The sequence below is a fragment of the Eubalaena glacialis genome, chromosome 5, assembly GCF_028564815.1.
Source record: "Eubalaena glacialis isolate mEubGla1 chromosome 5, mEubGla1.1.hap2.+ XY, whole genome shotgun sequence".
Taxonomy (NCBI): domain Eukaryota; kingdom Metazoa; phylum Chordata; class Mammalia; order Artiodactyla; family Balaenidae; genus Eubalaena; species Eubalaena glacialis.
Window position 1 is genome coordinate 154,630,772 of NC_083720.1, and position 144,179 is coordinate 154,774,950.

General features: G+C 38.7%; 1 protein-coding gene across 1 annotated transcript; it reads right to left on the reverse strand.

Annotated features, from left to right (window-relative positions):
- Positions 1-23,894: 23,894 nt before the first annotated feature.
- On the reverse strand, positions 23,895-108,361 carry GLRB (glycine receptor beta). The gene is made up of 10 exons (XM_061191779.1): positions 108,265-108,361; positions 106,021-106,171; positions 64,890-64,996; positions 63,102-63,169; positions 49,289-49,518; positions 49,099-49,181; positions 47,376-47,516; positions 41,724-41,876; positions 32,094-32,386; positions 23,895-26,832 (listed from the first exon to the last, which is right to left on the reverse strand). Exons 2-10 carry the CDS (start codon positions 106,140-106,142, stop codon positions 26,536-26,538), a joined length of 1,494 nt encoding a protein of 497 aa, XP_061047762.1. The 5' UTR covers positions 106,143-106,171; positions 108,265-108,361; the 3' UTR covers positions 23,895-26,535.
- Between the last annotated feature and the right edge of the window lie 35,818 nt (positions 108,362-144,179).

Sequence of the window (144,179 nt, forward strand, 5' to 3'; positions counted from 1 at the left end):
TGGCAATATTAATTCTTCTATCCATAAATGCAGAATAACTTTCCATTTATTTGGGTCTTCTTCAATTTCTTTCATCAATATTGTAGAGTATTCAGTGTAGAGTAGAGTATTTTACTCTTTTTGATGCTATTGTAAATGTATTGTGTTCTCAATTTCTTTTTCGGATAGTTCATTGTTGGTGTACAGAAATGCAGCTGATTTTTGTATGTTGATTTTGTATTCTGACACTTTACTGAGTTTATTAGTTCTAACAGTTTTTTGGTGAAGTCTTTAGGGTTTGCTATATACAGTAACTTGTCATCTGCAAAGAGAGACAATTTTACTTCTTCCTTTCCAATTTGGATGTCTTTTATTTCTTTTTCTTACTTAATTGCTCAGGCTAGGATTCCCAGTTCTATGCTGAATAGAAATGGTGAGAGTGGGCATCCCTGTCTTGTTCCTGATCTTAGAGAAAAAGCTTTCAGCTTTTCACCATTGAGTATGATGTTAGATGTGGGCTTGTCATATATGGCCTTTATGATGTTGAGGAACGTTCCCTCTATACCCAATTTGTTGAGAGTTTTTATCATGAAAAGAATTGAATTTTGTCAAACGTTTTTTCTATATCTATTGATAATTTTTATCCTTCCATTTGTTAATGTGGTATTTCATATTGATTTATTTGCAGATGTTGAATCATCCTTACATCCTTGAAATAAATCCTACTTGATTATGGTGTATGATCCTTTTAATGTACTGTTGAATTAGCTTTGCCAATATTTTGTTGAATTTTTTAAATTTTAATTTTATTTATTTATTTTCTATAAATAAGCAGGTTCTTATTAGTTATCTATTTTATACATATTAGTGTATATATGTCAATCACAATCTCGGGGCAGGGGGTGGTGGTGGGATGAATTGTTGAATATTTTTTAATGAATACTCATCTGGAATATTGGTCTGAAATTTTCTTTTCTTGTAGTGTCCTTGTCTGGATTTGATATCTGGCCTCATTAAATGAGTTTGGAAGTGTTCCCTCCTCTTCTGATTTTTGGAAGAGTTTGAGAAAAATTGGTATTAATTCTTCTTTAAATATTTGGTAGAATTCACCAGAGAAGCCATCTCATCTTGAACTTTTCTTTGTTGGTTTAACCTCTTTACGAGTAATTGATTCAGCCTCTTACTAGTAATTGGTCTGTTCAGATCTTCTATTTCTTCATGATTCAATCTTTATGCCCACTATCTTGAACTCTCTATCAGGTAAGTCGCATATCTGCATTTCACTAAGATCTCTTTCTGGAGATTTATCCTGTTCTTTTGTTTGGAATGTATTCCTCTGTTTCTTCATTTTCCTTGACTCTGTGTGTTGGTCTCTGCACATTAGATGAAACGTCCACCTCTCCCAGTCTTGACAGAATGGTCTGGTGTAGAAGATAAACCTTGTCAATCAGCCCGGCCCGAGCTCCGGGTCGTCTCTGAAACCTTTGTGATTGTCCAAGCCACCGTCTTCATTCTTATTTGTTCTAGCAGTTGAGAACATGCCAAGACCTGTCAGTGTCCCAAAGGGGAGAATTGTATTCTGCATCTAGAGATGCAGGCTGATTGGAAGGTGGGTCCTCAGACAGCAGCTGGCATAGTAAGTAATTAAGCCCCTTCCAGGGGTAAACTTGGAGATGGGTGTTTTTCCTGCTCTCTCTCTGTGCTGGACCCCGGTGTAAAGCCACAGAGGAATGGGGAGGGGGCTCCTGCACCCATTAAGAACTGCTTCTTGATGAATGCAAGCCCTGTTGGCCATCAGAGCTGGTGATCTTGGGGCCTGTCCCTTGGGCAGCAGCCCCAAAGCTGGGGATCCAGACATGTGTACAAGATCCTTCTAGGGGGATACTGGCAACTTAGCAACTTAGAGAGGACTGGAGGGAGAAAGCAGGGGAGGTGTCTGCTTAGCTTCCCCAGTCTCCAGGGAGGATGCTGGCCAGCCCCTAGATGCGTGCTAAGTCAGAAGCCTGACCCTCAGATAGCAGCTTTTTTTTAAATTGCAGTGTAGTTGATTTGCAATATTGTGTTCGTTTCAGGTGTGCAACATAGTGATTCAAGATTTTTATAGATTATACTCCATTTAAAATCATTATAAAATCTTGGCTATATTCTCTGTTGCTGTACAGTATATCCTTGAGGACTCAGTGGGTCCCTTTCATTTTTGCCTGCTTCCTCTGTGCTGAGCCCTGAGGGGGAGAACCACAGAGAGCCTCCTACGTTGCCATCTTGCTCGACCCCAAGAACACCTCTTTAAGTGCAGTCCCATCAGGACAGGCATGAGTGTGAGTGCGATCCAGGAATTACACGCAGTGCAGTGTTTGTAGGATGGGAAACGTGAGACAAGGAGAAATAGGAATAAGCCAGACCACGGTAAGAAATATGTAGCTTATCCGATAGGAAAGGGGAACCATTTGAGAGTTTTAAGTAGAGAGGTGAGTTCTTAAGATTTGCATTTAAATGGAACACTCTGGAGGCTGTGGGGAGAATGTAGGTATGGGGAAACATTGAATGTAGGGGAGCGGGTAAATGGCTGTATTCCTGGTGGGGCTGACTGGATTAAGAGAGTAAGAGTGCAGAGAGGAAAGAAAGGTTGGTTTCAGGAAGTATTTAGGGTGGAAACTCAGTAGAACTCGTCAGTGAACTTGTACGTGCTGGAGATACAGGTGATGAAGAGACGAAGCCGACTCCCAGTACTGAGGAGGCTGAGGGCCCAGGAAAATGCTGCCTCATCTCAGGATGAGCTGTAGAGAAGCCGGGAAGCACGCAGGGTGATCTGTTCACTCTCTGATGTGTTGGGTTCACAGGGTCTGTGGGACACGCCCTCTCCAGATGTTGTGTCAGCACTTGACAATGATTCTGAAACTCGGGGAAGAGGTCTCACACAGAGGTTAATGTTGAGAATTATCAGCCTTTGGTGTTTCATATGATAGCTACTATTTCTTTAAAAAGGCAGTTAAAGCAAAAAATCTAAAACAGAGAAGACATATGCATACCTTAAAAATCCTGCTTTCACTTCATACGGATAAACATACAATCTTTCCTCTTATTTGAAGGGGGACCAGGCCATTACCTTGAACATGGCTCTACTGAATAGTTTCCCATTTCAGTCTGTTTAAAGTGGGACGAGAATTTAAGAATATCTGTGGAGAAATCTTAACACTAAATCTTTTTCCATTTTTAGGATTTTTCTAATATTATATGATAGTCTCACTCACTCCTAACCAGAATAAAATTTTGTGCCTATTTGCATGACTGATCCTTTCCAGAACACTCAACAGAGTTTTCAACAATTCTCCTTTCACATGTTGTCAGTTTACAAGGTATTTTAACTAAATTACGTAATCACAGTATCAAATTCAACTGTCATAAAATGTTTTCTTTTTTTTTTTTTAATACATTTGACTTTCAGTCTATGGGTGACAGCAGAAAATAGAAGGGCAAGCTGCTAGCCAAAAGTATTCAGCAGGCCTCCCCTGTGGTTCTCATATCATGTAAGAGGAGACAAAAAGGAGAAGAAAAGAAACAAATAAATAGCTTAAACCATAGCCACAACCATTTTCCAATCTGCAGACGGTTACAAGATTTAAATATGTAATCACAGCCACCTTCTTCAAGCACTGGCTCCATTTCCACATTATTTTGTCAGCACGTCAGCTAGACGGAAGTCTTTCCTTGGTGTATGGGGTCCAAACCTTCATTCCTGCAGGATCTGAGTCCCTTGTGGTCTTTTCTTTTTGGGATTTCTAGAGTTGTCTCTTGCATGAATACTGGACAAGAGAATACAAGAAGCACTGCAGTGGATTGTTAATCACTTCTCCTCCATTGCATGTCCATTTCCTCTCCCCTCGTTCGGGTCACACCATTTCTACTTCACAATGGTACGCTGCTGTGCGTGTACAATCTCGTGGGTCCGTGGATCACATAATGTCACTTCTTTAGGATGGGACTAGTGGGCTGTAGAATCATGTCAAATCCTCTGGACAGAAGCCCAGTCCCAGTGCCCAGTGGAAAGTCAGAAGCTACTTTTGAAATGGAAAGTAGTTGCCAGCAGCGGGGAGCAAGGTTTTACTTCAAACCCTAGGCATCTGTGCTGTGATTCCCTTACTGGAGTTTGCCACAGTCTGTATCAGCAGCTGTCTGCCCAGACACTTCAAATACCCCCGGGTCTACCAGGTCTCAAGACCAAGTGTCAGCCTGCTCTGCAGCCTGAAACTGCTGTTGTAGTTTATTTCTTTGGGTCCAACCGGCAGCCTCGTAGGTGAGTACCAATAAATGTGACAGGGCAGCAAGCCCAAATGTGGTGCACGTTGCCTGCAGAATGCAAACAGATCTACCAGACTTTGCTTCTCTCTGTGTGATAGGTGCTGAAAGGTACAGCCAGCCTCAGATCAATGATGCTTAAAAATCTTTACCTGTGAGGCAGACCCTCTAACTTCTGAGGGGTTTATCTCTCACACTCGGTCACACATATTTCTGCAAGGCACCTAAATGACTTACTATTGATACTTCTGGCTCATCATTTCCAATTTACATGGTGTCATCAATATAGTGTACCCAGTTTAGTGTGTTCTGCTGTAGAGGTCATCACATCCAGAGTAGTTCCAGTACCTCTTCTGAGGATATGGTGGGATAAAACTCTTACTATTGGCCTAAAGACAATGAGAGATGTTGGCGTGAGAAAGGATTGGCTTCATCTTGGGAAGCAACTGTTCCATGCATGGACATTAAAATACATGTATATATTTTAATATATATTTATATATTAGATATTTTATATGAATATACATTTTAATATATACTTATATGTTAAATATGTATTTAAAATATAAATATATTTGCGCATAGGGGATGGCTCCTTTACAGAGTTAAAAGGTTTGCCTCTGCTTGGGAAGAAATGGGAATTCTGGGCAGTTTGGAATTTCTAGGCTTCCAGCGTCATCCAAGTCTGTACAAATGTCTTTACTGGATGCATCTGTATTCCCCACTTTGTCTGCCAATACCACTACATTAGGGACCTGTGCTAGAGCGTTTAATGGGCAGTGCACACTGTTTACTTAGGTTTCCCCAAGCCATAAATTCCCCACTACTGCATGAGAGGAGGAACTCATTCAAACGTCAAGGAGTCTTTCATGTTCTCCACACATACTCTTAATTGTACGCTCATAGGTTTTAATTTCTCAAGTCCTCTGTGTTTGTCCTCCGAGGTTAGAAAAAGAAGCTGAAATGCTCCAGTATTTCAAGCCACTACTGTTGTCCTAGCCACAAAATGCCACAGCTACCCAATTTCCCTCCAGCTCCCCTTCGTCCCTTGCCACCATCAGTGACAATGCTGGTAATCATGATGTCACCATCGGCCAGAAGTTACCCAAGTCCCGCCATCCCCCACTTTGCCAAGAGCACATCCCCTGCTCCTCAAATGTACGAGCAACTTAATCCTCGAATTCCATTGTGACATTCTGTTCCCTAGGGCCCTCGGCAACCCCGATTCCTCTCTATCTGGGTCCCAGCATAAAACAGATGACTTTTGCTAACAGAGTGTCCCAAGGGTGTTTTACTTACAAAGCGTGTCTAAGTGAAGGAAACCACAAAATTTAGAAAATAATCCAGGGTAGTAGCCGCAGAGCTGTTGACATCTTTCGGCAGAAGGAGATGAAGGAGGAAACAGGTAACCTGAAGCCAAAAGGAGAGTCATGAGGAGAAGGCCATCTTGAAAGATGCAGTGATCTTTGGCTGAAGGACACAAATCACCTGAGGTGACCTATCAGAAGGAAGCCAGAGGAAGAGGTATCTTAAGCTTACTCTGCTTTATTCCTCTAGTCACCTGACCAAGCTCCCTGTTGGCTAAAGTCAACAGAAAATCAGAGTGAAGAAAGCCATTAATGCAGGATGAAGAAGGAAAGAGAGTGAATTTGAAGAAGAAATGGAAATATATCCAGCACACATGAACCAATATTTCTTAAACTTAATCAAGATTCAGATGAGTGATAGAAAATGAGATAAGCTGCGAGGCAGAGACACCAAGAGTCGAGCTTCGCAATAGCTCTCTATGGGCAGGACGTTGTTTCCCATTTTCAGTGGGTGGTGAGTAGAGGGGTTGGTTGCTTATTCGGTTTTCCAGAGTCCCTAGAGGAAAGGCAGGGAAGGGACAGACAGTATAATGCCTGCCTGACGTGGGTTCAGATACACTTAGAGAGAGAAGAAGGTGATGAAGGAAACGATTCCACAGGAGTCTCTAGGAGCCAGTGTGGCACCTTAGTGCCATTTTGTATTAGCCCTTCCCTGGGTCTGCTTGGATCGTGATATGACTATGTCAGAAGGAAGAGCCAGGGAGATCTATGCAAGTCTGGCAGCTTGAGGTCTCTGTCACTGCAGGAACACCTCATAAAACACGTGGATGTTCTCACTTAGGGCACTAGCATCAGAGGTGGGGAGGGCACTTCATAAAGTGGCTTCGTACCCACGAGGGATTGATGAGAGGCCAGCGCCGGAGACCCTGGGAGGACTTTGTGAGCACACGTGAGGCAGCTCCGGAGACTTCCTCAGTTGGGGGAGGAATTTCTTGGGGCTAAGTACTGCGTTTTGCAGAAGACAAGAGCCAGTGAAATTCTGAACATTATGTCAAAACTACCCAATTCACAGCCTGAGGAGACCCGGGGAAACACTGCTTACACTGTTGAGATCAGTTTTTAGGGGATTGGTTCCCTGGTTACCTTTCCGATATGACCAAACTAGAAATTAGTCTAATCTTCTGAAATTAATTTCTTAACTTTATTAATAGGTGTACAATCCTAGCTTAGTACTTAGACATGAATTTGCTATTGTTTTCAACACTGACTAATAAGAAGTGTAAAAGAAATTACCCTCTGGTAGCTTTTTTTTTTTCTGGAATATAACGAACATAATCTATACAAAGCTTTTTAAATGGGGCAGTTATCCTAAGGAGTTCTAATTCAAATAATATTAAAGACTGAATAGTCTAAATTTAGAAAAATATCACATGGAGAGTAATAAGTGGATATAATACTTGGATGGGATTGTGCAAATGCCCATGTCTGATTATCAGGTTGTCTTAAATTCTTTACATATTCAAAGTTTTATTTTTATTGCTCAGTTACCTTTTAATACATTCAACAAATATTTATTGGTCATGTAAATGCTGAGTACTAGAGAAATTGAGGGGTTTTTTTAAAATTAATTTATTTATTTATCTTTGGCTGTGTTGGGTCTTCGTTGCTCCGCGCAGGCTTTCTCTAGTTCCGGCGAGCGGGGCTACTCTTCGTTGTGGTGCGTGGGCTTCTCATTGCAGCGGCTTCTCTTGTTGCAGAGCACGGGCTCCAGGCGCACAGTCTTCAGTAGTTGCGGCGCACGGGCTCAGTAGTTGTGGTGCACGGGCTTAGTTGCTCCACGGCACGTGGGATCTTCCCGGACCAGGGCTCGAACCCGTGTCCCCTGCGTTGGCAGGAGGATTCTTAACCACTGCGCCACCAGGGAAGTTCCGAGAAATTGAGGTTAATGTGATAGTTTTTGCCTTCAGAAAGCACACATTCTAGTGAGAGAGAGAGAGACTCCTGCATTGAGGGGATAAGGTGTTATGGAAAAAAGAGGAGGCATGATTCTCATGACAGGGAAGATAAATCAGTTTTTCCACAGAGACCTGTGGAAGTGGATCTACAGCTAAGGAAAGGCAGAGACAGCTAGATTACACTTATTTTTTTTTAAAGGAGGAGAATTGAATTTCCAGAAGACACCCAATATAAGTGGCCCGGAAAACAGACGCAAAGAAACACAGCACAGCAGGAACCAGGATCCTACAGAGGAGATGGTCAGAAATTCATGGGAAAAAGGACATAAAGTATAAAGAATGAAGATCTAATATTCCAAGTTAGCTTGTCTTGCTAGGCTGTAACCCTCTTCCTTACCCTAACATTCCAAGAAACCTTGCTGTGGGGAACAGTTCCACTTCTGCTTCAGCAGAGAGCAGAGCAAAGTGACTGCAAGGATTTTGGATAATTCAGAGGAGTGTCTACAGCCCAGTCACACATTTCAGAAAAAATATTTTTTCAAAGGGGAAAAAATTTAAATAACTATTGGAGACTGAAGGCTACAGAAAATTTTAATCAATTTTAATACGGCAGTACTTAAGTTCTTATTATACCTGAATGCGGTGGGAGGGAATAAAAGTTTCCTTTTCTAAAAAGAGTAATTTGGTTGCTAAGTACATGAAGTTTTATGCAAATAGCAACAACAAAAATTCGGCTCCAACTGCCTTAAAAATAAGCTAAATATATCGATTCATAGAACTATAATCCCAGAATTACAGTAGGATTTGATTTACCCAATCACTCTGATTTTCTTTCAATCAGTTTTAGGCTAAGATTAAGATGAAGTCTCCTCTCTCTCTCTCTTTTTTTTTTTAGATTCCTCATATAAGTGACATCATATGATATTTGTCTTTCTCATTCTGAATTACTTCACTTTGTTTAATAATCTCTAAATCCACCCATGTTGCTGCAAATGGCATTATTTCATTATTTTTTATGGCTGAGTAATATTCCATTTTATGTATGTACCATATCTTCTTTATCCACTCATCTGTCGATGGACATTTTAGTTGCTTCCATGTCTTAGTTATTATAAATAGTGCTGCTATGAACATTGGGGTGCATGTACATTTTCAAATTAGAGTTTTCTCCAGATATATTCCCCGGAGTGGAATTGCAGGATCATATGGTAGTTCTATTTTTAGTTTTCTGAGGAAACTCCATACTGTTCTCCATAGTGGCTGTATCAGTTTACATTCCCACCAACAGTGCAAGAGGGTTCCCTTTTCTCCACACCCTCTCCAGAATTTATTGTTTGTAGATTTTTTGATGATGGCTATACTGACCAGAGTGTGAACTTATTTACAAAACAGAAATAGACCCACCTACATAGAAAACAAACTTATGATTACCAAAGGGGAAAGGCGGGGCGGGGGGGACGCATAAATAAGGAGCTTGGGATTAACATACACACGCTACTATACATAAAATAGACAACAACAAGGACCTACTGTATAGCACAGAGAAGTATACTCAATATTTTGTAATAAGCTATAAGGGAAGATAATCTGAAAAATAACCATATATATATGTCACTTTCCTTTACCCCAGAAACTAACACAGCATTGTATATCAACTATACTTCAGTTAAAAAAAAAAAGTGAATTCTTCTCATGGAGGTAGCAACTGGTGTTTCCAGCTGGAAAGAAAGCAGTTTCCTTGCCGCTTTCCAGCAAGACATCCTAAGATTTGAGGTTTATCCTAATCAGCTTGCCGAGGTCACATTCCAGCTTTAACCCAATGCCTGGGTCTGGAAGGAAGAAATAACAGAGTTTGGATTTGGGACCCACCATTACAACCAGGAGTTAGTGGGTGCCATTACCAGTGGGAAGGAGGGAGAAAGGAGAGCTGAGCACAGAGACAAGTCTGTCCACCAGAGAGCATAAATATGGGAGAATAAGGGTAATTCTAATCAAGGAGAAATTTAATGACTTTATACAGAAACATGCTTTCTCTCATCTTAGAAACATTTACACTGATTCGATCACATAAGTAGAATGTGCTATGACTATAGCCTTCTGTTCACTTCAAAGGCTATTCCTTCAACATTGTATAAATTCCAGTAACACTGTAAACTCCTTTGAAACAGCATCATTTGCTACCACATGTACAGCTTGAGAAAAGTTCAAGGCCGTGAAAGTGCTTTGAGGCGCAAATTAACCCTCAACTGGCCTGAATGCCCTCTCTGTTCCCAGAAGTTTTATAACATCATAAATATTTATGTGTCTGATACCACTAATGAGTTCCATAAAAGAATTTCTAGCCCACAAACATACTAGTTCAGACTCCTTTTGGCAACACTAATTAGGTATTTTATGTGACTGTGCTAAAACACATCGTGGTTGGATAGCTATGTTTAAAAATTAAAAAACAAAATTTTATACTGTCATAACAGAAAGACAGAGTTTTGTTTTTGTTGTCGGTTGTTTTTTCTTTGTTTGCTTGCTTCCCCTCACCCGGCATTAAAACAGAGCCATGTCTGACTGGTTTAGTACCAATGACAGATTTTTGCTGCTCTATATCATGTATGGATGAACACATTAAATTTGCAGCCAAAAATGTTTTTCAGATGGTGACATTAAAGCAAAAATTCCAGTTCGAGTACACTTCATTTCACCTATGGATCAAAGCTACTCACTGAAATAAGGAAACCAACCACCTGAAGTTTTGAAAGTTAATTGTAAATTTGCACAATCTGTCTAGTTCATTATTAATTTTGGAAAAGTACTTCTGCCAGGTTAGACACAAAAGCCTCATTCAGATGTGCCATTAACCTTCCTTTTCACTGGAAGGCATCGCAGAGCTGATGTTAATGACAAGAAGTCTTTTGTTCTCCGTCTTATAGAAGAATCCTAAAGAATGAGAACTATTTTCTTTCTCTCACCGCTAACCCCCTTTGAAATGTTTTGCTGGGCTTTGAGTCCTAGAGGCAGAAGGATGCCCTTACCCTAGGGTCAGGTTTAACGGGTTTTGGATTAAATTGTTATACACTGAAGGGTGGGAAATTAAGGCTGAAAATGTCTAAACCGCTAGACAATTTCTCTGACGTGAAGGATAGAGATGGGTGTTTTTTGTTTACTTTGGATTTGATTATTTTTCATGAGAGTTGTGGGGAATGCGGTTCTTCAGAAGACATGGAAAAATATGGAAGCACTTGAGAGCTGATAGAAGCCCAAACGGGGTGGCATGTGGACACTTGGAGAGGTGGAGAGCCCTAAACACCACCGCCTTGGTGTTGAGCAAACATTCTGTGCTGAGGCTTGTGCAGAAAGACAGAGCTGCTCACACAATGTGAAAGATCACAGGACTCAGAAAATGGCTTGATGCCCTGGAGACTGGAATTCTTTCTTCCATTTTCCAGGCCTTGCTAAGTTCTCCAGTTTATTATGGGAAAGGGAAGGTCCCTCAAAATATGACAAAATTGAATTTCTTACCAGCTGGCGAAGCTAAGGCATAGACTCAGATTTAATTTAATTTAGCAAAATAAGGGTCCCGTGGACCTTCCTTATACTGTCCTTACGACTGTGAATGGAAGTCATACCTTCCGTCTGTTGTTCTAGCTTTGGTCAGTGCTACAGTCCAACTGACACAAACCATCAAAATTTTCCTTCAGTTGCCATTTCCAAATATTAAAAGAATTTCCACCATATGACCCTGCAATCCCACTACTGGGCATATACCCTGAGAAAACCATAATTCAAAAAGAGTCATGTACCACAATGTTCACTGCAGCTCTATTTACAATAGCCAGGACATGGAAGCAACCTAAGTGTCCATCGACAGATGAATGGGTAAAGAAGATGCAGCACATATATACAGTGGAATATTACTCGCCATAAAAAGAAACGAAATTGAGTTATTTGTAGTGAGGTGGATGGACCTAGACTCTGCCCTACAGAGTGAAGTAAGTCAGAAAGAGAAAAACAAATACCATATGCTAACACATATATATGGAATCTAAAAAAAAAAAAAAAGGTTCTGAAGAACCTAGGGACAGGACAGGAATAAAGACGCAGACGTAGAGAATGGACTTGAGGACACGGGGAGGGGGAAGGGGAAGCTGGGACGAAGTGAGAGAGTGGCATGGACATATATACACTACCAAATGTAAAATAGATAGCTAGTGGGAAGCAGCCACATAGCACAGGGAGATCAGCTCGGTGCTTTGTGACCACCTAGAGGGGTGGGATGGGGAGGGTGGGAGGGAGGGAGACGGAAGAGGGAGGAGATATGGGGATATATGTATATGCATAGCTGATTCACTTTGTTATACAGCAGAAACTAATGCACCATTGTAAAGCAATTATACTCCAATAAAGATGTTAGAAAAAAAATTAAAGAATTTCCGTCTTCAAATCTTATGCGGAGGACCTAGAAGGAATTGCTTAGCTGAAACGCTTCCATAAACATTAGAGCGCCCCCTTTCTGCTCACGAAGCCATGTCAGTGTCCAGAGCATCCTCTGAAGGAGTCTCAGCCATGAACTTTCCACATAAAGTCACATCAGAGCTGAAGGATGGGCCCTAAAAAGGTCTGCAAGCATGATCTGCAATAGCACTTGTCAAATTCCTCAATAAATATGAGTGACCAGGAGATCAATACAGTAAGTCCCCTACATGCAAACGAGTTCAGTTCTGAGAGCACGTTTGTTAAGTCCAATTTGTTCCTAAGTCCAACCAAGTTAGCCTAGGTACCCAACTAATACAATCAGCTATATAGTACTGTACTGGAATAGGTTTATAATACTTTTCACACAACTAATACATAAAAAACAAACACAGAAAATGAAGGAAACATTTTTAGTCTTACAGTACAGCACCTTGAAAAGTACAGTAGTGCAGTACAACAGCTGGCCTCCAGGGGCTGGCATCGAGGGAACAGGCAGGAAGAGTTACTGACTGGAGGAGGGATGGGAGGTGGGAGATTGTAGAGCTGAAGGATTGTCAGCAATAGGAGACGGACGGCAAGCTGCAATTTCACTCACACCTGACGTTGATGGAACGCACGTTCCCATCTTTGAAAGTTCGCAAGTTGAAGGTTCGTATGTAGGGGACTTGCTGTATAGGACAAGGAAGAAGAGCTTGACAATGAATGAAGCTTCTGGACTAAGATGCCAAGCACATGCCTCCCTGCCCAGAGCTCAAAGTCATCCCCTTGGGGGTGGGGGTGGTGCCCTCAAAGGCCCAAGGCTGAGAGTGGGAGGGTATAAAGACACTGAGCTGGGGAAAAAAAGCTAGGGATGGAACTGCAGCCTGGAAATGGTGGCTGGGTGAATGAGTCTGGGGCCTCATTGCCTTTGAAGACATCATCACTGGGATAGATGTTATATGTGAATGGGACATAGGGATGATTTTCATGAGGGTTGTAAATTAAGTCTGCCTTTGGCCAAGTTTAAGTTGGCCATGATGAACGGGAACTGTGGAATCCCCTGAGCTCTCCTCAGTAGTAAACGTTAAGCAAGATAAAAATCCAGAAGGGCAATGAACGATCACTGCTCTGATTAAGGAACCAGTTAAAGGCTTACTCTGTTTGTCACAATCCTGTCCAGCCAGTATGTCAGGCAGGAACAAAAGGTGAACAGTAGCCGATTAAGGGTTAAATGTGGTGAATCCTCCGATTCATTCAGTTTACTTGATATGTAAAGCAAGATCATCCTTCTCTTTCAGGACTCCTGTTGGCTCCTAATCACAAGGTCAACAGAAAGAAATCTAAATTTTTTAGGGGGGGGGATTTTTAAAAAAAATTTTATTGAAGTATAGTTGATTTACAACATCATGTAAGTTTAAGGTGTACAGCACAGCAACTCAGTTTTATATATACATATATTTTATATATATAGTCTTTTCAGATGATTTTCCCTTATAGGTTATTACAAAATATTGAGCATAGCTCCCCGTGCTGTACAGTAGGTCCTTGCTGGTTATCTGTTTTAAAGAAATCTGAATTTGAATTGGACTCTGAGCCGAAAGGAACACTGAAGTGTTACAGAGTGCTGTACCCCGCTGAGCCCTGAGGACTGAGCCGCTCACATTACCTTGGAGTTATCTGTCGCCCAAACAGACACAGACTAGACCTTTTGGCAAAAGGTGAATCAGGCTCCCCAGATGAGGCCTCGCAGGTTTTGGATCTGAGAACTTCCTAAAACTGCCGTTCATTCTCACCTGCTTGAAAGGAAAGTGTTGACTTGTTGCTGGATGTTAATCCAAACTCCCCCCACAGCAGACTGGGTTCGAAAATTTAAGGCCAGAAATATCGATGACCACTGAGGTGACATCATAGAAGCATCCTCATAGGGAGAGAGCCACACAGCAAAGTCCTCTCATAAAATAGAAGTGGGATTAGCAGATGCACACTATTATATATACAATGGATACTCAACAAGGTCCTACTCTAGAGCACAGGGAACTCTACTCAATATTTTGTAATAACCTATAAGGGAAAAGAATCTGGAAAAGAATGTGTATATATATATATATATACACATATATATATATGTGTATACACATATATATACACATATATACACATATATGTATATATATACGTGTGTGTGTATATATATATATAAAACTGAATCACTTTGCTGTACAGCAGAAATTAACACAACATTGTAAATCAACTACACTTCAATAAAATTAACCTCCGCACACCAGTGGATTGCCTCAAGTTACATTTGTAAACTTTTACTTTTAAATAAATTTTTATTTACAGAAGAGTAACAAGGAAAATACAGAGTTCCCTATACCTCCCCCCTAGCTTTCTCTCATGTTGACACAGAAAATAAACTCGGTATATGTATCAAAGCTACAATAGCAACCTTAGCACAGTATTGTGACTAAATTACAGACTTCATTCTCTTTCCCCAAATTTTTCGTTAATGTCCTTTTTCTGTTCCAAGATCTCGCCCAGTATACCACACTGCCTTTAGTTCTCATGTCTTTCCAGTTTCCTCCAAACCATGAGAGTTTCCTTGTTTTTTCATGACTTTGACACTTTCGAAGAAGACTGTCAAGTCTTTGGAGGAATGTCCCTCAATTTGACTTTCTCTAATGTTGTATTATGATTAAGCCAGCGAGCGTTCAAGTTAGATTTTAAAATAACCCATATGACATAGGCAGGTCGTAAGGGACACACCTAAGGCAAAGCAACACCAAAAAGATGGAAAAATCAACAAAGAGAAAGTTACATGACAAAATTAACATCAGGCAAAATAAAATGTAGAATTAAAGTACAAAGGTGTGAAATGAGACTAAAAAGCACAATTCATACAAACAAATGAAGTAATTCATCAGAAAATGCCAGTCTTGCATTCAAATGTGTGCAAATTATATATATATGTGTGTGTGTGTGTGTTTGTGTGTATGATATATAGAGACAAATATTTATAAAGCCTCAAACTATAGAGAGGCAAATCTAATAGAATTATGAAAAGAAAAGGACAAATTTTAAGCATTTTTCTCATAGATTATGTTCAGCAATCACATCTAGTAAAATAAGATATCAATAATAAAATAGTAGCCAAAAAAAGAGATATCCTTAATGATGGCCAAACATCCCATGAATTTGGATTCTAGAAGTCACACTCTTAAATAGTTTCAGGTTACAGAATAAATTAAAAATAAACTTAAAAGCATTTATAACTCTACTTCAATCAAAATGCATATAAAAATTTGTGGCATCTAGCAGTACTTAAAGAGGAATTTATAGCTTTAAATGCATTTGGAGAATATGAATGGTTGGAAAAACATGGACTAAGCATTTGAATCAAGAAGTTTAGGAAAGAACACCAAAATAAATCCGAAGAAAATAGAAGAAAGGCAACACTGAAGAGGAGAAATGAATGAAGTAGAATGCACACACATTAAATCAGAGTTGATCAGTAAAAAAATAAACTGATTCTTTGATAAGACTAACAAAATTGAAAACCTCTGTGAGTGTGATTAAGAAAAGGGAAATCACAAGAGCAGCTAAGCCTGTGCGCCACAACTACAGAGCCTGTGCTCTAGAGCCTGCGAGTCACAACTACTGAAGCCCTCACATCTAGAGCCCGTGCTCTACAGCAAGAGAAGCCTCCACAATGAGAAGCCAGCACACCGCAACGAAGAGTAGCTCCCGCTCGGCGCAACTAGAGAAAGCCCGCACGCAGCAGTGAAGACCCAACGCAGCCAAAATTTAATTAATTAATTTAAAAAGAAAGTGGTATGGATTATAACAGAGAGTTTAGATGTCCCTAGACATTATTTCGTGGATAATTGTCAATAATTTTAAAACCATATACAATTGATAATTTCCTAGAGAGAAATAAGTTATCGAAATTCATCTAAGAAGGAAAACATCTGCATAGAACATTATGTACTTTTTTAAAATGTGCTCAGAATAATAAATGTCCCTAAATCTACCCTCAATAACAGAAGGCTGGATCTGTTTTATAGTTTTAGAAAACTCAAAGAACCATTAACTCCAGGCTTACTTAATTTCTTCCAGAGTCCAGAAAGAAGTAGGAAGATACACAACTCATTTTATGAGACAAATGTAACCCTGATGCATAAACAGAATATGGATGACATAAGAACATGCTCTTATTGGCCAATCTCACTTATAAATACAGATATAACAATTTACATAACTCTTGAAAAACTATACTAAAACTAAAAGGAATGTGCTAAAATTATTACACCACAGGCAAAACCAGTTTATCCCAGGAATTATTTCAAGTTAGAAAATCTTTTAACACAGTAACTATGTTACAGTTTATAGGAGAAAAGCAATGTCATGTCAATAGCTGCAAATTGAGACAACGAGTTTCTTCAGCATTTTAGCTTGGCAAAATTTCTGCATGTTAAATTCTGATTACACCACTTGTTGAATGGAGGATGGGAAATGAGTTCTTTCTTACAATCTTGGCAGGAGTGTAAATTGATACTGTTACTGTAGAAAAATTTTGCGTTATCAATTAATTTTTTAATTGCACAGGGGTTCTATCTGTAGTTATCTACTATACAGAGTCAGTCTCCCATAAGTACTAGAATATATACACAAGAATGTTATTTCAGCATTGCTTGAAATAATGAAAATTTTGAAACAATATAAATATTCTTTATTAAATAAAATGTGACACATGCATATGATGAAATAATCTGGATATCTATGTGAATAGATCTCAAAAAACCTAATGTGAATGACACACATAGCATTAATGTAAATTTAAAAACACTAATATTTGTACTATTTTCTTTAAAATATTATTAAATTTTTGGGGAAAATACAAACAAACTGATAATCATGGTTGCCTCAAGGTATAACTGCAGACGACCAAGATAAAGACTTGGAGGTGATGACAATTTAAAGTTTATCTTTAAGGTTTTTTTTAAAAAAAGACAAAGGTATATATTACTTAATAGATAAAAAGAATACAACTTCAATCAAATACGTCAGAAAGTTAAAGTGATTTAATTCTCAGTGTTGGAATATAGGTAATTATTATATTTCCTTTACCATTTTTCTGGCTTTTATTGACTCCCGCCCCTGTCTCTCTCTCTCTCTCTCTCTCTCTCTCTCAATCTGTCTCTCTCGTAGATACACACACACACACACACACACACACACACACACACTTAAAAGCATAATATAGGAAGATAGTTCAAGCTCAGAAGAAAAGAGTTTTACATAGTGCAATGTTGTGAATGTTTGTTACCCCCCAAATTCATACGTTGAAATGTTGACACCCTGATCCCAATGGGATGGTATTTGGAGATGGAGGTTTGGGGAGGTCATTAGATCATGAGGGTGGAGCCCTCCTGAATGGGATTAGTGCTTTTATACACGAGAACGAGCTGGCCAGCTCTTTTTCTGCCATGCGAGGATGCCGCCAGAAGACCTCTCTCTGTAAACCAGGAAGAGGCCCTCACCAAGGACCCGACCACACTGGCACCCTGATCTTGGACCACCAGCCTCCACAACTGTGACCAATAAATGTCTGCCGTTTAAGCTCCCCAGTCGGCGGCAATTTGTTAAAGCAGCTCAGGCCAGCTAAGACACGTGGGTAGAGAAATAATCTGGGAGCATAATTAGAGAGCAAGAAAAATGCTAGTTCGAGTCCCACATCCCTAGATGGTGAGGGAAAATGAACAGGGGCCACTTGAAACATACACGGTTTGAGATCTAGTTCACGGTTTGGTATCTAAATTAAACAGTTCTCTGGAGCATTCTGATTAAGTGCAGGCGAGGCAGGAGAAGGAATAAAACACGTAGAGTTTCAGGACGCTAAGGTTTTATTTATAAGGATGGAGACGCCAGAAGTCACAGAGGGAACGGGAGGAGGGCCGCTCCTGGGGAAGGAAGAGTGACAGGACCAGAGGAGCGGGGGCGTGGGCTGTGATCAGGCCGACGGTTCTCAGGTACTAAGATGGTACATGCCCACGAGATGGGGCATCCTGCACGCGCCAGTACGCCCTGGAGGACAGGTGTGACCCGGCGTGTGTGAAAGCTGTTAGATTCAGCCTAAACTACGCGTGAGTCCAAAAGACCGAGACTACGTGAGCAGGGATGCAACTGGGTGCGTTTCCTCCCAGGACTGCTTGGCAGGTAGGAAAGAGGAGCGGTTCTCCATGTCTAGAATGATGGGGCGGGAGAGCGGATGGCGCGTTTCCTGGGGCGGGGCAGAACGGACCTGGCCTATACACAAGAATGGGAGCGGTCTTCAATGAATTGCTTATAAGTAAATAAATGGAACAATCTGTTGAGGCTAAGATTTTTTCTGTGCGCCGTCTGGTTCCATCAATTAGCACACACTTATTTGACCCTTAAATAGGCATTCCCTCCAGAGCTCCTAATGTAAGCTTCCTGTGAAACTGTTCCAGATATACATAAAATAGGCTACCCTGCAGGACTTGCAAAAGGGCGAAAATGTAGTATGTCTTAGTTGCAGATAAAACACCGATTAATGTTACATACTATATGTATCCATGTATACATGTACAGATATGTATATACAGATACAAATATAGACCTGTATTTACCTAAACCTATTCACACACACATACATACACACATTCATATACATATACACACATATATATGCACATTCATATATATATGTACTTTTTATAATCTAATATCTTCCCAGTATTATACTTAGGTTTTAAGTGTTTAACCATGTTTCTTCAATAAATGGATAACTATTGTTACTATAATATAAAATATATTGCCTTAAAGAGAGTTAAATATGGTTTTATTACTTAGAGGTTGACCTCATACATTTTTAGTATGAATTCAGAATGCAATACATTGCCATTTATACAGAATTGGGTTAATTGGATATTTTGATTAATTGAGAATAACCGTTATGTTCAGTAGTTGGATTACCAATCTTCAGAGAATGAGAATACAATAAAATATTTTAACATGACAATTCTATTGAACACAATTTAGTGTTCTCTCTCTGTTTCAGAAAGAATTTCACAATCATGCAGTTTTCCAGGATGATCCTTATGAGCGTTAATTATCTTTTGTTAGTACTATACACACACGAGTCATAAGAGATCCTACAATACGTGCATCACTACCATACACGCATGAGTTAATACGATCTTGATTTGTGCAGCATGTTTAATACATCTAGGAAGTTCTTTTCCTTATTCTTTTTTTAAAAATTCTGAAGTATTCTCATTTATTTTTCTTTTTAAAGGATAAATGTAAAATATGACCCTTAACTATGTGGATTCTGAATTTTGGGCATTCCATTGCCCACAACCTAATTCTTAAATTTTGGACCTCCAAGTAAATATTCTAAGGACTCCTTAACACACTCCAAGAATAGTTTAATATGCAATTGATAGTTTCTGCTATTGTTCCTCTCCTTAAATTATTTTATATTCAAAATTGTGTATAGCTGATTCACTTTGTTATACAGCAGAAACTAGCACACCATTGTAAAGCAATTACACTCCAATAAAGATGTTAAAAAAAAATTGAGCTCAATGATTATGGATGTCAGTGCATTTTTTATTTGAAAGACAAACTTCATTAAAAGTAGTTTTAGTATTTTCTTTATGATTAAGGTTTTATGATTTAGTGGAATATTTGTATATAAATGTTTTCAACAAATTACCAAATCAGTGACAATTTATGGAACATGAAGAGCTGAATTAATAAATTCATTTGAAGAGAAAAAAAAAAAAGTAGTTGTAGTGCTAGAAATAGTGCAGTACTAAGAGATAAAAGGACGTAATAATAACCCCAATTTATTGCACAATTACTATGTGCTGGAGCTCTGCTGAGCACTTTACATAATACATTAAATCCTCACAATCATGTTATGAGGTGGTCATTACTACCGTGTTTTATAACTGGGGAAACTGAGGCTCAGGATACTAAAAAAATTTGCCAAGATCTACCCTAGTAAATGGGACTCTAGTCTAGACTGTGTTTGAAAATCATTGCTTGTAACAACTATAAAAGATATACTTACATGTTGTGATCTGTAATTCTTAGATTATTTTTCCTCCCTCTTCAGAAATAGGGTAATTGAGAAAAACGTTCTTTGACAAGGTTTGCAGGGTTGTGAAGAGGAAACCCAGAAGTATAACCACGTATTCTTATTCCTTCCAGCCCAAGTCTTTCTACCCTCTCCTGTTCCCTCTGTGTCTCCATACTGGATTGGCTTCTGACTTAGCATAGGTCCTGGGATTACTTCTGTAGGATGCACCTCCCATGTATATGCCTTAGGAAATTTCACATTTTTATTTGGACATTTAAAATTTGAAAGCTTCCAAGATGTCAGTGGACTGATTGGAAACTCTAGAGATTTTTGAATGAAAGGGCTTTTGAGTATATAAATGAATAAACCAGAGAAGGGCAGCTGTGTTTAGAAAGAGGCTTTATAATAGTCCAAGGCAGAATTTATTAGGTATTCCCTCTAATGAGTTCCATAAAATATTCTCAGTTAATAAGTGAAAGATCATCTTTGTAGCTGAGAAGCCTGCAGATTCTGACTCAGATTTATTAAAAATGCTGAAGCTTGTTAGTAAGTCAGCAGATATGATGCTGCTATCGTGTGCCAAATTCTTGTCCTCCGCAGGTTTCTAAAAGCTTTATGGCACGAGGTCGTGGTCCTTGAAGAATAGCAGCCAGAGTGTTTACTATTGCTAAATGCCGTGTTCCTCCTGCTACGTGGCCAGCTCCAAGAAACACTTAAAAGAACATCCCTTGAGAACATACAGTAAACTCAGCTGAGCTTTTCAAAAGCTAAAATCCTTTGCCTCTTCATCTAGTTTACCATCTCACAAAATAGGGTTTCTCTTGCATGTCAGCAGTGGCTTAGGGGCAAGGCAATGTTAATTGACTAATAAAATCCCTATTTGATGTGGTAATTGACTGCATTCTTGCTAAATCACGGAGCCCAGGAGGTGAGTCCTGGTCACCTCACTGTGCATAATATTAATTGAACTGCCATTGCCTCGGGCTGCAAACTGAGATTTACTGAAAATTCTTTCAAGTTACAGGATCAAGACCAGATGGGAGTTTTAGTTCAGAAACAAACGCCAGGTAAAATGCCTTCCATCATCAGCTGTGGAAAATCTGCTTTCCTCTTCATTATTTCCTCAGCAATGTTAACTAGGAAATAAAATTCAAATAGCACTTCAACTATTTTTATGGCAATGTTTCTGTACTTTACAATTCATAATTTTTCTTTTAGTTAATGTCTAGCTTCAAAATTCCATGATCTATAGTAAAATGGCCTTTATTTAACTACAGTAAAGGATACTTCATTTTCTTTAAGACAAGTCTTTTCCTTTCAAATCACTGATTTTCTTCCTTCCCTTATGCTTTTTAATGACATGCATTATGTATTCTGATTTGCATTACAGAGATTTGTATAATTAGCATACTTTTCCTCCTCACACTATTGACTATCATTTAAGAGAGCTTCCACTCTTAAATGTTTTCTTCATCTTCACGGTTTTGGGCTAACACAAGACCCTCAAAATATCAAGTACCCAAGAAGCATTTACTGATTTACATTTCTGTTGTTGTTTTTATTTAGTATCCTACTCTGAGAGGATTTAGAAAGACCTGTTTTGGGTGTGATACATGAGATTTGGAAACTGTAAAAATACTTATGAGAGTGAAAATGCACTTATTGTTTGGAGTACAGAAATTCCAACTGGAACAGAATTCACGAGTTTTCTCATTGTTCTTGCTGGTTAAGGACAAAATTTTATAATACATATGTAGGGCTTCCCTGGTATCGCAGTGGTTAAGAATCCACCTGCCAATGCAGGGGACATGGGTTCGAGCCCTGGTCTGGGAAGGTCCCACATGCCGGGGAGCAACTAAGCCCGTGCACCACAGCTACTGAGCCTGCGCTCTAGAGCCCACGAGCCACAACTACTGAGCCTGTATGCCACAACTACTGAAGCCCGTGCGCCTAGAGCCCGTGCTCCGCAACGAAGAGTAGCCCCCGCTCGCTGCAACTAGAGAAAGCCCGCGCACAGCAACAAAGACCCAACACAGCCAAAAATAAATTTAAAAAAAAAACAAAAACCTACGTATGTATGTGGAGAAAATGCAAAATGTATTAAAATACAAAATATCAAGTTTATGCATGTGTGTATATAAACACCCTAAGATTATAACCACCCTTGAATGTGGCATCCATATTATCCTTTCATATCACAAGAAAGTCGGTAAAGCATATTTACTCCATTGATGTTTCCAATGCTTCAAAAGAACTGGATCTCAACCTCTTAAAAGGTTACGACCAGCTTCATAAAAAAAGGTTGGGGGGAATTAGTGAATGCTAGATTATTGATAGGTTGTGTAAACATATGCACTTCATTTGAAAATATAATTGGAATAAATCTGCTTTTCTAAAACAAGATAATAAAATTTTAACAAGAAATCCTTATTAAAGGTTATAAAAAAAGATTTCAAACTATTTCTCATCTTAGGCCTGGTACTTTAAATTTTTATATCCAGCTATTTATGTAAACTGAAATTTTCCATGATATGGATGATGATAAATTGAATAGTTTTTAAAGCAGCTTAATTTGAACACTGCATATGCAATGGGAAATATTTTTAATTTTATTATTCAGTAGAGACGAAACTGTATGACTGACAAACGCTTAATGTTGAATAAAATCATACCAGTTAAAATGAGTATGTGAAGACAAACCATCCAAGACTGACCCACTTAAGAGAAATAATGAGACGTAAAATTAAACACTAACCTAAAAGGAAAGGTACCTCGCTGGACTTAGCAATCCTGTCACTGCTAAGTGTGATAAGCAAAGGTCAGCTTCAGTTTGGTTGGAGTATGAGATGTGAGTAATGTGAGAAACAGCTACAAGATAAGTTAAACTTTAACAAGGAGAATTTTATATGTCAGCGAGAGGATTTTTTTACTTAGTTCATCGGGCAATACAAAGTTCTAAAGATGTTTGAGCAGAATGCCGTGATCTCAGCTTTATTTTAAAGAAGTCAATGTCATGACGAGTAAATAAAGAATGTGATACTGGATTACATCCTGAACCAAAACAAAACAAAAGGTGGGACAATTGGCAAATTTGAATAAGGTCTCTAGATTATAGTAATTTATCAATGTCAGTTTCTTGATGTGGGTACCTGGTACTACTGTGGTTATGAAAGGATGTTCCTTGTTTAGGAAACATACATTGAAGTGTGTAAATACAAAGGGTCATCATCATCTCTGCAACTGTATTTTAAATGTTTCAGAAAAAAAGTGTCTCATGTGAGCACACACACAGTGGGAGAGGGAAAATAAACCCAGTGTGATGAAGTACTAACCTTTGGGGCACTGGCATGAACGGTGCACAGGACTTCTTTGTAATATTTTTGCACGTTTTTCTGGAAGTCTGAAACAAGGTCAAAAAAGTTTTTAAAAAGGAAAAGTAATACGTACGCTACGTACAACAGGTTAAGAGATGACCAGGCTGTGAGAGTCTGCACACAGCATCTTGACAATCTAAAGGTGTTTTGGAAGGATTTTGAAAGACATTACCAGAATTTAAAATGTAGACATCTTTCAACTCAGCAACTCCACGTCTGGCATCCACTTCATGGAAATATACGCACGTGTGCACAAAAATATTTAGTGCAATGCTATTTTGTATTAGAAAAGAAAAACAATCAAAATTCATGTTTAAAAAGAAGCTAAATTCAGGCACATTCACGCTATAGAATAATAGGAGGCAAAAGATTTATTAGCATCCAATATATCCTCACATAGAAAGAGCTCCAAAATATAGTAGATGAAAAATAAATAAATTGCAAAACCGTACATATGGTAAAATCTCATTTACGTTAAATCCCATTACGTTATCTTTTATATTTAAAAGTAGATAGAGGTTGTAGATGCCTAGAGGTCACTGTGGTGACCTCTGGGAAAAGAGAAAGGTTTGAAGATAGAAGGTTATGACAACATTAAGGGCTCACTTATTTTAGACACACCTGTTTTTCTAATACGTCAAGATATTCATGTATTACTTATGCAATTACAAAATAAACATCACAAAGTAAGTTTGTAGACTGCTGTAATCGTCTGATGCACGGGAAAGGGAAACTGAATTAGGGTGGTGTCCGCAGAAATGGAGAAGCAGTGGTTGGTGTAAGGGGGGAAATTTTAGGACTTGGAACTTGACAGGGTATACCGTGTGACAAAGGAAGGCAGATGGCCCACGGGGGACTGGAATAGTGATGGCTTTACTGGAAACAGAAAATAAGAGAAGCGGCTGATTTGTAAGGAGAAGATCTTTTTTATTTTGGAAACATGGAATTTGCGATACTGACATCCAGGTAAATATACTGCAAGTTTCCTAGAAAGACATAATATTTAAAGTACGCAGATCAGAACTACCCTGGGGTTAAGTGACTAAATTCTCGAGATAACAATAGAAAGCAAGTGTTAGTGGACACCAATTGTACTTCCTTATGATCATTGTGTAATGTTCCATTTGTAGTTACATATACACACTTAATCCTGGGATAGCTATTTATATACATTTGGGTATTAAAATGGATCTGAAGAGGCTACAATATTATATTACAGAAAGGAATTCATTCACATTATTTTCAAGAAATAAATTCTTACAGAATGAGAACTGTCTTCCATTTCGTACATTTCCCACTTAAAACTCTATATCTAAATCAAACTCCCTAAAATGAATGAAATTTGCAAGAATGAAGAACAGAGATCATAAGCAAATATAATTATTATAAATACAAATTTAAATGGTCTAAGTATTATTCAAGACATTTTTTCCTCTCAGAGTTTAAGATGTTATTGTCCGGGTCCTAGCAGGATGTTGAAGTCCATCAATAGGGTGACTTGTGGCATTTTTAAAATGATTCAGTTAACTATACTTTTGCAACTAGAGGGTGCTGAAGTACCACAGAGGACTAGATATATCTCGTCTTTTAAAGATTTAGTAATCAGTGACTCTTTTACAAATTAAAGTCTTCAGTAAAATAACATTGAATTATAGATGGCAATTGGCATAAACAATATGTAAACACATTTTATTATTGAATTGACGATCCAAACCCTCAGCTGCTGCAAACTCTCCAAATAATGTCAATATACTTATTTGGTCTTATGTTTATGTTACATGGATGACTGATAGTCCTAGTATCAGCTATGGAGAAATAAAAAGGTACATTGGCTCTGATATTACTAGGAAATACAAGTCTTATAGACCAGAAAGTACCTATTTGCAAGTTGGAATGAGACCAACGCAAGTAAATCCAAGTAGCCTGGACTTTTAGCAAGAAAGAAAATACAAATGGAGGTGAGACCTAACTAAGTAATCATTTATTTAACCTTTAAATGTCTGGTAACAAAATCAAACACTATTCAAATAAGAAAAAAAAAATTCAGGAAAAAAATTTAATTTTACTTTAAAATATGTGAGCATTTTAATAAAATAAAGAAGTTAAAATCCTCTAATGATTATGGATTTTTCTTCCCAACTCAAGTTACTTCTAGTAATAAGGTATTTTCCTCTTGGTTTCTTACAAATGGTATGAAATCACATATTCATTACTATATTCCAATTTAAAATATTTATGACTCTTTTTAAGGCACAATGATTTTGTATACTCTGTATCAACAAAATAAAATCCATGAAAATATATCTAGGTTTTAAAGTGGACAAATAGAATTTCTTTTATCAGAAATATTTAATCAATATATCTACTTTTATTTTTATTTTATGAGAAACCAGAATTCAGCACGAATTTAGGTAAATCTAGATTTCCCTTTGTTTCAAAAATGCTTACTGGGTTTTATTATCTGGCATTTGACAACACAGGCACACTTTAAAATGAGCTGCTTTTACAAATTAGGAATTTGTTTGAACTTTATTTCTCCACAGAGCTCATGTAATTAGAGTTGATATACTTCTACTTATAAAGTTATACCATATGTAATATACTTTTGCTTTATCTATGATAACACCATCTAAAATTGTACAAGAATAAGATGGCTTTCTCTGAAAGTTACAAGGAAAGGGATCTGAAACACTACATACATTGCGATGATGACATAACAGGGTTCAGAGTGCACCCCATTTTATTATTAGAATTATCGGCATATTTGCAATTTACACTAACTGGAGAGAAATGTTCGGATTCTATTTTATGTAGTATGTTTATCCTTCATTTAGTCCTAAAGCAATTATGTTTGCTTTACATAAATACATCATGATTAGAGCACAGACGTAACAAGATCATGCTGCCATTCCCCATGATGAAGGCGCCATATTTGTATTACACTCCAATGGCATCCAAAATGCAATATATTGCTATGAAAATGCAAAGAATGTTCACAGATTGGCATTAATGAACGAGGTTGTTCACAATGCAATGGGACTTCACTTTATATGAATGGAAAAGGTTTATCATAAATATATAGACCAGTAGATAACGTTGAAGAATAAGAAGCAGAAAGGAAACAACGCTCTCGCGTAAAGATCGATCCTCTTCGCTGCCGTCGGAATAACGGGTTTGGCAGGAGGCGGCTTCTTGTTGCTCTTGACCTGGGATTTCCCAAGTCCGTTGTTGACCTCAATGGGTTTTCCATAGCAGTCATAATTGGACAATTCAAAATCTCTCGGTAAGCTTCCCACGATGCTGAAGTCGTTAGATCTCAGATCAGACTTGGACGTACAAACCTTTTTGCATCTGGTCTCTCCAACCTGAGAATAAAAATTAAAGACAGGATATTGAGAATTTTTCTATTTATAAAACGTCTTCAAAAAGATATTTTAAAAATATGATGGTTTATTCAGTTGACTATTATGTCTTTTTGTCAAACAGAAATAATAGTCAACTGATTAAACCACGGAATTACCTGAACATTTAGGGCTCTAAAACGTTGCCTATATAACAAGGCTTATGTCACGGAATAAACTTTTGGTAGGTTATTTTACATTAAGGGATCAAGGCGCAAATCATCATTTATCTTAGGTGCTCCCAGGCTTGTGAGAGTTCTCAGGTGAAAGACTGACCAATAAATGAAAATCCAACATTTAACCATGACACAGATCATATTAGCAGAACATACAGAATACAAACGTCTTCTGGTACCTCTGACCTTTGATTTCCCCAGGGATCCTATTGCCAAATTGGGTTGTTTATAAAAGACTGAGGCATTTATCCCTGCAATGAGACAGGCTGTGTCTCTAAACCACACTCACAAGTAAGAACTAAAAATGGTCACAAGGATCATGAACCAAAGACTGACCAATGAAAGGTGTTCCTCACTTGTTGCCTAAAGATGAATTAGCCAGAGAATCCAAACTCAGAAAATCCAAAGAAACTGTGGATATTTCAGCCAGATCATATGCTACAGAGACTATTCAGTTGATCATCTCTGAATTATTAAATTTGACTCAATGCCCTACAATATACAAAATAATTATTTCACACTGAACTCTCTCTGGCCGTCAGAAAAGCTCTTGGAAAAGACAGAGGTATAGGGCTGACCAGTGGCTTAAGGAAAGGCCACAGAAGGGGGAGCCCATGATTCCACTGTTTAATCTTCCACTGTTCTTACTCCCGACCTTTGTGATTCACCTTGGGAAGCTTCACTAAAATATTTACTGTTTTACCGAAAAAGGAAACCATGTCATTGTACACTATTAGTACACTCTAGTTTTTGCCTTAGTTAGTAGAATACATTGACTAATTATGTGGATTCTATTCACATTTACTAGATTATGGCTGGGTAAAAATGATGCTTAATGTAAGATGTAAAACAAATCATTCCCTAGCAGCCCTTCAGGTACCAGGACGGTATCCTTTATCCGAAAAAACACTGAGGCATATTTTCTGGGCAAAAGCCAGATGGCAGTGTTCAGAGGTGTATAGCGAAGATAACCAACATACACTGAGTGATAAAACAAATGAAAATGTGTTACCACATCCTCTGGCTTTATACACTTAGGTTGTTTCCTTTTTTTTTTTCAATTTTGAACAAGTGCTGGTAATGTTATTTTTTTAAGCTGGTCTATGAATGTTGACTTTATTATTATATCTTTATACCACATAGATATTTGTACAATCCTGTTGGGTAAGAACTTTTGAAAAAGATGTTTATGTAAGTATAATTGTACAAAAGTACACAAGAAAATGTTGATAAATAGGAATGGGGATTGAGGCACTGGAATTTCATCCTTTCTGAATGTCTTATAGGTTAAAATAATGTGAATCACCAACATATTAAAATATTTAGAAAGTGTCGATTTAGTTCCATCCTGCTTTGATGGTACTTGGAGCTAAAGGAGGCCAGCCGGAAGAAAGAGGATTACCGTTCCCCGTTTTTTAATGTACAATCCCAGCTTCCCCATGGTGAGAACCCAGTATTATCTCATCACATAATATGAACTGTCTACGTGGCAAGAGAAAAATCACTCATGGTACAAAGAACTGGGGAAGATCTCAGAATACAATCAATAGAGACCAACACCAAGATGAAACATGTTAGAATTATCCAAGAAAGGTTTTAAAGCAGCAATTATGAACATGCTTGGAGCAAATGAGAAATGGAAAGCCTCAGAAAAGGAGTACAAAATCCCAGCAGAGAGACAAAGAGAAGGAAGGATGGAAGGAAGGAAGGAAGGAAGGAGGGAAGGAAGGAAGGAGGGAGGGAGGGAGGAAGGAAGGAGGGAAGGAGGGAGGGAGGGAAGGAAGGAAGGAGGGAAGGAAGGAAGGAAGGAGGGAGGGAGGGAGGAAGGAGGGAGGGAGGGAGGAAGGAAGGAAGGAAGGAGGGAGGGAGGGAAGGAAGGAAGGAGGGAAGGAAGGAAGAAGGAGGGAAGGAAGGATGGAAGGGAGGAGGGAAGGAGGGAAGGAAGGAAGGGAGGGAAGGAAAAAAATAAAGTAAAAAAAGAAAAAGAGAAACCAAATGAAAATTTTATAACTGAAAAATACATTTAATCAAAACATGAATCTCCGTGGATAGGCTCAACAGGAAGAGGAGGGGGTGGGGAAAGAAATCTGTGAACTAAAGGTGTAACAGGAGAAATTACCCGACCTGAACAACAGAGAACTTACTAGAAAAATGAGCAGAGCCTCGGTGGTGACGTGTGGGCCTGTAACAGAGAATCTAACATCTGTGTCGTCACAGTCCTAGAAGGATGGAGGAAAGGTACTCAAAGAAATAACAGCTGAAAACTTCCCATTTGGCAAGAAGCATAAGCCTGCATTTTTTTTTAACAAGCTGAACAAACCCCAAACCAGATGAACCCTAAAAAAGCCACTCCAAAATATATAATTAAACTTCTGAACATTAAAGGCAAAAAAAAAAAAAATCTTGAAAGCAGCCAGAGAAAAATGACACTTTACCTAAAGGAGAAAAACAGTGTGAATGAAGCAGAGTTCTTCTCAGAAGCCACAGAGGCCAGAAGGAATGGGCACAATACTTTTTAGGTGCCAAAAGAAAAGAACTTTCAACCGAGGATCCTATTCCCAGTGAAAACATTCTTCAGGAATGAAGGGAAACCAAGACATTCCCAGATGAAGGAAAACTAGGAGGATCTGTTACCAGCAGAGCTACCCAAAATAATGGATAAAGGCAATTCTCTAAAAGGAAAGAGAACAATAAAAGATAGAACCTTGGAATATCAGAATGGAAGAAAGATCAAAGTAAACAAAAATATGCACAAATACAATAAACTTTCCTTTTCTCTCTGAGTTTTCCAAACTATGTTTGATGGTGAAGCAAAAATTGTAACACTTTCTAATTAGGTTCTAAGAAGTATTTACAATAATTTTGTCATGTGAAGAGGTAAGCAAAAGGTGTTAAAGGGAGGTAACATTTCTACACATCACACAAAGTGGCAACAGAGTGACACCAGGAGACTGATAAAGTCGTGTGTATATAATGGGACACATGGAGCAGCTTCCAAGCAAGAGAGTGACATGCTTACAAACAATACAGGAAACTCAAAATGTCATTCTAGAAGCTGTTCAAGCAGTCCACATGGAAGAAGGAGAAAGAAGAAAGAGACTAAAAATAGAACAAACAAGACACAAAATATACACCCTGAGAAAACCATAATTCAAAAAGACACATGCATCCCAATGTTCATTGCAGCTCTATTTACAATAGCCAGGACATGGAAGCAACCTACGTGTCCATCGACAGAGGAATGGATAAAGAAGATGTGGCACATATATACAATGGAATATTACTCAGCCATAACAAGGAATGAAATTGGGTCATTTGTAGAGACGTAGATGGACCCAGAGTCTGTCATACAAAGTGAAGTAAGTCAGAAAGAGAAAAACAAATATCTATGTTAACGCATATATGTGGAATCTAGAAAAGTGGTAGAGATGAACCTATTTGCAGGGCAGGAATAGAGATGCAGATGTAGAGAACGGGCATGTGGACACGGTGGGTGGGGGATGAATTGGGAGATTGAGATGGACATATACACACTACCACGTGTAAAAACAGATAGCTAGTGGGAACCTGCTGTATAGCACAGGGAGATCAGCTCAGTGCTCTGTGGTGACCTAGATGGGTGGGACGGGGGTGGAGAGGGGAGGCCCAAAAGGGAGGGGATATATGTATACATATGGCTGATTCACTTCGTTGTACAGCAGAAACTAACACAATACTGTAAAGCAACTATACCCCAATAAAAAATAATAATAAAATTTTAAAAATAAATAAATAAAATAAAATAGACTGAAGCCCTAAATATATCAATAAGTTCATTAAATTTAAATGACCTAAATATACAAATTAAAACAGGAGAATGGCAGAGAAGATTAAATGCCATCAACCAATGATATGTTGCCTACAAGAAACTCACTTCACATGGAATGATATAGACACGTTGCATGGAAATGGAAAGAGATACGCCAAAGACATGATTTCTTTAAGGCCATGATAGCTCTGCATTAATGGATATTTCATATGTATCCTTCATGAAGAGGATTAGGGTACAAAGAGCTCTAGGGCTGGAGGAATCTCCTTACAAGGTGGCAACAAAGTATTTGCAGGGAGTCTTGGCTGTGGGCTCAGAAAATGAGATGAATGACTCAAAAGAAAACAAAAACAAACAAAACAAAGACCTGCAGACAGCACCACGTAAGAACAGCTTGCTTGCCTCTGTCTCTAAAAACGTGTCTAACGTTCTAGGTGTTGGTAGGAGTGGCGGTCAACAAATGGACATGGTCTGGGGCCAGATGTAGGTAAGGTTTCCAAGGCTGTAGGATGGTCTGGACCTGTTAGTCTCTTGTGGAACTTACCATGCTACGTTCAGTGGAAATGGTCCCCTGGCCTAGGGTCTTCTCAACTAGAGGTCATCAAGTACAGGCATGCTGGGGTGAGTAGACAACTGTCCTCAATCCATGATGTGGTCTGTGGCTCCAGGATTTATCAGTACCTGAATCTAGAGGCATGGTCCGCTATTCTTAGACCCATCACCAAGTGACAAGGCAAGGTTATGGGTTTTAACTGTTCAGTTCTTCTCTAGCTATTCACTCTGCGCTGGACAAATCCCAAACCATGGGCATAGTTTCCCAATAAAGAAGTAGCCTGCCTGACATGAGCATTGTGAAGCTCTCCAGCTTGAGGGGGAATGGGTGGGAGATTGAATCAAGAATGTGCGCCCCGTAAGCCTTCAGCCCCCCGGCCACTCACGAAGGTTTGTCAAATGAGAAAGAGTAAGAAGGTCTGTCTTTTGGGCAAGGCCTCCACATTCAATGGTGACCATCAAAGCAAAGGAATTTAAGCGTCCTTAAATTCCACGGAAAGTTCTCCAGTAATTTGATAAAGTGTTGATTTTTTTCTCGGTTAGTATTGGACCTAAGTGTTTTCTATTCTTTTCCAAAAAGTAGGTTGTGCTTAGTCCCTTTTCATCTGTGAGAGAAAAACGAGTGAGGACCAATTCTACCAAACCTTTAAGGCCGCAGAATGCACTTTGCTGGCCGACGGCATCCTTACCTGCAAGGTGCTGATGTGAACAGGTGTGCCCGTGCCATTCACGGTGTTCTTCTTAGCCGCACTCCCCCCCTTCCCGTCGGCTTGCTCAGCCTTGGCAATTCTGGCTTTTTCTGCTTCAACTCTCTTGGGGTTATTAAGCATCACCTGGACGACCGCGTACTCCACCAGGGACGCAAAGCCGAAGAGGAGACACGCGATGAGCCACACGTCCAAAGCCTTCACGTAGGACACCTTGGGAAGTTCCGCAGCCAGGGTTGTGCACTCAGAGGCCAAGCTGAGCACGGAGAAGATTCCTGCCGGACAGAAACAGCAATTCAAGTTGCTTTTTTCTCCCGCGAAATGTTCTACAATCACTGCTCTTTGATGAAATCCCCCTCCAATAACTTTCAATGCCCCTCAGGTCCCCCTAAAACTCAAAGGGTAGAAGAAAGACCATGTACTTGCTTCTTATGTAAGAATTCTTGAAAGTGGGTGGTATGTGTGTAAACACTTAACATTTTAAAAAAATAAATATTTATATTTTTTATTATCCTAATAATGAAAGATGTACTTGGTTCTCTTTGCTCTTGCATTGGGAATACGGTAAACACTATATTAGTATCCATAATCATTTAAAACATTGCAAAATATATATTCCGCCAGTTGCATCATTTCAGAGGCTCCTGAAAGGTGTGGAGTTTTGGGTTTGTTTTTTTTTTTTAATATTGAAGAACTAAGAGACTCTCTCCTAGATAGAAAGGCTTTTAGTAAAATATAACTTCTGCAGATTGAAACAATATTACATATATATATATATACATATATATTACTATTATATTGTAACTATCCTCTATCTTGAAGAAAACTAATTAACAGGACTATGTTTTAAAAGTTAATATAGGTTTTAACGTTTTCTAACCTGGAAGTGAAAAGTAACATAAAAATCCAAGATCTTCTCAAACATCGCCCTAAACTCAGTTAATTATACCTCTGGGCATTAATTTGGCAAATCATCTTCCCAAGTTATTTTTTTATTCTTAATCAAATGTTATGTCAACTTATCAATCAAAAACAAGCCTTGAAGTAGCATATATTGACACCATTCTCTGTGTTTCCATAGCATTTCATGCTCATCAATAACACAGAATGGATCAAATTGTAGTAAATTTAGTAGTATACCTGCCTCTTTATCCTGATATATTAGCAACTTTATGAATGAAATGGAGAATAGTGCCAGATTATAGAAGGCCTTGAAAGTCCTAGAGTGGATCTTTTATCGTATTTCATAGAGAAATGACATTATCAAGAGAATATTTCAATAATGTCACTCTTCTAGGGATTAAAAAAAAATCCTGAGAAAGAAAAATATAGGAGATGCAGAAACAAAGAATAAGAAAATGAAGGATAGGATGGATGTGAAAGGATTTTGGAGAAAACATTTTTTAAAACTTGATTACTGTTTAAAGGAACAAGGAAAAGACTGAGACAAACTTCTAAACAGAATGACTGGGAAAATACCCATGAAATATAGGAAGAGGAGAATATAGAAAAGATGTGACTTTGGAAGGAAAACACCGAGTTAGGTCAGATAAAGGCCGAGAAACAAAGAACTGGTGACCACGACTCAGCACAGGGCACCCAGGAACTTCTTGAAAGACAGATTGGCCAGTGTCGTTCAGGGGAGGTTGTGGTGGAAAGGGAGGGGACTCTGGAGAGGCTCAGGCATCAGAAAAAGGGGGTCAAAGGAGCAGAGAAAGATTCGGAATAATAGGATATTAATGGACATTTGGGCGATACTTATAATCCCAGGCGTTAGGTTAGAAACCATGGCGGCCAATTCCATTAAGATCTGTATCATTTCGAAGATGTAAGAATGGAAATGGAGATCAGTTGAGAAGGAGGAGAATGTGGACCTCACTGTGTGCCTTGTCTTCAGGAAATCATATTAAAATAGGAAACGTCCATTTGCTTTTTTATCCTAAAATAAGAAATCTGAGCAAATATTTCTCTGGACAAATATTTCAGCCTTATCTTAATATGGCCTTCAGATGAGATTACTTCATTGTTTAAATAACCCATAGTGAAATGCTGCCTGAACTTTACTACATTATGAACCAATAAAAAGAAATGTGAAACCCATCATTCATAAAAATGGGGATATTTATAATTTCAATATTGTGTTCTTAATATATTATCCCCATTTAATGGAGCACCTCTCTAATAAATTCCAGGACTTCTTGGTATAACCTTTCTATAACGTGTTTAAAACATATAGTCCTTATTTGTCATTTGTTATTTTCTCTCCCTAATGCAAAAACAAACCAAGTCTAGATTTCAAATCAGGGAATATGTCATAAAATTGATATCAACTCTGATAAATAGGCGTGGGGTCTACATCTACTAAAAGTTATGGCTAACAAATAATATAAATCAAAGTATTAATAAATTAGCTACATAAAATGTTAACCTGAATAAAAATTTCTATGAAGAATTCAGGGTGAAGATAAAGTTGTTTAGCTCATCAATACGCAGAAAGAACCGTATAGTGATAAAATCCTTATTTAAGAGACCACTATTGATAGTGAACTCCCATTGACTATGGGATGCCCAGAGATTTCTCGTTCAGACAATCTCAGAGGAAACATCTGAAAAATAATTCTTTAATAGCATATACTCTAGCAATCTATTGCCTAAAAGAGGAATACCAAAACCTGGAAGACTGAAAAAGGAAAGCAAGAAAAGGGGTGAAAAAAGAAAAGGAAAAGAAAGGGGAGGTAGAGATAGTATTTTTTTGGTATCTTATTTATTTATTTATTTTTCTTTTTCTTTTGGCTGTGTTGGGTCTTCGTTGCAGCGCACAGGCTTCTCTCTAGTTGTGGCATGCGGGTTTTCTCTTTCTAGTTGTCTAATGCAGGCTCCAGAGTGTGTGGGCTCTGTAGTTTGTGGCACGCAAGCTCAGTAGTTGTGGTGCGTGGGCTTAGTTGCCCCACCGCACGTGGGATCTCAGTTCCCCAACTAGGGATCGAACCCACGTCCCCTGCATTACAAGGCGGATTCTTTACCACTGGACCACCAGGGAAGTCCCAGTAGTATTTTTTATTAACAACAAATAGAACCAACAGAGCAAGTCAAGGAGAAATTGTGCACAACAGCTACTGCCTAAACCTGAAATCATCTTTATCCCATACTAAGACGAACTACAATATGCACCAAATTCTTATATGGAGTTGTGATTAATAACATGAAAATTCATTTAGAAATACTGCTAAATTATTACATCAGCATGTTATTATTGCACAGCATTCTAATCAAAGGATACCAAAAGGAAAACTACAATTACTACCATGTGGGAATCCAGAAATAATCTCTGACATTTTTGAAAGAGATCCTTATAAACAAAAAGATCTTGAACCACTGTTCCAGATGATAAGAAAAGACTATAATAAGAAAGAAAGGTACTGTGTGTGACCTGCTAGAGGTCTGAATTGTGACCTGAATTATTCATCTTTTTACATTTATTATTAAAAAGTATTTGTTTAAAAAAAATCCTTTTTAGCAGCAACTAAAGCATTTCATGCACCAGGAAAAGAAAGTGTTACAGTAAAGTTTACGTAGGGTAAAAAGTATAAGACATTACCTCCACAGTTACTTTTATACTTAAAGAAATAGCTGAAGACAAAGTTTACCTAAAATTCGCAGAGGAAACTTTGATACTTGTTAACAATGGAAAAAGTAAATCAAAAAGAGATAGGAAGAAAAATAAAACTAGAACACAAAACTGATTTTTTTTTAAAAAGCAAAATGAGTCTAGGGTAAATGATATATGTTCTTCTCCTAAATTTTAGAAAATAAAAATTATGGGCCATAGAAGGAAAAGATTGGCAAATTGATTTCATAATCTTTTGGAACAATGTAGGGGGAACAAAGTAGAAAAAGGAAAGATACACTGTGTCAAAATAGCCATATCGACAGAATATCCTGATATTTAATCTGTCAGTAATATTATTTCTTTTTTCTTTTTAGATAAAATTATATATATGTGTGGGTCTAATAACAGAGCTTCAAAATACCTGAAGCATAATTCCATAATTAGAGTTGGGGATTTTAACAACTCTCTCATCAATAACTATAATAATTAGACAAAAGACATAAAAGATTTTAACAGTACTATCAACCAACTTGACTCCACTCATATTTACAGAATTCTACACCCAAGAGTGACAAATATACAGTGCAAGTGACATGGGATGTTTGCCAGGAGACATATGCTGGGCTGGACCATTAACAAAGTCTCAATGAACATAAAAGGATTGAAATCATAGAGTATGTTCCCTGACAAAATTAAAAACAAATCATATTTGAGTACTTATGAAAACGCTAAATATTGGGAATCCAAACTACACATATCTAAAGAATCCATGGGCCAAAGAAGAAATCACTAGGGAGATTAGAGAATATTTTTTTAATGAAGGAAGATGAAAATACAGTATACCAAAATTTGTGCACTGCAGCTAAAGTAGGACTTACAAGGGAAATTTGTAACTTTAAATGCCCATGTTAGAAAAGAAGAAAGGTCTAAAATCGGCTGAGTTTCCACTTCAATCATCAAAAAGAGATCAAATAAAATCCAAACTGAGTAAAAAGAAATAAAGATAAGAGCCAAAATCAATGAAAAAGAAAAATAAACAAATAGATAGAAATGAATGAAATGAACGCTGATGTTTTGAAAATACCAAGAAAACAGATAAGTCTTTATCTAGAGTGGTCAAAAAAAAAAAAAAAAGAATTCACAATTTAACAATATCAGGAGTAGGTAGGAATGAATACATCACTACAGCTAGACATTAAAAGGAAAAACCAATATTATGAACATGTTTGTGCTAATAATTTTACCTACTCATCTAATAGCTAGGAATCAATTGGTAAAATTTGCCAAAATAAAGGAAAAAAACATATAAACCTTTAAATATACTCAGAGAAAGCATTTAAGCATTTGGTAAAAGTCAACAGTCATGATAAAAACCCTCTGCCAACAGGAAGAGAAGGGAACCTCTTCAACCTGATTAAGAGATCTATAATAACTAGAGCCACTATTACACTCAACAGTGAATTCTTCAACTATTTCTACCCAGAATCAGGAATAAGCATCTCTCACAATTCTATTCAACATTGTACCAAGGTCCAAGGCACTACAAGAAGTAAAAAAAATTAAGTATTTGGGGAGTATACGACACAGGAGTATGTGAAACAGGCAAAACGGTACCATTATTTTGATAAACACTATGCTAATATTTTAGAAAAGTTAAACATACTTTTCCCATAAAATGCAGAAATCTCATTTCTAGGTGTTTGCCCAAGAGTAATGAAAATGTATGCCCACACAGAGCCTTGTATGCAATTATTCGTCACATCATGCATAATACCCCCAAACTGGAAACAACTCAATCCCCAACAACTGGTTAATGGGGAAACACACTGTGGTATATCCATACTATGAAACGCTACTCGGTAATGAGATAGAACCAAACATTAACACAAGCAACAACACATATAAATTTCAAAAACCTAAATATGTCCCTAGTTTTCTTTTAATGAGTCAACATGTTGACTGATCCCACTTTCAATTTACGATCACTGACCTCCAGAGGTCCGCGATCCTACCAGGCAATCAGGGTGCATTTCCCCAGTTCCTTCACCAGTCTCTCTCCCTTCAGAACCACAGCGCTCTTCCCCATCACCCTTGCAACTCATGACCTGGCTTCCCGTTTCACTAAGAAAACAAAATCAGAGGCTAGCCCCCATGACCACGTCTACCCTTGCGTCTCAGTATGTGCCCATCAGCTCTACCTTCTCTCCTGACACTACAGACCAGCAGTCAGTCAACCCGATGCACCAGGCACATCTGACCCACCGCCTATTTTTATAAATCCAGTTTTACTGGGACACATCCACACCTATTCAGCTGTGTATTGTCTAAGGCTGCTTTAGTGCTATGACAGCAGATTTCGGGGTTTCAACAGAAACCTCAGATGTTTGCTATTCAGTCTGTTGCCGAAGGAGTTTGCTGACCCTGTGGAGAAATCCACTGTGTTCTAGCAAAGGCCAATCCCTCTGTTTCCTACCTCCCATTCCCTCTCACTGCTCTTGCACTTCTTCCATCTCTCATTTTTTCCTTCACTACTGGTTGTTTTCCACCAAAAATAAACATGTGTGGATTGTCCCCCTTAGAAAAACAAAACCAAGAAACCCTCTCAGCTCCCATCCTCCTTGGCTATTTCCCCACCCTCCCCTCCTGTGGGCAGCTAACGACCTCCAACGAACGGCTCTGGGTCCCCCTCCTGTGTTCTCCTGAGTCACTCCGACCCGGCTTCCCTCTTCTCCTCACTCCATGGAGACTGTCTCTGTTCTGGATCCCAGTGACCCCCTAGGCTGCTAAAGCCAAGGGCAATCTTTAGCCCTAACCTTGACCTACAAGCAGCTGGCCGGTCACTCTCCTCACGGGGACACACCTTCTCCACTTGGCAGGATTCCAGGAAACCACATCACATAGATTGTTCCTCATCTTCTCAATCCCAAGGATTTAGCCCTGAGACTCTTCTACCTACACTCCACTCATTGCCTTAAATACCATCTGCATCCTGACAAACCTTAAATTCTGACCTCCGGTCCTGATTTCTCCAAGACACTCCAGACTTGTACATCCACCTGTCTACCTGCTATCTCCACCTAACAGACATCTCAAACTCAGTGCATCCGGGACCAAGCTCCTGGTCCTCCCACCTTTTCAAACCTACTTGACCTGCAGCTCTGCTCACCTCCATTCATGGCAATTTCATCTCTTCAGTTTCTAAGCCAAAAACATCTTGAGGTTAGCCTTGATTCTGCTTTCTTAAATCCCACATGCAACACATCTGCAAATCTTTCTCTACCACGTCCTTCATCTAATATGTACAAGCACCTGCACTACCGCCCCTGGCTCACATCATGCTTGTTGCAGGCCTCCTACCTGCTTTGCTTGCTTCTACCTTTGCCCCCTGCCAGTCTATTCTAAACAAAGCAGTAAAGATAAGCACTTACAATTTAAACCAGATGATGCTAAAAGCCCTCAGGGGCTTCGCATTTCACTCTGAATAAAAGCCCAAATCACTAGAATTCCTTAAGAAATATTCCATAGCCCACCCCTCGCCCTTGTTATTTTTCTGATCTCATCTACTGATCTCCCTTTCTCTCACTGGACTCCTTAGTGTTCCCCGAATACCCCAGGCACGCTTCTGTCTCAGGGATGCTGCCCTGATCGCTCTCCAGGTACCCTTTCCTAACCCATCCTATCCTATCTTATCCACAGTGGTCCATTCCTTCCCTTCCTTCTTGCCTCTGTCCAACATCCCTTTCTCATCAAGACAATTCCTGACAAGCAGGCTGCCACCCTCAACTTCCCATCCCTGTATCACCATCTTATATATTATAGGTTGTACTTATTTGGTGTCTGTTTCTTCCCAAGAGAGTATAAACTCACTGAGGCCGAGTTTTGTTTGTTTTATTAACTATTTATTCGCTATTTACTTTCTAACCATATCCCCATCTTTTTGCATAGTACCTAGCCCATAGTCAGCCCACAACAGATATTTGTGGAATGAATCCGAATGTGTCAAAGTGCTTTGAAAAGTGTAAAGCAATCTGTAAAGGAGGCATATGATGAACTCCTGAATGGGTGTTACGTTCATTTTTTTCAAGCCTCCAAAAACCCCTGGAGTACTTTTCCATCCATACTTGGACATGTCCACAGAGTATGTTCACAGAGGCTGGATGTGATGGGAAGTTGTCACAGCTGGTAGGCACAGAGCTGGAATCAAACCTGGTTTCACTTTTAACCATTAACTGCTTTCCAGACAACAGGTCTGCTGGATGCTAAGTGACAGCTCACGGATTTTATATCAGAAGTCCTGCAAGAGACAGGGATTTACAGAGAATGTCCTTTGAGAATATGTCAGGGATTGGGATGTCTCCAGAGCATCCTTGGGAGGCTGAAATTTCAATTTATATCACTGCATGAGAATAAGATACCTGTAATAAACCAAAAAAAATTAGCAATTTGAGGGAAATGCGTGATATTTTTGACAAGTGTAAGAATTTAAATCTAGTTTTGGGGGTGTTTTATTCCCAGTACAATACACTACATAGTTAATTCTTCTTCCCTAAAGGATTACTCTATCAATTGTCATTGCTTCATTACAGATACACAACCTTTAGGATGAAATTTCTCACATTTTTTGCTTATTAAGATATAGATTTGGTCTTTGTGGTTTTAGTTTGATGTAAAACACCAAATTTCTTATTTGGATAAAATTGTCATTTTCATTGGCACTTTCCTGGTTTCCTCCTCTTTAAAATCTGTATTTTGTTTAATTCCCCCAGTAAGTCAGGAGCGAGATTTACACAAGGCCTTTTTGATAATAGAAAAAATTAAATGCTGCAACTAATCAGTCACCAAGAGGTCGGGTATTTCACAGACTTACTGATACAAGTTCCAGGTGATATTAAGAAAACACACACACTCACATTAATGACAAGTTTTAAAATACTCCAAGCAATCAAAATTTGTTGTTACAATGTCCTTATTTTGAAGTTCATTCACTTTACCCATAAGAAAGGCTCTCAGACTTCCCTGGTGGCGCAGTGGTTAAGAATCCGCCCTGCCAATGCAGGGGACATGGGTTCGAGCCCTGGTCCGGGAAGATCCCACATGCCGCGGAGCAGCTAAGCCCGTGCGCCACAACTACTGAGCTTGCACTCTAGAGCCCGCGAGCCATAACTACTGAGCCCGTGCGCCACAACTACTGAAGCCTGCGTGCCCAGAGCCCATGCTCCGCAACAAGAGAAGCCACCGCAATGAGAAACCCATGAACCGCAACGAAGAGTAGCCCCGGCTTGCCGCAACTAGAGAGAGCCTGTGCTTAGCAACGAACACCCAACGCAGCCATGAATAAATGAATTAATTTAAAAAAAAAAAAAAAGGAAAGGCTCTCGATTATTTCCCCAACCCAAGACTATTTAAGCCCTATAGAGACATAATTTTCAAGTCTGGCTATTGGTGTTTCTATGTCACAGAGCATTAAAAATAGCAAACTGGAGAGCACGGCTAACCAGCCTTCCCTCTCTCTAGCCTCTCTTGATGGTACAGTACACAATAACTAGTGTTTAGGAAGATGATGCAAAGTCATGTTTAAAAAGATAAATTCTATTACGTATTCCCTGATGAAGAGTATGAGACAGTATATGATTTAGAAAGACTTCTATCCAAATAGTCATTTGTTTTTAAGCTTGGCACCATTGGGGATCTTAGCCTGCTGCTATCCATGAAAATCGCTTATTAATAATTATTTCATGAGAGTCAAAGTAGGATGGATTAACTGCTTAAAATACCCCACGGACACAAAAAGAGAAAACTTAGTTTAATTATAGAATGTATAAACACGGAGAAAATCTAGTTCAATGTCAAGGACTGAAGGAAGTCTGAAAAAAAAAAGGTTGCCATCAATTCCAAAACTCACTGTCTCAGAATCATTTGGTATAATTTCAAAATTATACAGTCATTTGTATAAAGGTGCAGCACACTACCGACCCCCCGAGAGCGAGGCTGGAACACGTTACCCAGGGGCACTCTGGCAGCACTGGCATCGGGGTTGATCCAGAAGGAAAGCCAGGACAGAACCACAATAAGCAGGGTTGGGGCGTAGACGCCCATCATGTAGAAGCCCACCTGCCTCCTCAGGGTGAAGATGACCTCCACGCACGTGTAGTACCCTGCCAGCGACAGACACAGGCAAGAGTGACACTCCCGCAACATCCAACCGCAAAATCACATCGTGCCCGTAAATTACAGGTCGCTTCTGCTTGAGGCAATTTCACAAACTGAACTCCACGAGAAAAGGACGGGGGCTGGTTCTGTAAATATATATCATTTATGTGATCTAAGAGGACGGCGTGATGAGACCTGTTTCACCTGACCTCTTGCAACTTCATTATGAGATCGACAAACAGACACCATATGCTGCTCTGGGATGGCCAGTCTCGGCTTTGAAGTCTTTGTTCCGAGATTTTACAGTGACTTAAACTTCCCATTATCCTTGGCTACTCTGGGAGCAAAAGATCTAAAGAAGCCACTGGGAGCAGCAAATCAAAGCAGAGCAAGTCTAAAAAGAAACATCCCTGGATTACACGTTGTCAGTATAATTTTCAGCCACGTGGACCACTTCTTATCTGGAAGGGATGACCATCTACAGGAGCTCATAAGCATATTTACGCAGGAAATGTGAAGACAGTCTTGGGGGTAAACACTAGCAAGGGTAAGAAGTGAGTGTCCCCAGTCTATGCAGGTAAAAGTTTATAAAGGGCAAACATCTGACATCCCTCCCAAGTCTCCCCTGGTTCCACTCCAGGACCTCAAATGTTCTGGAATCGAGGGAAAGGGCTTTCACTTCCACAGGTTGAGACTAAAGCAGACATTGCCCTTACACATCATTCTAGGGCTGCCATGATATCAACTAGTCTCTCAAATTAATCACAAATTATGGGCAGCCTCATAACAGCCTTTGCTGACTGGAGAAAGAAAATAAGTGACACAAATATCCTCCCAGCACCGGCATACAAGAGACGTTTCCAGATGTTTGAGATGATTTTTTAAAATGTTCAATTTAGATAAAAATGCCATTTCCCATTCATCAAAAGGAAGGGTATGCATGAATTCCAAAAAGTTAAAATATCTTCAGTTGTGTTCAGCTTAAACTGTACAGAATTATTTTAAAATGTTGAGACAAATGAATGGACAGTGCATAAATAAAATAATTATGGGGAAAAAGACAATATTACTTTTTTTACTGTGCTTTAGCTTAAAAAGTTGTATTTATCTAGTTTTCCTAGTTGGGAAGAAGGTATATATTTCTGATGCTAGAATAATCTTCATATTTATTCATTAATAGTATCTAGAGCAGTAATTGCACACAAATAGGGTCTTTCAAAGAATGGCTATTCTCATCCCTTTATCAAATAGCTTAGATTAGAAATCTATCCTTTTCCCAATAATCATCGATACCTCGGAGGGATTAGAAAGATATTAGGGCTAATCTGTAACAAAAATAAATAGTTGATTTGAACTGAAGTAAATTCTAATTATGCCAAATGTTTCCATATTATATCAAAATAAGACAAGCAATGCAGAGTGTTTGTCTTTTTTAAATTTTAAGTTCATTAAAACTAGGCAATTCATTTAAATGGTGCACAGGTTCTAAAAAGATATGAAAGGCAAAACGATGGAAAATCCCCCTCCCTTTTCAGTGCCTACCTCTTATCTCAACTTCCTGCCTGGACAAACGAGCACATATGCTTCCAACTAACAACCATGTGCAAAACTTCCAAACTATCATCTTTCATAAGCCCATTCGTTGCAATTAAGGAGTCCCACAGCGTTTCCTACACGTGGTTCTGCAGTACCTTGCTTTCTAAGAGCGTCACTCCCTCAAGGTAACTTTACATTCACCTAGTGCCTATGAAATGGGGAAGAACACATATGTGCTTATTATGTATCTATAGGAGCCTAGGTTGTCACAAGGATTATAACAATTTTCTATAAAGTTGCTCACTTTCCAATGCATTTGCGCATCCCATCCACCACATTTAGATGACAGCCTAGTAACCGAGTGCTTCATCTGAAGCCACCCCCCGGGGAGCTTCCCAAGACGTGGATGCATTTAGCACTAAAATATACGCTTGGATATCATAGTGATTTGCTCCATAAACTTTTATGAGAAACATTTCTTGATCTTTTTTGATTTCCTGGTACTGTTACATTTATGAGGGGCAGGTGGGCAGCTAATGGATATAAATGCTCATTGGCAAATTCAATTTACTTTCTATTTCCTCTGAGCTTTTATTTGATTATTATTCACTCAGGCTTCCAATTTAAAGATTTTTCTATACTTGTGTACCCATATATTTCTCCACCTGTGTAATTTCTACTATTATAACTAAAACCCTAATTTTTAATAAAGTTAAAGCCAAATCACCATTTCGGATAATTTTGTACAAATTAAAGAAAATACTGGCCATCATTTTATATGCTGCTTTCTGTATCGTTTCCAGTACTCTACACTGTTAACCGTTCCATATATTTTGAATGTTCTATTTCCCTACATACATTTCTAAGTATTATCCAAACATTAAAATGTTTTTCTTATATCCATATACTGATTCATACAAATACTGACAAAGCATGTTTACTGAAATACAGTGCCAATTATTATTATGTTAGCCATGAGTTTTTTGTTATTTTCTGTATCTAATGAGATAGGAGCGACTTATTTAATATTTTGAATGTTCTATTTCCCTACACACATTTCTAAGTATTATCCAAACATTAAAATGTTTTTCTTATATCCATATACTGATTCATACAAATACTGACAAAGCATGTTTACTGAAATACAGTGCCAATTATTATTATGTTAGCCATGAGTTTTTTGTTATTTTCTGTATCTAATGAGATAGGAGCAACTTATTTAATATTTTGAATGTTCTATTTCCCTACACACATTTCTAAGTATTATCCAAACATTAAAATGTTTTTCTTATATCCATATACTGATTCATACAAATACTGACAAAGCATGTTTACTGAAATACAGTGCCAATTATTATTATGTTAGCCATGAGTTTTTTGTTATTTTCTGTATCTAATGAGATAGGAGCAACTTATTTAATATTTTGAATGTTCTATTTTCCTACATACATTTCTAAGTATTATCCAAACATTAAAATGTTTTTCTTATATCCATATACTGATTCATATAAATACTGACAAAGCATGTTTACTGAAATACAGTGCCAATTATTATTATGTTAGCCATGAGTTTTTTGTTATTTTCTGTATCTAATGAGATAGGAGCGACTTATTTATGATAACTCAAAAAATACCACACACACACAAAAATCTATGAAAGATTTACTTACTGTAAATCTTGAGTATATCCCCAAACACTCTCTACCACAGCACGCCCTCTCATTTCCTTCTTAGGACTAAAAGAATTATATTTACTTTATTTGCTTGCCATGTAAGAATACGGATCTGTAAAACGGCAGGGATCTGTCCTTTATTCACTGCTGAGTCCCCAAGTAGAGGCTTCTTTTTTGTTAAGATTGTTTTGATGTGGACCATTTTTAAAGTCTTTATTGAATTTGTTACAATATTGCTTCTGTATTATGTTTTGTCCTTTTGGCCACGAAGCATGTGGGATCTTAGCTCCACGACCAGGGATCGAACCCGCACCCCCTATACTGGAAGGTGAAATCTTAACCACTGGACCGCAAGGGAAGCCCCGAGACATTTTAAGTTCAGGGCTTAAAGGTGAAAAAATGAATAACCCCATGATTTTCAATACTATTACATGATTTTATACTACATAAAATCAGAAATAAAATTACTGGTTTTATTTTTCATCTCTAGATGAAGTTTAAAACTTCAGTAAACTCTATTTCAAGTTTCTCAAACAATTTAGAGACTATTCATTTTGGAATGTTAATCGTATAATCTGAATGTCGGTAACTATTTTCCAAATATAATAGCACTCACTGAACTCACAGGAGTGTTGTGAGGATTAAACGATAGAATTCCTGCAAAGTGCTTACAGCACTGCCTGACAGATAGCAAGAACTCAAAAAGCCATCTATTAAATGTTTCTATACATCAATCCTCCAAAAAACTTCTCTTGGCTTTCAAGTTTATTTTTTCCATTACCAGGTGAGAAATCCCTGAAAACTGTAGTCAGTCTCAATTTGCATGAGTCGTAGAGAGGAGACTGACTGTGCCCAGGTCACAGCTGACACTGATTTGCCCTTGACATTCAGGAAGTCGTTGACCCTGCATCTCAGTTATTTTATGTGTTCAATAAAAGAGCTGGCTCAGCATTAGCCGAAAGATCACTTCCACATCTGACAATCACGGTATCTACGATTTCTTCACTGAGTACTTTGATGGTCAAATTTTTAAGAGCTCTGTTTTTCCATTAAAAATTTTGATAATTCTTTCAGCAGTGCATTTGCTTATTTTGTCTCTTGTCCTAAAATACTATAAGCTCTACAAGAGAAGGGACTATTTATATATAAATGTTATATAATCTGTTAATTTATTTGAAGGTCAATGACAACAGATGCTTAAACTAACTTTATCTCTAAGTTGGCCCATGTTGTATTTATTATTACAACGTAAATATGCAACTATTCACTCTATCTTTTATTCTAATCAACAGGTATGTTTTAAATGATATTTTGTCCTTGATGATGTCACGATGCAGCATTTTAGCTCAAACATTTCATCTCTGTAAATTTTCCACAATTACACTACACATTTTTATTTTTGCAAAGTCAACATAAATGTTGCAATAAACTTAAACTTTAATTACATCTATTCCTGAATATCTTTGTTATGATTTACTTCCTGATACAGAATTAGAATTTTGTGGTAATTTACAAGTTAGACTGATTATGAGTGTGAATGTATTGATCAAAAGTCAATCACCTTTTTATTAATAACCTTAATATTTATTAAGGCTTTATTAATAATAATAGCCTTCAATAACCGATAACCTCCAGAGGAGACTCAAAGGTTGAATACTAATCATATTATGAAAGTATTGATCAGTGAGTACGGTGTTTTCATTTCTGCAAAGCTTGATGTGATTTAATGAATGAGGTTAATTTGTTGAGCTTTCATAATTGGCTGTTCCATAACATAGACAAGAATATTATATGGCAAATTTTTACTCATGTCCAATTATTTCATGTGTTTACTGTTTCCTGCACAGCATAAAGATTAAATTTTTTGAAAATTAAGAAAATGGGTCAACCGACATTGAAAAACTGCCCCAAAGACAGCAGACGAATATATATGGGTTACACTGTTTATATCCATAATGTTTGGCCCTAATATGAATCTTGCCAGAGCAGAATTTCTAGGCAACATCTAAGAAAACCACTGCCTGGAGAGTTCATATAAAATAAAAAGTTGAAAACCTGTTGTTATCCAGAATTATATAAAGAAAAGCAAAACTATCTAGTGATAAAATAAATTTTAACTGTAGTGAATGTAATTTTATGAAAGATTTAAATATATCAACATAAAGATATAATGTTCATAAATACTGAATTTATTTTTTAACTACTTTTCTCTGTTCTGTCCCTAGCATATTTTAATACTGAAACAAATCTATGAAATAAGACTTAGTTTTGTTTAATTTAAAGAATATTACTTACCAGTGCCTTTATAGTATTTTGTACAGTTACCATATTCAATATCTTCCTTTTTAATATCAAATTGAGGCAAGGCAATTTTTTCTAATTGAACAGGATCCCCTGACTGCCAGATAAATCGTAAGTCATCAGTTGTGTAACCAACTATAAACAAAAATAAATAAAATATTAGTTTGAAATATAATTATTAACACTTCTTTAACATTTTAACATCCAGATATTAAACACAGACATGGTAAAACAATAGGTCCTTTTATGAAACTTTTGTTAGAAATGTAAAGAGGTAAAATCTATGACCACTAATAAAAATATTAGCACAAAAGTTACAGATAATTAGCTTAAAGAAAGAACAAGCTAAAATAATCAGCATATGGCAGATGGTAAAAATCCTCGGGTGTCATGAACAGTAGTACATCTGTCTATGTCAGAATTCTGAACTGTCATCAATGAAAAAGTAGCAAATAAGTGATACTAGCTTTCTGAATGTATACATTTACAATCATGCAATATGCTACCTGGAGATTTTTAAAGAAATGTAAGCACCAAAATGGGTTTTTTGAAGAATTCACTACCAACTTCCCTAGAGAAGTTGCATGGCCAGAGGAGAGCAATAAGACAGCCCATCAAATGGACATCACTCCATCACTAGAGCCTCCTGGAACCCACATTGTGGGCTTAGGTAACCTGGCTACAATTCAAGGGCCCCATGGGTTTACAGCATGTTGTAGCCTACTGTTCAACTCTTACATGCCTATATTTTTCAAAGCCATACTTTAGTGTATCTAGTAATAGAATTGAATGTATATACACATTTGGAATTATTTATACAAATGCGTATTGACACACAGGCACACGTATATAAAATACACACACAGATGTGTACATACATACACTTACATCTGCAAAATCTCACATTATAGTTAGAAAGCAAAAAATATTGTTCAAATTTAGGATCCAGCTTCAGTAAATTAAACAACAACAACAAATAACCACTAAGTAACTTTAAAGTATGTCATCAAGGAAGCACATACATTTTATAAGGTGATTCTTTGTAGGAATAGGTCACAGTACATGGGTATTCAGGCTGAAGATTCCTTCCATTAGTGTTAATTTTTCAAGTTTTATTTCCTACTTTGATTTTCGCATGACAAGCTTCATAGCAAATTAATTAATAAATATATTTTAGAGATAATCATTTCAATGACTACACCTGGTACCTCTTTTAGAAAAATCATGAAAAATACATGATTCTAGAAACATAGAAAACCTAAAATCCAATTTTGTAAAAAATAATTTTTTTATAGATCCATAGAAAATGAATGCTTGGTAGGATTTAGATAATATTTTTCAATGTTTTCCAAATTTTCTGCTCTGAAAAATGTGGTTTTAACATTAGAAAAGTTATTAGGACATCATTTTCTCCTTTATCTTGCCTATATTACTAACTCAAATGAAGGTGGCGATTGGAATAAGTTAGAAGGGTACACACCTACACCTATGACAACTCAACTGAAATCAACTGGTAACAAAAGAATTCATCTATCTTAGTATACAAATTAATACAGTAAAAGGAAAACTATAATTTCCCTAAATAACTTATTCTAACGTCTATTTGTAAGCAAAAGCATTAGTTTCACCGTTATTATCTAAGATATTAGTAGCATGTATTGCCTAGAAATTTTAAGCATTTTTATCCCTATGGTGACTTAGGGTCCCATTTACATACAGCTCTCAAGTTGCATCTTGCAACGCTGTGTATCCATGGGAAACAAGGTCAAGTCCAAAGGGCACGAAAGAGTAATAGATAGCCTGAAAGCAGAAAGAGACGTCTTAGAAGTTGTTTAACACATGTCTCTGTGATATACTGATTTTTAAAGGAAAATATGAATCTACAAATATTAGAGAGAAAAGAGTACCTCATGCTGACGAGGACATCTCCATCCCGAAAAATAAAGAGGAGGATATTTTCCTGGGTGACATCATGAAAATTGGCACTTTTCTCATTTGCAAAAAATAAATCAGGTTTCCACAGACACTTGTACATCGTGGGGTCCACCGTCAGGGCATCCGAGCCCCGGAAATCACTAGGCAGCTTCAGTCTGGGGTCGTTCCACTTCTGTCTCAGGAAGATGTTGACTCTATAATCCTGGGAAAATTACGTGTGCGTGTGTGTTTACTGCCATTCTTAAGAATGCGTTCAGCACCGGAATAAAAAGGGTTCAATCATTAGCAGCACAAATACGTTTGCTCTTCCAGCATCAACAAGGATCACAACAGCTTGGTATAAAAAGCCCCTCGCGTCTTTCTAAGACTCTCTACAGACATCCTCTTAGCGCTTGCGAGTTCAAACGTCATCATAGAACTTTACCAATAATTGCTTTACTGTAATACAAACACCAATTATACCAGGGGGTTAGTTGGTATTGTCAAGAAAGCACAGGAACTGCTAAGTACTGCCATTATTCTTCCCCCAAAAGTAGGATACATTTTGATTAAAAATAGATAAGAAGCCAAGAGAAAATATTTCACTTGTCCTTTACTAAGTAGCAAACTACAAAAATAATTTATAGGTATATAAAGCTACAAGGGGGTGCGGGAGGGAAGGATTGGGAGTTTGGGGTGAGCAGATGAAAGCTGTTTATCCATAGGATGGATAAACAGCAAGGTCCTACTGTAGAGCACAGAGAACTACATTCAGTATCCCGTGATAAACCATCATGGGAAAGAATATGAAAAAGAGTGTGTATACAAGTATAACTAAATCACTTTGCTGTACAGCAGGAACTAACACAACATTGTAAATCAACTGTACATCAATAAAAATAAAATAAAAATAGAACTACATATATGTATAAAACACATACTTTATATATATACTTGAGGAAGAAAAGGAAAACTTATCCTTGCCTACTCATACATGTAAATGATTATACAGAGGTAGTCAAATAACATTTGGATTTTGCCAAACAGATGAGAGTACATGATAAATTTGTAAATGTTATATTCAACTACAGTAGGAAAAGGTTTTGAAATGCACTAAACAGCTGATTATTTTACTTCAGTTTTTTGCCTATCTCCAACGTTTTAATTGTAAAACTTTGTAAAAGTTGGATTATATCAAGACATGTATATTCTAAGAATATGTGAACCTAGAAACATGTTTAATACCTTAATACATTTTATATTTGCCACTGAAATGAGATTCTGGCACACATTGGGTTATTGGGGTATATACAGTCAAAAGCAGCATTGTGGCATTATGCTCAGGTTTTTTGATTTTAATTGTATATACTGAACTCAGAATATGCACCAAAGTGCTCAAGGCATAAATGACATTGGACTTCAGCGTCCCTATTTTCAACCATTCAAAATTCACAAAATACTATCTATCCATGGCCTTTTTGACATGATCAAAATGAATCAGATCATAAACTTCAAATCAAAATCCAAATATTTAAATAGGAAGAAATTATCTTTCTTTAAATAATAAGACCTAACATATTTATATGAAACATAAATGCGCACATTTTATTTATGTATAAAATATAAAATAAAGCATAAGCAATGCGCAGTGACTCTAGGAAAATTTGAGGAATTCACTTTCTCCTATGATCTTCAGATTCTATAGTAGTAATCAGAGGAGGGTAAGGCACATATTGATAATAAATATTTACTGAACTACAGACAGTGAAGTAAGATTTAACCTACCTACATCTAACAGCTAAACCTGATGTTTATAAAAACTGCAACACATATAACACAACATTGTAAATCAACTATACTTCAATTAGATACATGTTTAATAAATAAATAAACTTCAACACATAATATAAATTGATTGTTAAAAATCATACGCAGACGGTCTTGAAGTGCGAAAGTCAAATAAATTAAGAATTATGGAAGCTGACACTGAACATATCTGTACCACTGGCAGGGAAAACAAAAATAACATTTTCCTAATCAAACGAACATGGAATCAAGGAGGACGTGAAGGAGGCCTAGGACCCTGGAAGATGAAGACCTGCACTACACAGCTCCATTAACCTTTTGTCAAATATACACATATCCTACAATTCATAATGGGACTTAAGTGGTTACCGCATATCTGATTGTGACAGCTAAAGAAATTAGCTCAAAACATGTCCAGGACATAGGCCTATCAACTGGTAAGCCTTCCAGTGGCCACAATGCTGCTTCCTGACCAAAGTTTTTCTCACCCCAGAAAAACATGCATGGCCCCCAACTTAATACACCATAGATTTGATCATTTGCACATAAAATTCCTATTATGCTAGCTGCGCTAAAGCACATGGTTGATATCTCCTTGCCATTACTTTGAGCACTTAACAGTATCCAATTCCAAATTATTTCCTAAAAAGCTTCCCTATAATGATCAGCCAAAATGACTGGTATTCTAAAATTATATAAAGTAAAAGCTATTCTATTACCCTCTTATAACTACTGTCTCTTATCCAGGTAAATCATCAAATACTACATCTTTAAGCTGTGGCATTTGAAATACGCATTCACGGTATTATGATAAAATACTGTGTCCTAAGGGACAGATGAGGTTGCCGATTTATCTTTTATAAGCTTATTATTAAAGCTACGGTCCCTTATTTTGGTCAATAACCATGACATGAAAATACTGAAGATGAATTTTTCTTTAATTTTTCATTTGTTTATCCAAATATAACTATAATATCTTTGTATAGGTATTTACTACATGCTAGGCATATTTGGCCTAAGTGCCTTACAAAAATATGTCTATTTTTGAAAGTTTATACTATGAAAATGGTGTCTTGATGCTCGTAAATGCTTCCTATTACTGGGAAGTACAAGGTAAGCCTATTGTCGTGTTTTCCTTTTTGTCTGGCAGCGAGGGAACTGAAAGCTAAACCCTATAGCTAGTTGAATGAATGTATAGCTCACATCCTGGTATGACTATCATTGTATGGCTCCTGCACATTTAGTACTATTTCAATTACTTCATTGTATTTTTGTTATTATTATATACTGTAAATCCTCTCCAGAAATAGGGGGCTGGATAAAAAAATAAATAACAGTTGAGACACTGCCATATACTGACAAGACTCTTTCAGTATTATTTGGACACAACTCCCAAGCAACTTTACCAGTGTGGCTTCTAAAATCTGGATGCTTTGTTTTAGCCTAATATTAGGTTTTATTACTTTAAAGAGGGTGAGAAATATGTATAGAGATAGAAATATTAAGATCTCATTGGTATTCTTTATCTAGACCCAAGCAACTACATTTTGCTTCTTAGTAATTAATTTCTAAAGACATTATATCAGTATTTTTTAATATCAGCAAGATATCTGACAGGAATTAAAGCAACGCTAACCTTTAACTTCAGCATATTTTGCATAATTAAAAAAGAAGCCATCTTACAATGTTTGGGACGGAACTTCAGGAATTAAGCCTGCGTTATGTCGAGCTCCCCTCAAAATCCCCACACACGCACACATTCTTTTGGGAGCGCTGTTCTACTTCCCACCTATTTCCAAAATGGAATGGTTAACTCATCGAAAACTGTATAGCAAAATTATTTTTCTTTTAAAATTTTTATAGCAATTGCAATAGTGTTTTTCCATGTGAAGTCCATTTTTCTAAATTCTTCTTGAAGTCTAATCAATGTTTCCACACCATCCCAGAATATATCCATGTCATTTATCATTTATTAAGTTCAAAGCATTTTAATCAGCTGAAAGCTGATGAAAGCCCTAGATAGTGTCAGAGACCTTGACAAAATAAACTGTCTGTGGGAAAAATTACAAAATTACAAATGATACAAGAATGTTTTAATCTACAGTCAACCCTCTTTTTATTCTATATGTCTGAGACAGGCTGGGACCTGGGACCTGGGACCCTTTGCTGCAGGGCTTGCACCTGGACACACGTTTCCTGCAGCCATAAAGAAGCTATAAGGGACTAAAAATAACTGACAACAGCAAATGGAAATGAGGGTGTGGCGCAGTAGGAACTCTCATTGCTGCTGGGAATCAAAATATCACAGCTGCTTTGGGAGACAGTGTGTCAGCTTCTAACAAAACTAAACATACTCTTATCGTATGGCACTCTTTGGTATGTATTCAAAAAAGTTGAAAACTATGCCTACACAAAAACCTGCACATGGGTATTTATTGTAGCTTTAGTTATAACTGCCAGAACTTGGAAGCAACCAAGATGTCCTCCAGTGGGTGATGGATTAATAAACTGTGGTCCATCAGACAGTGGAATATTATGCGACACTGAAAAGAAATGAGCCATCAAGCCATGAAAAGACATAAAGGAACCTTAACTGCATATGACTAAGTGAAAGAAGCCAATATGAAAAGGCTGCATACTGTATGATTCCAACTATAATGGCATTCTGGAAAAGGCAAAACTAAGGAGACAGTAAAAAGATCAGTGGTTGCCAGCGATTAGGGGGAGAGAAGAATGAACAGGCAGAGGACAGTGGTTTTCCAGGGCAGTGAAATTCTTCTGTTTGATACCATAATGGTGGATACATGTCATCATATGTTTGTCAAAGCCCATCAAATGGACAATGCCAAGAGCAAACCCTAATCTAAACTCTGGATCTTAGGTGATGATGTGTCCATGTAGAGTCATCAATTGCAACCAAAGGACCACTTTGGTGGAGTAAATCCATAGTGGAGGAGACTCTGCACGCCCAGGGGTAAGGGGCTTACAGGAACTCTCTATGCTTTCTACTCATTTTTGCGGCGAACCTAAAACTATTCTGAAAAATAAAGTCTACTTAAAAAAAGGAAATGCAAAAAATTCTGTAAACAAAAGGAAAGGGAATAAATAAAAAGTTAAAAAATTAGCCAAAATTTGTAGACAGGCAAAAAGATGGCCCTTTCAATATCACACTCAATGCTATCTAACAAGCCCACCTAAGGGTTGTATGAGTCTCTAGGAAAATGTAACTTTGTTTGGCTTGCCATTTTCTATGGATTAGGGCCCAGACTCTGTACAATTATGTCATTTCAAGAAGATTGCTAAATTACAAATGATTTCTGTCAGGTAGGAAAGACATTCCCAAAGGTATGCCTTTATTGCCCTGTGGAACATTAACAAGTATATCTAATTTAGCAACCTAATTGCAGCATTCTTTCTCTCCAGTCTCCTGAATTCTCCACTGAATCAGCTTTACTATCTGGCTGGTTCCCTCATTAATGAGTTAAATAAATCACTGACATGTCCTTACAATATTCATGTTTTTAACTTTTTAAAAATTGTGCTTTGTTCTCAAAATGTTAAATATAGAATTACCATATGATCCAGCAATTCCACTCCTAGGTACATGCCCAAAAGAATTAAAAGCAAGAGACTACAACTGGTATTTGTACACCCTTTTTCATAGTAACATTATTCACAATAATCAAAAGGTGGAAACAATCCAAGTGCCCATCAACTGATGAACGGATAGACAAGTGTGGTATATACATATACACCGTGGAATATTATTCAGCCATAAAAAGGAAGGACATTCTGATACATATTACAACATGAATGAACCTTGAAAACACTACCCAAAAAAATCAAGACTAAGAAAGAGTTTGTCCAATATTACTACCTAGAGAAGGAATGCAGGGGAAAAAATAACCCTGGGGAGGGTAAGCATTTAAAGGGCTGGCTTTCTCAGAAGTCTGAGAAAAAGAAGAAAGCCCTGAGAATGTGATTTCACCAAACCAGAGTCAAAAGCTTTAAGATGGTCAACAGCAATAAATGCCATCAAAGGTCAAGTACAATCAAACTGAATACTTTCAGCAAATGAGGGAGACACTGATGATTTCAGAAAAACACTGTGGCATATAAAAGCAAGATGACACAGAATTAGGACGTGAACAACGTTTCCTATCTATAAGATGAAGATAATAATGATACACCCACAACACAGGGTTTTTATCAGGAATAAATGAGAAAACATATGTAAAGTACACGAAGTTCATCTGGCTACAATAAGCACTAAGCAAGTATCGATATTTTGTCTTATTATTGATAGTATATATCCTTAATGTTGTTATTCTTTTATAATGTTGGTAACAGTGGTGAATAGGCTTTTTGCCTCAAAAAAAAAAAAAAAAATCAAGCCTATACCATAATTCATTGGGTTTGCTCTGTACTGTGATCAATCTACAATTATTCTAAATGGTAATCCATTTCTAGGTCACAAATCTTGAAACTGCTTTGAGCATCTCCTGAAATGAACTCTTCTTGCTTTCAGCTGCATTGATGTAAGCTCAATATACCATAAGCTTTGAGTCTCTACTGTGATCCTTTTTCAAATTTTATTTCTGAGTAGACCTCCAGAGTTGTATTACAATGAGCATCGCTGAAAAGCTGGAAATCAGTTACTTCATTGTATCATTCTTGGTCATTACATCTTATTATCTCATTAGGAAAGTGTTTCCAAGATGCTCTTCTATTAGTTATGTAGCTACATAGTATTATATTCAATACAAGTTGCAGCACGCTGATGCATCTTTTAAGAGTGTTTAAAAATTTCACAATTTAAATTAATAGCTTTGGCTTAACATTCATTAAAAGATAAAAGATTATTAATTAGTATGCTTTGGTTCATGTTCTATGGGCATTTCTAAATAATTGCTACTTATTGGCATTTCAAAGGCTCTGTATTTAGATAACTAACTTAGAAACCTATTTAATTTCATTTCCATTTATTCAATCACTATACTTATAGCTCTATCATTTATTTTGCAATGAACAAATTCCCATCAGAAACAGACCTCTTTTATCACTGGGAAATTACTTAATTGTTTTGAAAGAACTTGGTGACAAATACTATCATTATTCATTCCAAATAGCACACTAATAGTCATGATCTGGAAAATGGATGTTCTCCAAGATTTTCAGTACCAATTAACACCCAAATTACACTACTTCTTCAAGGCAATAAAACATTTCACAAAAAGACATTAAATATGGTTAGTTTCATTAATGATATTTTAATATTAAGAACTGTTCATCTATATTTTGTGTTGTTGTTAGGATACCTCTTCTGGTTACTTGTAATTTTTACCTAACTCTGACATACGTGATGTTTCCTCATTTGATTTCTTTACACTACGATAAAAAAAAATGGCGTTCAAGGAAATAAAGAAGATCAACTCTCATAGCATCTGGCAGCATTATAATTAAAGTTCTGTCAACAGAGCTGTTATAAAGCCTGGTGTGAAAAGGATTTAAATTTAGTCATTAGTGAGGTTAGAAATTTCATGTAAGAACTGCAAGCTAACAAAATGTCAGTAAAAATTCTTAGGTTATGCTTTATCTATTTTTCTCAATATGTCATTTTTAAGAGTTTTTAGTTAAATACTGTTTAATAACACCTTATGAATATTTAAATTTTTCTAGACCTATGTCAACATTCCTCTTTTATTAGGGGTGCCTGCTAGGTGATATAATGCGACCACCCTAAACTATAAACTACATGAATTGCAGTCTGCTGAACTGGATATTTAGCAAGTGCCCAACATATTTCTGTTAAATACAGAAGTGAAGAAATAATTTCTATGACATTTTGACAGGTTAGGATATTTGGCTAGCACTGTTTACACCATTAATTTAATTTTTCTGTACCAGCTGATAATGACAAATTTTGGAAGGAGAAAATAAAACTGGGACATTTCTCATCCTTCCTTCTTGTCTAAGACAGTTGACCCTTGCACAACGCAGGGTTCGTAGTGCCGACCCGCCATTCAGTCAAAAGTCCGCGTGTAACTTTATTGTGTGCCCTTCTGTATCTATGGATTCAACCAACTGCTGTAGATCGTGTAATACTGTAGTACGTATATAGTACTATAGTGACAAAAATCTGTATAAAGTGGACCCGTGCAGTTCAAAAACGTGTTGTTCAAGGGTCAGCTGTACAATTCTCTTACTTATGATGTCTGATCACCAGTGCTTCTGAATAATATAGCTAGGAGAGACAGGATAGAGAGTAACTTAGTAAACTAAGACAAGTTGTAAGGAAAGAAATTCAAAGTTACATATAGAAGAAAATATATAAGATAAAATTGTTTTAAAACAACAAAGATAAGTAATTGCCACGAACTAGAATTAAGCTCTTTTAGCTGATCCCAAATACGATTTTCTTCTTGAAAAAGTCATGCAGCACAAAGGCATAGAAAGTTTGGCAGGATCATGAATCATAGCGCGACAATAATTCAATATAATTACAAAGCGTGTCTATACCAAAGAAAATGGATTGTATAATCAGGCTTTTATTTCCGTGAAAGAGTTCTTCCATACTTCTGATGAGGTAAAATGTCTGTGTACAGATCGTTACAATAAACCTAATACCTAATTTTCCACCACAAGCGCAACAGTTCACATTTTCAATTCTAAAAACCAACTGATGTAAGCCAAAGGTAGGAACTGAACGGAAAAATCAACAAATATTTTCAGTATAACCATAGAGCAGATGCCACCTCGCCTCTAACAAACCATTCTTCTGTTTTGAAGGTCTTATTTCAGTAGTCACCAGTAGTAGCATATAAACTGATACAATAAGTGACTGCTGTACCAACTTCAAATGAGGATGATTACATTTATTTGATGATATGGGTAATGCTGCTATTAAGTCAGTAAATATCACTTACAGCATTAATAATGATGTCTTACAGAAATGGAAGGTAGCAGAATGCAAACGAACCCACAGACATGAGAAATAGGAACCATAAAGCCAAAAAGTGAGATTATGAAACAAGCTGAAGGAGCACATAACCATGGAGGTTGGAAGGGCTTAAGGAGTATTAATATGGCTGTGACGTTGTTTCTTCCGCTACACAGCTACAGTTTGTGAACAAATGTGAGATTGCTTTTAGTTTAGCGAGATAGCCTCTGAATTATGTCCATGCCACTCTCTCATTTCGTCCCAGCTTACCCTTATACACTACCAAATGTAAAATAGATAGCTAGTGGGAAGCAGCCGCACAGCACAGGGAGATCAGCTCGGTGCTTTGTGACCACCTAGAGGGGTGGGATAGGGAGGGTGGGAGGGAGACGCAAGAGGGAGGGGATATGGGGATATACGTATATGTATCGCTGATTCACTTTGTTATACAGCAGAAACTAACACACCATTGTAAAGCAATTATACTCCAATAAAGGTGTTAAAAAAAAACAGCCTCTGAATTAGAAGACAAATAAGCAGGAAGGAATGTTTTCCAAACAGAATTGGCTAAAATGTCCTTACAGCAGTGTTAATGTGCATCACCTCGATGGCTTCTTTGTTTGGTAATGAACTTTATACACTGGAGGAAAGGGCTGCCTTCCTCCTTCAGAAGTTGCCCCACCTCTGTCTGCAGTTCCTCACGCTACGCCCACCCCAAGCTCTGTGCTCTACATTATGTTTTCTGGAGTAAGCAACTGCCAGTTAAAGTAGAAAGATCTGAGCTGCAGAGGAAAGCTCTGGGCAACACTGAAGCTTCCAAATTTTAGGACTTCCTTTATTTCAGCAAATCTTTATGGGGGAAATTTCCAGGGGGCTATTCATAAACAAAACCACAACTGTACAGTGAAGCTACTAACAAACATAAATGGTTCATTTTCTTTAGGATGAGATTCTATCCTGATAGTACGTTAATTTGCAAATGCATGACAACCAAACAGTGAACCATTCCTAAGAGTTACTATGCCAGGCAAAATACTGTTGCTTTATTTCTATAGTTTTTTCAGTCTTTTTAGGGTGTAACACATCAAGTACACAACAGATTCCAGCACAAGCCTGTCTGATATCACAACTTACACACTATTCATCATACTGTTTCTATGAACATATATCTTATATTTAGACAAATCTAAGGCTCTCTGCTTTTCCAACCTCCTTTTTTGGAGGCGTCTTTTTGTCTGTTTTCTTTTGTTTTTAAGAAATATGCTATCTGGCTATTATCAAAAAGCCAAGAGATCTAACACAACATTGTAAATCAACTATACTTCAATAAAATTTTTTTTAAAAGACAAGAGATAAATTCTGGTTAGAATGTAGAGAAAGGGGAACAATTGTACACTATTAGTGGGAATGCAAACTGGTACAGCTACTATGGAAAACAGTATGGAGAGCCCTTCGGAAATTAAAAATAGAACTACCATATGATCCAGCAATCCCACCTCTGGGTCTATACCCAAAGGAAACAAGATATCTAGAAGCGATGTTTGTATTTCCATGTTCACTGCAGCATTATTTACAATAGCTAAGGCATGGAAACAACCTAAGTGCCCATCAATGGATGAATGAATGAGGAAAATGTGGTATATATATATAGTGGAATATTATTGAGCCTTAAAAAAGAAGGAAATACTGTCATTTACAACAATATGGATGAAACTGGAGAGTATTATGCTAAGTAAAATAAGCCAGACAGAGAAGGACAATTACTCCATGGTATCACTTATATGTTGAATCTTAAAAAAAAGTTGAATTCATAGAAACAGAGAGTAGGAAAGTGATTGCCAGGAATTTGGGGGTATGGGCAATAGGGAGAGGTTGGTAAAACGTATAAACTTTAGGTTGTAAGATGAATAAGGTCTGAGGATCTAATTTGTAACATGGTGACTGTAGTTGATAACACAACTGTGTAACTGAAATTTGCTAAGGGAATAGAACTTAAATGTTCTCATCAAAAAAAAAAAAAAGAGATAAATGTAGATATGCTAATTAACTTGATGGGGGAAATCCTTTCACAATGTAGACGCATATCAAATCATCACATACACTTTAAATTTCTTACAATTTCATCTGTCAGTTATACCTCAATGAAGCTGAAAAAAAATAAATAAGCCCACCCTGGGTGATTGGAAGGAAAAAGAAAGAAATAACTGCTCTCCACACGTGGACCCTCTTAGTTACCCTGCTGAGTCATCACTATTATTTCTGACTAGTGTCCTGTAACAAGTAATGAAGAGCAAGCTTGTCTTAGATACGTTTTTTTCCCTTAGAAGACATCTTAATGTTATCTCTATATCGAGAATAGCTTGTACCTTTCCTAACTATTAAGCAACAAGGTATTAGGGCATCTGTTTTTGGAAAGACTGAGCAAATCTATAAAATATGACAGCCTTAAAACACACATCTGTAAAACTCTGTCTTATAGGTATGTATGAAATAAACACTGCAAAAGCAAAAAATAATACTTATGATAAAATGGAACATTTAAGTCTATTTGATGAGTATAGTTCCAATTCTGAACCTTTAGGCTGTATCTTCACAACACAAAGGGAAAGGCAGGTTATTTCATCGAAAGAAACAGTAAATATAAATAATTTGGCTCCTCTGCATAAAGGTCTCTAAAACTGACAAAAATAATCCTCTACTATTATAACATTATTTGCTCTGTTTTTTAACCAAATAAACGTTCAACATGAGTTTATTGTTTAAATTTGCGTGCCAATTTTTTTATGGCTACGTGGACTCACTTTTCGCTAGGCAAATAGCAGAATTTATTTGTTCATTTATTTAACCAGTATTAGTTAATAATATGACATTATTTATGTGTTCACTAACTGAGGGCCTATTGTCTCCTCACTTTACAGGAAAGGAAGAAGTTGAATACATTTTTCCTGTCTTTAAGGAGTTAATAGTCCATCAGAGAACAAAAGGAAAAGACACAGAAATAGTTGCATTACGGTCAAGAAGCGATCTGGTTTAAGAAAGAGATGATAGAGCTGAAAGACCTGGATGGAAACGGGGGCACAGAGTGAGTGGGAGTAGCTCAGGGTCAGAGGCCCTGATTCCAGACGAGAGATGGAGGTTAGAGGCAAGCAGCGGAGACAAAGACGCTGCTGAAAACTGGTGGGATCTGGTCCCAGCAACGGGTGCTTTGGGCTCGCTACTGTGCAGAGCAGGCAGGAGGACAAGAGAAGATTATGTGAGAAATTACGCAGTATTTTGTTATAATCCTCAAATAACCTGTAAGAAAGTTCTTACTCCTTTTCTATGTCCCTTTACCCCAGGTGTTTTCAGCTTGATACAATTAAGTAACTACTGATGGGGCCTAGAGAAGCGTAGCATCTGATATTTGGGAGGCATTCAATATTTATTAAAGGACAGATACATTAATGGTACTTCCTGAGTTGGGACACGTATGTAGCCTTCATGCAAATGAGAAAAAACATCCCTGCATTAGTTGTCCTAAAATGCAAGATAGAGCTGGGAATGTTTGCCACAGGCTGAAACACCTCGATAGTGGTGTTTCGGGATTAGCGTAATGGTGCCATGAAAGATAAAACAGGGTACAGGGAAGAGTATAGAGACCAAATAGATCCCCTGAAAGTTTCACCTTGAGATGAAATTTCTTACTCTTGTTAAGTGAAGTGCTTAGATAAACTAGTCATATTTTCAAATGATGAGGGCTACCCTTGTCTCCTGAGTGATATACGGTTGTCTGTCCTTTATTTCAGAGCTGTCTTCTAGTGATCTACACTGTATCAGACATACAGCCATTTAGGTGAACTAAAGTCACTGCAAGTGAGTTTTGGACTTGATTTCAAACTCTTTAATTATCCAAAATATCTACACACTCTCTTAAAAAAATCAAGTACTCAGGGCTGAAGACATGGTTCTATAAAAAATAAATAACATCTTCCTCACAGTTAATATATTATATTCTTATATTAATTAATATAAAAATAGGTGTCATTTAAATGCAATATACAGTTGCTTTTGTAACACACTACGCTGCTCCTAGGAATAAAGGAAAACATATTTAAAATCTTTCTTTCTCTGGTCTGAGATATTTCCTGAAAAACTCTACTGTGTTCTAACCATTGCTATTAGGTTTTTAACCCAAACCATATATTATTCCTTAAGAAAAATATAAGTATCTCAAGAAAAAAGATACCAAAAAAAAAAAAACCCATTAAGCTTTCTTTTTCCCACCTAGAGTATCATTTCAGCATGTGGTTTTTCAAAAAGGGTACAAATCTAATATGTTAAAACATTAATAAGCAAGTGGACTGTACCGAATGTCTTCTAAAAGCTGAGGGGTAATTGCATCACAGGTCGCTCAGGGCATCTGCTAATCACCCTCCACAGACATCTTTGTCCCTAACGCCCAACTCACCCTGGATGGCAGCCCCACACCAAGCCTCCCTTCTCTGTTCCTTTCTCTCTTTTCTGTCCCTTCTTTCTCTTCCTGGCCCTCTCCTTGCCCTTTCTTTGTGTCGCATAATCCTTTCAGGGAGCTCTGCTGCTCTAGTTTAGGAAAATCAAATTTGCTTTTTACAGTTCTCTGCTCCACACATCACAAAATTAGCACAAGAGAAAAAACAAAGATTCTTCTCAGGAAATTGGAAGGAAAAAAAAAACTATGAACAGTTAAATATTTTTGAATGCTTCTACACATAAGCATATTAGGAAAAAAATGTCGCTCCAGAATATTAATTGCATAAATCCTTTCCCCAGGTGGTCTCCAATTAGTCATTCGGAGTGAGTACGTTAATTCTCCCAAGTCTGTAAGTTTCAATGCAATATAAAGACTAAATTTGAATTGCAAAATTACAAAGCCATTGAAATCGCTGATTCAACAAAACCCTGAAATTTGAATATTTTACTAGGAGAGAGCTTGCATATTTTTTTCCCTGAGAGTTACTCCTTATTCTTCAGTTATAATTTCTTCCACTAACCTCCAGTTAAAATCTTCTCAATTAAAAATATTAAATTGGCTGTAATCTTACCATTGTTGTCTCTTGAATAGATCCAAAACTGTTGATAAAAATGTTGACAACTACATCAACAGGAATGCCTGCCAATAAAAATTAAGGATATAATTAGTAGCTGTAAAAAACTTGGTCAGAATCTTCATTTTTTATGGTTTATGCATTTGATTTTTCTATTTTTTCCAATCCGCATGAATGTAAAATTATAAACCTATGGTTTCAGGATACCATGTTCACAGTTGCTATTGACTTATTTTTCTAAATAGGGATCAACACACAAATAAAAAATGAGTTACATTGTACTTTATAGCGTTAATTATTCAGAAATATTTCTCTCTTAAATTGTAGAAACTCTGGGAAAATACATTTACCTTAATTTTATTTTAATTGGGCTGATGCATTTACTTTAAGAGACTGTAAATTATTCTTTAAAAAACATCATTTTTAAAATATGGGGTTTTTTTGCATTTTATAATCATTTAAAATTTTTACCTTAAATGGTAAAGCAGAATTCAATTACAATTGCTATATTTTGATTTTTAATTCATGAAAATTCAAAGTTAATCAGACATATAACAAAATCATTATTATGATTTTGCCTGACCTGCTGGAAAATAATTTTGAAGTTCATGGAGTGAGAACTAAATTATAATGTTTCTTTTTTTTTTTTTTTTTTTTACTCACTGTGAACTGTTGCTTGGGCTAACAAAGGGAAAATGTGAATTTAGCCTTTTAGCCACATAACCTCTGCCTGATGAAAAACAGGTGTTGAATCAATACAGGGTAGACATGTGACAACCCAGAGCACAGCGCTGCTGAAAGTAACCGCAGGTTCTGGTAACGAACAAAAACCCTGTTTTTACAACAGAGTCGTATAACTTCACTTGACTAGAAGCAGCTGCAAGCTTTTCTGTCTTTCTTTCTTTTCTTTCTTCCTTTCTTTCTTTCTCTCTTTCTCTTTCTTTTTTTTCTTTCTTTTTTTTTTCCGTAAAGGAAAAAATAATCAAGCCTTATAATGTTAATCCGATCTACATTAATACCTGTCCTTAACCAGCAACAACGATGACAGTTTTCCAGAGATATGTTCATATAACTTTTCCTAACTCATCAAGAGGAAGCAAGAAAGAAAGAGAGAGAGGAAGAAAGAAGGAAAGAAAGAAAGGAAGGAAGGAAGGGAGGGAGGGAGGGAGGCAAGCTGTACCATCTTCCCACAACTTTTAGCTCAAGTACAGTTTTGGTTCTTGAAAGGAATGATAGGAGATAATGTTTTGTTGAAGAAAACATAGTCATTTTATTCACAAAGTTAACACGCTTTTAAAAACCATATGGCCACTTTTTTCAGCTAAAAAGTAGAGGGAATTTTTTTAATCAATGTGAAAACCTAATAAAGATTTAAAAAAAGAATTTAAATGTCTATCAGAGTGTTCTCTATCCTCAAATAAGTATATGGCCATTCTCCTACAAAGCGGAACTTTGGTGTCTGAATGAAAGTCAGAACCTAAATTTTAAATTATTAAGGTTAAGAATACAAAGTACTTAGAAAACCCATCAGATAGGTTAGCCTATTAATTCACAACATATCTTTTTTTTTTTTTTTTAACTGGGAACTATATAAGCCTATTAGAACTAATGCTTTGCTTGTCTTTAAACATTTTTGGCATTAAATTGTTCTGACTTAAGCACATTACATGACAGATGTCAATTTAAAATACACTGTTTTGAATAAAACAAATAAATGATTTTATACAGATAAAATAAGTTTTTAAACTGCAAAGAATGGAGATATTGGGGTGGAGGGAGACCAACCTTTGAAATTTGGTCTTATCCTGGGATCGTAACTGACCAATAGCCTATTCAGGATATTGCTGGTGGAGTTGGCCGGTACTCGGGCAAGGTCCTCGGCTGATTGCTGCCTATATGAGAAAAAGCAAAACATGAGAAAAGGCGAAACAAAGCCCTGGTAAGTATTTAGAATAGCAAGCAACAGGAATGCGTGATGTTCACTGGAGAAAAGACTTAGCTTTTTGAGACAAATTTGTAGCATGACTTTTCCAAATAGAGGTGAAAAGTAGTAGACCTTATCAGAATCCCAAAAGGTATTTGTCATCAAAAATAAAAACAAACACAAAAAGTATTTTAGCGTTTAATTTTACCAAATGCATGAAACACTGCCCTAAATACTTCATGTTACTTTCTTTAAATAAAATTAAGCAGACCTCCTCTCACTTGTCCTGAAGCAACATGCAATCAAAATCTAGACAAGCACAAAAGAATGGCAGACAAAGAAACAAGAGCCAAAAAAAAAAGCAAAAAATAGTTTTTGAATAATATATATATTAACCTTCCACCTAAGCAAAGGGAGTATGTGAATACTACAGGATGATATGGCCAGAGAGAGTCCAAGAATTCATAAAACAATCATGCTGACACATAAAATGATATTGTCCAAGAAACACACAAGGAATGCTCTCCATGGAGTTAAATACATCAGGGATTGGTAAAAGCAGTTCCTCAAATATCAGACCAATTAAATAGGGAAAATATAGCGCTCTGAGATACAGCTGCCTTTTTCTTTTATATGCACATATTTGCTGTCAACTATCAAAAACAGAAAAACTGCCATATTTTTCTATTTTAATCACCTTTGAACAACGAATCTTGACTAAATTGGTAGTTGCTTGGGACCACATAAACACTTCCTTGGAAGCCAATGGAAACTGTTGTTCTTTACTGTTTGTTTGGATTCGTTTACCACCTGTAACGTCTTATCATATAATCATTTTCCCAGTCCAAAAATAATATCCATGAAAATCACGGGAAGATTAAAACTACACTTGGAGCATCCAGCATTGTCTATTCTGTACCAATATGGTAAAAGTGTCAATTTCATAAATGACATTATAGGAAGCAAAAAATGTCATGTGCTTGGCTTTGCTTTAAAATCCCAGCTCTGACCTATCAGGCAATTCTTTTCTGTGTTAATTATCATACAATGTGCTGATAAGATACAACTACTACAGGTGAAATATGACAGATATTAAGAAGCGTATGAAAAAATCTAAAACTACTATGAGTTGATACAGACAACCTTTTCAAGTAGCTCTCAGAAAGAATCCAAAACATTGGAGAAAAAAAATGAAAACCAATTAGTTAAACCTCCCAAAGGTGCAGGAGATTAAGTAGATTTTTTCCTCACGACCTTATCAGCTCCCATATCCTAGCTGTAGGATTTGGGGACCAGTAATGAGATTTTTCCATTTCATTCTCCAGGATTTGGGGACCAGTAATGAGATTTTCCCATTCATTCATTTTCCATTTCATTTTTCTATTTCATTCTCAAGAGAATGAGGTTATGTGGAAAAATTAGATATTAAGATGCAAATTAGTGTCCAAACCCATCTACAAGTTTTCTCATTCAAGGGAGGAAAACGGAATTGATGGATTACAAACTACACTTGAATTGGATCAATTAAGGACTGCTATTATTATGTCTCGATATAAAATCCTTCACAAGTACATTTCTCCTAAGCAGTAGAATGAACCAGACAACATAAAGACAATTAACAATTTCTTTTCTTTTTTGGTCACACCACAGGGCATGCAGGATCTTAGTTTTCCAACCAGGGATGGAACCTGTGCCCTCTGCTGTGGAAGTGCGGAGTCCTAACCAGTGGCCGCCAGGGAAGTCCCACGATAATTTTTGTGGTAGAGACATTTCCAGCCTGATTTTTTCTCCAGCTGTGAAGAGAGGCAGAATTTGCCACCCCATAATATCTCTTCAGCATAAAAGTTATTTTGAGCTAAAGGCACTTGAAAAACAGCAAATGCAGGGAGAGGATTTCTCTAAATTCTTCTTATCTGCCTAAAGACAGATCCTCCAGAAGGAAGTTACTTAAGTCCCCAAAATTAATAAATGTGTATACCTTTTATCCTGTTAGCATGACTGCTGTCAGACTATTTCATAGACCCAGCTATTGAGGATAGAGAGAGGAAAAAAAAAACCCAACAAACCTTTCCTCCCCTACATCTGTAAGCAGTGTCACCCAAACTCATTGGCTAGCCCGTCTAACTCACTACCAGATTTTATCCTTCCTACAGAATCAGTCGCCCCCCCCTTCATGGAATATCATAACTCCTCCACATTGTATGAATCCAAACACAACCTATCCTTTATACTGCCCTTCTAAAATCCTGCCCCAATCATCCTGGCTTACTGTAAAAAACACAAACTGATACATTTACTGTTTGGCAATTACTTTGTAGCTTTTTTTTCATATCTATGTGTATATTACCAACCAGATGGAATGTACCAAGTGATTCCTGAGGGAATCGTGGCTTCTATGGTTTTGTAATTCCCTACACTTGTGCGGCATTGAATACACGTTGCCCCAGGCAGTCTCCCACGTGCCTGCTCTTCTAGGTTGGTTTCAGCCTCAGGATGCCCACCGGCGCTATAGTGGTAGCAGCTTCACTCAACATTTCCAGATGAAGAGCATTTGCTCCTGAGATGTCCTCTTAGGAAAAAGGACTCATTTCCCTCAGAAGCTTTCCAGCATTAGCCATTCCTGAACCAACCATTAGCAAAGAGGAAGAAGCCATCATGATTGGCTCAGATCAATAATCTGATAGAGAACAGGTACTGGGTAATCAACCACCATGTCCATTACATGATTGCACTTGATCATCACAAAGACTCCCTTGGTTACAGAGGAGAGACATGAACCACACAGAGAATGGCTTTTCAGCAGAGAAAGAGAAAAACCAGATGGGTAGAGAGTCAGCAGTAGCTGACTGCTGCTGGAGCCACAGGGTACATGGTATATGGAAACCAGGTCACAGTAAGGTTCAAAGATTGTCTGAAGTGGTAGAGTCAAGAGTGAAACCTGGTAACCCCCATTCCTAGCCGTCATTTCACAAGCCTGCCGTAATGGAAGTGAAATACTATCTATCTTATTACCACCCATCCATGTATTGCTTTAGGTGATAAGATAGATAGGTAGATAGATATTACATTAGTCTTACCAATTTTTAAAATCACTAGTCCTGGAAAATCTGACGTTGCCCTTTCTACAACTTGCCAGGGTCACTCTTCCCTCTAGCCATCTCCAAATGCCTAGATTTCTCTCTACAATTAAATTTTAAAAAATCTTATTTGCCAGTAACAGCAAAAGCACAGTGTTGGTTGACAAAAATCTCTTGAAATTAAAAGAAAGGAGTATATCAAATATGTTATAGCCCTTTTTCTTTATTCTCATTTGTGTCAATACATATTTTCATGTCTCTGCTGCAAGTAACCTGATATGAGTCTTTAATCAACACTTCACCTTTCTTTATATTAGAAATTCAAAGACATTTTAAAATTTAAGTGAAATCTCATGTAGTTTATATTCACATGGATGAATTCAGGGATTTTTTCCTACCTAAATCAAAAAATAGAAATCATTCTTTTTCAGCTTGGTCAATCCTAAAATAACATTAAAGTCACCTCCACACATTAAAATATATTTTAAAAGCCTAGATAGCTACATCATTTTCTTCAAGAGAGCTGAAACAATTTGCATACAGCACATTTTCCTGTGTTTGCACTTCACCATACATAACCGTATAATTTGGAAAGTGGCTAGTATTTATACAAAATAACCAGGAATAAGAAGAGTTAAATGATTTTAATTAGGTTCCACGCTCAACGTCTATTTCGTTATTAGAGATTTCACATTCTGAATCTCAGTCCAATGTTTTATCCATCTGAAGAGGCCATTGTGTTTTCTTTCAAGAAATCTATCAGCGATTATGACATTATTACACAACAGGATTGATTTCATGGAAATATGATATTAATTTAAGACAATAACTGAGTCTACTCAGGCAAAGTCATCAAATGACTAGAGAAAATAATGTCTTTTATATCAAAAGCCTTTTTACAGCCTGCCCTCTTTTGTTCACTCACCTCAACTCGAACTGATGTCATGACTAATATGCTAAGGAATGGACCAGGCTGTAGAGCAGGATGATGTAATGTTTTCCAGCACTAAAGGAAAAATCCAGAAATGTCTTTCCAAAGAGGGAAGCTCAGTTTTCCATTAACTGCAGAATGTACTTCTTTTCCATGACCCTTTAGCGACCACACTGCACTGCTGCATTTCAAAGCTGGTGTGCGCGAGCATATTGGCTTCACATCCTCCCTTAAACCAGGAATCTGAGTCAAAGGACCGTTTTGTTCTTCCAGTTATAAATGCAGCAACCATGGTCACAGGTCTTCTCCGACCTGAGTGTGGCAGGTCACGAGCCAGGTCATCCCAAGGAGGGAGCTGCAGATCTTTCTGCTGGATGTGAACTCAAGCAAGCACCGGGGAGGAAGGAAAGAGCAAGGCGTGCAAAATGTGTACGTTGTATTATTTCTCCTCTTTACTCTAGAGCAGTGATTCTTTACCTCTTTTTTAGCACCACAGACACCGCTGAGAATATGATGAAAGCTATGTTCTTCCCTTAGAAAATGCCCACAACGTTTGCAATGCTGAGGGTTCCCGGATGTGCCCCACAGGTTAAGAAACCCTCCTTCATGGAAATAAATGCTGTTATCCTCACCTAAAGTGAGATAAGGGAAGTTTTTTTTTTTTTTAAAGCTGATGGGACTTTGTCAAAAAGACACAGGAGCCAACTGAAAGAGCTCCCTATGGCCAAATCTAGGATGACTTGAGCAATAAAATAAAATTGTACTGGCTTATAATCCAAAGTATAAAATAAAAATGCATGAGTCCATAAAGATGTAAATAAAATGGCTGATTGAGTAAATAACTAAATGGTAGAGCACAGACAAATCTCCCGTGCAGAATTCCAAATAACTGGCATAGATCCTCTGCTCTCAGATTGCTGGAGCATCACACCCCCAGCTTGGTGTAAGCGGTGAACGGCGACACCTTTCCAAAGAGCACGGGATGGAAAGGGGGACAAACAGTAAGTTCTCCGGGCGAGAAACCTGACAAATGCGACCTCACCCAGGTGATTAACCTTAACCTCTTAACCAGGTGATAAGTCATGTTGATTCTGTGTACGTTTAACATAATGTGATGGGACTGTCATTTCTAAACCAGTGTTCTTCCTCCCCCGAACACATAACTTCAATCTAGTCCTGACAAAAACATCAGACAAATCCCAGTGGAGGGACAGTCTACAAACTACCTGACCACGATTCCTCAAAGCTTCCATGGCCACCAAGAACAAAGTCTGAGAAACTGTCACAGCCAAAAGGAGCCTGAGGAGGTGTTAGGACTAGATGCAATTTGTATCTTGACTGGGGTCCTAGAACAGAAAAAGGACATTACGTAACCACTAAGCAAGCTAAATATAGACTATAGTTAATAACAATATACCACTGTTGCTTCTTTTTTTTAACATCTTTATTGGAGTATAATTGCTTTACAATGGTGTGTTAGTTTCTGCTTTATAACAAAGTGAATCAGCTTTACGTATACACATATCCCCATATCTCCTCCCTCTTGCATCCCCCTCCCACCCTCCCTATCCCACCCCTCTAGGTGGTCACAAAGCACCGAGCTGATCTCCCTGTGCTATGCGGCTGCTTCCCACTAGCTATCTATTTTACATTTGGTAGCGTATATACCACTCTCTCACTTCGTCCCAGCTTACCCTTCCCCCTCCCCATATCCTCAAGTCCATTCTCTACGTCCGTGTCTTTATTCCTGTCCTGCCCCTAGGTTCTTCAGAACCAATTTTTTTTTTTTTTTTTAGATTCCATATATATATGTGTTAGCATACGGTATTTGTTTTTCTCTTTCTGACTTACTTCACTCTGTATGACAGACTCTAGGTCCATCCACCTCAATACAAGCAACTCAATTTTGTTTCTTTTTATGGCTGAGTCTTGAGTTGTAAAAAATGTGCTAAACTAATGTAAGATGTTAATAATAGGGGAAACTAGATGCAGGATATTGGGAACTCCATATTATTTTGACAATTTTTCTATAAATCTAAAACTGTTCTAATTTTTTTCTTTTTTTAAAAATTTATTTATTTATTTTTTGCTGCGTTGGGTCTTCGTTGCTGCGTGCGGGCTTTCTCTAGTTGCGGTAAGCAGGGGCTACTCTTCTCTGTGGTGCGCGGGCTTCTCATTGCGGTGGCTTCTCTTGTTGTGGAGCACGGGCTCTAGGTGTGCGGGCTCAGTAGTCGTGGCTCGCGGACTCTAGAGCGCAGGCTCAGTAGTTGCGGCTCGTGGGCTCTAGAGTGCAGGCTCAATAGTTGTGGCGCACGGGATTAGTTGCTCCACGGCATGTGGGATCTTTCTGGACCAGGAATCAAACCCGTGTCCCCTGCATTGGCAGGTGGATTCGTAACCACTGCGCCACCAGGGAAGTCCCTGTTCTAATTGTTTTAAAAAGTTTATTTGAGGAACAAAAAAGAAGAGGGGGGAAAAATAATAATAATAATAATAATAATAAAAAACACCTCACCAAAGATGAGTAAGATGGCAAATAACATATGAAAAGATGCTCCACATCATGTGTCACCAAGGAAATGCAAATTAAAACAACAATGAGGTACCACTACACACCGATTAGAATGGCCAAAATCCAGAACACTGACAACATCAAATGCTGACAAGGATGTGGAGCAACAGGAACTCGTATTCATTGCTGGTGAGAAAGCAAAATGGTGCAGCCACTTTAGAAGACATTTTGGTGGGTTTTTATAAAATGAAACATACTCGTATTATATGATCCAGTAATAGCACTCCTTGGTATATACCCAAAGGTGATGAAAACTTATGTCCACACAAAAACCTGCACACAAGGCTTACAGCAGCTTTATTCATAACTGCCAAAACTGGAAGCTACCAACACGTCCTTCAGTAGGTGAATGGATAAATAAACTGGGGGACAGCCAGACAGTGGAAAGTTATTCAGCACTAAAAAGAAATGAACTGTCAAGTCATGAAAATAAAAGGAGGAAACTGAAATGCATATTTCTAAGGAGCCAATCTGAAAAGGCTGTATAGTTCCAACTATATAACATTCTGGAAAAGGCAAAACTAGAGACAGTACAAAGACCAGCAGTTGCCCAGGGGTTGGAAATTTGGAGGAGAGATGAGTGGGCAGAGCACAGAGGATTTTTAGGGCAGTGAAAATACTCAGTATGACACAATAATGATGGATACATGTCATTATGCATTTGCCCAAATCCACAGAATGCTCACCACCAAGAGTGAATCCTCATGGAAACTATGGATCTTGAGTGATCACGATGTAGATTCATCAACTGTAACAAATGTACCATCTGGTGGGGATGTTGATAATGAGGGAGACTAGGCCATTGTAGGGGCAGAGGGTACACGGGAAATCTCTGTACCATACTCTCTATTGTGCTGTGAACCTAAAAATTCTCTGAAAAAGTAAAGTTAAGAGAAAGAACAAGAAAGAAGCTAAAAGATTCAAGAGAGGCAATCACACTTTCTTATTCCAAAATCCACAGCCATAACTGGAGGTAAACTCTCTATACAGTCAGGTAAAACTGACATTTTGATCACACGTGAAGGCTGGGGCTTATGAAAAACCACTGCTACAAGTCTGTACATATCCCCTTACTAAGAGGTTAGTTCCCATTTTTATCTACATGGAAGAATTTTTAATTAGACAATCAGATAGACATACAAAGACAGACAAACACTTCCTAGATTCAGGTAATAAATTAGGTCAGTAGTTATTTAAGAATCCAGATAATTGTGGGGTTATTGTAGAGTATTTTTATTTGTTTTGTATTCGTCTTACTATAGTACAATTTATTATCACCTCTCTTAACAGCTTCCGTATTTATTTTCCATTCGGTTTTCGGTTTTCCCAGATTAAATTGTGAACGGAAGGTTTATGAATACAGTGAGTGATACTTTTGACTGACTAGTTGACTTTAATTAGTTTTATATTATTTGAAAAGAATGTGTTTATGTATTTATGAGTGTATGTGTATATGTGCAGCAAATTCTGTTGTGTTATAATTGTCCAAGAATTATAATTACAAACAGTGTTCCTCAACAACCGTTTTATTTATCACTCCAGTTGGGCTTAAGGAACTGTTAAATCCCATGGAAACATTTGACAAACTTGTCTGTCTTCAATTACGCAATTACATTACCCATGGCCCATAGAAAAAAATATTTTTCATGAAGTAGAAACATCTATTTAGAGATGCTATATATTGCACACTAGCGATTTCCAAAACTCTTCAAAGGCTGCGGTCCTTTTGATACAAGCCTCATGGCACAAGGAATTAAACTTAAACCTCAACCCAAACAAAATGTTTGCTGTGCAATTATTTTCCATACTACACAGAAATGGTATTCCATCCAGCCCAGCAAATCAGAATCCCTAGGATTGCAATAATACCTCTGACTCTGAGACGAATTACAACTGGAACAGGACTTATCTTCTGTCAGTTTTCCACACGTAGCATAAGTGTAAAATACTTCCCTTCTGGCCTAAGAGACGTGGTAATAGGATAAGCTCCGCAGTCGCATAATAAGGTTAAGTACGGGTATCACTGAAGACACTCTTACCTTACGAGTGGGCACTGTTCTAGTGCCAGACAGACTGTGAGATTGCCACGTGACACTGGCAAATCACCTACCCTCTCTGAGCCTCTGCGTACTCACCTTTCAATGAAGGTCTAAATGAGGTGACCTCTAAGATCCACGCAGGTGACAATCCAGATCGCCCTGTGATGGATCCTGGGGCGCTGCTTCCCCCCAGATCTCCCAGCACAACTGAGGCTGCCAGAAACGTGGCTGCTTAAGGCTCTGAGCTCGGTCTCTTCGGAAACAGCCTTCAGCTGAAGGCAACCCACGTCTGAAGACTCTCTGTGGGGATACCAAGCCCCAAGTCCCTCTCTACTAACCGAGGCCGCTCTGGAAGGCCATCCCAGCCTCGAGCTCCCGGGGCATCAACTGAAGCCTCAGTTGCAACTGCCTTGTTCCTGTGTTTGAATCTGCCTTTCTCAGCCCCAAGAGGTCTTGTTCCCAAAGCAATCTCATTCTGCAGGTCAATCTCCATCTCAGAGTCTGTCCCTGAGAAAACTCAATTTAGGACGTTAAACAATAAGATCCCTTAAAGAACAACAAAAGCTTCACCAGTCACGCAACTACAATATGCTGCATTTCTCTTCTCCTTCAGTCATTTAAGGTTTCATTTAAGAAAGCTCTCGGCATTCACAACACGCCATGCACAGTGCATGTGCTAGTTAGGTATTCAAGAGTCAGACACACATACGGATGATTCTGACATAAAGGTGGTGTTTAAAGCTGCAGGTTCTGATGACTGTGTCCAGTGATTCTCAGCTTCGACTGTGCACTGAGCCCCCTGGAGGAGCTCTGCAAACTACAGATGCGAAGCCCCACGCCCCACCTCCAGATTGAATTAGTGCGGGATGAGACCCAGGCATCAGGATTTAAAAGCTCCTTGGATGATTTTAATGATTAGACAAATCGCTAGTTAGAAAAAAAAAGTTTACAGTGACAACAGGACATGGAATTGAAACACCAGGAGCCCCAACGTTGAATGAGCAGCTGGAGGAAGATGAGCCGACAGTTAAGCAAAGGTCAGCCGCCCAAGAGGAAGGTGGTGTGGACTAAGAACGTCGCCCGCCATATCAGTACACAGAGGATGCTGCCGCCCAAGAGGAAGGCGGTGTGGACTAAGAACGTCGCCCGCCGTATCAGTACACAAAGGATGCTCCAGCCATCAAGCCATCACATGACAGCCGCCCCCGGCGGTGCCCCCGGAGGGGACTCAGGATGAGAAAGCACAGGACGCTGGCCCCCGGCAGCTGAGGTGCACGTCCAAGGAAGGGTTTCAGGGAGTCCGGACTCTTGCATCTTCTCATACATAGAAAAGTCCTAAATTCATTAACTTGAGATGTCTGGCTTTCGTTAATTAACAGTAATCTTTTGATGTTCCGATTACTTGGTCTTTGTTGCAAAAACTCCTCTGTGTCCTGGCTCCCCCCTGACCTCTTCGGAACAGTCCCTCCGAGCTATTCTGAGAGGCTGCGTCCTGGGCTTAAGTCCTCAGTTTTGTCCGCCAAATAAAGCATAATTCTCAACTCTTAGGTTGTGCATTTTTTTCGGTCAACAGAGAAAACCCACAAGTGTGGTGTCAACAGAACTCCAGGAAAAAAATATTTGATGGAAGGGTTGGTTCACAGGACCAAAGCTGCTGAGAGGTTAATCAGTTGAGGACTAAAGACTCTTCACAGGATTGAGCAAAAGGGAGAGCTGCTTTCCAGCTGAGGGAGAGACAGAAGCCACACTGGATGGAATGGTAAGACGTAGGGCGGGAGATGGCATGAAGAATTTGATTGGAGGGACTTCAGGAGATGGAACAGGAAATTCTCCTCCCGCCGTGGACACACCATCTCAACAGCAAGGCACGGATCCATCCCCTCTGTGAGAAATCCAGAAACTAACTGACAGGCTTCTCCACCCAACCAGCCTCAATGACCCCAGTAGGAAAAGGGGAGACACTGTATCCCCACAATCCCCATCCCCCAGGCACCGCCCACAACACAGACCCGAGAGAACAGGGAAAGAGTGGAAGCAGCATCCCAGCTCACTGGGGTGCCACCCCAGGGACGGGCTTCCAGCTCGCCTGCCTCCGGACAATGACGGGGCCGGTGGATACCAGTCCCGTGGGGACCACAGAGATCCAAGCCGGGGCTGGAACCAGGGGCACTGGCCATGGCCCCTCCCGCCACCTTAGTGCACAGTGTTGAGCTCTAAAGCCCAGCTCTGGGGGACTTCCCTGGTGGCGCAGTAGTTGAGAATCCACCTGCCAATGCAGGGGACACGGGTTCGAGCCTGGTCCGGGAAGATCCCACATGCCGCGGAGCAACTCAGCCCGTGCGCCACAACTACTGAGCCTGCACTCTAGAGCCCGCGAGCCACAACTACTGAGCCCACATGTCACAACTACTGAAGCCCACACGCCTAGAGCTCGTGCTCTGCAACGAGAGAAGTCACCGCAATGAGAAGCCCATGCACCGCCACGAAGAGTAGCCCCCGCTCGCCACAACTAGAGAAAGCCCATGCGCAGCAACAAAGACCCAACGCAGCCAAAAATAAATACATAAAAATAAATAATTAAAACAATAAAAAATAAAACTCTACCCCAGCTCCTCCCCGCATCTGCACCCCAGGGTCCCTGCCACCTCTGCGCAATAGACACTGTGTGGAAACAACCTAATGTCTATTGACAGATGAATGGATTTTTAAAAGCAGTCCATACATCCATACATACACACAATGGAATATTACTCAGCCCTAAAAAAGGAAATCCCGCCATATGCCACAACACAGATGGGCCTGGAGGACAGGATGCTGAGTGAGATAAGCCAGTTTCAGAAGCACAAATACTGCAGGATTCCACTTATATGAGAAACCTAAAATAGTCACACTCATAGAGACAAAGGAAAAAATGGGGGTTGGTGGGAGTGAGGAGGGAACTGGAGTTGGTCATCAACAGGTGTAAAATTTCACTTAAGTAAGATGAGTAAGTTCTGGAAATCTACTGTACAACGTTGTACCCAAGTCAACCACACTGTATTGGACACAAAAATCTGTGAAAAGGAGTAGATCTCATGTTAAGTGTTCTTGCCACAATAAAAATCTTTTAAATTTAAGAAAAAAAAAAAAACAATATCCAGTGACAACTCGCCCCCCAAAAAAATCCACACTGTATTTATACATACAAAATATTGTGACTGAGTTATTATTCAATTTAAGATAGAAAAAAAAGTCAGTCAAATTACTAGTTTGCTTTTGTTTTTTTTTAAACCAAGTGAATACTAGCAGGACAAAACATCATTGGGTATAGTTCCTAAATACTTGGACTTCAAAAATTAATAAAATAAATCTACTCTTTGTTACCACCTCCAAAAGAAGAGTTGGACTATACTGACTCCAGAAAAGGAGAAAAACTGACTAGAAACAAGTGTGGGTTTCAGAAACATGTGGGAATTTTTCTTTATATTAGTCTGTGATGTAAAATCTGAGTATGTGATAAAAGATGCAGTTGAGTGGAAAAACTTGAAAATATTAATTCCCATTTCAGATTCCCCCCCCCCAAAAAAAAACCAGAGTCAATGAAATCTAAGTCATGGGAGACAGAATTAGTCCTGGATGGAGGTGGGGAGTGCCTTCTCTGAAAGGGGAAAGGTGGGGGATACAGGCAGGATCATATGCCTGGTGGGAAAACAGTCAGACAGATGTCCTGTCCTCCTTGAAAGTTTCACGCTAACAATCCAGAACAATTTTCTTGTTTACCTGCCAAGAATTAAGCTATCACAGAGCACCCAGAAGATAAAAAATGAAATATACTGAATTGTATTTTACAACAATTCCGAACCTTAAAGGTAACCAAAAATACATCAATGTGACTGATTTTGAAACTTACGTTTTAAAGGTATTATGATACAGTATCCAACAGTTGCCAAATGATTCACTAATCAATCATGACTAATATCAATTACGGCCTATCATTGTCTATATTTGTTAACACCTTCGGGGGGAAATGTTCTGTGAGTGTAAATTTTTCAAGAGTTGAATCTACTTCTCCCTCACAGAACCCACACTTAAATAGAACCACCATTCTCCATATTCTGCACGGGTAGCATTCAACACATACTGAGTTAGCCAACTGCAGCCAGGCATTTTCCTCAGCCTTGGAAAAGCTCACAAAACAACATGCAAAAACCCCTGCCCTCCTGGAGCTCAACCCCGGAATCGGGGAGTGATTGCCACCGGACAGGAATCCAAAAGCCCCCAGTTCCCAGTCCTGAAAGAGCACTGTTCAGTGCTAAGGTTTGCATCTGATGCGCTTTCAAATACCCATGATCCAGCCACATTTAGGAAAAGGTGGTTATCGCAACTTGACGATAAATATCTCCATTCCCAGTTCATTTGCTTTGCCTATTTTCTCACATACGTTGCTCTGTTTACCTTTTTATTTCAAATTCGACTAAAAATTAGAAACAAAATTGAGTCCATACCATGTCAGGGACCATCCCAAGCTTTTGTATCTACCTGTGTGAAGATGGATATAATGATTCTAAACTTCACAGGGAAATGCTACGAGCCCAGGACGGCCAAGGTGACACGGAAGGAGAACCAAGCAGGGGATGGGAGGCTTTCCACTCCCTTGATGGGGGGTGGGGGGGGGATGTCACTGCACGAGGTGAGCAGTCCCGGACCAGTGGGACAGAAAAGAGAAGCGAAAACCGACCTACAGTAAATGTACACTTGCCAGTTAGCAAAGTAAGGAGAGCCTTTGGCATAAATGTGCCGCCCTCACTGGATGTGCCTATCCCATCATACACAAACAATGAGCTGAAGTGGGCTGCAGAGCTAAACGTGAAACACGAGACAGTGACAGCCTCTAGGAAAATAACCAAAACAGACTACTCCGTGACCTGCATCAGAGAAAGATTTCTTAAATAAAACACAAGAGCATTAATAAAAATTTAAAAATCAGACTTCATTAAAAATAAGCACTTTAAATTAGGAGTTTGGAATTAACAGATATACACTACTATATACAAAACAGATAACCAACAAGGACCTACTGTATAGCACAGGGAACTCTACTCAGTACTCTGTAATGACCTATATGGGAAAAGAATCTAACAGTGGATACACAAACATGTATAACTGAATCACTCTGGTGTACCCCTGAAAGTAACGCAACATTGTAAGTCAACTATACTTCAAAAAAAAAAAAAAATAAGCACTTCAGTTCATCAAAAGACACTGTTAAGACATGAAAATGCATAACAAAGATGGGAGAACTGACGGTAGTACAGTCATCCGGCCATATCTGCATCCAGGATTCAACCAACCTCAGGTGGAAAACATGTGAGGAGAAAAACATTCCAGAAAGTTCCAAAAAGCCAAACTGGAGTCTGCAGTGTGCTGGCAACTATTCACATAGCGTTTACGTGGCATGAGGCACTGTACCTCGTTGTTATATACACTTTTTCTGGATGGTTTATGATGATTTTGAGATTGTCACCGTATCATTCTGAGCCTTCCTAAACCATATATTAAAGGCAAGATCCCCTTCTCATCTAAAAGAAAGAAATATGTAGCCCTTGACGTGAGAGGCACCATTAGTGACAGCATCCTGGCTCTGGAAGCCATGCCGCCTGCGTCTGAATCCTGCTTTACTAGCGGTGTGGCCCTGGACACCTAACCCCTGCGCCTCAATTAGCTGTCTTGTAAACTGTGCTGATAATCCTGGAAAATCACTCTTTTTCATAAAAGGCATGTTTTCAGAATTAAATGAGGTGATTTAAGTAAGAGCTTAGAACACACCTAATACTTGGTGTTACACATCAATCAGCGCACGGTACCCTATCTTGTGTCATCGGCAAAGGAAGAGAAACTGGTTACAATTAAGAAGACCCCTAGGGCTTCCCTGGTGGCGCAGTGGTTAAGAATCCACCTGCCAATGCAGGGGACATGGGTTCGAGCCCTGGTCCGGGAAGATCCCACATGCCGCGGAGCAACTAAGCCCGAGCCCGTGTGCCACAACTACTGAGCCTGCACTCTAGAGCCTGCGAGCCACAACTACTGAGCCCACGTGCTCAACTACTGAGCCAGCGTGCCACAGCCACTGAAGCCCACGCGCCTAGAGCCCGAGCTCCGCAACAAGAGAAGCCACCGCAATGAGAAGCCCGTGCACAGCAACGAAGAGTGGCCCCCGCTCGCAGCAACAAAGACCCAACACAGCCAAAAATAAATACATAAAAATAAATAAATTTTAAAAAAAAGACCCCTAGTCAGAAAAAAGCGGATCCAAACCTGTTGAAGTTTTCAGTATGTGATTTGATTCACAAGTATGTAGACTATCCTGATTTCTTACACATACACGTAACGTAAATTCATGCATCTTCTTTTCCAAATCAACACTCTAATCCTACTGCTGCCTCGATATTTACAGCACCGAGCTAGTAAAAGGGAGTGTTTTCCTTGCTACTACAAACAAAACTCAAAAACAAGATATTCAGTAAAGAGAGGCCAGAGCAGAAATTGGAAACCGAAAGGAATAATCTAAGTATCAAAGCCCTTTAGAGTAAATCACTCCAAGGAACGCTCCAGAGCCCACGGATAGAGGGGCTTTTGCCACTGTGGGGAAGCCTAAGGTCTGGGCGAAACTCCTACAAGACCACCACCACTACTGGGCCTGTTTCCGCTTTCACTCCTGTCTGCAGAGTCTCTTTGAAGCATTTCTGACCTGTAATATTGTTTGTAATACGGACACAAGAGAGTCATCTCTTTCGGGTTATCTCTTCACTAAAATACACACTGGCAATGACACGTCTGAACGATGACACGTGTCCTGGACAAGCGTCCCACAACGAGGTAACAAGCAGGAATGTCATTCTGGGGATGAACTGCCTCCCTGCACCAGGTAACAGAGGAGAGACCTGGCCGAGGAGAGATCATCCTTGTCGGTTCCCATCACCATTAGCTGGAAGCCAATGTAACTTCTTACTGAAGGCGCTAGCATCCAGGGGACTCAGGGATGAAGTCTGCTTTCCCCCGAGCGCACCCAGACCCGCTCTGGGGGCCGGAAGGGCCTCAGGGCCCTGGGACGCAGGCTCCCCGCGATCAGGCTCTCTCAGAAGTAAAAAGGTCCCCCACTGAAGTAGGTGCGTCCATGGTGGAGACGCCCCGTCCTCAGAAAGCAGCAAAACCCCGCGTGTGACTCAAACGGGGAGGCCGTCCATCCCTCCCTGGCCGGGAGCCCCGGGCGCACGGAGCCTCACCGCTCCTGCTCTGCGCCTGCATTGCTGGTTCACAGCATCCTTGGGGGGTTCTCAGAATCCCCTGCCCCAGAACGTCCATCACTGTGGACTGACGGGCGCTTTGCTCCAGGGGCCAAGCCCGGACCCCAACCCTGGGCCGGGCCTCAGGCATCCCGCACTGCTGGGGTTCCCGCGCCCCCGGGCCTCCGGGCTCAGCTCGTCTGCTTCCAGCTGCCCGCGCACTCTCGCTGTCACTCTGCCACCGCCCGCCCCGTGCGCCCTCTCCGGGGACCACGCTGGAGGCTCAGGAAAGACTCCAGCTTTCCGTCTCCGGACAGACAGACTGGGAGCGGAGCTCCGCTCACAGCAGCTCCCTCTGTGCGCGCCCACGGCCAGGGCCACGCCTTCACGTCCGTGGGCTCCGGGGACCAGGCCACCGTGAGACCCACGCGCAGGGGACCCTGCCTCCCACCAGGCTGGAGGAGGAGGGAGAGCGTTCCTGGACGGCTAGTGGGGAGCGTGGAAAGAGCCCCAGCAGCGCCCCCGCCTCCTCCGAGAGCCTCTGCGCCGGGCCTCTTCCATCCCAGCCCTGCGAGGCCGCGGAGGCATGCGGTGAGCTGGGGGTCCCACGGCCACGACCGCATCAGAGGTCCGCATCCCACCTCCCGTGCGCCGGCATGTCTGTCCTTGACCTTTGGAACCTCCACCGAGACGGAGACGGGAAGAATCCTGCTTCAAATTCCTGATACGCTAAGCCAGCTTTCAACTGCCCTCGGGGTCCTTTCTAACAGGACACGTAAGGAGTTATTATAGATTACTTGTATAAGGTATATAAGCAAATGTCAGCCTTTACTTAAAAATTAAATATAAGTAATTAAAATGGTCCTTAATATCAAATAATCAATTACCACGTCTATATTTGGATTCTTGCAGGACATAACCTACAGACAAGACTTTCAAATACAGAAGGTGACTATGAATTAATATAAGCAGATATGATTAGTATATGAATAAGCTAAGCAGGCTTTTTAAAGTAGAAATTTAAGAATTTTCACATGAGCTAGGACTTCAGAATTATGAACATTATCAATTAGAATTTTAGTAACTTGGCTTTTTAATTAAATACAAGTTCTCTGTCCTAATTAATAATTGAATCAGCCGTGGATCATTTCAACAAAAAGAGCTAGTAAAAACTATTTCAAAAACTATTTTCATTTCTGATATGAAGTGTTTAGAATAACATGTAAAAGAGAATAGCGGGTCATGGCTTATCGATGCTATTTCTTCACCTGCAAGGTCATTTACCTGCTGTCCATAAGGAAGTCTTCATTTTAATATCCCTGTTCAATTAGGTTTTCCCGTAAAATGTTACACACTTTTGAAAGGTGATTAGTGCAATAATGCTTAGAAATAGGTCTCCAAAGACAGACAAATATATGGCAAGAAAGCAATCTGAAGGTCTGTAAAGGAAGATTCTGGAATTCAGGGAAATGGAAGGATGAACCACACCCGACATCCACTGCACAGCACAGAGGAGTCCCTCATTTAAAGCCTACGCAGGTTTTACAGATCCCGTATGCTTCTACAACAGAGGCTTAGGAGAAAAACAGCTGATGTTCTGTCATCAGAAGATTTTCGCTCCTACGCCTCTGTATGTAAGGTATTTTGCCTTGAATCTGTGCGCTAGTGCAGAATAAATGGCAAGGTTAGTAGGTGCACAGAGCAGACGCTCAATAAAGAGTAACTGAATGAACTAAATGATTCATTTTGAAAAAATGAAATGAGAAAGAGTAAGCCGGTTAAGAGTCATACAGAGATCTTTTTCCATTTGCTCTAAGTTGGAAATTTGCCTAAGGTTTGTGAAATCCCAGAATATAATATTATAAATGCACTCAAAATACTAATGATTGTACCTTTTATTTAGAGCTTAGTGTAGAACTACTCCTATTCCACCGATAATTCAGAGCTGACTAGACCCACCTAATTTTGCTAAGTAAGAAGATGCACAGTAATTCCAGGAATAACTTAAAGGGGTTTGTCTTTATCATGGATATTTTAATTACAGCTTCAAATGTCAATTTTGCCTTCTTCATAGGATTCTTATTCTAGCCAACTCAATCTATCTGTGTACTACCGAAATTCCAATTGCCCGACCTAAGTGATGCTGAACATTACTTTAGTCTGAAAAATGTTGAATCCTTTGAATCAAAAAAGCACAGCTGGGGCTTCCCTGGTGGCGCAGTGGTTGGGAATCCGCCTGCCAATGCAGGGGACACGGGTTCGTGCCCCGGTCCGGGAAGATCCCACATGCCACGGAGCGGCTAGGCCCGTGAGCCACAACTACTGAGCCTGCACGTCTGGAGCCTGTGCTCCACAACAAGACAGGCCGCGACAGTGAGAGGCCCGCGCACCGCAATGAAGAGTGGCCCCCGCTCGCCGCAACTGGAGAAAGCCCTTGCACAGAAACGAAGACCCAACACAGCCAAAAATAAATAAATAAATTAAATTAATTTTAATTTAAAAAAAAAAAAAAAGCACAGCCAAGCTTAAAAATGATGAATTATATTTTTGGTAATTTCAAACAGTGCTCCTATGAATATTTATTTGTTATAGATTTTGGTAAACATGTGTACATGTTTCTGCTGAGATATATGTAGGAATAAAACGGCTGGGTCATAGGGTATATGAGTTTTCCATCTCACAGGATACTGCCAAATGGTTTATCAGATGTTGATGCCAATTTGAACTTTCACCAGCAGTACGTGAGGACTGTACTTGTTCACATTCTCATTCACACCTGGTATTTCCCTTTTGTTTCCATTTTAGCCACTCTGGTAGCTGTATAATAGTATCCCACTGTAATTTTAATGTGCATTTCCGTGATGAGTAGTGAAGTTGATCATCTTTACATATGCTTTTGGCCTTTTGGCTACCATCATTTGGTCATATTCAATTAGGCTGTCTGCCCTCTTCCTAATGATTTCTAAAAGTTCCCTACATATTCTCCATAAAAGTTTTTATTAGGGGGTGTGTGTGTGTGTGCCTATTTGGAAACAACACAAATGTCTACAAAGAGTAGGATAGAAAAATAAAGGATAGTGATTTCTATAATGGATTATTATGCAGCAATGAAAATGGCTGAACTATTGCTACATTTAACATTACGGATCAATCTTACAGATGCTTACAGGATTACTCCATTTATATACATTTCAAAAATGGGCAAACAATATACAGTATGGTCATCTTCGAGAAGGCAGTGAGTAATGGGAAGAAGACAGTGAGTGGCTGCTAAGGCTTTGGTAATGTTCTATTTCTAGACCTGGGTGCTGGTTACATGCTTACACGCGAACACTTAAGTTGTATACTTAAGATTAGTGCACTTTTCTGTCAGCAAATAATACTTCAAAAATGTTTAGGGCTTCCCTGGTAGCGCAGTGGTTGAGAATCTGCCTGCCAATGCAGGGGACACGGGTTCAAGCCCTGGTCTGGGAAGATCCCACATGCCGCGGAGCGACTGGGCCCGAGAGCCACAATCACTGAGCCTGCGCGTCTGGAGCCCATGCTCCGCAACAAGAGAGGCCGCGATAGTGAGAGGCCCGCGCACCGCGATGAAGAGTGGCCCCCGCTTGCCACAACTAGAGAAAGACCTTGCACAGAAACGAAGACCCAACACAGCCAAAAATAAATAAATAAAATTTTTAAAAAAGTTTAAAAACAATAACACAAAAACAACTTTTGTGTTTAATGATGTGTGCGTACACTCATACAGTCAGACACAAACACTTGCACACATACATACGTGAAGAGAGAGATTGTACAAAGCAATCAAAAGATTATATTAGAATTACTGATGAGTTAAAACTAAAAGTTTCAATTTAGTATTCTAGAAGAGAGAATAAAAGGCATGTGTTATTGCCATTAAAAGACAATTCACCTTTCTATCTCTGAAGAATTAGTCTATTGCTTTTTCTCCCTCTTTTGTTGTTTTTGTTTTTGAATTTTATTTTTTTATACAGCAGGTTCTTATTAGTTATCTATTTTATACATATTAGTGTATACATGTCAATCCCAATCTCCCAGTTCATCCCACCACCACCACCACCCTGCCACTTTCCCCCCTTGGTGTCCATACGTTTGTCCTCTACATCTGTGTCTCTATTTCTGCCTTGCAAACCGGTTCATCTGTACCATTTTTCTAGATTCCACATATTGGTGTTAATATATGATATTTGTCTTTCTCTTTCTGACTTACTTCACTCTGTATGACAGTCTCCATGTCTCTGCAAATGACACAATTTCGTTCCTTTTTATGGCTGAGTAATATTCCATTGTATATATGTACCACATCTTCTTTATCCATTCGTCTGTTGATGGGCATTTAGGTTGCTTCCATGACCTGGCTATTGTAAATAGTGCTGCAACGAACATTGGGGTGCATGTGTCTTTTTGAATTATGGTTTTCTCTGTGTATATGCCCAGGAGTGGGATTGCTAGGTCATATGGTAGTTCTATTTTTAGTTTTTTAAGGAACCTCCATACTGTTCTCCATAGTGGCTGTACCAGTTTACATTCCCACCAACAGTGCAAGAGGATTCCCTTTTCTCCACACCCTCTCCAGGATTTGTTGTGTGTAGATTTTCTGATGATGCCCATTCTAACAAGTGTGAGGTGATACCTCACTGTAGTTTTGATTTGCATTTCTCTAATAATTAGTGATGCTGAGCAGCTTTTCATGTGCCTCTTGGCCGTCTGTATGTCTTCTTTGGAGAAATGTCTATTTAGGTCTTCTGCCCATTTTTGGATTGGGTTGCTTGTATTCTGAATATTGAGCTGAATGAGCTGTTTATATATTTTGGAGATCAATCCTTTGTCCATTGATTCATTTGCAAATATTTTCTCCCATTCTGAGGGATTCCTTTTCATCTTGTTTTTAGTTTCCTTTGCTGTGCAAAAGCTTTTAAGTTTCATTAGGTCCCATTTGTTTATTTTTGTTTTTATTTCTGTTACTCTAGCAGGTGGGTCAGAAAAGATCTTGCTGTGATTTATGTATAAGAGTGTTGTTCCTAGATTTTCCTCTAAGAGATTTATACTGTCCAGTCTTACATTTAGGTCTTTAATCCATTTTGAGTTTATTTTTGTGTATGGTGTGTTAGGGAGTGTTCTAATTTCATTCTTTTGCTTGTAGCTGTCCAGTTTTCCCAGTACCACTTATTGAGGAGACTGTCTTTTCTCCATTGTATATCCTCGCCTCCTTTGTCACAGATTAGACGACCATAGGTGTGTGGGTTTATCTCTGGGCTTTCTATCCTGTTCCATTGATCTATGTTTCTGTTTTTGTGCCAGTACCATATTGTCTTGTTTACTGGAGCTTTGTAGTATAGTCTGAAGTCAGGGAGTCTGATTCCTCCAGATCCGTTTTTTTTTTTTTTTCCCTTAAGATTGCTTTGGCTATTTGGGGTCATTTGTGTCTCCATACAAATTTTAAGATTTTTTGTCCTAGTTCTGTAAAAAATGCCATTGGTAATTTGATAAGGATTGCATTGAATCTGTAGATTGCTTTGAGTAGTATAGTCATTTTCACAATATTGATTCTTCCAATCCAAGAACATGGTATATCTTTCCATCTGTTTGTGTCATCTGATTTCTTTCATCAGTGTCTTATAGTTTTCTGAGTACAGGTCTTTTACCTCCTTAGGTAGGTTTATTCCTAGGTATTTTATTCTTTTTGTTGCAGTGGTGAATGGGATTGTTTTCTTGATTTCTCTTCCTGATCTTTCGTTGTTAGTGTATAGGCATGCAAGAGATCTCTATGCATTAATTTTGTATCCTGCAACATTACCAAATTCATTGATTAGCTCTAGTAGTTTTGCGGTGGCATCTTTAGGATTCTCTATGTAGTGTATCATGTCATCTACAAACTGTGACAGTTTTACTTCTTCTTTTCCAATTTGTATTCCTTTTATTTCTTTTTCTTCTCTGATTGCCATGGCAAGAACTTCCAAAACTATGTTGAATAATAGTGGCGAGAGTGGCCATCCTTGTCTTCTTCCAGATCTTAGAGGAAATGCTTTCAGTTTTTCACCATTGAGAATGATGTTTGCTGTGGGTTTGTCATATGTTTTTCACCATTGAGAATGATGTTTGCCTTTATTATGTTGAGGTAGGTTCCATCTGTGCCCACTTTCTGGAGAGTTTTTGTCATAAATGGGTGTTGAATTTTATCAAAAGCTTTTTCTGCATCTGTTGAGATGATCATATGGTTTTCATACTTCAATTTGGTGTATTATATTGATTGATTTGTGTATATTAAAGAATCCTTGCATCCCTGGGATAAATCCCACTTGATCATGGTGTATGATCCTTTCAATGTGTTGTTGGATTCTGTTTGCTAGTATTTTGTTGAGGATTTTTGCATCTTTATTCACCAGTGATATTGGTCTGTAATTTTCTTTTTTTGTAGTATTTTTGTCTAGTTTTGGTATCATGGTGATGGTGGCCTCATAGAATGAGTTTGGGAGTGTCCCTTCCTCTGTAATTTTTTGGAAGAGTTTGAGAAAGATGGGTGTTAGCACTTCTCTAAATGTTTGAAAGAATTCAACTGTGAAGCCATCTGGTCCAGGACTTTTGTCTGTTGGAAGATTTTTAATCACAGTTTCAATTTCATTACTTGTGATTTGTCCGTTCATATTTTCTATTTCTTCCTGGTTCAGTCTTGGAAGGTTATACCTTTCTAAGAATTTGTCCATTTCTTCCAGGTTTTTCATTTTACTGGCATAGAGTTGCTTGTAGTAGTTTCTTATGATGCTTTGCATTTCTGTGGTGTCCCTTGTCACTTCTCCTCTTTCATTTCTAATTTTATTGATTTGACTCCTCTCCCTCTTTTTCTTGATGTGTCTGGCTAAAGGTTTATCAATTTTGTTTATCTTCTCAAAGAACCAGTTTTTAGTTTCATTGATCTTTGCTATTTTTTCTTTGTTTCTATTTCATTTATTTCTGCTCTGATCTTTATGATTTCTTTCTTTCTACTAACTTTGGGTTTTGTTTGTTCTTCTTTCTCTAGTTCCTTTAGGTGTAAGGTTATATTTTTTATTTGAGATTTTTCTTGTTTCTTGAGGTAAGATTGTATTGCTATAAACTTCCCTCTTAGATCTGCTTTTGCTGCATCCCATAGGTTTTGGATGGTCGTGTTTTCATTGTCATTCATCTCTAGGTGTTTTTTTATTTCCTCTTTGATTTCTTCAGTGACCTCTTGGTTATTTAGTAACGTATTGTTTAGCCTCCATGTGTTTGTGATTTTTACATATTTTTTCCCCTGTAACTGATTTCTAATCTCATAGTGTTGTGACTGGAAAAGATGCTTGATATGATTTCAATTTTTTAAAATTTTCCAAGGCTTGATTTGTGACCCAAGATGTGATCTATCCTGGCAAATGTTCCATGTGCAGTTGAGAAGAAAGTGTAATCTGCTGTTTTCAGATGGAATGTCCTATAAATATCAATTAAATCTATCTGGTCTATTGTGTCATTTAAAGCTTGTGTTTCCTTATTAATTTTCTGTCTGGATGATCTGTCCATTGGTGTAAGTGAAATGTTAAAGTCCCCCAATATTATTGTGTTACTGTTGATTTCCTCTTTTATAGCTGTTACCATTTGCCTTATGTATTGAGGTGCTCCTATGTTGGGTGCATATATATTTATAATTGTTACATCTTCTTCTTGGATTAATCCCTTGATCATTATGTAGTGTCCTTGTCTCTTGTAACATTCTTTATTTTAAAGTCTATTTCATCTGAAATGAGTATTGTTACTCCAGCTTTCTTTTGCTTTCCATTTGCATGGAATATCTTTTTCCATCCCCTCATTTTCAGTCTGTATGTGTCCGTAGGTCTGAAGTGGGTCTCTTGTAGACAGCATATATATGGGTCTTGTTTTCATTACATTCAGGGAGCCTGTGTCTTTTGGTTGGAGCATTTAACCCAATTCATATTTAAGGTAATTATCAATATATATGTCCCTATTACCATTTTCTTAATTGTTTGGGGTTTGTTATTGTTAAGTCTTTTCCTTCTCTTGTGTTACCCGCCTAGAGAAGTTCCTTTAGCATTTGTTGCAGAGCTGGTTTGGTGGCACTGAATTCTCTTAGTTTTGCTTGTCTGTAAAGCTTTTGATTTCTCTGTCAAATCTGAATGAGATCCTTGCTGGGTAGAGTAATCCTGGTTGTAGGTTCTTCCCTTTCATCACTTTAAATATACCGTGCCACTCCCTTCTGGGTTGTTGAGTTTCTGATGAGAAATCAGCTGTTAACCTTATGGGAGTTCCCTTGTATGTTATTTGTCATTTTTCCCTTGTGGCTTTTAAAATTTTTTCTTTTTCTTTAATTTTTGTCAATTTGATTACTATGTGTCTCAGTGTGTTTCTCCTTGGGTTTATCCTGCCTGGGACTCTCCGTGCTTCCTGGACTTGGGTGGCTATTTCCTTTCCCATGCTAAGGAAGTTTTCAACTATAGTCTCTTCAAATATTTTCTTGGGTCCTTTCTCTCTCTCTTCTCCTTCTGGGACCCCTATAATGTGAATGTTGGTGCATTTAATGTCGTCCCAGAGGTTTCTTAGGCTGTTTTCATTTCTTTTCATTCTTTTTTCTTTATTCTGTACCATGGCAGTGAATTCCACCATTCTGTCTTCCAGGTCACTTATCCGTTCTTCTGCCTCAGTTATTCTGCTATTGATTCCTTCTAGTGTATTTTTCATTTCAGTTATTGTATTGTTCATCTCTGTTTGTTTGTTCTTTAATTCTTCTAGGTGTTTGTTTTTAATTCTTCTAGGTCTTTGTTAAACATTTCTTGCATCTTCTCCATCTTTTCGTCCATTCTTTTTCCAAGGTCCTGGATCATCTTCACTATCATTATTCTGAATTATTTTTCTGGAAGGTGGCCTACCTCCACTTCATTTAGCTGTTTTTCTGGGGTTTTATCTTGTTCCTTCATCTGGTACATAGTCCTCTGACTTTTCATTTTGTCTCTTTTTCTGTGAATGTGGTTTTCGTTCCACAGGCTGCAGGACTGTAATTCTTCTTGCTTCTGCTGTCTGCCCTCTGGTGGATGAGGCTATCTAAGAGGCTTGTGCAAGTTTCCTGATGGGAGGGACTGGTGGTGGGTAGAGCTGACTGTTGCTCTGGTGGGCAGACCTCAGTAAAACTTTAATCCACTTGACTGCTGATGGGTGGGGCTCGGTTTCCTCCCTGTTGGTTGTTTGGCCTGAGGCAACCCAACACTGGAGCCTACCTGGGCTCTTTGGTGGGGCTAATGGCAGACTCTGGGAGGCCTCACACCAAGGAGTACTTCCCAGAACTTCTGCTGCCAGTGTCCTTGTCCCCATGGTGAGCCACAGCCACCCCCCACCTCTGCAGGAGACCCTCCAACACCAGCAGGTAGGTCTGGTTCAGTCTCCCCTGGAGTCACTGCTCCTTCCCCCGGGTCCCAATGCGCACACTACTTTGTGTATGCCCTCCAAGAGTGGGGTCTCTGTTTTCCCCAGTCCTGTCGAAGTCCTGCAATCAATTCCCACTAGGCTTCAAAGTCTGATTCTCTGGGAATTCCTCCTCCCGTTGCCGGACCCCCAGGTTGGGATGCCTGACGTGGGGCTCAGAACCTTCACTCCAGTGGGTGCACTTCTGCGGTATAATTGTTCTCCAGTTTGTGAGTCACCCACCCAGTGGTTATGGGATTTGATTTTATTGCGATTGCACCCCTCCTACCATCTCACTGTGGCTTCTCCTTTGTCTTTGGATGTGGGGTATCTTTTTTTTTTAATTTTTATTTATTTATTTATGGCTGTGTTGGGTCTTCGTTTCTGTGCCAGGACTTTCTCTAGTTGCAGCAAGTGGGGGCCACTCTTCATCGCGGTGCGCGGGCCTCTCACTGTCGCGGCCTCTCTTGTTGCAGAGCACAGGCTCCAGACGCGCAGGCTCAGTAATTGTGGCTCATGGGCCTAGTTGCTCCGCGGCATGTGGGATCCTCCCAGACCAGGGCTCGAACCCGTGTCCCCTGCATTGGCAGGCAGACTCTCAACCACTGTGCCACCAGGGAAGCCCTACGTGGTTATACTTTTGGTGAGTTCCAGTGTCTTCCTGATGATGATCATTCAGCAGTTAGTTGTGATTCCAGTGCTCTCACAAGAGGGAATGAGCACACGTCCTTCTACTCTGCCTTCTTTAACCAAAGGATCGCTTTTTCTCTCTTGAAAGCAGAGGCAGAGAACCATGTGTTTTATACTCCATGTACTTTGTAGATCTTATTGTATAAGTACATTCAGCAGGAAGAGGTAATAAATCACATACTATTTCCTGAAAATAGTCACTCAGAATGCATTCTTATTTACAAAACTCTATTGGTCACTAACATCCAGACTGAATACCATTAATCAAACTAAGGATAGTTTTTATGAGGTGGAACACACATCCATGAACAGGAAGCTTCTGAGATTACAGGCTCAGAAAGTCACATTCTGTTATTTAGAAAGGACTTCAGGGCTTCCCTGGTGGCACAGTGGTTAAGAATCCGCCTGCCAATGCAGGGGACACAGGTTCGAGCCCTGGTCCGGGAAGATACCACATGCCGTGGAGCAACTAAGCCCATGCACCACAACTACTGAGCCTGCGCTCTAGAGCCCAGGAGCCACAGCTACTAAGACCGCGTGCCTAGAGCCCATGCTCCGCAACAAGAGAAGCCACCGCAATGAGAAGCCCAAGCACCACAACGAAGAGTGGCCCCCACTCGTCGCAACTAGAGAAAGCCCGCGCATAGCAACGGAAGACCCAACACAGCCAAAAATAAATAAATAAAATAAATAAATACATAAATTAATTTTTTAAAAAAAGAGAAAGGACTTCACTGACGTTTAAGTCTTAGTAAAAGCCCAAGTAAATCTAACATGTTGCTCGAAAATACACAACGTGAAATCAAGAAAGAGATGGTCTTACTGGTAAGGGTAACAACTAAATAAATACATACAATGTGGCAAGAAAGTACATAAAAAGACTTGGACTCGGAATCAGAAGGCCTACCTTTCCCTCTGGCGCGCAGTTGTGCCCCTGGCAAAGCCATCTTACCTCCTGGGACCTCAGTGTTCTCACCTCCCAAATAAACAGGATAAACTATGACATGTGCTGTACAACCAAAAAGTGAGCCTAAAATACCCACCTGAATTAGATCACTGGAATATCACTGACTAACCTTATGACGTTAAGAAACACTCTCCACAACACAGGTTGCTCATATATAAAAGGAGATTGCAGCTGCCTGCTGTATAGAATCGCCTGAGAATTCACCAGGTCCTGAGTCCCACACACAGCACACAGCGCTGCCCTTGCACAGAAAGGTAGGCCACAAGTTGTACCCACCCCAGTCCTGATATCCTGAGTCTAAGGAGAAGATGTGTAATAAGGTGACACAGGATTTTCTAGCTGTAAAATTAGGTGTTCCATCTGTAAAAATTAGCTTAAGTAATGACAGAAAAAAGGGACCTAGAATAATATAAAATATGCAAAGCACCTCTGAGCTCTTTAGAAGAAACTCTAATATCACAAACACAGGTAATCCACTTTGCAGAACTTTTAGAGTTCAGAAAATACTTTCATATACATTTGTCAAGTTATACTATCAGATAAGCGCTGTAAATTAGATAGAGTTTATCACTTCCATTTTACAGGTAACAAAATTGAGCACAGGCAAGGCAAAATGATTGCCTATTCAAGGTCACAAGTGTATTAAGTGATCTGTCCTAGAACAGAACCAAGACCATCTGACTCAAGACAACATTGTTTCTGCACGTTAAAACTCCAAAACAAACTCCTCTCCTAATGACCATGGAAAATTCATTCATCCTATTGGTAATTCCTCCATTTTACAGATCAGGACTATTAAGGTCCAGAGTGACTTATCTGAGGACACACAGTGAGTTAGTAACAGAGTGAACTAGAACCCCATTCTTCCCATTCTTCCTCCCCTGTATTGATTCAACTAATTTCATGTTAAAATTTGTCAATGTTAATTTTATTTCTCTATCATTTAATTGTGTCTAGAGTAGGGATTTAATAGAGTAGGGGACTCCTGAGCTGGGCTGGAAGGATAAGGAAGCAGGTAACAGGTGGAAAGGGAAGGGGGAGGGCAGATTCCAGGAGGTGGTCACAGCAAACACAGCAGATGACTAACAGAGCGGCACTGAGAAGCTCAACATGGCAGGAAAAGAAGGTGTGGCACATATATACAGGCACATATATACAACGGAATATTACTCAGCCACAAAAAGAAGGAAACTGGGTCATTTGTGGAGATGTGGATGGACCTAGAGACCGACATACAGAGTGAAGAAGTCAGAAAGTGAAAAACAAATATCATCTATTAATGCATATATGCGGAATCTAGAAAAACCATACAGATGAACCTATTTGCAAAGCAGAAATAGAGTAACAGACATAGAAAACAGATGTGTGGATACCAAGGGGGAAAGGGGAGGGTTGGGACGGATTGGGAGATTGGGATTGACACATCTACACTACTACGTATTAAAATAGATAACTAATGAGAACCTACTGTATAGCACAGGGAACTCTGCTCAGTGATCTGTGGTGACCTCAATGGGAAGGAAATCTAAAAAAGAGGGGACATATGTACACGTATAGCTGATTCACTTTGCTGTACAGTAGAAACTAACACAACATTGTAAAGCAACTATACTCCAATTTAAAAAAAAAAAAAGAAAAGAGAAATACGTGGTTGGATATACAATGAGCATCTCAAATCTGCTGACGCTAGAAAACAGCAGTTCTCAAAGTGTGGTCCACAGATACCTGAAGGTGCCCAAGACCTTTTCTGAGTGTCCAGAAAGTCAAACTATTTTCTTCATCTCCATCATCACCATCATCATCTTCAAAACAACATTTACTTTGTTTCACTCTGCAGACATTTGCACTGATGCTGCACAAGCAACAGTGGATAAGACTGTCAGTGCACAAATCAGGAAAATAATAGTTTTATGTAGCAAGAGTGTTCGTATTCTTAACCACTAGACACCAGCAGTAAAAAATAAATAAAAGATGTTAAAGATGGGTTCCCATGTAATGTTCTTAAAGAAGCAGTAAAAAATATTAAATTTATTAAATTTTGCAATTTAAATCCATATTATTTTAATATTCTGCATGAAAAAAATAGGAAGTATCCAGACAGCACTTCTGCTGCACAGAAAACTAAACTATGATAATTGTTCCAAAGAACAGCACTTGGATGACTGTTTCACTTGCTAGTGAACAAGAGACTTTTCATGCAACACTGTTTTCATGGAAGACCATGGAAAACCTATGGTGATTCAGACTTGGATATTTGGCAAAAAAGTTTTCACAAGTGAAAGAAGAGAGACTATAAGTTCAAGAAAAACTAATGAGAGTATTTGCTGCCAGTAATAAAATATGAGTTTTCAAACAACTGGAATTTTAGAAAACTTAATATTCACCACCATGAACTTGACAACTTCCTGATACTAACAGACTTTCCAGTGAGATCGAAAGTAATAGTAAATGGATGTGATTATTTGATACTGTATAATAAAACCTGTCAACATTTGGAAGATCTGCAAAACCCAGCAAACCAATATTTTCCAAATGATCGATGCATGTTATAAATTCATGTTTGGGCAAAAAAAAAAAAGCCATTCAAAATGCAAGACCAGCAAATTTTAATACAGCAGAGATCAAAATGTTCACTGATCTTATTTCAGATTTTACATCACAACTAACTTTTAAGGAACTATCACTTGTCAAATTTTGGCATGGCATTAAAAAGGAATATTCATAATTATAGAAAGGCTATTGAAATACTCTTCCCTTTTCCAATTATATGTCGGCATGAGGTCATATTTTCTTCACCTACTTCAACCAAAACAATATATCACAACAAACGGAATCCAGAAGCAGATATGAGAATTCAGCTGTCTTCCATTATGCCAGCCACTGAACAGATAGGAACATTGTAAGACAATGCCACTCTTCTCACCATTTTGTTATTTTTGAAAATATAGTTAATTTTCCTAAAAATAAGTTATTCATGTTAATCTGCAATGAGTATATTTTAGGTAATTTAATAAATATTTTCTAAATTTCTGTTTCAATTTATAACAAGGCAACATCAATAGATAACTCCCACATAAACTAAAGCTCACTGTGTCCATAAAGATGCTTCAGATTGTAAAGAGGTCCTGAGACCAAAGTTTGAGAGCCGCTGTTATAGAGGATGAACTACACAGGACAGGATGGAATTCAGGAGTCTGGGGAAGTCCCTGCAACAACAGATTCAAGGGGAAATGATTAGAACCCAACAAGGACCACACCCGTTGAGATGCGGAGAAATAGCCAGATGCAAGAGTCATTTCTGAGCAAGAATCAACAGAATGAGTAACTGACGAGATGATCCAGGTGAACGTCCGGGACAGAACGGAAGATGTTTCAGCCGCTTCTCACGAAAGGCTGGGTGCGGAACTGAGGAAGGCTGATGGCAGAGCTGGTTTGATATATTAACTCTGAGGTCCAGTAGGAAGCTACAAATAATGACCTGGAACTCACAAGAGTAGTTACACCTGGAGATAAGGATGTGCATGTAACCACAGACACAGGTAGAAATTACTCAGGGGAAGAGCGATAAGTAAGAAGCTAAAAGGACCAAGATGAACATCTAGCAACATCCAGGATATGAATATGTGGTAAAACCCACTATTTCTGGACAGACAAAAAAGAATAGCTGGGAAGGTGTCTAATCAGGGGTAGCGGGAGAGGCAGACGCTAAGCTGGAAGGCAAATCAGGGCAGAGGGGTTGGGGGTAAGGGATCACTTCAGGACGCAGAAGACAATCATTTGTCCTTGTCAAGTAATGTAAGGACTCCAAAGAAATTTTGCAGATTTGCTTAAAAGGAATAAAATAAATATCTTCATCAAAAAACAGAATGGTGGCAGGAGTCAATACTAATAGGAGAATTAAGTGGTTCTACTGTTTCCTTTGTTACAACAATAATGTCTGGCTTTTGAAATTCAAAGAAATTCGAGTAAAGAAAAGGAAAAAATAGTGAATTAGAGCTGAAACTGTGGGCTGTCAGTTTAAGAAATGTGACAATGAACACAGAGGAAAAAACAAAGTTGATGAAATAGGAATACAAGAACTATGCATTTGGGACTTCCCTGGTGGTCCAGCAGTTAAGACTCCATGCTTCCAATGCTGGGGATGCGGGTTCAATCCCTGGTTGGGGAACTAAGATCCCACATGCCATGCAGTGCAGCCAAACAAACAAACAAAAAAACTATGCATTTTTTCAGGTAGGTGACGCTTCAGCGCATTTTTAAGCCCTTAGAAAAAGGAGCCAAAGAAGAGAAGACGACAAAGCATGGGCAAGCAGAGTGTGGTGATGGGGGGAGTCTCTGAACGGGGTGGGGGATGGAATCCGGGACTGAGAAAAGGACGTCCCTCTTCCTCTCGGTCAGGAGCCAAGGAGAAGAGAAAGGATGATGCCACAGGCAGCTCTGGAGGGAAGATGGAGGGGTGGGTGAGCTCGAGTCTAGCAACTTCTATTTTTTTTCTTTAAAGTAGATGTTCGTATCGTAGGTGAAGACCGAAAGGGGTATTGATCAGGGACTGAAAGCATTATTAGGGAAAGAGAAACATGGAGCCACTAAGGGCCAGTGAAGAATTGAGGCACCACCATGAAGACCCAGCCAAGGCTACATCAACACACAAAATAAACCAGTGAAGATTCCAAACAACATTTGTAGAATGAAACCAAAAACATTCTAGATATTCCGGTCAAATACATATGGAACTCCTGGGAGATATTAAAGGGTGTTGCAATACGACCTTTGGATTATCTTGGCAGCCACGTCCATGGTGTAACTGAGAGCTGAACACAGATGCAAACAAGGCTACGAGGCCACTCATTAAATGTGGGCCTTTTCTATTAGGTTACTCTCCGGAGTGGAGTCCTAAACTCCCCCGAATCATCAAGAATTCCTCCCACTGTTTTCTCACAGGAGGACTAATAAAGGTCAGATGTTTCACATTCTCCAACAAAGTCTATTAGTGATTGAATCATTGTTTTGCTGTTATTCCAATCAGTGCTCTTAGAAAGGTAATTTCCTATTTACATCATCTCTCAGAGGAGCTATTTGTATGTACATAAATTTGAATAATTTGCTTCTTGAATTCTAAGTGTAAATTTCCATGTTCAGGGCAAAGGAACTCATTTATGACGTGCTCTCTGCTCTCTGGAGGACCGTAGTGATGTGCTTTTTTCAGGTAGTAGCTCAAGAAGAATACAGGAGACTTCAGCAAAGATACTCTATCCTTTACTGCATTACAGAAATTATTCACCTCCAAAAGAAAACAAAAGACAAACACAGGACACATTTTTGTAAGTCAAATTCCTCAGTTTGTGAAAAATTATAGAGTTAAGAATGGGTACAATTCACCTTGCACACATGTGATTCTTCTATTTGGGAGGATGGTTACATACCTACATTTTGATAAGTCAACTCTGCAATTAGATCCCTTAGTAATTAACTTGCTTAAGAAACAGAATTTTGTGTATTCTCTTTCCATTGGTTAGGCTTGTCTAGTTCTAAATCAGAAAATGAAAAATCTTGACAAAAACAGGAATAGTTAGCCCTGAATATAAAGGTAGCAAAACAATCATAAATAAAACTTGACTGCATCATAATAGATAGAGTTGGAATGAATGAATGAAATTAGGAAACTACTGAGATGAAACTTTTCACCATAAGAATGAGAAAATTGAGACCCAAATAAATTAAATGACTTACTGAAAGTTATAAAGCCCATCAGCAAGAGTCCTAATTGAGATACAGCAGTGGGCTTTCTCCCAAATCACAAGGTTTTATCCATCTAGATTAAGCAGACATACAAAGGGAATTTTAAACAATGCATGTTTCAAGGTGATCTCTAAACATGGTCCCAGTGAGCCACTGACCCATCAAAGATTAATTTATGATTTTTCTATTTGATCAGTCACCCATTTGATTCCATTTGATTTAGTAAGTATAAATGTAGCTAAAATGAAAAGAACATTGAAGTAAGCAGAATATGAAACTATATATATATGAAAGTATCTTTATGAAAGTGTGTGTGTATATACATATTCTTCCTACTTCAAAATTCCTTGAATCAGAGCTTCATTTATGTTTACTAAATGAAAGTGTATATACTGTAATGAAAGTGGAGAGAGAGGGAGAGCCATCTCATCTCAAGTGTTTATAATTTGGCTGAAGAGTTAACACAATATATACATTTCAACTAGAAAATAAAAGATATCATAGGAAGAATATTACTATTAAATCTAATCAAGTGTCAAAACATACAGGATACACAAAAAGGATTCTAAGAGATCAAGAAGAGGGAATTTAATTTTAGCTCTAATCATAAGCTCATGAAACCTTGGTGAAAAGAACTTTTAAATTCGGCAACTTCCCAGTGATGCTTCGTTTAGGTAGTGTCCCTACCCAAGCTATGTTCATCACTCTGGTGACAAAGAACCTCCCAAGGAAATCCTTGGATAGTTATATTGTTGGATAGTTATATACTACCCTTTCAAATGGAAATATCTTCCTCTATGTTTCTCTCTTTGGTCTTGGTTCTATAACTTGAGGTCTAAATATGAATTCTAGTTCATATTGTATGAAAACTCCTCAAAATGGGGGATTACTCATCTACTCTTAAAGAAAATAACCCACGGTAAACCTATCAAACCACAGACTTTCATGTTCCTGCAAACGCTGGTCATGATTCTCTGAACAAACTCCCACGTAAATCCAATCCTCACAAGCGAATGCAACCAGAATTCAACACAATGTTCCAGGTATGATATACCCACCACGAAATTAACCCTTTTTTTTCTCTGCAAACACTGTATTTCTATCAAGGTCCAAGACCTCAATGCATTAACAGCCATAGCATGCTAATAATTTGCACTAATCTTACTTTCAATGAACACTTCTAATCGTTTAAAAGGTTTCATCAGGCAAGGTAATGACTGAGATGAGCCCTGAAGGACTGCGTAGATTAAGAGGAGGTTGTCGCTCTATAACCATAAGCATGTCTAAGCATAAGCAGTGGCAGGTTGGCACAAGGACAGATCAGCCTTTCTAAGATGAGAGAGTAGTTTCGCACAAAGTTCCGCATGTAAATCAGAGAGACCTTTGAAAGTCAGAGTGAACAGTCTTCCCTGGATCCTTGAGGGAATAAGAAGACATTGTGGGTCTGGAACATAAGATTAACAAGATGAAAATGGAAACGGTATGTAAGATGAATAATAATGAGCGGGGAAAAAATACGGCAAGTAATTAGGAAACTATTGTAACAGACTATGTTGAAAATGACAGTAAGAGGAGATGCAATGAACAGGACAGATACAGGAGATCATTTTAAGAGAAAACAGGTTCCATTTAAGTTTCATGCCCGAATAACTAAAATAATGAGGATGCCAATTTCAAAACCTAGGAAATTATTTGGAAAGGGAAGATCATTAATTCAATTGACTGCAAAATAATATCATGCCATTAAATCAGAATTGTTCGTTAGGTAGTAAGAGAATACATAACTGCCCATCAATGAAAAATTTGATCTACCTTTGTTATAGTAATAATAATATGGGCAGTTTTCAATTGTATCCATTGTACAGATTCTCCATATCCGTTTCCAACCAGCCTTTCATTTTTGGGCCAATGTATTTATCTTGAACATTTCCATTAGGAAGTAAAAAAATGGAACTAAACTGAAATCAATCCATTCTATTAATAAATAACAGGTAATAAAATCAGAATAGGAAGAAAATGGCTAACATTATACTTAACCCAACCCTTCTTACCACACAGAACTGATGTCCACAAATACTACCATTAAATGGTATCTCTCTGAAGGAGACAAAAAAAATCTCATATTGGTATCAAACACATTTATACACACACAACTTTTTTAGGTCGTGAACAAACAAATAAAAAGTAGTCATATTGTTTCTCATTACACACACAGAACCATAAATCTTGTCATGATTTTAAAGCTAGAGTACCAACAGTTTGGAGGAAAGATCATTAAGATGAAGTAAATACATGCAAACATGACCGGACAGTCATATAAATAATAGCAGCCCTCATCAAGTATCAATTAAGGGCTTCTTATGATGCTTCTTCACACCTAAGATACAAGTCTGGGCCCAAAATGGGAGAAAGATTTCAAATGTAACTTGTAAGCAAATTAGTTACACTTATGGTGAGCTACCAGATGCCTGAAATTCAAACAAACAGTCCTCAACAAATGGTAGAAAGTTCCCTAACTCAGCGATGGCAAAAATGTCAGTATATGTCAAGAGGTTACAGTCGGGCCAAATTCAGTATTAAAAAGTGTTACTGTGTCTGCTATGAGCACAAACAGAAATGACACATAATGCTTTGGTTTTGGTTCAAATAGTTCTGTTTTGTTTTGTTTTTGTTCATTCAATCAAGAATTCTGAAAGTATAATTTAGAATGTTCTCGTTTCATATACAATAGACATATAAACACAAATCCATAAACCTATGCCTTCTTCTTATCAATTATGGCAGGCATTGATTAGATAATTAATATTCGTCATCCCTCAATCATTATTTCTTGAGATTAACAGTAGCTTGACATATTTATTCCGATTGGTTTAGGTCAGAAAAGAGAAAAGATGGTCTGAGTCTGAAAGATATTCAAAAAACCTGATTACTCGTGAAATTTCAAGAAGAAATGCTACACTGCAAGTTTTTAAATCCTTATTATTAGACCAAGATATACTTATTTTATATGGTAGAGCTCTCCACGACAATGCACCAAAAATAGCGGCCAAGCTATTTAAATCTGGATGGAGATTAAATTTTTAAAAGGTGATTCTTTCTATAACATTCTGCAATTGGATAATCATAAGACCGTCATCACATACAATATATTAGAATCAAAGACTCTTAAAAATCTCACAAATTGAAATGTCCTTAAACACCGCTGTCTGGCCAAACTACCTACTCAAGGCTCAAACTTTCTATAAAATATGCCTGCAAGTAATTATCCCCCGTGGCGGAGTGCTTGGGGTTGCTGTGAGCTCCACTGCCTCTGTTCCCAGGCAATTATATCTGGCAGAATGCTGTTAGAAAGTTCTTGCTAATTTGGAGCCAAAAATATCCCTTCTCATGGTTCTATTCATTGGTCCTGGTTGTAAGTATTGGTGCCAAGCAGCAAAGTCTACTTTGTCATCTAAATCACAAGTTTTCACAAAATTGAAGATAACTGTCAAATACCTCAGTTCCTTCAGCACTTCCTAATATGACATTATTTTAATTACCTCAACTATTCTTATTTCTCTCCCCTGAAGGTACTGACCAGCACAGTGCAGAAATCTCTGTAAGTCCTGCTTTAAATAATATAATTCTTTTAAGGCTAGTAATATGCTTAACACAGAATTGGTAAAATAAGAACACTAATTTCTTTCTTAAGTAACTATATATATAGTTATATTTAGCTGGGATGGAAAAATAGTGTACAGAGTTACTCATCTGCATCAGGTATATATATTATATATCATATTATATTATATCATATTATACTATACTATAGTATATTATTATTCATTTGTATTATGGTTACAACACTATTTAACATTTTTTCCAAATGTGTTCAGCCACACTGCTTTCCCCATCCTATACTTGCACACATGATTTCTGAACCAAAGTGCAGTTTATACTTCAATCTCGTTAGATTCAGCCCATCACTTTGGACCTTCAAGGTCATATTAGATCCTAATTCTGTCTCACATACCCACCATATGTTTCAGTATCACATTACTCTCCATCTGGATGTTTCCTCTGTATAGTTTATTTTAGTCATTGATACGATGTTTATCACGAGAAGGCCAAACTTTCACCAGGAAGCATCATCCAGGCTGAAGACGCTCTACCAATAACCTAGACATTAACTACCTTCTTTTCCTTATATTGAGACTATATGTCTAAATACTGTCCAGAGAGATCATATAAATTATTTTCAAGTACTGTAACAAAATCCAGATACAGTGACTTGTACGGGTCAATGATCTTGAGTTTGTATTCACTCTTTAAACAAATGTTGATTGCATGTACATTTTGTACCAGGCACGATGTTGATCTCTGGTGACTAAGTCAATAAGACACAGCCCTCACGGAGTTTACAATCTAGTAGGGGAAGCAGACAATTACAGCTGATATCACCACATAGTTTTATAAGCAGGATAGGCAATTAGGGAGCCACGAAGGCACAGAGTGTGATTGTCTAAATCAGACTGTCAGGATTAGGAAAGGTTTCCCAAAGGAGACAACAAAGTTTGAGGGTGAGGTCATTACGGGACAGTCAGATTAAAGTGTTGGATGTATGGATGTGGCGCTCTCCAGAGAGATCTGGGCCAGGCACACAGATACGGGAGTCGACAGCGAACACGTGGTATATATAGCTGTGGACTTTCATAAGACCACTGAGGCAGGGGTTAACTAATGGAAGAAGGAAACCTCTGGCATTTTGGTAAAGGGAAGAACACTTCGGAGGTGTGAAAGAGCAAGCGTGTATGAGACGTGAGTAAGGGCGTGGCCGGGATGGAAAGATACAGCCGGGGGAGTCAGAGGCCAGTTCAGCAAGAGTTTTGTGTGCGGAGCCAAGAAATCAGAACCTTTTCCAAAGGTTATGGAGTCCCTCAGGGGGCTCTAAGCGCTGGAGTGGCTTGAGTACACTGAGGAAAATACGCTCTAGGGTCAGGGTGGGGTAGGAACTGGTGGAGGAAGACAAGAAGAGGAGACTAATAAAGAGCGCACCAGAAAGGCTGGGGGGAGAAGCGACAGCAACGTCATGATGGGGAAGGAAGTGAGGGACACACTCCCAAGACGGCACAGACTCGGAACGTGGACGTCTCGGCAACGACTGGACTTGAGGAGCTAAGGTCGCAAGAGGGGGTCCTAGGTCATCCCTAGGATCTGAGTTTGGATGGCAAAGGATGCAAATGGAAACACTGTATTAGGAGAGGTGGGGAGGATTTCTGTACTCGGGTTTTATCATTTTGAATTGAGTTTTAAGATCAAGATGGGATAACCAGGTAGAAATGGTGGATGTATGGGTGCATTCTTCAGAGAGGCTGGGCTGCATACAGCACCTTAGGCGTTAACAGTGCATAGATGGAGTTACAGCCAGAGATTTGGACAAACTCGCTGAGGCGGAATGTATAGGAAATCAGAAGACCAATAGATTCAGGTCAGTGTCAAATTCAAGCTTTAAAATAAAAAGCTAAACAGTGTCCAAGGACTTTATCTAAAACCTAGCTTCTAATTTAAAGTTTATTTTGTATTTATGAATATCTACTAAATTTCTAAAATTTTGGAACTCAAATTTATCAGGTAGTTTGTCAACCTGGTACTGCTGCACCGGTTACACACCAAAAAACAATGAATAATAGCATAAATGTATCATTTTCGAGCTTCTCAAAACAATTAAAGGTTAAAAAAATAATAAAGAGCCAGGGAGAGAGTATCATACGATTCAAGCTCCACATCAACCTAGAATACGAAGGGTCCTAAGTCCTTTCTACATTTAGAAACAGTTTTCCTCTTATTTCCAATCTTACAAGAATAAAAAGGGAAGTTTCTGCTCCTGTTTACTACACGTGCACAACACATCAACGGCATATATCCATTCAACACCATTGCTCTTCAACTCTATTCAAAAAAAAAATTTAAAGAAATCAGAACATCACTGGACAAAATTTCACCATATTGAGGAGTATACGGAAGCCTGTACGTAACTTCCGGGTTCTGTGATCTCAAATATTCCTCTTAATCAAGATGTTTCATGCTTAATCAGCTTACACAAGATGGGCAAACTGGACCATCCGCTGAGAAACAAATAATTTGCATATTCTTTCTCAGCCCGTTATTATAACTGAGATTCCCAACCTGGATAGCCAAAGAAATTTAATACAATGGATCCAACAATAGTCAAAGAAAACCTTCGTCTTCAGAAGTTCAGTGACCATGAAATCAAAAGTCTTAGTAAAAGGCTCAAACAAAAAATATACAAATGTAATTCTCCAAAGTACATCTATTTTTTAATAAGCTGGATTTGGGGCAGCATCACCAGAGCTACTGTTAATAAAGCTTTATTCAGTCTCATAATTGCAAGAAAGTAAGTAATATAACCAAAATTTGAAAACTGTGGTAGAAAATTTCAGAGATAAAACTTTAGTTTCTCAACACACCTAAAACACTGTGATACGAGCTCACCACGTGTATGTTGGGCCTTCCACTTGGAGGTTTCCATATGCACCAAAGAGAACCTTCATTGTTTCACGCTTTATCTATCAGATTTAACGTTAAAAATCTGTCCTAACCAGAGACAGCCTAAGCATATACAGTCAGTTTACATATGAGGCAACAGCGCAGTTCTGGGAAGAAATAGGATGCCCTCTAAAAGGCTCTTGTAAGGTACACGGCAGCCGTAAGGCTTGCAGTTGCCGTATTCAGAGCTGTGATTCATGACATTTGACAGGATGGGGGGGTGGGAAGCAGGGCTGGGGCGAGGGAGACAGGAGCCCCATCAGCTTCCACAGAGAGCGGAACCCGACTGACCACAGATGGCTTGACTCCACACATAGGATCAGCGTGCCTTCAAGACAAATACAAGAGTTCACATCAATATGCCAAGATTTATCAAACAAAACGTTAAAATGAAGGACATCCAAAATATGACGAGGTGTCCTTATACTGGGGAAGAGTAAGGCCTGACCATGTCCAGTTCCCGAAAATGCTAGTCTCCTGGTCGCAGCTCAAACACTCTCATCTGTGAAGATGAGTCACACTCAGTCGGGTGGATGGGGCCGTCCTGTCACACCCAGAAGCCTGGCCCTGACGTCAGGCTGTGTAGACTGGAAGAAGCAGTAACTAGAACACTGAAAACTAGGAGGTATTTCTTAACAGGGAGCTTTCTGTACTATGGGACTTTATGTGGGTCACCATACCATCCCCAGACCTTCCGTCTCCATATTCATACAGACGTCCATTCCGAAATACCAACTCTAATATCCTTTCTTTACAAAATTTACTTCCCAGAAGGTACCTTAATAATTCTTATGGAACATCTATGAAACTATAACAATCAATATTTAAGTAATGATGATGCTGGAATACTGTTACTTGAGATCGATATGGCACTTAGGAAATCTTAATGTAAAAATAACCAGTACCAGCAAATTAATTCTTCCTCCACATTACTGCATATGTTGTAACATTACTACTTAAAAGCACATATTCTGTGAAGGTTATTGATTTATATACTGTTCAATTGTTCTAACTATTGGATATTATTTACTGTTATTCACCAGTAATAGTAACACTTCATTTTTTTAAAAAATGGTGTTCAAACCATAAAATTTTGTTGCCGTTTTTTTTCTGGGTGGGGAGGGAGTGGGAATTGGATTTAGATTTTGTTTTTACAGGTAACTTCAAATTTAATGACATATTTTTTGAGAAATATACTCATTTCCTAAGATAAATCTTTTACCCAAAAAATAAACACTGAAATGGAAAATGGATCTACCATGTAATTCTTCTCCTGCCGTGCATTAATGTGAATTAAATAGACCTTAAAATCATAATCTAGCAATCTGATTTTTTAAATGAATATTCAATTTCAGGAGTATTTTTTTTTAAAGTCAACTTTTTGAACTGGTATTTGCTCAAAGCAGGGAATCTCAGTAACCAACAAAAGTTGCACATTCAGGGTAAGAAAGAAATAGTAACTTTTTTCTACTTTTATAAAAGATGTATGAAAATTACAGAAGCCCAGGGCACGAACAAAACTTTATAAAACTTTACCTTTAACATACTGAGAATTAGCTTTCCCATTGTAAAGCCCTCTTCACTCTGTCACTTTCTACCTATGAAACAAATGGGTGCAATTCTGATAGGGAAAGTTCTGTTGGCATGTGTTTCAATAAACCACTTTGATAAAAAATGCAATAATATTTCTCCGTATAAGAATATAAGACATGAAGAACATACGATGGGCATAGGTACTGCTTCTTTTTCCCCTTCCCTTTCTTTGAAGACTTCTCTTTAGAACAGGCTTCTTCAACACACAAGGAAATTAAAATAAAAAAGGCCACCGCCAATACAAACTTCATCTTGAAAAGTTAAATTTCAGGAGATCGATCTACAAGAAAGAACAAGAAAATGTTTACATTTATGAGGCAAATGGTAACTACACGACTCTTTAAGGGGCACGACCATTACTACCCAATGGGCAAGGGTGTCTTGTACATCAAGTTCTCATCGCTCGTGGCAAACATCTGTCTTGCATACAGGTGCAAACATTAAGATTTTACATATTTTAAGCTTATTAAATATATTCAGTATAATTTTCTATTCTCTCTCTTCTGAAGAAAAAACTCTGTAAGTTCCATCTTTGAAGTCCACTTTTAGACTTTTAAAATCATATCATGTGTGTTTTCATGTATAATCATGTATAGTGTCTGTGATTTGTTTTACTTGAATAAATGCTATTTGGCTTTAAAAAAATTCTCATTGCTCAAACCTACGTGGTTATACTCTTTTTTTTTTTTTTAATTAATTAATTTATTTATTTATTTATGGCTGTGTTGGGTCTCCGTTTCTGTGCAAGGGCTTTCTCTAGTTGTGGCAAGCGGGGGCCACTCTTCATCGCGGTGCGCGGGCCTCTCACTGTCGCGGCCTCTCTTGTTGCGGAGCACAGGCTCCAGACGCGCAGGCTCAGTAATTGTGGCTCACGGGCCTAGTTGCTCCGCGGCATGTGGGATCTTCCCAGACCAGGGCTCGAACCCGTGTCCCCTGCATTGGCAGGCAGATTCTCAACCACTGCGCCACCAGGGAAGCCCTACGTGGTTATACTTTCCTATACATTTTGTGATGGTTTCATAGTAAAAGTTAGTTTAAATAATGTTTCATAGAAAATAAGACCCCTATGAGGAATACAAGGTAAGTATGCAAAAATTTCTCCTGTATAGTTTCATAAAATTGTAAATTGATATTGAATCGCACAGTATATCAATATATGCTTAGAAAGATAAATGGAAAGATGTTTACACGGTTTTAAGATGGTTACGTCGTGCTAGGTCATTTAAATCGATGTTTTGTTTTTTAAATTTCCTCTGTTCTTTGACTTTCGCATGTATATGTTTTCAAAAACAATAAAACTATTCTCGAAGAAAAGATAATTCTATTAAAGGACTGACAGAGAAAAAAGAAAAACTTATTATCAAAGAGTTTCACTGTCTAAATTCATTGTTTTTATTTATGTACATTAAATTCGCAAGTTACCTTTTACCCAAAAAAGGTGCACATTGATTTAAGTTCGGTTTTGGCTTTTCTGCTTACATGATACTGACATTTATCATTCAAATGACGGTTTCTGACTCCAGAAATTCTAGGCAACATTGTATGAAATAAAATAGCAAATATAGTCAGCTTCCTCCAAATACTCTTCTTAGCTGTATTTTAATAACATTTTCCCTGCTCCAGGAGAATTACATTCTTGCCTATCTGATGCATTAAAAAAACAAAACACCTTTAAGCATCTCCTAAACCCTGTAGTATTTAAACCTCTTCCGCATCCTTAATTCGCACACCATAAGCCGTGTCTCCTTCACTGCCTCCCGCAGAGTAAGAGACCGCTCTGCTCCTCCGCACTCGCGGAAGCCCCAGCTCGCCCCCATCATCTGGCTTCTCCGGTGTCACGCTCCTCCTCCCCGGAAGTCTCATCTCCTCGCGTTTCCCCTTCGCAGCCCTAAGCAGGCAGGCGGGGACTCCTCCCTGGTCCTCTCTCCCGAAGGCGACGGGGGCGCTCGCCAGGCCCACAGCTGCCCGCGGTCGCCCCGCAGCACTGGCCGCCCTGCCCCGCACCCCAGCCGGCGGCGGCATCCGGCCCCGGCACCTGCGCCCACGCCGCAGGGGCCGCGCCGCCTTCCCTCCCGGCGCCAGGAAGCCCGAGGCCGTCCCGGAGGTCTGCAGGGCGGAGAGAGAGAGGCCGCCCCGTCCCTCGGCGTCCACCCACACCTCCCGAAGGCGGCCCCGCAGACCAAACGCCGCCGACGGCGCCCCTGCGGCCAAGCTCGCCGGCACCGCGGACCCGCGGGAGGCGCTCCCGCCGCCGCCTCCGCTGCCGCCTCCCGCCGCCGCGGCGCCCCGCGCCCCGCGCCCCGCGCCCCGGCCTCGCCGCAGCGATGCTCATCCCGGACCCCCGCGCCGCCCCTCCCCCCGGGGCCGACTTACCCTGGCGCCCCGCCCGCAGCCCCGGAGGACGCGCGCTCGGGCCGGACGCGCCGGTGCGGGGGGAGCGGCTGCGTCTTGTCCCCGCCTCGTCCCCACGTCCCCGCGCTGGGCTGACGCGCCTGCTCCGGCCGCCGAGCCTGCGCCGTGTGGTCCGCGCCTGTGCGGTCGGGGCGCTGCGCGGCCGCGGCACGGAGCGGGGACGGCGTTGGGGACGGAGATGGGGACGGCGTTGGGGACGGAGATGGGGACAGCGTTGGGGACAGCGTTGGGGACGGAGATGGGGACGGCGTTGGGGACGGCGATGGGGACAGCGTTGGGGACGGAGATGGGGACGGAGATGGGGACGGAGTTGATGGGGACGGAGGTGGGGACGGAGATGGGGACGGAGTTGGGGACGGAGTTGATGGGGACGGAGGTGGGGACGGAGATGGGGACGGAGTTGGGGACGGAGTTGATGGGGACGGAGATGGGGAGTTGGGGACGGAGATGGGGAGTTGGGGACGGAGATGGGGACGGAGTTGGGGACGGAGATGGGGACGGAGTTGGGGACGGAGTTGATGGGGATGGAGTTGGGGACGGAGATGGGGATGGAGTTGGGGACAGAGTTAGGGACGGAGATGGGGACGGAGTTGGGGACGGAGATGGGGACAGAGATGGGGCCGGGGCCGGGGAGGGCAGGGGTGTCCCGGCCGCGCGAGCGCCCCCTCCCCGCGTCTGAGCGGGAGAATGTGGTCCCCGCCAGGGGCTGGAGACAATGCGGGCGGGGGTGGTGAGGGCAGGGTTGGATCAGAAGGAAAACCCTTTCAAGGAGCTGGAATCGTTTAGGGTCTATTTTTGACCATTAGTTTGAAAAAACAAAAAAACCAAACAAACAACAACAACAAAAAAAACAATAGACTAACAAATGACCTTCTTGGACCAAACATACATTTTCTGTGACTTCATCGTTTGCGTAGTCTCCTGGCATCTAACTTCACCTCGGAGTCTTATTTCCAGTTTCTCCAAGCCTGACCTTTTAAGCGCACTTGCATCGAGCAGAATCACTAACACCGTGTAAACAAGGACACGAGTCGTGTTCATACCTTGGCTATAGTAAGTAATGCTGCTATGAATATCGGGGTGCGTGTATCTTTTTGAATTTTCTTCACATAAGTACTTAAAAGTGGAATTTCTGAGTCATATGGTAGTTCTATTTTTAAATTTTTGAGGAACCTCCATACTGTTTTCCATAGTGGCTGCACTAATTTGCATTCCCACCAAGTGTCGGAGGGTTCCCTTTTCTACACATTCTTGCCAACACTTGTTACTTCCTGTCTTTTTTGAAGATAGCCGTTCTGACAGGTGAGGTGATAGTTAATTGTGGTTTTGATTTTCATTTCACTGATGATGAGTGATGTTGAGCGTCTATTCATGTGTCTGATGGCCATCTGTTTGTCTTCTTTGGAAAAATGCCTATTCAGGTCTTCTGCCCATTTTTTGATTGGGTTGTTTGTTTGTTTGTTTGTTTTCATATTGAGTTGTATGAGTTCTTTATATATTTTGGATATTAACCCCTTATTGGACATATCATTTGCAAATATCTTCTTCCATTCGGTAGGTTCCATTTTCATTTTGTTGATGGTTTCCTTTGCTGTGCAAAAGCTTTTTAGTTTGTGTCCCATTGGTTTATTTTTGCTTTTGTTGCTTTTGCTAGAGGAGTCAGATCCAAAAAATATTGCTAAGACCAATGTCAAAGAGCATAGTGCCTAAGTTTTCTTCTCAGAATTCTATGGTTTCAGGGCTTACATTTTAAGTCTTTAATCCATTTTCAGTTTATTTTTGTATCTGGTGTGGGAAAATGTTCTAGTTTCATTCTTCTACGTGTAGCTGTCCAGTTTTCCCAGCACCACTTATCAAAGAGGCTGTCTTTTCCCCATTGTGTATTCTTGCCTCCTTTGTCATATTAATTGATCATGTACATGTGGGTTTATTTCTAGGCTCTCTATTTTATTCCATTGATCTATGTGTCTGTTTTTGTGCTAGTACCATACTGTTTTGATTACTATAACTGTGTAATATCATTTCAAATATGGGAGTGTGGTACCTCCAGCCTTGTCCTTTTTTCTCAAGATTGCTTTGGCTATTTGGGATCTTTTGTGATTCCATACAAATTTTAGGATTATAGAGTTCTGTGAAAACTGCCATGGGTACTTTGATAGGGGTGGCATTGATTCTGTAGATTGCTTTGGGTAGAAAATATATTTTAACAATATTAATTCTTCTAATATATGAATACTGGGTATATTTTTATTTATTAGTATTGTCTTCAATTACTTTTATCAGTGTCTTACAATTTTCAGAGTACAGATCTTACACTTTCTTGGTTAAAGAAAGCATTCCTAGGTATTTTATTCTTTTTGATGGATTGTAAATGGGATTGTTTTCTCAATTTCTCTTTCTGATATTTCATTATTACTGTATAGAAATGGAACAGATTTCTATATACTGATTTTGTATCCTGAAAATTTCTGAATTCATTAATTAGTTCTAATAGTTTTGTGGTGAGGTCTTTTGGGTTTTCTATATATGGTACCATGTCATCTGCAAATAGTGACAGTTTTACTTCTTCCTTTACAACTTGGATGCCCTTCATTTCTTCTTCTTGTCTGATTGCTGCGCTAGGATTTTCAATACTTTGTTAAATAGAAGTGGCAAGAGTGGACATTCTCGTCTTGTTCCTGATCTTAGAGGAAAAGCTTTGATCTTTTTATCATTGAGTATGAGGTTAGCTGTGGGTTTGTCATAAATGGCCTTTATTATGTTTAGATATGTTTCCTCTGTACCAACTTTGTTGAGAGTTTTTATCACAAATGGATTTTTAATTTTGTCAAATGCTTTTTCACATCTATTGAGGTGATCATGTGTTTTTTATTCTTTGTTTTGTTAATGTGGTGTATCATATTGAATGATTTGTGGATATTAAACTATCCTTGCATCCCTGGAATAAATCCCACTTTATCATGATGTATGATCCTTTTGATGTATGGTTGAATTTGGTTTGATGATATTTTGTTGAAGATTTCTGCATCTATGTTCATCAGGGACATTGGTCTGTAGTTTTCTTTTTTTGTAGTATCTTTTCCTGGTTTTGGTTTCAGTATAATGTTGGCCTCTAAGAATATGTTAGGAAGTGTTCCTTCCTCTTCACTTTTTTGGAATAGTTTGAGATGGATAGGTTTTAACTCTTCTTTCAACATTTGGTAGAATTCCCCTGTGAAGCTATCTTTTTTTTTGTTTGGAGTTTTTTGATAACTGATTTGATTTCACTACCAGTAACTGGTCTGATCAGATTTTCTCTTTCTTCCTGATTCAGCCTTGAAACATTGTATGTTTTTAAGAATTCCCATTTCTTCTAGGTTGTTCAATTTATTGGCATATAACTGTTCATAGTATTCCCCTGTGATGTTTGTATTTCTGTGATATCAGTTGTAACCTCTCTTTCATTTCTAATTTTATTTACTGGGCCCTCTTTGTTTCTTGATAAATCTGGCTAAAGGTTTATTAATTTTGTTTATCTTTTTAAAAAAGCAGGTCTTAGTTTCATCGATCTTTTCTATTGGTTTTTATTTTTGGTCTCTATTTCATGTATTTCCGCTCTGACTGCAAGTTATTTTAATACACTTATTATCTATGAAAAACCAGAGGCTCAGAAAAGGAATTTATTTCTCCAGGATAATAGAGTTGAAGGGGAAGAGATAGGAGTACTTCACCTTTAATGTCATATTAGAACATTAAAACTCCAGTTTTAGTTGCACATGAGTTAAAGCAGCTTATTTTTTAGACATAGACTTGGCTTGTACAGAATTCTGGCTACAGTTTAGGAAGTTGAAGTAAAAGAGGCTGTTCTAGTAATAGATCCAGAATTTTACTTCCAATGTCAGGTTGGTCCTAAAGATTAATGAATATGTGAATTGTTTTTCACTTAATTTTTCTTTCTGGTCCATATAATAGCAATAATAATAATTATCATTTTCATTGATTTAGGGTGTACTATTTTCCAGGTGCTGCATAAATTTATTATCTCCTCTCCACCTTTATGAGGGCAATACTCTTCTTATTACCATGCATAGATAAAGATCCAAAGGCATCATATAACTTTTCCCAAGTTTGTTAATAACTTTCCTAATAAATGATTGAGAGAGCTATGCACCTAAGTATGTCTGATTTTGGAAGCTGGGCACTAAAAATATTTTTGTGTGGCTGTAAATTTTATATTTAATAATAGCTAATGACATCCAAAATAACATTTATATACAGCCAAAACACATTTAACTGTGATGTAATTTTGAGAAAATAAAAGTAGAAATATGAGTAAGAAACTCCTGTTTATGAATTTGAGTATTATATTCTGTCTCATCCAATTGAGGAAACAGTTCTGAACCATCAAAGGCCACTGTAACTTCTATTAATCCACCACAGCCCTTACCCCATAGAGAGGACCTATCTGTGATTGGAGGTGTATGGATATCAAGATTTTAATGTTTTGCCAGAATATTCACTATAAAAGCAGTGACATTATATGATACAGCTTTTAGATAAATTAGATATACTGTATGTCCTAAGGCCTTAGCAAAAAAAGAGGAAAAATTACTCACCTCTTTGTTAATGACATGATACTATTACCATACTTTAAGAATATGCCTTAGGAAAAAGCAAGTGAACTTAATGGTTAATTCGTGTTATTGTTACCAAACTAAACTTGGGTCCACTTGCCGGTGTGCAGAAAAGCCAAACTACTGACACTGGGTTGTGGTGAAGGAAAGTACAGCATTTATTGCAGGGCAAAAGCAAGGATAATGGGCACCTCATGCTCAAAAGACCTGAACTGCCTGATGGCTTTCAGGGAAGGGTTTTAAAGGCCATGTGAGGGAGGGGCTGCAGGGTGCATGATTAGCTCATGCACGATTCTCGGCTTGGTTGGCATCAAGGTGAGGTTTCAAGCATCATCAACCTTCTGGTTTCAAATGGTCTAGGGTCTACATTCTTACAGTCAGCAGTTTTCATCTGGTGGGTCTGCTTCCTATAAAAACAACCTAGGACTGTGTGTCGGGCCTTTATCTGTATCTTTCAGGGAACTGGGAGTTCAGTGATTCTGCTATGTGGCTGGTTTATAGTCTAAATTGTTACCAGTTTCCAAGCCCAACAGCTAACCTTTGTTTCTACATCTTCATATTCCTAATCCTTAACTCTTGACCCAGCCTTTTACTTCAAAAAAAGCAAGGACACAAGAGCTTGTACACAGTTTCATTATCAAGGCTAGTCCAATATTAACGATATCAAAATCACTGATTTTCACCAAAGCTCTTAACATCCAGATAGATATTATGAAGCAACTGTCATCCACAGATCAGTTTGTGTGAGTTATTTATTCTTTTTGTTTTTTTTAATAGGGGCAGAAAGTTGTATTGAAGCCATTTTTCTGTCTAGAAGAGTTAGTGTAAATAAGGTTACGGTTAGAAAGACATAGACCTGGAATTTAAACAGTGCAGCAGTCCCCCATATAGCCATCATAAAATAGTTATCAATAATTGAACATTTGCTTTATCTGTGTCTTTTTAAAGGTAGTTAAAGGCATTGTCATGTTATTTCAATACTTGCTCCCATATGCATCTCTGGAAACCAGACACCTTCACACATTACCACAATGTCATTTTCACACTTAACAAAATGAAGAATCCCTTAGTATCACCTAAATTCTGCCCATAATTAAATTTCCCCAGTTATTTTAAAATATATATATAAACTTATATTTTAACATAAACATATATATTTTTTTCACATCATGCTTCTCTCTCTCTCGTGCCTTCTCTCGCTCATTCCTGCCTTTTCTGTGTGTGTTGAGTCTTTCATTCCTCTGCTTTGCAGTTAGCTTGTGATAAGTCAGCTCGTTCCTACTGCTCGAAGCCAGATGCTTCTCTGAAGCAATGATGACTGTTCCTGGGGCAGAAGCAGATGGCCAGTCACTCAGGCTCACAAATCTTCCAGTGAAACAGAATCTCTGCCAAAAGTATTTTCAGTTTTTACCAAGTCTGAACAAAGTAATAGCAGCCTCTTTTGACCAGCTCTGAATGTGCCCATCAGCAGTGCTGCAAGTCTGGGAAGACGTCATGCTCTCCTCCAGGAGTTCATGCCTCAAGTGTCCTGAACAACGGCTGTCTTCCCCTGTAACCAGAGCAGATGTGTCACATCAGTTTAAAAAGCAACCCAAAACCTGTCTTTTAGAAACTTGGAAATAATGTCAATGTTCATTTTTTTTGCTTATTACCTCTTTCTTTTAAGACCTAGGTAAACAATTCATATTAGAGAAGTATTATCTATGGACAATATTAAGAATTTATTCCTCTAAGTTTTCTAATACCAAGCTACATCAACTGGAAGTTCCAAAAATGCACATTGTATGGATTCTAAATCTGTGTCTTTGTTGGAAGTGTTTTCTATTTGCCATACCAGTAAACTCCATTTACAATTTATGTCTATGATATGAGAGATGATGACTAAGAACTGGCTTCCTATTTCAGCAGTTTTTGTTTTAGAATTAGCAAGTGAATGTATAATGGTCGTACAAATATTAAAAGTAAGCTATAGAAATAAAACTGTGGTATGTATCAAATTATTGTGGTTTTAAAATAAGATTTAAAATCAGCCTCACCAAGCAAATTAAGCTCATCATGTTATCATTAAGAACAACTTTAGCTTGCCGTGGATTTGGTTTTTTGGCATGTTGGAGTTTATGGCTTTATTTTATTAGTATATTAGTTATGTCTTTGTATTTTCATGACCCATCTCTCAAAAGATCATTTGAAAAGCCCTGGATGCATGACTTTCTTCTCAGAATCATGTGTTCCTTCTTGGAGACAGGGATTAGAGCCATAGTCACCAAAATAATTATTCCAAAGAAGGGGGGGGCAAAGACAATATTTTAATGATAAAAAGCAATATTGCTGGAACATTCTCTTCAGCTTTTATGGTGAGTGGAGCTTCGTGGTGGTGTATATGTTTTTAAAAAGATTTACTTTGGGGGCTTCCCTGGTGGTGCAGTGGTTAAGAATCTGCCTGCCAATGCCGGGGACACGTGTTTGAGCCCTGGTCCAGGAAGATCTCACATCTCTCAGAGCAACTAACCTGTGCGCCACAACTACTGAGCCTGCGCTCTAGAGCCCGCGAGCCACAACTACTGAGCCCGCGAGCTGCAACTACTGAAGCCCGCGTGCCTAGAGCCCGTGCTCCGCAACAAGAGAAGCCACTGCAATGAGAAGCCCGCGCACCGCAACAAATAGTAGCCCTATCTCACCGCAATTAGAGAAAGCCTGTGCACAGCAACAAAGACCCAACACAGCCAAAATAAATAAATAAATAAAATAAATACATTTATTAAAAAAAAAAATGAGAAATGGTTTAAAAAAAAAGATTTACTTTGAACAAAAGCAAATTATAAATGTTTAAATATTCTAAACACAAATATTTAAGGAAGAAAACTTCTTAAATTGTTATAGAAAAGTAATCCAGAATCTGTTCATTTTTGTGAAACCAACTTTAGAAATCAAGATGAATATTTGTTGTATTAGATTTGATCACCTAACAATTATACCATATATATTAAATTACATAAATTTTTTTTGTCTTTTTTTCAAAAATAACTCTCATTAACATTTATTATACATCATTCTAGACACAAGCTTGCTGTGCATTTTAAACATAATATCTCTCTAACCTAGTTTTTAGAACTTACTTTAGCAATAGAATTTTTTAATGGGGAAATATAGTATTTATTTCATTTTTTATTTTTAAGTTTCTTTCCTATTCACTTTTTTTTTTTATTGGATATAGTTGATTTACAATGGTGTGTTAGTTTCAGGTGTACAGCAAAGTGATTCAGATATATATTTTATATGTATATATACATGTATATATATACACACACACACACATTCTTTTTCAGATTCTTTTTCTTTATAGGTTATTACAGAGTATTGAGTAGAGTTCCCTGTGCTATAGAGTAGGTCCTTGCTGTTTATTTATTTTATGTATAGTAGTGTATATATGTTAATCCCAAACTTCTAATTTATCCCCTTCCCCTCTTTCCCCTTTGGTAAGCATAAGTTTGTTTTCTGTGTCTGTGAGTCTGTTTCTGTTTTGTAAATAAGTTCATTTGTATCATTTTGTTTAGATTCAACATAGAATTTCTATATAGTAGTGGTGCAAAAGGAGGACATTTGTTCTAGGGTAATAGCATTAGCAGAGGGACTGAGGGCCGAGAGGTAAAGATCCAGTTCTGAAGCTGGTGTGGCCAGGGCAGAGAGGCCAAAAGGAAAGTTAGTAAAGCACTAGGTTGGGTTAGAATAAAATGTTTGGATGCAATTCTCTAGCATTTCCTAAAGCGTGCTCTTTGCAACATTAGCCCTCAGTGTGCTTCATGGGGAAAAAGAAAAATCAATTTCTAAACAAACTTGGAAATTTTCATCTATCATATCTTCCTTCTAAGATTTATAAAGTATTTTAGCAGATTAAATATTTTGTTATGTCATAAATAGAAATATTTCAACATTATTTAACCTAGTATCTCCAAAACATGTTTGACCAGCAAATTTTTTATGCTGTATCTATAAATATTCCATATACCTAGTGTTCCAAGAAATATAATTCAGAAAACACTGCTCTGTGCAAAAACAGTACACAAATAGGCTCCTGGTAGATTAAAGAAATGTTGAAAGCAATGCTTTATTTTCTTAGTGTATATAGATAGATAGATAGATAGATATTATTTGAAGTATTGTTGATTTACAATGTTGTGTTAGTTTCAGGTGTACAGCAAAGTGATTCAGTTATACATATATATATTTTTTTCCAGATTCTTTTCCCTTATAGGTTATTACAAAACACCGAGTATAGTTCTCTTGCTATATAGTAGGTCCTTGTTGGTTATCTATTTTATATATAGTAGTGTATATATGTTAATCCCAAACTCCTGATTTATCCCTCACCCCCCTTCCCCTTTGGTAACCATAAGTCTGTTCTCTATGTCTGTGGGTCTATTTCTGTTTGGTATATAAGTTCAATTACATCATTTTTTTTTTTTTAGTTTCCACATATAAGTGATATCATATGATATTTGTCTTTGTCTGACTTACTTCACTTGATCTGATAATCTCTGTGCTTTTTATGCTTCATGTAAGAATAGAATATTAGCTAAAATCAGAGACTAGTGGCACCAGCAGGGTAACACTAGAGTTTTATCATTACGACAAAAGACTCATGTATGAGGTATTCATGGCTCCCTGAGGAGGGAGTGATTAACAGCCTGGGGGAAGGGGGAAGATTACCATCTCTCATTGAGATGATGTCTGAGTTGGGTTTTAGAGAATCAGTGCGCCAGATTGACCAAAGGGAATTCTTAACAAGTGGAAAGATGGGTGTGGAGACATAGATATACAATACATGGTGTGGACATTTTTCCACAGTGTTTTATTTTTCTGGAACATAAAGAATTTGTGATTCAGGGAAGAGAGAAAATGACAGAAAATGAAGCTGGAGTGGTTCATGGACCAGACAAGTAAGGGCCTCATTTACAATGATGCTTATTTTATAGGTTGACATAAAGCTGGGAAGGGTCTTAAGAGAAAGGAATTATGTAATCGGATTTGTTTTGTAGAGTGATCACTTGAACAGCCGTCTGGAGACAGTGTTGGGACACACAAGGAGCAAAGAAGAACACTGAGGAAGTTGTCAGTAGGTAGCGTCTCAGGAAATAAAAAGAGTCCAGAGAATAAGAGAGACATCGATGACACAGACTTGAGGATGCACGATGGACCATGGTAGGATGAGGGTAGCAGAGCCAAGTGTGCCGATGGCCAAAAACAGGCACGACAGGGAAGTTATTCTTGGCTTGTGTGTTTGGTTTGTTTTATTTCATTTCAGTGGCTGACAGGACGATGGAAACTGTGGTTGGGCAGCTTCAAGGAATAACTTTCTTACCGATATCCTGCACTACACTCCCTGATTGTCCTTCTGCTACACCTGCTTGACAAAATTCCAATCCTGTGTGAAGCCCACGACCTGCTTTCTCCAAAACTGAGTGGACGGATTAACTACTTAACAGAACAGCTTTAATGGCATTTACAGTAGACGGGCCCTTTATGTCCTCAGCAATCTTATTACGTTTGCTCCGGTTTCCATGGTTATTTCATACATTCTCCACGGTCCTTGAACTTCCATCACCCGGCTCCCTACTCACCCTCAACAGGTGACAAAACAGAAGGCAGCATTCATTCGACGTTCATTCAACAAACCTACCCATGATGAGAACTTCGCTTTTCTCCTCCACTCAGCTAACAGAAAACGTTTCCTCTCCGTCTCTCCTCCCGCCCACCACCAGCTGCATCACCTTGCTCCGACTCTCAGCATCTTTCATGCATTCAGGAGCTGTGGCACTGCCTTCCCCTCTCCCTTTCCTTTACCTCCATCTGCTTCCTTCCTATCAACCCCAGCACTAAACATAACACTTTCCAACATTTGAAAATAAGAACCTTCTCCTGAAAGCTAAGTAACTGACCATAAACTTTGGTGTTAAATAAAATCAAAGTCGTGGGAAACAGCATCCCGCCTCTGAAACTCTCCATCTGCATTCGCGCTTGCTCCTTTTGCTAGACCTTTCTTCTCTCTCCTCACGTGATCAGCTTTATTATGCACTGTGGATGGTGGACACCTGTGGATGGAAACGTCCTTGACCCAAGGTCAATGCTGTACTAGTTTGCTGCGGCTGCCACCACAAAGTTACAAAGACCGTGTGACGTAAACAACAGAAATGCATCTTCGCACAGTTCTGGGGCTGGAAGGCTAAGGCCAACGCTCCACCAGGGTTTCCTCTGAGGCGTCTCTGCGTGGCTCGCTGATGGCGGCCCTCTTGCTTCCTGCCCACATGGTCGTCCCTGTGTTGCACACATCCTTGGTGTCTCCTCTGCTTCTTATAAGAACACCAGTCCTATTGGATGAGGGCTGTTCCCTCGCAACCTCGTTTTACCTTAATCATCTCTTTGAAGACCTGATCTCCAAACATGGCCACATTCGGAGGTACCAGGGGTTGGAGCTTCAACACATGCATTTGCGGGACGGGGGCGGGGCGGGCATAATTCAGCCATGGCAAGAGCTCTAAGCAGTTATAAAGGAGGAGCACAGCGAAGACTCTTATAACTTTACTGACCGCTACGCATTAGGTTATTGGTTTCGTCTCTTATTCTGACGGTGGAGGGAACCCTTTCAGACCTATTATAACACCTGGACTTTGGTCATAGCACCTGGAATGCATAGGAGAGATTCATGAGAGACAGTGTTTTGACGATGCAGTTGATACAGAGAACTGATTGAATGCGGAGGATAGCGAAAAGCACTCAAAGACCACTCGCAGTTTTTGAACTTGGATGAGTAGGTGGCCATTGGGATATTTCTAGAGAGACGGAACAGAAGAAGTGCAATTGTGGGAAGAAGGATGAAGTGTTTTATTTCAGGACCACTGAGATTGAGACAGCAAACCAGTCTCAGGAGAAAGTCAGGGAAGCAGAGGTAATATCAGGCACAGTGCCAACCGATACACTAAGGGAAAATACAGAATAAGACGGCCAGCTGCATCTGTGGGGACGCTTACACTTAGAGGAAGAATGATGGGGAAATTGTTAAAGTTGATAAGGAAATGAAATTCATGGAAGCGAAGAAAGGAGAGCGTTTGAAAAAAAAAAAAAAAAAAGAGAGGACTTCAGAGCCTAAGGCTGCAGTTTGCCATCTTCAGTGAGTAAGATGTGGAGCTCACGGGAAAATGGGGTCGAGGGGGAGGTCAGGGACCCAGAACAAGCATGGATCAGCTACCTTACATCAGAAGCTTTATAAGCTGTATCTCTGACACTGAAGGCAGGTATCGGATTTCATTTGTTTCTGTGTTAGAGCCAGGTTTGAAATCTAGGTCTTTTCATTTTCATACCCTGCTTCATGTAAATGAGTCATAGTAAATTACCTATATGGAATGTTAAAATAAATACATTTGAAGTCAAAACACAGTATTGAACAGAAAATAGAATTGGTAAGAATAAATGATGGATAGATAGATAGATACTTAGATATAGGTAGACTCTAAAAAACATTAGTAGAAGCTAATTTCTACTAAGTAGCTTTTTTGACATTCTTCGACCTCATATGTAGGTCATCAAGTGCCAATAAGAGATCTCCATAAGCATTTATGAAGTTCTCATTAGTCAAAACTGATAGTCCCAAGTGAAAACTATTTAAACCAAGACAAAATAACTAACTGTACTTTTGATAAAAATTCTTCTGTCGTTCTTGTGTTCAATTTCTTTTATATACTAATTCTAACAAATTCAACTCAGTTTCCTATGCTTTCTTTGTAGATTATTGAAACCTAGAATCTGGTCATTGAAAGTTCGTGAAGGTGGAAATGATAGATGCTTAGAACAATGACATCAGACAATACTTATTTTTAGTAAGAAAATTACTCTAATTAAAGCTGAAAAAATATCATATAGCTCATTTTAATTCTATTTTTCTTTCAATAAAAACATGTTCTGGGTATTCACTATGGGTCAAACATTGTGGAAGCAACTAAAATACAAAAACTAGTAAGAAATGGTACTTACACTAAAGTGATCCAAAGTGAGGCAAACAGATATATTTATAGAACTATGTTACATGTTGCCACTTAACACAATGGCTGGATCATCATAGGGAAATGGAAAAAGATGAAGCCAGAGAGGAGAGTAGAACCAGATAATGAAGAACATTGAACAACATGCTTAAGAGTTTATTTTCATTTTATTCTGAAGACTACGAGAGCCATTGAAGAACTTTAATTGGGAGATAAAAACGACCAGATTAACATTTAAGAAGTATGATTAGCAAAAGAACATGCTGATTTTGAATTGCTGTCAAATATTGAAGGGTGTCATTAAAATAGATTAAGCAAACAGTGTAATGAATTTGCACTGAGAGTAAATCTCTTTCAAAGTAACATATTGCGATTCCAAAATAACACAGCACCGTTATTTCAATTTTGTGCTATATTAATTACTTTTAGGTAATTTTATTAGAATAGAGGTAAAACTGATTCAAGAAGTTATTTATGGTATTTTTTTAAACGTAAATCTCTCCACTAACAAATTCTGTGCAAAACTTGACTGTCAACCAGTCTCTATCCGCGATTGATAACTGGCTCTATCCCAATGGTATGTGTTAAGTAATTTTGTACCTAAAACTTTTTAAAAATAAAAATAGTACTGGCATAAAGGAAAATAATGTGAAAAAATATACATATATGTATATAATTGAATCACTTCGTTGTATACCTGAAACTAACATAATACTGTAAATCAACTCTACTTCTGTTTTAAAAAATAGAGCTGGCAAAAATAGTTGCTCGAACACAAATCAGTGTTACTCAAGGAAATTCCACCTGTGCTGCCATAACTGTGGCTGGGTTTGCTGAGCCTCTGGAAGCCTGATGCCCGAGCAGGTGTGGAATGCTAGTACGTGCACACAATGGACAGGCTTGCATTGGGAATGCTTAAAGAGGAAGAAGAGAGACATTTATATCTCAGGATGAATTTGGAGCAGCCCTGGGGAATCTTTTCCACTAGAATTATGAATTAAAGTTTTTATCTTCCTAAGTATTGGAGAACTATATGACACAATAGGGTCAGAATTCCTAGCTATTTAATATAAATCTCTGTCCATGGATTTTGGAAAACTTCCAGATGAATAATACATTTAAATTGCATAAGGATAAAATATTTATTATCTTTCTTCTAGTCTAGAATATAATGATATGTATTTAGGAAGACAAGCATAAAAACAGATCAGTATGATACTTGAGATGTGAGTCTACGCCCCTTGGAAAATTATGGGGTAGTTTTGTTTGTGTTTGTGTTTGAGTGTGTTTTACAAAGAAATATAGGAATTCCAGAAATGATTCTTCATTTATTGCCATTCCATTTTGGTTAGTATAATTCCAAGGGAAAATATGTGCAACTGATTGAGTTAATTGCTTCCGTCTGAAAACCAAGACAAAAGATGTGTCCTCCAGACTCCACACCAGGTACAGTGCTACTAATGGAATAGCTGAAAGCAGGACTTGTGGAAGAACATATTTCAGATTTTACAGTAGGTGGCATTTAGTGCAGTTCCACTGATTTCCTTATGAACACGTAAATGCTGCTTTTAGCAAATTTGTGGCTCCAAATGGGAATTGATCAGGAAGATGAGGAAAGCCAGGGAGGAGAAAGTATGCCAAGATTTAAGGAGGTCAAAAGAAACTGGAATGTTGACACATGAGTAAAGCTCAGTAAATTTAATGCTATTTCCATTGTTTTTGAGCAATGTATTTTATGATCTCCACATTGACAAGTAGGTCAAAATGTATTTCAAGAAATAGGCCTCTTCATTTTCACAATTTATCAGGATAATATTATTTTGTGAATAAATAGGACAGTCTTGATTTGAGAATTTTCACTTGGCCAGATGTGAAATAAGAATTGAAGAGTTTTTCTAGTACAAAGATATAGATATAGTTCTTTACTTCAGTTAATTGAAATGTGAGGATCTCTTTTACTTATAAAGATGAAATATTAAACATTCTGCAGTCTTTGTCAGGCACACATTGCTGTATTTTAGCAGATCTCAATATAAAAGGGCTGCTTCGTCAAATTTTTTGTTAATCAAGAAGATGGAAAGAAGTTAATAACCAGCAAAAGAGTCTATAAAGATGGCTTCCTATGCTACTAATAAATCCTTTTTTAAAAAAATTACCTCTTTAGTCATTTGAGTGTGTGTGTGTCTGTGTTCTAAGAATTTGGGGCCAAGGGCTACAGCTTAGGGAGAAGCAGGAGATCACCCTGTCTTGTAAAATGTGCTCTTTTCCTAGGGGCCCTGCAAGCAGCAGTGTCCGTCACGAGGCTGTGCAGTCTGAAAGGAGAGCCTGCTGAGGACACTAGGGTGACGACGTCCCGGGCTGGGGACGATGTCCCGTTCACAGGGGAACGCCCCTGTCTGCTTTGTGATCATGGCTCAGGGAAAAGCATAAAGCTCTTATCCATCGTGTCCCCCTAAGGAGGACTGGCCAGGGGAATGGGAAGCCGGGAGAAGAATGCCCCTCTCTGCTCCCTCCCTAAGGGCTGACAAACCTGGAGGAGTCCAAATAGGGCCACTCGACCTATGGTCAGCTTGCCGGGCCATGGGGTCCTCACCAAATGATGACAGGATTCATTTCTAACCTCTCACCACCTGGGTAAGACATTCCCCAGATATGAGTAAGGAAATAAAATTGAATCTTAAAATAATAAAAGAAGACACTTCAAAGAAATGGGCAGAGAGCCAAAAAGGTTTTTTAAAAAGCAACAAAATGATTTTTGTATACTGAGGAAAGGAAATTAAAAATAGACTCCATTGACAGAGGAGTGGATAAAGAAGATGTGGTACATATACACAATGGAGTATTACTCAGCCATAAAAAAAAGAATGAAAAAATGCCATTTGAGACAACATGGATGGACCTAGAGATTATCATATAAGTGAAGTAAGTCAGACAGAGAAAGACAAATATCATATGATATCACTTATATGTGGAATCTAAAGAAATGGTACTAATGAACTTATTTATAAAACAGAAATAGGTTCACCGATACAGAAAACAAACTTACAGTTACCAGGGGAAGGGAGGGGAGGGATAAATTGGAGGATTGAGATTAACATATACACACTACTATATATAAAATAGATAACTAATAAGAAACTACTGCATAACACAGGGAACTCTACTCAATACTCTGTAGTGGCCTATATGGGAAAAGTATCTTAAAAAGAGTGGATATATGTATATGTATAACTGATTCACTTTGCTGTACACCTGAAACTAACACAACATTGTAAATCAACTATACTCCAATAAAAATTATTTTTTAAAAAAAGAATTCTTAAAATAATACAAGAAGACACTTCAAAGAGCAGAGAACACAATAATGTTTAAAAATTTTTAAAACAGCAACAAAATAATTTTGTATATTAAAAAAAGTCAATAAAGAAAATTAAAAATGGACTTCCCTGGTGGTGCAGTGGTTAAGAATCTGCCTGCCAATGCAGGGGACACGGGTTCGAGCCCTGGTCCGGGAAGATCCCACATGCCGCGGAGCAACTAAGCCCGTGCACCACAGCTACTGAGCCTGCGCTCTAGAGCCTGTGAGCCACAACTACTGAGCCCACGTGCTACAACTACTGAGCCTGCACACCTAGAGCCCGTGTCCCGCGACAAGAGAAACCACCGCTATGAGAAGCCCGTGCACCACAATGAAGAGTAGCCCCCGCTCGCCGCAGCTAGAGAAAGCCCATGCACAGCAACAAAGACCCAACACAGCCAAAAATAAATAACTAAATAAGTACATAAAAGCAATCATTAAAAAAGGAAAGAAAAGAAAATTAAAAATAGATTGCTGAAAGCAAATTAATTTGGGAAATTGAAGGTCAGAATACACACAACACAAAGAATGATGGTATGGCATTTATGGGTTGAATTGCCCTATTAAAAGACAAATGCTCGGTTGGATTAGAAAACAAAATCCAGCTATGTGCCTTTCACAAGGAACAAGACAAAAACAAAGTCACATAGAAAGGCTAACAATAATGAAATGACTAAGGATGTATTAAACAAATAATCATCTAAAAATCAAATAAAGTGACCTATGACATGAAAAGCATTAAATGAGGCCAAAAACAAGTATATTTATAATGATAAAGACTAGACTGGGAGTTCCAGTTTCAGACGTAAAGAGCTGGGAAGAGCTTGGAAGTTGTTACTCCTAAACTTACAGCAAGAAAATGCTGAATAGGGCTTCCCTGGTGGCGCAGTGGTTGAGAATCTGCCTGCCAATGCAGGGGACACGGGTTCGAGCCCTGGTCCAGGAAGATCCCATGTGCCGCGGAGTAACTAGGCCCGTGAGCCACAACTACTGAGCCTGCACCCTAGAGCCTTCGAGCCACAGCTACTGAAGCCCGCGCGCCTAGAGCCCGCGCTCCGCAACAACAGAAGCCACCGCAATGAGAACCCGCGCACAGCAACGAAGACCCAACGCAGCCATAAATAAATTAATAAATTAAAAAGAAAAAGGTGAATAAACTGAAAATCAGTGATTTTTTTTCTTAGACCTTTCGGAGAACTAAGTTCGTAGTGAAAGTCTCCATCCCCAAATCTGGAGTGACAGGCAAACCTAGAGCCTCCTAGCTGAGATCTGCTTACCTGGCACAGAAGCCCTTGCAGCTGTACACGGATAGGAACCCGTAAATGGGATTTTGACAAATTTGCGAGGCAGAGTGAAGACTAGTGTAAGAGTGAGATGCTCCTGGGGGCTGAGGTCCGAGCGAGCGTCACACTTCTTGCACTTTACCTTTAGGGACCTCCCCTGATTGTCACAGTGAAGACTGGGGAAAAGTCCCTTAGTGGCTCTGACAGGGGAGGTGTAGAGTGAGCTTTGTGATAAATGCCCGGAGACTTTGCTATGACAAGAACCAAGACTTCCTCAGAGCCTGGTCCCTGTCTTCCTAAGAGGAGAAGCCATCCAAGAAAAAACACTTGTGAAGGTCACAGGCCAGAGATATAGGCCCCATGAAAGAGATTTAACTGTAAGTTTGTGGAATGCCCTCTGTCATCCACACCTTATTATAGGAATAGTGGATTACAACGATTACAACTGTATACAAACAGACTCTCTGAGAAGTACTTAAGGAAGTCCAAAGTCAAGAAGGAAAAAAAAAAAGGACACAAGATGAGTCTGAAGCCTTGTCACTTAACAGCCACGTAAGGAAAGCTCAACTCCAAACCAGATTAGCACAAAACTACACCCTAAGGACCTATCACCTCACTTCCCATCATCCAGTAAAACATGCTCAGATTTCATGAAAAAATTACAAGGCACATCAAAAAGTAAGAAAAAAACCATCTGAAGAGACAACGTGAGCGTCAGACCAGATCCAGATATGACAACAGGTATTGGCATTTTCAAACAGGGAATTTAAAATAACTGTGATTAGGGAATTCCCTGGCAGTCCGGTGGTTAGGACTTGGTGATTTCATTGCCATGGGCCTGGGTTCGATCCCTGGTCAAGGAACTAAGATCCCACAAGTCGTGTGGCATGGCCAAAAACAAAATTAAATAAAATAAAAAAATAACCATGATTAACATGATAAGGGCTCTAATGGGAACAGCAGCAACAAGTAAGAGCAAGTGGGTGATGTAAACAGACAGATGGGAATTCTAAGAAAGAATCAAAGGAAGTGCTAGAAATCTAAAAGACTGACAGAAATGAGGAATGCCTTTGAGGACCTCGTCAGGAGACTGAACGCAGCAAGGGAAGAAATAGCTTACCTAAAGAATGTTTGATAATCACAAATTTTCATGCCTCATAGGCTAGCCTTAAGGCGTGTACAGCAAAAATTTCTATTAATAGAAAGAGAAGTACACAATTCTACCATCATGGTGGGAGATTTTAATATACATCTTTCAGAAATTGTCAGATGAAGTGGACAAAAAAGGTAAAAGTATAGAATTTGTTTGCTTTTTGCTTCTTCTATTTGCTTTGTTAACAAGATATCTGATGCTCCTTGCCTCTGAGTAGGCCTGTGCTGCATGAAATATGAAGTAACTGGAATCGTCCTCAATTTTGTCTCCCTATTGTCTCTCCTCCCTCCCCCTTTCCCATCTCTGTCTGGATTGGGACCAGATGCTGAGGATAGAATTCGAATGAAACAATTAACATGATTGATCTAATATAGATAGAATTTTATAGCCAATAACAAAGGAAAAAATCACAAAGAAATGTTAACAATCCACAGATATTCTTACCCCAAACCCTAATTCTTTGCCCCTGCAGTAGTAGACATTGGCTATGTATAAGGCCACAACAAATAACTCAATTAATTTCTGGAAAAAGAATCTATACAGGCCTCATTTTCAAGCTACAATGCAATAAACTAGATATTAGCTACAAATGACTCAAAACATACACATACCCATAAAGAATAAAAAATTTAAAATCCATTTCTAAATAAAACTTGAGTTAAAGAGGAATCAAAACAAATATATATATATATATGAACTTTAAGACTTAATCATGAATCTCCATATTTCAAAAATAATGGAGTTAGACCAAAGCAGTACTAAGAGGAAAATTTATGGCTATAAATGCATTCATTATAATTCAAGAATATTTGAAATAAATGAATTAAACATTCAGTCCAAGAAATTACAAAGAAGAACAAGGTTAATTTTCTTTTAAACATAGACAATAAAATCAAAAGTAAAAATTAATTAAAATAAATAACAATAAATTATGCCAATTAAGTATAATAATGTCTGGCCAAGTATTATTTTTATCAAAATAAACGTTGGTAGCAACACATTATTAGTAATGAGAAAACAGACAGAAAGAAAAAATAAATTCAGTTGCAATAGATGATGACAGCCAAGTAGATCGATGAATGACGAAAATGGACTCAAGAAGACATCAAGTAGATCGATAAATGACGAAAATGGACTCAAGAAGACATCAAGTAGATTGATAAATGACGAAAATGGACTCAAGAAGACATCAAGTAGATCGATAAATGACGAAAATGGACTCAAGAAGACATCAAGTAGATCAATAAATGACGAAAATGGACTCAAGAAGACATCAAGTAGATCGATAAATGACGAAAATGGACTCAAGAAGACATAGAAAACACAAAAACACCAATATCCACAGACTATATTGAAAAGAATACTGGATTTTCTATTGCAGGGATTGACAAACATTTTTCTTTAAACCTCCAAGTTGCGAACTTTCAAAAATGCGAACATGGGTTCGCACATCCAGTCACGTAAGTTAGTTCACGTGTCTGGCATACATTGTCACGTGCGTGCATCCTCTACAAGTGGTTGTGCTGTTGTGTACTTTACTGTACAGGACTGTCTAGAGTACAGTAGCACAGTATCTTTATTTCAAGATCAGGATGTCTGGAAGCAAGTGTGAAAGCAGCGGTGATGTAGCTGGTACTGCTAAGAAGTGCCAGGAATTGGAGGCCCAGAGAAAGGATGAAGAGAGACAAGAGGAAGAAGAAATAACTGAAGAACCGAAGAGATTCACGACACAGGAAATGGCAAGGGGATTTTCTTTATGTGAGGAGGCACTGTTAGTTTTTGAGGCACAGGACCCGAACGTAGAACAGTACACAAAAGTCGCAGCATCTGTTCCGCATGCAATCCAGTGCTACCATGTCATCTATGATGAGGAAAACAGATCTACTACCCAGACATCACTGGATCGTTTTTTCAAGAGGGTAGATAGAATTGAATCCAACAAGGAACCAGAACCTGTGCCATCAACGTCAGGCGTGAGTGAAATTGCAGCTTGCCCTCTGTCTCCTACTGCTGACCATCCTTCAGCTCTACCGTCTCCCACCTCCTCTCCCTCCTCCAGTCAGTAACTCTTCTCGCCTGTTCACTCCATGCCAGCCCCTGGATGCCAGCTGTTGTGCTGGACTACTGTACTTTTCAAGGTGCTGTACTGTAAGACTAAAAATGTTTTCTTTACTTTTTGTGTTTGTTTTTAATGTATTAATTTGTGTGAAAAGTATTATAAACCTATTACAGTACAGTACTATATAGCCGATAGTGTTAGTTGGGTATGTAGGCTAAATCTGTCGGACTTACGAACAAATTGGACTTACGAACGCGCTCTCGGAACAGAACTCGTTCACATGTAGGGGACTTACTGTATTTGAAACTTTGCCAGCAAGTTTGTCTCTATTACAAATACACAGTTCTGGAGAGCTATAAAGATGGCAGGATGAAGGGACGTGGAGCTCACCTGCCCCCAGGAACACATCCAAAAAATCTACATGGGGAACAATTCTCACGGAAAACTAGATACTGGCAGAAGGACTCCTGTACAACCAAGGCTGAGGAAAGCCGCACAGGTAATCAGAATGGAAGGAAAGCAATCAGGTCAGGACCTGGGCCCCTGCGAGGGGACTCGGAGGAAAAGGGAGAACACACAGGTGGACACTTGCCCCAGGGACTGAGTGGGGAGAGCCACAGATTGGGGCCCCCAGTCCTGGGACCCCCAGCGGGAAGACAAGCACCCCTTGCTGATTGGAGGGCCACTGGGACCCACAGGAGGGCAGCGGGAAGCCTGAGGGTGGCCTGTGCTGGCTTGTCCCGGGCTGGGCGGAGAGAGGTCTGCTCTGTGGCTGCTAGGTTTCCCACACTGGCCTCGGCCCCATCTGAGCAAACACTATGGTCCCAGGCACAGGGCAGCGCCGGGTCTGGGGCAGCCACAGATGGGCAGAAGACTTGACCATGGGACATCGAGGACCCACGATCCGGGGGCGGAGCCTGGGTGGGGCGGCGGTGCCATTGTGGGCGCTCGCCTTAGGGCACCTTAGAAGCCACCCAGCCCTGGGACAGGGGCCCCTCCACTTCAGCCCCACCCCCGACCAAGGCGGCCGGCACACCCTGGGGAAAGACACCAGTCGCATCCATGTCAAATCCCACCACAGGCACTGGACACACAGTCCCCGCAGGGACGTTCCCACATAAAAATTCCACTTTAAGACCGCAGTAGGTAACTGGTTCACCAAAGTTCATAGAGGCAGAGAAAGTTAAGCAAAATGAAAAGGCAGAGGATCTGCTCTCAATCGAAAGAGTGAGAGAAAAACCATTAAAAAAAAAATAATGAAACAGAAATAAACAGGTTACCAGATAAAGAATTCAAAGCATTGGAAAAAATAATGCTAACTGAATTAGGGAAAAGAATGAATGTACAAAGTGAAAATTTTAACAAGGAACTAGAAAATACAAAACAGACCAAATCAGAAATAAAGAATTCAATACTGGAATAAAAAACACACTAGAAGGAATGAATAGAAGACTAAGTGATACAGAAGAATGCCTAAGTGATCTGGAAGAGAGAATAATGCAAATCATCCAATCAGAACAGCAAAAAGATAATCAAATTTTAAAAAATAAAAACATTTTAAGAGATCTCTGGGAAAACAATAAGAATACCAACATTTGCATTATAGAGGACCCATAAGGAGACGAGAGAGGATTGAAAATGTACTTGAGGAAATTCGTATATTATCACTTTCAATCATCACAAAACCCTTAGGGTGTGCTATTATTATTTTCATTTTATAGATGTAGACTGGGGACATAAAGGAAAAGAATTTAGTTCCAAGTAATATTTTCAACAATGATTCAATTTTAGCAAAATATCTTATGCTAGAAAACTATATTTCTTGTCATATAAATTTCCTGTGGACTGTCAGGAAATTATTTTATCGATGGAAATAACAAGGTCCAAGGAAGTTAAGTAACCTGCACCAGGTTACATACTCAATAAATGCTAAGTTACCAGTATTATACAGATTTATAGTTCTGAAACACACACACACTGCCTGACCTGTATTAAAGTTGAGAAACCTGAAGATAATAGGGCATCACTGATGTGATGGTTCGCTGGATCTTTGTGGATTCTACTTCCCACACTTCAGACACATGGGTCTTATCAAGGCCTCCAAATCACTAGCCACTTTGGCTCATGCAGTCCCGTTAGTATAATGGCATCACTATCATGGACCAATGTGATGCACTGTGGTGCATCCACAGGGCACAGATCTCCTTGGGCCACATTGTGACACAGTGTGCCCTGGGGCAGAACTCTAAAGGTCTCTAAATGTCTTGTCTATTCCAAGTAAATGTGAGCTTTCTTTTTTTAATTGAAGTACTGTTGATTTACAATGTTGTGTTAATTTCAGCTGTACAGCTCAGTGATTCAGGTACAGTTCTCTGTGCTATACAGTAGGTCCTTGCTGTTTACCTATTTTATATATAGTAGTGTGTATCTGTTAATCCCTAAATCCTAATTTATCCCTTGCCCCCTTTTCCCCTTTGGTAACCATAAGTTTGTTTTCTATGTCTGTGAGTCTACTTCTGTTTTGTAAATAAGTTCATTTGTATCATTCTTCTAGATTCCACAAACAAGTGATATTATATGGTATTTATCTTTCTCTGTCTGACGTACTTCACTTAGTATGATCATCTCTAGGTCCATCCATGTTGCTGCAAATGGCATTATTTCATTCTTTTTTATGGCTGAGTAATATTCCATTGTATATATACACCACATCTTCTTTATCCATTCACCTATTGATGAACACTTAGGTTGCTTCCATGTCTTGGCTATTGTAAATAGTGCTGTGAACATAGGGGTGCATGTATCATTTTGGATTAGAGTTTTCTCCAGATATACACCCAGTAGTGGGATTGCTGGATCACACAGTAATTCTATTTTTAGTTTCTTGAGGAACCTCCATACTGTTCTCCATAGTGGCTGTATCAATTTACATTCCCACCAACAGTGTAGGAGGGTTCCCTTTCTCCACACTCTCTCCAGCATTTATTGTTTGTAGACTTTTTGATGATCGTCATTCTGACCAGAGTGAGGTGATACATCATTGTAGTTTTGATTTGCATACGAACTGTTTATGATGCTCTTTGTTAGTAAGAATGGAAAATAACAAACTCATCAAATCAGTGGCCATATACCATGCACCTGTTATTCTACTCCAGCAAAGACAATCGCATCTGGCTCAGGAGCTGCAACTTGGATGAAGCCTTGGTAGACTTTCCAGTAGTCTGCTGCATCCTCCAGCCAGGCAGCAGACGAGCCAGCCCTGAAACCCTGTGTTAGCATCTGCTCCTTTGAACACTCCTGGCACCGGCTACTGTGATTTGGCTTCCCTACGAAGCATGCTCTGAGATGAAGATGAGTTTGCCAGACATTTGTTAAAGAGTACTCCTGGGACTCCACAAATGTAGAAGAGACAGAAGGGAAACAGGATTGGACAGAAGGAGAAGCTGAGATGCGATGACGTCCCGGTAAAAGACTCCCCGGATTCCACGGAGAGGTCTGGAGCAGGCATGGCCTTTCAGAGTTGCCCCAAGTTGGGAAAGAGGGGCCTGGGCCGATCGGTCACTGGGTGCAGGAGAACCCCAGAAGCAGCTGTGACCTTGAGCGGGCCAGTCTCCTTCAGCCGAGGCCATCACCATAAATGGCTGTCAGTCTGGAAGCATCTCCCAGCAGCTTTCTCAGCATCTTCATCATTCTCAGCTGCCGACAGAAGGAGCCCTTCATTTGTTAAGGGAAATACGGGCTGCTCACCAGAGCACCCACCCCTGTCAGGTGACAGTCTGCGGGGCCGCTTCTGGGCTTTCGACTTCTCTGTCTGCACAAATATCACATTGTTCTAATTACTGCAGCTTTATAATAGGTCGTGCTATTTGGAAGTGTCTAGCATTGTACTCCCAAGGATCATAAATTATCCCTCCATTTCTTTAGTCTTTCATCTTAAGAAGGATTTTAGTTTCTAGTGCAGAGGCTTTGAACCTCTTTTGATAGATTTATTCCTAGATACTTGATGTTTCTTGATGTGATTGTAATGGTATAATTTTTTCCGCTTCATTTTTGTCATTTGTTGATGGAATGCAAACGATTTTTGTAGATTGAACACATATGCAGTAACTTTGCTAAATTCACTTATTAATTTTAAATGTTTGTAAACTCGTTATATTTTCTAAGCATACAATGGCTATGTCTGAATAATGATCGTTTTATTTCTTCTTTTCCAATTGTTATGTCTTTTTTCCTTGCCTTATTTTACTGGCTAAATCTCCAGTACAGTGTTGAATGACATGTTGATAGTGAACACCCTTGTCTCCTTCCTAATTTCAAGGACAGTCTTTTCAGTATTTCACCATTTTGTAAGATGTTTGCACTAGGTTTTTTATAGATATTCTTATAGATCACTTATAGATTAAGATATTTCCCTTCTATTTCTAGTATTCTCGGAGTTTTTAATCATGAGTAAGTGTTGAATATTGTCAAATGATTTTTCTCAACTTATCAAAATAATGTGATTTTTCTCCCCTCCACCGTTTTTGGTTAGTGTGGTAAATTACACTGAAGGTTTTTCAGTGTTAAACTAACTTTGCATATGGAAGGATGATATCGGCATATATATAGACATACATATACATATACTGAATTGGAATTGCTAACATTTTATTAAGGATGTTTGCATCTACATTCACTGTTGGTCTGTAATATTACTTTCTTGTAATTTCCTTGCCAGGATTTGGAATCAATGATTGGATGCTATTATAGAAAACAAACAAATAAAGAAACAAAAAAATACCCAAGGAATTATTCCCTTTTTTCCATGTCCTGGAAGAATTTATGTCTGGCTGGTATTTCTTATTTACATTTCTTCTTTAAAAGTTTAGAAAGATACACCAGTGAATGTTTCTGGGTCTGGGATTTTTACTATGAGAAGGTTTTTAAATGACGTATTCAACTTTAACTTCTAGACTATTAGGGAGTGATATTTAATCCCTATTTATTGAGTGTATCTTACCTACCAAGCTATGTATCAAATGTATGTACTATACCAGTGTGATAGAGGTTGATGATTCAGCGGTAATCCTATGAGTCTAAAATGGAGCTTGTGTTGAAAATACAAAGGTGAGATGCATGGGCTTTCTTTTCTGGAATATACTCTAGAGGAAAGACCGGCTTTTGTCAAATGTACAGCAATAAACATAAACTTTCAATTTTAATGAATTTAAATAGAGGCTCTGGGTGCCATGAGAGTTAATAACTAGAAGATTTGATCCCTAGGCATATTAGAAACAAATGCATGGGCTTTCTTTTCTGGAATATACTCTAGAGGAAAGAACGGCTTTTGTCAAATATACAGCAATAAACATAAACTTTCAATTTTAATGAATTTAAATAGAGGCTCTAGGTGCCATGAGAGTTAATAACAAGAAGATTTGATCCCTAGGCATATTAGAAACAACTTTTGTAAAGAAATACTGTGTGGGCATAATTGAATGTTTTCAACCTATCTGTATTTATACCTGTTAATTATTCCTTTCATCTTTAAAAACATTCTGTTGACAAGCTGCTCCTCCACATAGCTACTTCTCCAAGACGGGCTGTAGATGTGGTCACATCCCTCAGGAGCATCCACGCTGGGAGGAGACCCCAGCCCTCCTCTGTGGTCCTCCCCCACCCCCCTTAGGTGGGGAAGCTCGGTTTCTCATCCTTCTCCTGCTGCCATTGCTTCTCCCCACCACAAGGTGTCTCTGTTGCCAACTCATACTCCACAGTCGCCTAGGTGATGAGTCCCTGCATCCCCAAAGGATTGTGCTCTGAGACTTCCTTGGAGGAAGCATCTCCCCTGCTTGGATGTGCGTCACCCAGCTACTTGTGCTTATACCTCTAAGCCATCCTTGGCCATCCTCTAGGATCAGGGAGCACAGGGTCTACATTTTCTCAGAAACTGTCTTTGCGTTTCTGAACCTGCCGCTTTGTAACTCTCAAAACCCAAAGGGCGCCATATGCCCCTTCTCACCAGTTCAGCCACCTACCATTGTAAGGATTGTTAGATCAAATGTCCTGGGTCTAAGACCAGGCAAAACGCAAGAGAAGCCTATGGAGCCCCTTTTTTAGACCAAGGAAGCTACTCTGTTTTTTCAGAAAGAGAGGGATCTATTTTCAGATCTTAAGGGAGAGTTCTCCTCCTAGGGATTATTGAGGTAACTTTCTAGCGCTTCTCTCGCTAGATCAAAGAAGTGGAAACACACACACACACACGTTTAACTTGGGGGTATATATACAGTTAAATGCTCTTTAATTAAACACCCTTCTTTTGTTCTAGGAAACATTGGTGTGGAGAAAAAAAACAATATTAGTTTCAATCTGGTGAAAATACCTCACGTATCTAATTATAACAATCAGGCTGCCCCATGGGCTTCTCTTCTCTACTATAAGCAACACAATTCTTCAAAACTTTCCTCAGGTTACTATTTTCTGTTCCTTTCTTCATTTTCCTCATTCCTTTCCCATCTTTTCCAGTTTGTCCGCATCTCTTACAAAGTATAGTGACACAAAGTAGCCACAGGATCCTAGTAAAGAGTTCATGAATGCATAATATAGCAGGAATATTGCTTCCAAATGCCCCATGAATTATTCCTTTTAATAAATTCCAGAATCCTCACAGCTTGGGTTCAGCATCCAGACTCCAGGTTTTTCTTTTATATTTTTGTCTAGTCAGTTCTTTCCATCTTTTTTTCTACAAAATTTTATCCTGCTTTAGAAATCAACAGTTTTATTAATGTCACTTTGATTCTTATTTTCACATTTCAGAAAAATGGCAAGTTTTCCAAAGGCAAAGTTATTTCACATCGCAACCCTTTTTTATATACGAGATTGATTATTCAATAGTTTCAATATACTGGCCTTTAAAATAATTACTTTGTACTCTCCCCCAGCCAACAGCTTAACATCTATTTTTAAAAAGCACAGCTTAGACAATAACTCACAATGTCCTTCTGATTCTGGCAAATTTAATTGAATTTTCTCCAATTTTAGCAATAATGCAACAATTTTCTACCAAACAGAGATCCATTTCTATTCAATAAAGTGCTGTTACTAAAGAAAATATTTTATCTTACTTTTGTATGCTAATGTATCTGAAAGCAAATAGGTAGACAGGATGATTTCTCCATATTCTTTGTAGCACCATTATTTTAAGCAAGGTCATGTGTATAAATTCTATAGCATATCATTATACTGTTCAGCAAATAACAAAATTCATTGTATTGTTCGTCTATGATTCATTGAATCAAATAACCCCCAACCCATGAATCTTGAAATGACATTAGAAATCATCAAATAAAACCCAAAATTAAGACCATGAGGTTCATCCTGTCTCTGGCAGTGATATCTTCATCATCACCCAAACTGCTGGTAACTATACTAAGTGTTTTGCATTCATTATTTCATTTAAACTTCGTGACAGTCTTAGGATTATTATTCTCACTTTACAGATCGGGAAACTGAGGCCATGCTTGTCTTTGTGATTTGAGAGGCAATGCTTTTAACCTCTACAGAGCCATTCTCTGTACTGTTTTCAGAGTGATCTATTTAAATAAACAATTTCTGATTGTGACAACTTCCAAGCTTTTCATTTTTCTAGTGACTGCCCCTTGCTTACAGAACCAAATCTAAATTTCCTAACATGGTATGCAAATATTGATAGATATGTTCCTGCCCATTTCTCTTGGCCCTTATCTTTCTTCACCTAACACTTTGAAACCTCCCTATCCTACCATCCTGGATTCCTTGTAGTTTCCAGTATTCTGGCTTGTGTATCTGTGTCTTATGTTTCTTGTTCTACCTTGGATTTCCTTTTTCCTTCAACTTGTGACATAGACTTTTTCTTCATAATAAACTCCAGTGTTATCTGCATCAGAAAAACTTTGCTGACCCTTGAAGTCGCTGACCACCTTGCCCATTTGCTTCTATATCATTCTATGCACACATTTACTGGAATGTTTTACCTTGTGTATCTATCCCCACTCTTACCAGACTGTAAGAGAAAAGAATTTATGTGTTTAGTTCTGTTATCTTGGTGTATGGAACACAATAGACCCACACAGTAAATGTTCATTAAATGAAAAAAAAAAAAAAGACTATGAGGTTCAGGCAACTTAAGAGATGTGTCTAAAATCAATTACTGATCAAAACTGGATTAGAAACCAGTTTTTCTGATGCAAAATCTAAGGTTCTTTCCTCTACATAACACCATCTTCTGAGTTTGCCATTTCAATAACATTTAATGAAAGGTAGAGTTAAATGTGAGTAATATATAGAAAATTTCACTCTATGAGCTTAAATACCAAAGAATTGTAGCTATATAGCAGAAAAATCATATTACTAGTATTGATTAATTTGTTGTAAATATAATTTGTAATTACAGCTAAATGAACGTCGATAGGTGTTTTCAAAGAATGTAATAAGTAAACATTGTCAATATTTGCCTGATCATTGTGCTGGGTTTTTTTACATTTATTTATTTTTATTCTTACCATTATTATTTTTTACTGAAGTCTAGTTGATTTACAATGTTTTCGGTGTACAGCCAAGTGATGCAGTTATACATGTATATATCTCTTCTTTTTCAGATTCTTTTCCATTATAGCTTATTATAGATATTGAATCTACTTCCCTGTGCTCTACAGTAGAACCTTGTTGGTTATCTATTTTATACATAGTAGTGTGTATATGCTAATCTAAAATTCCTAAATTATCCCTCCCCCACCTCTTTTCCCCTTTGGTAATCGTAAGTTTCATGTCTATGTGAGTCTGTTTCGTAAATAAGTTCATTTGTATCTTGTTTTTAGAGTCCACATACATGGAATTGGAAGATTTGGATTTTTTAAATGGAAGTTTTCACAGATAGGAATTTTTCTATATACTCTTTTTTAAATTAATTAATTAATTTATATTTATTTTTGGGTGCGGTGGGTCTTGGTTGCTACAGGTTGGCTTTCTCTAGTTGTGGCGAGCAGGGGCTACTCTTTGTTGCAGTGCACGGGCTTCTCATTGTGGTGGCTTCTCTTGTTGCGGAGCACGGGCTTGCGGAGCACAGGCTTGCGAAGCACGGGCTCTAGGCGCATGGGCTTCAGTAGTTGTGGCACGTGGGCTCAGTAGTTGTGGCTTGCGGGCTTAGTTGCTCCGCGGCATGTGGGATCTTCTAGGACCAGGACTCAAACCCGTGTCCCCTGCATTAGCAGGCGGATTCTTAACCACTGTGGCACCAGGGAAGTCCCTCTCTATACTCTTAAGTATTATAATTAGTCTTTTTTTATGCAGTTAATTTTATCCAGGTAAATTCTTAGGATTCATGCAAATGTAATTTTATTAACAATTTTGTTTTATTGGTAAGTTTATTTCTCTTAGAATTTATATCACTATCAGCTCCACTTTCCATATGTTTATTCAGTTATATTATTCTCGATGTATTTATTTATGCATTTTCTCTAAAGTTTTGGAAAAACTATTTTCTCACACTAACAATAGGAACAATTATGGCAAATGGTTAACATGTTTGATTACACAAAAAAACTTGGAAAATTATAAACATAACATTATAAATTTATAATTTTTAATTACTGAAATGTATTCTCCTTGATTTATTTTTCCTATTAAAGTGGCTTACTGTGATAATTTCACTGGTGAAGTGCAGTGACTATTTTGTTATATTCCAGAAGTGTGTGAATTATAATCCAACTACTGCCCTGGGTCATAAGTGGTGTGACAATGAGATGGATATTTGAAAGAATTATCAGCAGTTAACTCTGCTGATTCCAAAAATTCTAAAAATTACTTTTTCACAAATATCCAAAATATAAAATAAAATGGAGTGGTTATTTGAATTATTTTTACTGGTACATGAGAAGTCTTTGTTGCTTTGTGTCCCTTGCTTGGCATAACTTTTGAACTGAAACTCCATCTGCTTAATTAATAAGCTGGACCCTTAAAATTCACTAAGATTCAGACATTATGTAGAGCATTCTTGTTTGAATTAAGTAGCTGTAACACAACTAAACGGAAACAGACTCACAGACCTAGAAAACAAACATATGGTTATCAAAGGGGGAAAGGGGGAGGGGAGGGATAAATTAGGAGTTTGGGATTCATAGATACACACTACTGTATGTAAAATAGATAAACAACAAGGACCTACTGTATAGTACAATGAACTATATTCAGTATCTTGTAATAAAACATAATGGAAAATAATCTGAAAAAGAATATATATTATATATGTGCATATATACATATAAACTGTACACCTGAAACTACATTGTAAATCAACTATACTTCAATAAAAATATAAATAAATAAATAGATATAGTCTCCAATATTATGGTCCTTTATCCATGTCTACACTGGATAAAGTTTAAGCCTCCTCCCTCCCTTCCACTCTGTGTGGCTTGTTCTCAGTCCAGGGCATCCCAGGGGACCAGGCAGCCCAGAAGTTCCTCTCAGCAGCCCGGCCATGCCTGCGTCCACAGGGAACATGCTGGGCTCTGGCTCTGTCCTTCTGTCCCATTGATCCTCAGCCACATTCCTTAAAACTGAAGCCACCTGTCACAGCTGGAGCTTAATCATGTGATAAAAGAATGCATGCAGTAGAATGTCAAGGAAAACTGCCCCAGGACTTTGCAATAACAAAAAACCCTGCCGTTTGGAAATGATATAATTTGAGATAAAGTGATAAACTCCTAATGGTGAAATTTTAGTGCGTGCAGCAGGCCAGTGGGAACCAATGCAGAGAGTGGGTTCTTATGATAAATACGCATCCTTTGTAATATCCTGCCTTTCAGCGTTGAAAAGTAGTATCAAATATAGCAAGACGGGAAAGATCTCTGTGAGAGTGACAGAGTGAGAGAAAAGATCTCTGTGAACGTCTATGAGCTTAGAAGTTGGAAATTTTCTTTTTCACTTTGAACAGTGTTTTTGATAATTCAGACATACAAATGGTAATCTTTGAACCAAGGAAGCTGAGCCAGAGAAAAACAAATTTAATCTCACTTCAAAGGAAGACGTGGACCATAGTCTTCATCATAAATTAACGTGATTATTTTTTGTTTGGCCACCACAAAGAATATTGTATTTTTCACCAGTTAAAGATGGAATTTTGGCCTGATTTTACAAAACTTGAGCCAGATTAGCTTATTTTATTTGGATCCTTGGTTTATCTCAAGAGATGGAATTCAGGGCGAGTCCAATTGTGAAACTTTCAAATTATCTTCAGAGCCTGAGCTAATCCCTATACATCTTTACAAGAACTGCTTATCTTAGAATCTTGGCATTTCATAAAGAAATGAATATTCATCTTCAAGAACAAATATTTGGGACATAATTATATTAAAAGTATCTACCTAAGAAGACTTACAGGAATAATTCTGATATTTGACATGTTAATAATTCTCACTGTCATTAAACAATTCACCAGTAATGTAAAAAGTGATGAGATATACAATACATGCGAAGCAAGATTTTCTCAGTTTCAAAGGAGGCCACGGTGAGTGGCTTGGCAACTTTGAGAACTGAATTTTGTTTTACTATTTTAAATGAATATTAAATATCTTCAGGTTGCTATCTTTAATGGTGGATATAGATTAATTATTATCCTTGTCTTTAAAATTGGGTTGACCCCATTACATTCTACAGTTACAAGTGTGGATAGTTCATTCAACTCCCAGAGAGCTGCCTGTGTTAGATGCTGTCTCCCTCATGTTGACCAAAGTATTTTCATGATTCAAAAAAAGTGTCACATCTTGATGAGCTGCCCTTTGCCTGTGATTTCCTTTTTTTCTGAAGGTCCCAATAAAATAAGCATAATTTCAGAAAGACGTGAGTGTTGGAAAAATTATAGCAAATCATTAGCTTGTTTAATTGAAGAAGACATCTTGGAAAATTGTAAACACATCATAATTGTCCTTATTATTAAAATAAATGTGTAGGGGCTTAATGGTTGTTCTGGCACTGCATGATAAGAAAGTCTCAGATGGAGTTCTGACCTCTACAGCTCAAAAATCAGGCATATTTTAATCTGGTCTCTCTGCAAGGAAGTTCATATTTAAAGGCAGACTCCAAAATGACCTCTTGGGGGCACTGATGTGTCCTCATATGAAACCCCAGGTATCTTGTGAAAAAGTGCAAATTATGATTCAGTAGGTCCTGGGTGGAGCCCAGGAATCCACTTTCCTAATACTCTCCCATGGGAGGCTGACCCTGCTGGTCCATGAATGCACCTTGAATAGAAGATTCTAGAACAGTCATCCCAATAGAACTTTCTGCAAAGAAGAAAAGGGTCTCTATCCCTGCTTTCCAACATGATAGACAGTAGGCATAGTTAGCAAGTAAGCTTTTGAAATATGGCAAGTGGGAGTGAAAGTTTAATTTTAGTACATTTAAGTTAACTCAAGTATTAACTGTCAGGTATGTCTAGTGACTCTTGTTGGAGCTTCCCTAGACCGCCTACGAGCGAATACAGTACCCCTAGCCATTGAACTCAGTGCCTGAAAACAGAGAAGTTAATTCCACAAATACCTGTGATGTCTCAGTATAATCAACTTTTCCTAACAAGAGGTGTGTCTTCTAAACTAGAGAAACAAATTGACCTTTTGAGGTAAACTTTCAGAATGAAGTACATTTGCTGGGAGTCACTGTGGTGATCCAAAGGAAAAAGTCTACGAAGGTTTATCTTGATTCACATAATAAAGAGATCACTAAAGAGGAATGAGAAAAAAAAAAAAGCAGTATAGAACAGCAAGAGAAAGGTTGAAAAGACTGGGAGTGTTGGAGGGGCAGCTGTCACTCCTGAGGGTCTCTGGAGAGATGGAAAGATGAAGAAGATTTGAATAAACTTGGGAAATTTCCCTAGGTCTCAGGTATTTCTCAGGAAAACTTATTCTTCTGCATGTTTTTTACAATTAGATATTGTTTTCTTTGCATGTGTTACCTCCCACTCATGCTTAGAAGGAAAGCCAAGAAAGGCAGATAGCTCTGGTATGAGCATGTTACCTGTGTCCTCCCTAATTCTCCCTCATTCATATCCCTTGACTCTAGAACTGACTATTTGGATATTTGCAATCTGTGAAAATTTTGGTTTAAATAATTATCACTTAAAAGGATAAGAATGTAGAAAACAAACTGATGGTTACCAGGAGGGAAAGGGAGAGGGATAAACTGGGAGATTGGGATTGACATATACACTCTATATAAAATAGAGAACCAATGAGGACCTACCGTATAGCACAGGGCACTCTACCCAATACTCTCTAATGGCCTATATGGGAAAATAATCTAAAAAAGAGTGGATACGTATATGTATATAACTGATTCACTTTGCTGTACCCCTGAAACTAACACAACATTGTAAATCAACTGTGCGCCAATAAAAATTTTTTTGAAAATAAATAAAGTAAAAGGATAAGAGCTTTATTATGCCGAGTTATAAAATAAACTACCTTAAGATAGTTCTTTTCTTATGAAACCTGCCTTCTTAACACTTCCTAGATCTTCAAATAGCCAGGTCTCCTGGCCTCCCTCCTTTAATTTCTTTCATAGCAGTGGATACAGAATCAGCTGGGAAGAGTATGGCTGAGCTGCTGACTGCATCACACTTTACCACACGCGTCAGCTTTTTTACTCTGTCTTTTGACCTAGACATCTCTATATAACTTTTCTGTCCTGATAATCTACTCCAAATTTCCTGCCTACCTGTGAGAGATTTCTGCAACATATTTTACAGACTTTTCCATTCATTTGTTGAGCCCACAAAATCCCTGCTTAAAATATGACATTGGTGAAAGCTATGAAGAAAACAGCTATTGTTCAGACTGGAAATGTCTGTGGCCAAGAATAGCAGTGATTTCTCTGGTGCCATTTCTATCATCAGTATTCTTATTCCTGGCAATTCAACATCAGCATGCAGGGAATTTATTGAACAAAGAAAAATTGAATTAATGAGCCAACAAAAATGATCAACATCAAAGACCCGATGTAGATGGAAAAATTGAGCCAGAGAATTGAGTGTGTTCAAAGATGTTAACGCATTGCGTGACTTTTCTAAAGGATGTCAGCTATCAACCTTTTGAATAAACAAAACACTCGTTAACAGTTGGCACTGCAATCGCCTCTTCCGAGGGCAGATTTGGATGAGATCCCAGTGACTATATCACCCAGGGAGAATGGAGGATTTTCCCTAATCTCTAACACTTTAAACCCAAAGCCATTCCGTAGAATCTTCAGAGCCTTCCAATACCTATTTAACTAATGCATTTATACCAGTTGTTGAGATTCTGCGTGTAACATACGCAATAGTTCCTACGAGCCCTAGCCGAAAGGAAAAGGTTGAAAATGTGTATTATAAGTGTACATTAGTCTACCTGCTTGGGCTGTAACGCTGGTATTGACTGTGCTCTATGGTGAGGTAAGGAGCCAAACACATGGGTACTTCTCAAGATTCTAGCAATAAGGTAAAGTAGGACTCACCACCAGGGTCCTGGGGATCCTGGGCCAAAACTGTACAGCAACAGACAGACCTGTTAGAAAGTTATGAGTTTATGATACAATAGAATGCAATACAGTATAATGCAATATGATATGATATGATATGATATGATATGATATGATATGATACTAGTTGAGTTGAGACACTCCAAAATGTGGTTCTGGGTGCTAATTCATATCCTGTTGAAATTTTACAGCTGGGCTAGTTGTCATGGTCAAATTAAGTAGAGCATTGAAACACTTTGGGGTAATGGCCTGAGATGGTCTGATAAATACTTGCCCCAATTCTGGGCCTCATGGTGGAATAATAGTGACATAATGGGGCTACAGAAAAAAGAAGCTTAAGGAATTTACAGAGCATGGAATTAAACGGGGTAAACAACTAGAATTTTAGAAGCATCGTACTTTAATCCAAATCTTAGGGCTCCTCCTATTTGGAAGCATTTGAAACAATTTGTATTTACCATGGTTTTCATCTCTGTTGGATGAGGGAAATGCTGTCATCCTAAACTTAGCAAATGAAATGATGCCTTAAAATGTGAAAATTACAATCTGAAATTTTGAAAGTGTGCCATAGGATGCAAAGCGTTTGCTGGTATTTTTAATGGCTTTGCTTTCGTTTTAAGAGTTAAGTTTTCCTTGAGAAGAAATTTACACGTTCCCCTCAAGCTTTCACTAGTGTGCCTTCGAATCACCCGGAGAGTGAACATAAAAACGGGCCAGACCCTGGGCTCCACTCTCTGTAGGTTCTGACCCAGCAAGTGCGAGTCAGGCCCTCTGGTGGTTCAGGTGTAAACACGGCACCTGACCTGCCCCGTTGCAGAAATCGTGTCACTCATTTTCCACGTAGCTGCCAG

Excerpts from the sequence above, each read along its gene's own strand:
- GLRB (XM_061191779.1), bottom strand. The coding sequence starts at position 106,142 with ATGAAGTTTGTATTGGCGGTGGCCTTTTTTATTTTAATTTCCTTGTGT. Across the intron at positions 49,182-49,288 it reads GATGTCCTCGTCAGCATGAG|GCTATCTATTACTCTTTCGT; the intron begins GTACTCTTTTCT and ends TTCTGCTTTCAG. Across the intron at positions 47,517-49,098 it reads CAAGATGCAACTTGAGAGCT|TTGGTTACACAACTGATGAC; the intron begins GTATGTAAATGG and ends TTTTGTTTATAG.